This window comes from Ochotona princeps, chromosome 2 (genome assembly GCF_030435755.1).
Source record: "Ochotona princeps isolate mOchPri1 chromosome 2, mOchPri1.hap1, whole genome shotgun sequence".
Classification (NCBI taxonomy): domain Eukaryota; kingdom Metazoa; phylum Chordata; class Mammalia; order Lagomorpha; family Ochotonidae; genus Ochotona; species Ochotona princeps.
Genome location: NC_080833.1, coordinates 9,182,551 through 9,323,895, shown reverse-complemented (window position 1 = coordinate 9,323,895; position 141,345 = coordinate 9,182,551). Strand labels below are relative to the sequence as shown.

The window sequence follows — 141,345 nt, the reverse complement described above, 5'->3', positions numbered from 1 at the left end:
AAAAATAAACAAATAAAAATTTAAAAACAACGGAATGATGGGGCTACACTAACATTGGACATAAGCATTGGTTCTTTTCCCCAGCGCAAATTCTAGCATCGGTACTTGAGAAAAGGAGAGAGACAGGGAGAAAGAGCTTCTATCTGCTGGTTCACTCCCCAGATGGCTGCGACAGCCAGAGCTGAGCCAATCCAAAGCCAGCAGGCAGCAACCTCTTCTGGGTTTCCCACACAGGTACAGGGTCCCAAGGACATGTGGCATCCTCTAATGCCATAGGCAAGGAGCTGCCTTGGAAGTGGAGCAGCCAGGACACTAACCAGAACCTGTATGGGATGCCAGCACCATAGACAGAGGCTTAGAGTGCTATGCCATAGTGCTGTTCCCCTCCTTGTTGGTCCATCCCCCCTGTGAATAGTCTGGGCAGAAAGCAGGAAAGGAAATGCCATCTGAATCCTGCAGTGGGGGAGGGGCAGGGTGAAAGCAGTTCTTTGTGATCAGCAGGTGCCTTGGGGGAAGGGGTGCTGAGCCAAGCTGCAGCCCAGCAGCCATGGGGCTGCAAAGATTAACCAGGACTGGCCTTGGACGAGGAAGGCCTCTGGAGCTTTCCGAGCTAAGGCACTTCGCCCTTAGCGTGACCTGTGGGCTGCAGGCTGCGACTTAGCTGGCTGACTGCAGTTCAACATGGGCTATGGTGACTGGTTGGTTCTTGGGCCTGTTCCTCCGTAATTCACTGGCTTCTGCCTGCTGCCCTCCAGGGCACAAGCTCCACAAGGGTGGGTTCTTGAGTGTCCCTTGGTCATCGTTCTGCCCTAAGACCTGGACACACACCTGGCCTGCAGCGAGATCTCAGTCCTACTGCTTGGCTGAATAGCTGAACCTCATTCCCAAACTAACTTTTTTTTCTCCTTGTCTTTTTTTTTTTTCTCCTGGTACAACCCACGTGACTGGGTGTTCACACCCAGGGTGTATTGAGACCCTTACACAGCTGTCCAGAGAAGCCACCAACCACCCAGGGAAGTATTTGGGTCTCACAAAACTGAAACTGTCCCTGGAGACACTAGCCTCTCCTCCTTCCCTCCCCCAGCCCCTGGCATCCCCCCATTCCACTTCCTGATTCTATGAACTTGACCTCTCTGGGGACCTCCCCTAGTTAGCATCTTAGTGGCCAGAGGTAGCACTTTGTTTATACATTCACCTGCAGGTGGATGCTTGAGCCACTTCCACACTGTCACTGTTGTGAATGGCGCCTCTTCAAGTCCCTGCTTCCTGCCCGTACCCACAGGGGAACTTTGGATTCTATAGAAATTCTATTTTCATTTTTGAGGAACGGTCATTCTCAAAATAGCCCTGAGGAGGAAATGCCTGGGGAGGTTTTTTCCACACTGCCCTTCCCGGCTAGGATTAGCCCATGTGGACACGTTTCTCTGCCGCCCCAGGGTCTTTGCACGGGTGGCTGCCTCCAGGAGGAACACTTTCTTCTTCACTGCCTAATTCCTGCTTAGACTTTCTTAAAGTCCTTCCTTGATTCTCCCAGTTGGGAATGGACCTCCTCCCTCCCAGGCCTGGCTGGTGCATCCCTGGCTCTGTTCTGGAACTTTCCTGATGATCAGCCCTACCACAGTGGAAGCTGCCTCTCTCGTGTGCAGCACAGGAGCACCGTTCGTACCTTTGTACAAAGTGACAGAGCCAGGTGGGGGCAGAGTGTCCCTCCACCACATAGGAGAATCTACTTCTGTCCCTAAAAATGACAAGTACCCCCAAATCGCGGCTGATTAGCCTGTGATAGCTGAGCCCTTTCCTGGTACCTGGAGAGAGGGAAGACTGAGTGTTCTTTTCGGTGTTTTTAATCACATTCCTCCCACCAAATATCAACAAACCATGCCCATACCCAAACAAACATACATCCAGCCGGCAGGTGTGGGAAAATACAGAATGAGGGTCAGGTGTGTAGGTACTTTGCCCCCCACCCCTCTCTCTTTCCCTTCCCCCCTCTCTCTTTCAGGACTGTGGCAAGAGGAACAAGTCCATAATTTACAGCCACCTGTGCCTATCTGTTGAATAGAGAACCTTCTGGAAACAGCTGCACATCATGTGAGACCATGATCACATGGAATTCACAATCCCTCAGTATCTGCCCACTGTGGTCAGATCTCATTCTGGCCCTGCCCTGACTTGGCAGGGTCTCTACGGCCAGGAGACCATCTCAAGGAGTGACCATGGGTAACAGCTCCAGCAATATGAACGAACAAAAGGAGAAATAAAAAAGCAGGGCCTAAATGCTAGCACTGAGCCCTACACTGTGGTCCTGGCCCCCAGCTGCTGGCACCCCGGCTGCAGGCTGCTGAATGAACACCAACTCGTGACACACCCAGCGCTGTGGCCCCCTGAGGTGCCCAGGTGCCACTAGGTGTGTGTGCTGTGGGACAGCCACTCTAAACTGACCTCATTGGCTCCTAGGGACAGGTGTCCAAGGTGAACACACAGACTCTTGTCCGTGCCAGGCTGAGGGGACACCTGCCGGCTGCAAAAGGCCCATCCCTCCTTTTCCTGGCCTTTCTTCTGAGAACCGAGCAGGGCAAATGAACAGTGGCTTCCAACTTTCCGTTTTGCTTTCACTAGAGTCCCAGCATTTTTCGAAGGGACTTGGTGCGCCCCAACAGCTGGGACATTTGCAAACAGAACTTCCTTCCTGCTGGCCCAGTCTCCTCCTACTCGGCTCTATCCTGACAGCTCCGCCCACCCCCTCTCCCACTCCCCACCACACCTCCCCACCAACTCTTCTCCCACCCCCACCCCCATTGCTCTGGAACCAGTCCAAGCAATCCCAAGTTTCTCAGGGTCAGGGTCGCAGCATAAAAACCAGTGGACCAGAGCTGTGCCTCCCAAGGTTCTGACCATGTGGTCAAAAATATATTTTATCTGGTGACTCAGTACATACCCACGTCAAACAGATAACTGAAAGTTTGATTAAAGAATGTTCTTTCCTGCCAGCCGAGGCACTCGTATTTTCTGGTCTACCTTCTCTGACTCTTTCTAAAAGCCAGTGGAAAACCACTCATCTGATTTTCAGGAGATCCTGTCCCCAAGGTGCAGTGACCACAAGTACCCGCAGGCCACTTGACTCAGAAACAAATTCTCCGCACGTGGTAGCCACAGAAACACCTGTTCCCCAACAACTGTCCAACCCCTGGGTTTTTCTAGGAATTTGCTCTTGTCTCCCCTACTATGGAGACTTGGAGTAAGACATATGATGGTCAGCAGGGACATTCGGCTGGGTTAAAACAAGCGAAGCAGAAAATCAGAGGAAACGTGGCCCTGCTTTGTGCTACAAACCGTTGGGACCAGGTATCGTAGGCCTCGCAGGGCCCTATGCCTTCCATCACGAGAAATCTGCATGTGAATGAGATTATGTATGAAATTCTGCAAACACAGCCCTTGCCATGGACTGTAGATTTCAAAATACCTGGAGGGGAGGACTTTCATGTTCTCCCCAGGAAGCAGTGCTACACAGCCGAGGGCACAGACATGTTAATGACTCTAATGTGAGGATGACACAAGGTGCATGCATCAAAAAGAAACATCATATGCTAGCCCACAAATGTGTCAATGGTGTCAATCATACCAGAAAACCTAAACCACACAGTATATTTGTAATACATATTCCATATATACATCCATAAACATACATGTATACTCTTTCCCAAGTACTTCTAGCAATCCAGGAAAATGGCCCCTAAAGTCCCTTAGTGCTCAACAACCATGACAGGGTTCTGACCAGGGCAGTGTCCTGCCTGAGCCAACCCTAACAGCTGGCCAGCAGGCGAGAGAAGGACGTGAGACCAGCAGGTAAGAACTCATGGGCAAACAAAAAAAGTTTTATCCCCTGGGGATAAAAGATGTGAAGATGATGAGTTGGAAATCAGGATAGCATGGCTAATCTTGCACACAAACCCCGTGGACCAAGGCTACACCCCCACTAACGCTGGCAGAATTCCTGCAAGCTTTCTGTCCAGGTTTTCTCATGGGATGTGTGCTCTCTTGTAATTCAGGGAATGAAACCACACTAGAAGTCTTGTCTGGCCAGAAGCATGGTGAACAGAGTACCGAACAGATGCCGTCACCAGCTCATTCCTTGGTGCACACCAGGCGGCAGGAAAGGGCATGAGGGATGAAGGGCAGCATTCTCTTCCTGGGCCCTCAGCCTCTCCTGCTGCCGCCTTCCTCACTGTGAGAGCCAGGGAGACTCCTGCCAGGGGGCGGGGGCAGGTTGCCAGCAGCGGGGCCCTGGCAGGAGGGGCATGCTCTGCTTCTGTTTGCCAAGAACCGTCCTTAAAATCAACTCAGAATTTGGCAGCGTGGGTTCTAGCAAGTCTCCATCCTTCCCAGGGCCCCCGGCTTCTCCATTTGTAAAATGAGCCGATCGGACGTTCTGATGGCCTAGGTCCCTGTGGACTGCAACACTCCAGGAACGGCAGCTGCCAGAGTTAGGGCTGGAGAGCTGCTACGTCTGATAAAATGAGGGTGAGGGAGAACCAGGCAACTGTTCTGCTCAGTGCTAGTAAACAGTGTTGGACGGGAGGTCAGGCCCACAAGACAGTCCATGGGTCTGGGGTCATGGCTGAGGGGAGGGTGGGGACAGCATCAGGCCAGGGCTGTGGAGGGAGGGAAGGAGCGAGGGAGATCCTCTGAGCGCTTGCTCTGGCAAGTATGCCCAGGGGCAGAGCAACTGGGTTTAAGGTCAGGAAAACCAACCAGGAGGGCTGGAGTTTCTTTGGAGTGTAGGAGCTGCCTGGAGGGCTCGCCACGGCACCAAGGACTCCATCCAGAAGGGAGAGAAAGACACAGCCAGGCTCAGCTGGAGCCCTGCTCCCACCTGGCTGGGCAAGGGGAGGCTGGGGAGGGAGTAGCCGAGTCATGATGTGGAGAAAACATCAAACCTGATCGTAACTAAGGCTTGAAATGAGTCTTACGTGAATGCAGCCCAGCTTCCCGGAATAAAGCAGAATCCCAAAGAAAAGAGAAAGAGAGAGAAAGAGTGTGTGTGTGTTCCGGTCCTAACTCTGCTGCCCGCCTGCTACATGTCCTTGGGCAAGTCCCTTGCCCTTTCTGAGGGTTTTTTTTTTTTTTTTTTTTTGGTCAAATGACAAAGGCAGCTTTGATGTAGGATCATCCTTTCCCTGAAAGCCAGCTGTGTCATCCCCCCTCCCCCCGCCAACACACACACACACACACCTGGGGGAGCATTTCCAGGGAGCCCCAGGAGGCTGGCGGCCAGGGCAGACATCCACCATCACCCATCAATCAGTCAGAGCCGCTTCCTGGCTTTGCCAGCCTTCACACACAGACACCCCCGGGGCAGCAGGGAGCCGCCAAAGCCTTGGCTGGAGGGGCTGGGCTCCCAACAACACCCCAGTCCCTGCCAGCTGCTATCTGGTCCAACAGCCCAGGCCTCACACAGAACCCACAACGACGCCCACCTCTGTCTAGTGGTCCCATGAGAAGGACGCTGACCCCTGTCACACATGAAGGCCCCATCTTCACCTCTGTCTCCTATATGGCTACCCACTTCATGCCTACTGCCTCCTGCCCGGCTGCCCCTCGGCCCACAGTTGGGCCCCCTCCCCAGCAGTTTTCTTCAACATCCCAGCGAACCTCCCACACGGTCAGAAGTAGCTTCCTAACCTACCAGCAGGACCAAGGGACATTTCCCAGAGACATGGGAAGGGAACGTGTGTCTTTCTTTATCTCCTGTTCATCTATCCCACACACCTGGTGCCTGGCCAGTAGCAGATGCCAGACTGGCACCTGTCGAATGGTCCTAGAACAGACCCTGCCAACTAGTGCTGTTCCTTTGCCCCACCCCCACTTCCCAGGCCCCTTACCCGTCCAGCACCCCTACACAGACAGATTCCCAGTGTTCCCTCTTCCTCCAGGCCTGAGCACTGGTTCTGCTGGGCCTGAACTCCCTACCTTGTCATTCCTGCGACACAGCCAAGGAAACAGGATCCGAGAGGGGATGGAGGATGCACAGTAGCCCAGTCACCCCTGTGACACATGTCCTGGTCACTTGGCTGCCAGCCCCTCCCCACCCTGGAGCCCTGTCTCTGGGGTAGGCCTGGCCTGGGAGATGCCCCAGATGACACATAGAAACCCCATAAGGAATAGATTCACCACCAGCCCCCATCTCTTTCTGGCTTCCCTCCAGCCCTCAGTCCTGGAGGTGTCCCTGGCAAGGAAGGTGGGGGAGGGAGATGTTCTCGAGCAAGGGGCCCCCCTCCATGCCAGCGGGCTCCTCCTGTGTGAAGGCTTTCATAAGCCCCAGGGCTGACTTCTCCCTTGCCAAGCCACCTGCCAGGTCATTCCATGCAAATCAACCCCAAAAGCCAATCCTAGTGGGCCACCAGTCCTTCCACCGGCTGCCTCATCTGGACAGGTCCCACCCACCGTGTTCACCCCAACAGCCAGCAGGGACCCGGAAACTGTGACCAGGAAAGAACCCTTGTCAGAGCAGACTACCCACCCACCCCCACCAAGCCACTCCCCTCCTCACTCACCCCCTCCCCGTTCATGCAGCAGGTGTATTCCAGACTTGGTTGTGGGCCTGCGCTCTTTCTCCCCCAGGAAGGGATCATGCCCATTCCACAGGCAACAAAACCCAGATGCAAGGTTGAAGAACGACACGATTTCACCCCATTTCACTCGCGCCTGATTCTTCACCTTTCGATTCTTACACGCAAAACACACAAGAATCGGAACCTTCTTCCCCCTCCCACAAACAAGCTTCCAATGCAAAAAGAAGTAAGAGACGCCGGAGGCGGGGCGCAGGCGGGCACCCAAGTTCTCCTGAGGGTCCCATGCGCCAGGCGCCTGTTCGGCCGGTGGACAGGGGGCCCCCCGAGGCCGACCGCCAGGCCCAGAGCGTGTGCTGGCCGCGCTCGGCTAGGGACGCGGAGGCCCCAGGTGGCGGACGGGGCAGGGGGCGGACGGGTGGACCGATGGCCGCTGGGTTCCCCTCCCCGGCCCCGCGGCGGCGGCGTAGTAAACTCACCCGTGCGGAGGCGGGTCGGGCTGCGTTTCGGCAGGGCGGCCCGGGGCTGGGGGCTCCGCGACCCCCCGCGCCCCCACCCCGGGCTGCCTCTTCGGGGGACGCCTCGAGCTCGCGCGGCTGGGGAACTGGGCGCAGTGTGGATCGCTGGGGTGGAGAGAGCGCAGTGCCCGCTCGGGGACCGTGATGGGGGCACTCAGGAAGCGCTGCCTGGGAGTGCCAGAGAGCAGGAGAGAGGGAGGGACCGCGGGCGGCGGAGGGCGGCGCCGGCCCGCAGGGGCCTCCTACTCCGGGAGCGCCGCCCACCGGCGACCCTCCTCCTGGTCCTCCGGGCCGCCCCGCGGCCTGCACCCAGCTCTGGAGTCCGCAGAGTGTGCGCGACCAGGGGCACCCAGCCTTGGTCGTCCCGATCGTGGGCGCACACAGTGGGTGGGCCTGGGTCGGGGAGGGAACCGAGGCGGGACACTACCGTTCCCAGGTGCCCACGAACTGCGGGGATGTGGGGCATTGGATCTGGGGTCAGCACTTTCGGTTCTCCTAGGAGACCTCCCACTCCTCGGGTCGGCCGCGGGCTCGAAACCCTGTAACCTGCGGCGGGACCCTACGCGTCCTTTCCTTCCTGACGAGTTCGGGTCGCTGGGGCCCACACGCACCGCAGGGCCTGGGTCCTGCCAGGTGAGTGATGGACCCAGGTACGGAGGGAGAAAGCAAGCTTTCACCACAAGCCGGCTGGTGTTCCCGGCCGGGCTCCCCCCACCTTCGGGACCGCACGTCCAAGCGGCGCACCGAATAGGGGCGCCCTGGCGGAATGGGGGCGTCCCCTATGGGGCGCGCCTTTCCTGCGCTGCAGAGAACTTTCCCGGAGGCCCCAGGCTCCCGCAGGGAGTGAACCTGAACTCCTGTCTGCGGCTCCACCCCTTCCCTGCGCGTTGGTCCCCGGAACCGCTGGCTCTGGCGCCCCAACTAGTATGGTTTCAACCAGATCACCAAAATAAGATATATAAAGAAAGTGGATTCTTAGCCAGCGAGGGAAGAGCTAGCCCGCGTCCCCTGTATTGAAGTCCAGGAACAGTGAGCCAGCTGGCTTGCCCCTCTTGGGTGAGTCGGCCAAATTTAGGAACCCCTAGAAGCCAAATGGCCGCTGCCTCCCAGAAACAATGATACCCACAGGCGGGCGCAACCTACTCGCGGAGGGTGCGCTCCCTGCAGACAGCTCGGCAGGGCTGTCTTGGTGTGCAAGGGAAGACCAACTTGGGACACCCTTGAGATCTGGGGGAATGGGGAGGGCTGGCTGTAAGTAACTTCCTCCCAGGAGTAAGTTTGCCTGGGACATCTCCGAGCTGGGCAGGTGGGCTAGTTAGGCTGACTTTCCAGAAGAGAAGGGCGTGGCCATTGGGGCATGTCCTGCTTGGTCAGAATCTGGGGTCCAGAGCTTGTGCCAAGCCACACACAGTGACCGGTCCCTCCTCGGCCTGCCAGTGTTTGCTCCCTACAGAGTCCCCTGCCCCGTGTGCCTGGTCTCTGCAAGTGCTTGACCAGGGTTGCATCTAGCAGGTGCAAGACCCATCTGAGTGCTGCCTGCTTCCATCCCAGAGTTCAGTCAAGATATTTGGGAGCCCTCCTGGGCTCCCTAGACTGACAGCAAGCCGTCGTGGAGCTGTCAGATAAATGGGAAATCTGGCTTTCATTTCGCTCTGAAAGGCCCTGGGCTGGGCACCGTCATCTCAGGCTCTCTGGTACTTTTCCATGCCAGGATTGCAGCCGGACCCGCCCCTCTCTGCTGCAAACCCGACTAGGCAGGTCTTGTCTATCTCAGAAAGCCATCTTCACAGCGTGCCTCCTCAGCAGGCTCGCCCTGGTGAAGCCGCTGGTGGTAATGTTCAGCTGAGAAGGCCAGAAGCCAGTGGAGGGAGCCAGCTTCTCCTCATCCTCCCCTCTGTGGCCCTCTCTCCCTCTCAGGACTGGTTTCTCAGAATCTTCCAGATTCTCTGGTCCTGTTGAAGAGCTCCACTTAAGTTACCTGTGGTCTGATAAGGGCCTGAGAAAAGATCCAAAGAAATAATAGGTCTCAAATGGTGGAGTCTCTGTTATCCTGTGATACTCAGAGGATGGGGACAGTGACCCCATACTAAGCCTAGGGATCAAGTGCATGGCGTGCATTGGGTATTTGATCTCCGTAACAGCCTGAGGATTCTTAATATTCCAGGTTCTCAGGGGAAGCTCTTTAGAAGTTATTGCACCTGCCAGCAAGTGAGAGAGGGCCTTGCTTTGAACTGAGGGCTAAATGGCTAAGCCTGAGTCTGCATGTGGTGGGCAGCATAGTGGCTGCTCCCAAGCTATTTACATGCCAGTTCTCAGAACCCGACTCAGCAGGTGGCTAAGGGGCCTGGGCAGCTGGGAGCAATTCTAGGATCCTAAGATATGGAGGTTGAATGAATTAATCTGTTGGGTCTGATGTCCTCACAAGATTTCTGGGGAGATGAGGCAGAAGGAGACCTGGGGACAGAAGCAGAGATTAGAACGATGTGGTCCCAGCCCAGCAGTGTGGGCCACCGCAGGAGCTGGACAAGGCTAGCGCCCAGCTCTGTGGCCCCTCTCCCCTATTGTGGAGGCTTGGCCTCCTGAAGCACAGGTGCTGAGGCTGCGTTGTCCTCAGTCATGAAGCTCAGGATGATCTGTTATGGCAGCAACAAGCCGCTGAGCCATCCTTGTCAAACCAGCTGTGGGCTTCACCTGCCTCTCAGCTGACTGTCTCATGGAGTTTCTGTGGCTTCTGAGTGTTTTCTGCCTTCTGCGTACTGGGGGTCCCTGGACTACTATCTGATCTTTTCTCCCTCTCTCTTTTTTAAACACATATTTATTTTCTTGAAAGAGGGGGAGGGTGGTTTCCATCTGCTGCTTCATTCCCCAATTGGCTGCAACAGCAGCAGCTGAGCTGATTCCAGAGCTAGAAGTTAGAAGTTTGTTCTAGGCTTCCTACATGGGTACAGGGGCCCAAGCACTAGGGCCATCTTCTGCTGCTTTCCCAAGCGCATTAGCAGGGAGCTGGATCGGGAAGGGAGCAGTCCCATATGGGATGGCGATTTCACACTCAGCAGCTTAGCCCACTTTGCTGCAATGCTGGCCTTCTCTTGTGCTTCTCTTTGCTTCCTCGTCTATAAAGCCAGTGGTGCTCCTAAGAGCTCGGTGGGACCAACAGGAGGATGAGGGAGCCGGTCGGTGACGAAGTGTCTTGTACTGCACGGATCTCCTTACAGTCCTGACAGCCCAGCTTCTAAGAGGAGAGGCAGCATCCCTGCCTGCACTTGGTGGTTGCTCTGGCTCAGTAGGCAAGGAATTGCTTGAAAGTGTTAGGTTGGGGTCCTGTTGTGGCACTTCAGGTTAAACTGTTGCCTGCAATGCATCCCATATGAGTTCTCCCCTCTAACGTGCCTGGGAGAGCAGCAAAGGGTGGGCCCCCAGCCATGTAGGAGACCCAGATGAAGATCAGGCTCCAGACTTAGCCACTGTCACCATTTGGAGAGTGAGCCAGAGGGCGGAAGATCTCTCTGCCTCTCTATAACTCTGCCTTTCAAACAAATATGTATATATATTTCTAACATAAGTCCAGTAGCTTGTGCCTGGAGGACGACTAGTTCCCACAGTGTCATGTCATCAACTCGCCAGTCACCTCCCCCGCCCCAATGGAAGCCCAGCTGGAAAAGCTCCTCGCAGAAACACACAGAACACAGGACAGCCCACACGAGTGCTCAGGAACACACTGTCAAGGACTCGGCTGGCTATTTTTAATGAGTAGCAACCTCAAGGTCGTCACTCACAGAGGTGCTAAATAGACGGTGTGGTCTCCTGGGTCTCCTGCTGGAACCATGTGCACTTGTGAAAAAAGAAAGAGGTGGTGCTCTCTGGCGTGCAACACCGACCAAGACATCTCACTGGGTAAAATAGGCCAGACGCTGCACGGTACTGGGCTACACGTGTGACTTTTCTCTAACAACAAAAAGATGATTTATGTGAAAGTCAGTTGCAGAGAAAGAGAGAGAGAGACAGAGAGAGATCTTCCCTCTGCTGGTTCACTCCCTGTATGGCCACCATGGCTAGCTCTGGGCCTGCCTGAAGCCAGGAGCCAGGAGAATTGTTTGGGTCTTCCATATGAGCAGGGGCCCAAGCACTCGGGCCATCTTCCACTGCTTTCTGAGATGTCTTTGCAGGGAGCTGGATCAGAAGTGGAGCAGCTGAGACTCGAACTGGTGTCCATCTAGGATGCCAGTGCTGATCCCCCAGCAAATGGCTTTTTAAAATACGGAAAAACATATATATTTGATTGTGCAATGAAAGTGTGCCCAAAAAATCTAAGCAAAGGGCTGTCCCTTATAAAGGTGTTTCTGTGTGTGTTGGGGTGGGATTGGAGCATCATCACTATTTTTTAATAAAAATATATTAAATTAAGAATAAGTTTTTAGTTGTCCAGGAGTCGCCTGTGCTGTCTACCAGAAGCACCGCCTCTTCCAGCCTGCCGTGTTGGCGCTGGCGCTCTCTGCTCTGTCCTCTGCCTCTCCCTTCCCCTGCATGATCCTGAGTGGCTCACTTATTTCTACACCCGTGAGGGGCTGAGCCACGTCTCGCGGTGTGACTCCAGCCAGCATCAGTCATCAGTTACACCTGTGTCATTTGCAGCCTGCTGTTCTCGGGAATGGTCCCCATGAGTCACTGGGTAGGGATGTGTTCTACCTGTGGGGTTCTCCAGGGACATCCCAGCCCAGCTTCTCAGAGCTCTGAACCCAGTCCGTGTGGCAGAAAACCCGTGTTCCTGTGGCACAAAGCAGAGTTGGACTGTGGGCGATTAGTCCACTTCTGGAAGGATTTTAGTTCTAGATGCAAATCCCTGCTGAGCTGCCCGCAGAACCGGGCCTGTGGAAGAGGTAGCCTCAAAAGAACGGAGCAAGGTCATCACAGCCCAAGGGGACAGACTCCTGAGACCCCTGGGCCTGCCTCCATACCAGCTCCCCCTTTGTGTTCCAGCTTCTAGAAGCTTCCCCCAAGCCTCTCCTCCCTTGTAGTTCATCCTAGTTCTCCTTCCTCCTCCATGTGTGTGCCCCATGTGAGGTCAGCAGAGTGTGCTGCAGGCCTGACCCTGGCAGCCAGGGCTTAGGGGCCTCATCCTGGGTGGGCCCTTCTGATGGGTTCGGCTGGCTTGCTCACAGCTCCCTCAGGCTCTGTGCTGTAGCGTGCGCTGGCATGCTCTCCCTTCCCGACAGTAGCCACGCCTTGCCCGGGCGCTCTCAGGAGAAGCACCTGGCTCCTCCCTCGCAGAGCTGGGGCCCACGTTCACACTGACCAGGACACTTGGAGTCAGACTGGAGGTCAGAGCAGACCCCAGAGGCTCTGCCACGAGAAGAATGCTGGGGCTGTCAGAAGCCCCCACAGGTACCCACGGGTGCCTCCTCGCAGTAGGGCAGGTGCACAGAGAAGCAGCAAAGCAGCTGCAGGGAGAACCAAGACAGGAATCGCCTGGACCGCTGCTGGCCTTCCGGTCCCAGGTCCCTAACAATGTTGCTGCCTTTCCTGAATCTTCTTACTCAGACATGTCTGATGAATCTCCTTGCCAAGTCCCCTAAGAGAGCCCCCTTGCGGCTTTGACACTCACCACGTGGCCGTGCCAGGGCTGCCCTGACCCTCTGATGGTCAGGTGACTGCCATGAGACAGTGGCAGCCAGTGCCAGGCCCCCTGGGGCTTGGATTCCAAGGAGTCCAATCACCTGCCCAATGAGTCAACAGCAGTAACAGCAGCGACTCCCACAGGGCACTGAGCCAGGCGCTGCTCTGCATGCTGTGCAGGCTCTGGCTCGGATAAGCGCCCTCATGACCACAAGGGGCTCCATCAACCCTCCACTTTACAGACCAGAGAGGTAGCACCTTAGCGCTATGGCAGCCAGCATGCGACTGGTAAGTGTTGGGGTCCAGCAGTGAGCCCTGGAGTCTGACCTCTCTCCCTGGTTCTCACAGAGGTACTGCTCGTGGTAACCTCAAGATGAAGCTCCTTGATCCAGGTTTGGAAAGAAAGATGAAAGATGAATAAAAGATGAAGTCAAGGATGAAGGGGTCGAGCCGGCCTCAAAGGAGGACCACTGCAGTATCTCCCACCCCTGCCAAGCGTTGCCTGTCTGTCCACACTGCACGCGCTACCGGAGTGGGACTCTATGGAGCAATCTGATTGGTTGGTTTGAAACGCAGAGCGACAGAAACAGATCTTCCATCAGCTGATTTCACTCCCCAAACGGCCACAACAGCCAGGGCTAGGCCAGGAAGAAACCAGGAGCCTGGGTTTCCATCTGGGGCTCCTACTGCCCGCTGCCCTGCCAGGTGCATCAGCAGGGAGCTGAATTAGCAGTGAAGCAACTGAGTCTCGAACCTGCTCTCTGATAGATGCCAGCATCACCAGCAGCAGCTCAACCCGTAGTTGACAATCTTAATAAAAGACCTCCACACTTGGATCTTTCCAGACAGTGGCTCTTCTTACTTTGGAGACACCTGATTGAGCAGAAAAGCAAAGTTCTCAAAACCGAGACTTGGGGTTGCCTGGAACTGACTGACTGAGCTTTGGGATCTCAAAAGTGGAAGTCTGGGGGAGGCGGTAGTCCTTGTAAGCCTAGCACTGATGTCATCAGCAGAAGGTCTGGAAAGCTGGGCAAGATCCAACGTCTCTTTGCTCGTGCCCTGGAGGAGGCTGAGCATTCTGGCTGGGGGCGCAGTCCTGCTGATGGTGATGTGGTGCCAGAGAGGAGGCTGGTGGCCTGAGGCAGCGCATGCTGGCTTCTTGAGTGGGTGTGGGCTAAGGAGCAGGTTCAGGAGAATGCCTAAACACCCCTCCACACACACACACCAGCAAGGCACAGCGATAGTGCAGCAGTGGCCCCATGGAGCGATTGGCAGAGTGTAGAGACACTGTGCCCAGGTTGCCAGGCCTTGCCCACGTCCCCTGCATGCCTAGCAGGAAGACAGAACAAGCTGAGCAAAGGCAAGCGGGGCACTGGAAGGCTTCCTGCCATCTGGAGCACGGAAATGGGGTTGTCTCAGCAGGGGCCGGAGGAAACCAGCCTCTGCCCTTACCCGGCCTTGGCACGCTGTGAGTCTTCCTCCCCCACCCAGCAGACCTAAACCTGCTTCATTGTGGTTAGGTGTCATCTGCCTGGCAGAATGAGGGCTGAAAAGGCACATGGAATCCAGTTTTGATACCTGAAGTGGCCTTCCTGGCACATGCCAGGGTGGGGGCAGCACGTCCTCTTCTACGGCTCCTCAGAAGGCGACCCTCGCAGCACTGTATACCAATGAAGGAGGTCGCCAGGGTCCTTTGGGAACAGGTAATGCGTCAGCTGCCGTATGACACTTCCTGCCTCCGCCCCCGCCCCCTCAGGGGGTATCCTACCTGCCTCCCTCTGGTCCTGGTGCCCTCTTCTGCAGTAGAGCATCCCCGTGGTGACATGGCAGGGACAAGTCTCTGTATCTGCTTGCTAATAGCCCCATCAGTCCCCAGCTGACAATGTACCTGCCTTAACGTTCCCTGTGCGGCAGATGACCAAGTCTGCATGGGTCAAAGGTCAGCATTGTGTCTCACGATTGAGGAGAGATGGTCTTAGCAACTCTTAGGCCCCTTGGCACTACTGACCCAGACTCGGTGAATCGAGCTGGTGGGGCTGCTGTGAGCATTGTAGAGTACTTGGCAGGCTCCCTGGCTGCCCCCCTCCAATGCCAGGAGCACCCTGTTCCCCAGCTGTGACCCCCAGAATGTCCCCCCAGATGTTGCCATGTGTCCTTTGGGAGCCACGTGTCCTGGGTTCCCCCCAGTTGGGAACCCCTGCTTTAAACCTGGATCCAGAGCCCACAGAATGCTGGTTTTACTCTGCGGTGAGATCCAGGTCACTTGTATAGTCAAAGACAGGATGCACTGGAGGTTGGAAGGCCTGGGTTCCAATTCCTGTTCTGCCACTTCCTCTCTGTGACCTTGAGCGAGCCATATAACTTCTGTGAGTCTTGGTTTTCCCATCTGTACATTGGGATAATACAGGTAGAGAGATTTCTTTCAGCTTTGTGCACTGTTACATTCTCAGCACCTGGCATCAGGCGTGGCGCATAGTAAGTGCCCAACCAAAGAGCACTGACTGAATTAATGTCTCGCTCCCAGGAGCTCACACGAAGAAATGAGCCTGACCAAGGCCACAGAAGACGTGCCCCACCCTACCCCCATCGGAACTCAGAGCTCAGCTGCCATGGCTGACAGGGTCCAGGTCACGTTTATAAATGTAGCAACCCACAACAGCCCAAATCTGGATGCACCTTGAATGCCTTTCGGCAAGTGAAAGCTTAAGTCGCGTTACCCTCACCCCTCAAGAACGCCATCCGTCCCCAGCAACCTCGCACATGCCCTAGCCACGCCTCTTGTGCGGACACCCGCGCCTGTTTGGCTGCATGTTCAGCCTCTTACTTGGGTGTTTGTGGGCAGGCTCTTTAAGGCAGTTTTTAAGGCAGTTTTGCTCCCTCAGCACCGTTGACAGACTTCCGGGCTGGGTGTCCCTCCCAGGGGATGCTGCGAGGCAAAAACAAGAATAGATGATTGATAAAGACGACAACCTGGATGACTCAAAGGGAATCCTGCTGAGTCGAAGGAAAACTCTCAAAAAGGCTATGGATGCTGCGATTCCGTTTAGATAATATTCTGGAAGTAACTGAGTCGTGGCTGTGAAGGGCAATGCTTGGCTCTGGGGATGGGTGAGATCGCAGTGGGGTGGGAACAGGGCCTCTTGCTCCTGTTACACATATAGGAGCTGCAATACACGCATTATAACGTACACACCTGCTTGGGAAACGTGAAACCCAAATAAGCCCTGTGCGTTGTGCCCTGGTCAATTCTGTGGCTGCCATATTGGACTATGGTGTCCCCAAACCCTACTGCTGGGGGAGGGGGGTCTCTAGGATCTTCTGGGAAATATATATATATTTAAAACTGGATCCCGAGCCCCCAGGATGCTGTGACTCAATAATTATTTCAACACAATTTTAGCCCACATAGTATAGAAGTTCCCTCAGCCATAGTATATCTTTCCACAGCTTCAGCAACCTGCTTGGAGCTGCACACCGCTCTGTGGAGCGTGGTGAACCTTCCCTGCTGTCCTGCGGCCCAGGGTGCAGGGCACTTCATGCAGCGTATCTACAGTGTGTATGCTATCTGCCCGGTATCTGGCATCTGCATCCCACGTCACCAGTCCCCAGGCCTGCGTCACTTGCTTCATCTCCCCTCCTCGTGTGGGCCTAGGACTCACTCAGCACACTTTACCGTGTGAAGCCAGTAAGTGCACTGAGATACTGTGAGAGATGACATCCACGTCGCTTTCACTGCAGTTTCTAGTTTCTGTTAGTCATCATCATTATTCATCTCTCACTGTTCCTGATCCATAAATGAAACTTTGTCACAGAGATGCATTTGTATGTATAGGAAAAAGCGTTGTATGTTTAGAGTTCTATCATTGCAGTTTGCGGCATGCACAGGAGTTCTTGGTGGGGGAGGCGAGAGTGTCTGCGTGTGCAAGGGGATGGGGAAGACGGGGATCATCAGAGCTGGATGCCTGAGCCACCGGAGGACCAGGAGACGCAGCTTGCAGGCTCAGACTGGCTGGGAGGGTGGTGCTTCTGCTCAGCCTCCTGGGTCTTGCCAGCCACATTCCGCCTGGTGGCACAGATGTTCCCTGCCCCGCTTTGCTGGGATCACATCTAACTGCTCAGGGCCCCGGTGGGGACAGCTGTTCCCCATTCCCCTGCTGGCTGCTGGGCATTCAAGTCCATAGAGGGCCACCTTTCACCCCCATTCCCACACCATGCTGGGCTCTAGGGACACCTGGCAGGACAGCAAGACAGAACCTCGTGCCTGCCCCCACCCCAGTAAGCTTGCCTTGTATAGGATTTTAACTCACCAGTGACCAGTGTTTGCCACAGGGTGCTCTGCCCCATGACCCCAGTGGCTGTTTGCTTTGCATGCATGCATCGCATGTCCCAATAGGGCAGTAGGTTGTGGGGGCCAGCTGAGGAACAGCTGCCCCTGTGGATGGTCACACCTCCTCCGGGCTCACCCAGTGCCTGGTATTGCCACATGCGGTGGGATTCACCAGCCTGGCCCCGATGACTCCTGCTCTCTCCACCACTGGCCACTCAAGTGCCAGGGCATTGTCGCCTCCCTGCTCCTCACCAGGGTGCAGTGGGAAACCCGAGGCTGTCTCCAGCCCATCTCCTATGGGGCCACCCATTAGGGGCCTCCCTGGGCTCTACCCAGGACCACGTGGACCAGTGGGAGACCCTTCCTGAGTCGGCCTCCCAACCAGGAAGTCCACTATCCCTTCGTCAGCAGGGCTAGCTCTGTGTCCACACCGCACCAGCTCTTTCCATGTCCCCTCTCCTAGCCTTTTGGAAACCAAGCAGCCTGTCTTTCTGGAGACTGGAAGCTAAGGCTGCCCGCATTCGCCTGCAGGAGAGGAGCTTGGCGCTATAAGCAAAGCCATCACATTCACTAAGTGGAACATCTCCATCTTGTTGTCGTGGGTACCACAGCCAGGCAGGGGTCAGGTGCTTCACATGGGCTGTCCCATTTCAGCCTTGGAGGACCTGGTGCTCACAGTCCAGCTTCACCACTGCCTGTTCTCACAGCCACCTCGGCTGCCCTCTGAGCGCAAGGGCCCCTACACGGCTGCACAGGACAGGGACAGCCAGGACCTGAGTGAAAGCAAGGTTGGTGCCTCTGTTCTAAGCCCCGCCTTCTTGGACGGAGGGCCCACTGCCCAGGTGACTGGCAGGTGCCACTCATTCATTGACCCCAACCAGACATTGTGGCCCTGCATGAGTCCAGACAGGACTCCCTGGGGAAGGGCTGAGTTGACACAGAAAGATAAAACAAGAGACCGAGTCAGAGCACTGGCAAATTGAGTTAGGAACCCAGGAGGCAGGCTCTGGCTGCTGTGTTTGCAACTCAATGCCCGCCCTGGGAGTTGGATGAAGCCATTTAGCAGAAAACCCAATTATAGCCCCTGAGCCCCTGAGGCCTTGTGGGCTGTCTGCTCTGCTCCGCGCAGAGCCTTCTCTTCCAACTGGCCTCCAGCACAGGACCCTGCTGCTGGTTGGAGAGCCTGCTCAGCCCTGGGATCCCTGACCGTTGTGGTCTGTGAGCACATGGCCATGACTCCACCCTATCATCACCCGTGTTGGTCAGGGGCACCTGATAAGATGCCTAGCCAGCCTGCCCTCTGCCCATCCCAGGGCTTGCTGGGAGCCTGGGTAACCCAGGATCTCTACAGTCAGTTTGGCTGGGAGCCGTGGCTGAGACCAAACAGCCCCGGAGCTGAGACTGCACTGATGCCCTGGCGTTTTCTTGGGGAGCAGTGGGACCCACGGGACATCTGGGCATGTTTTAGACAGTCCCATTGGGCAAGAGGCTTCTTGTTTTGCCAACAAGCGAGAAATTATTTTTCTTTTACTACAATGTCACTGGAAGTTTAAAGGCGAGGAGCTGGTGTTGTGGCACAGTGGGTAAAGCTGCCATCTGTGGTGCTGAGATCCCATATGGGTACCGGTTTGCATCCTGGCTGTTCCACTTCTGATACAGCTCTTTAAGAAAGCAGTGGAGGATGGCCCAGTGCCTGATCCCCTGCATCCCAAATGGGAGACCTGAAAGAAGCTCTCAGCTTCCACCTGGCCCAGCCCAAGGCTGTTACAGCCCGCGGGGCTGTGAGTCTGTGGTGGCAAGATCTCTTTCTCTTTGTCTTTCCCTCTCTCTCTGTAACTCTGCCTTTCAAATAAATAAAAATAAATAAATCTTTTAAAATGTTGGTGCTAATTAGATGCAGCAATTTCCTACAGAGACTTAGGCTCCTGCTGCTGCTTGTCTTTTAGCTGTGCATGGGTGCCATTCACAGTGTGGGCTTCTGTTTAGCATTGTGTGTGGGAGGTGGTCTAGCCTAGGGCTGTGTGTTGGGGAGGTGGTCTAGCCTAGGGCTGTGTGTGGGAGGTGGTCTAGCCTAGGGCTGTGTGTTGGGGAGATGGTCTAGCCTGATGCTGCAGCTCACTGGCTGCAGGGTTCAAATCTTGGCTCTGTGCAGGGTTCCTTGGATGTGTCATTCAGCCTTGCAGACAGCCTCAGCTTCCACATCTGTGAAATGGGCTAGTAATAAGCAGTCTTGATTGAGCTGATGTCTGGGAAATGGAGAACTCAACAAGCGGCTCACGTGAAGTCGGTCATGAGGAGCTCTTAAAGCAGGTTTTGGATTGTGCACATTCTAATCCAAATCCAGGAGTCTGGGTGAGCCTCCTGGCAATGGCTTCAGACTTCAACTTCCTGCTGATGCAGACTCTTAGCCATGTAACCATGCAGGCCAAGGTTACTACATCCCTGCTTACCCACGCAGGAGATGCGGACGAAACACCTGGCTCCTGGCTTCAGGACCCTGCTGTGGGCATTGGGGGAGTGAACCGGCTGTTGGGGGCCCCATGCGTCTCTTTTGAAGAAGCAGTTCCTAGAAAGAAACGCCCATGTTATGAGTGAGACTAGTCCGAATCACGGAGGGATGTGGTGAGGGAAACACTGCTCTGAAAAGGGGGTCCCTGGGCTCAGAAGCCCCACGGGTCAATGCCAAGGACACGGTTCTGGAGGTGGAAGTGGGCACCAGAGATAGGATGAGGAGGAGTTTCCCATCTGTCTCACCTAGGATCAAGCAAAGCTGCAGGAGACGTGGGCAAAGCCAGGAGGTAGGACCTCGAGGACACTTTAGTGCTCAGGAAGGGGCCAGCAGGTGGGGCGGGGACAGGGGAGAGAGGGTGGTGGGACCCACGGGGCCTGTGTCCTGCGGGCCACTTCTGAAGGAGGAAGTCTGGCAGCTGACTGAGTCAGTGACCTTGTGGGTGGACGGGCACGTGGGAACTGTGCCAGGCCGTGGAAATCCCCTGAGGACGGCAGGCAGAGCCTGCTTTGCTGGAACTCGCTGCTGGTGCCCAGCTTTTTACTTCCCCCTGACAGCCCCCTCCCTCCTATTCAGCAAGATACAAAAGGCTGAGCTGGGGACTGCCTGATGCACTTTTATATATGTGTGGTATGTATTTTATATATATATGCATATGGTGTAGCCATGGAGCCATCACCCAAGTGAAAATCTAGAACATTCCTAGGGCCCAAGGAAGGCTCTGTGGAGGTCTCTGCCAGCCAGAAGCTTCTAACAATCATCTCGATTTCTCCCTGTGTTTCCATAAATGCTTGGCCTGTGCTAGAACCTTAAGACCAGATTGGTATGCATATTTCCATGTGTGGCACAGCATCTGGGAGACCCAGAGGGACATCCTAAGCACAGCTGGGCTCTGTCTTCTTCACTGCCCTAAGCTGTTCCATCCTAAAGATCACTTGTGATTTGGTCTTTTCCTTCCCTTGGCGAACTTGAGAGTCATTGCTGAGGCCACAGGAATAAACTCACTGGGACTGGTTCTGGTTTTTGGAACATGGATTTATTTTATTTATAGGAAAGGCATGACAGAGAAAGAGAGAGATCTTTCATTTTCTGGTTCACTCCCCAAACAGCTGCAACGGCCAGGGCTGGACCAGGTTAAGGCCAGGTGCTCCATCCACATCTCCCGCGTGGCGAATTTTGGGAGGCGAGACAAGCACTGGAACCATCCCCTACTGCTTTCCCAGGTCCGTTAGCAGGGGCAGCCAGGATTTGAACTGGTGCCCACATGGAACGCTGGTGTTGCAAGCAGCAGCTTCATCCTTTGTGCCACAGCGCTGGTCCCAGAATCAGTGTCTTCTGTCAACACCTGGCGGTATGGCCTCCACATGAGGATAAGGGAATTGGGCTGTGTGCTGCGCCTCCTGACCCTACACCCACCTGACCAGGCTCTGGGCTGCAGTGTGGGAGCCTAGCAGCAGAAAGCAAACACCCACACAAAACAGCTGTGGCCAGAAAAGTCACTCTTCTACTGGTTCTAATCCTGGCAGCTCCACTTCCCCTCCAGCTCCCTGCTTGTGGCCTGGGAAAGCAGACGAGGACGGCCCAAAACCTTGGGACTTTGCACCCGCATGGGAGACCCAGAAGAGGCTCCTGGCTCCTGGCTTCGGATTGGCTCAGCTCCAGCCATTGCAGCCACTTGGGGAGTGAACCAGCAGACAGAAAATCTTTCTGTCTCTCCTCCTCTCTGTAGATCTGACTTTCTAATAAGAATGGAATGAATCTTTTTTTAAAAAGAAAGAAAAGCCCCCTTCCAGCTTGCTCCCAGCTCTTCCCCATTTGGAAGCGAGGTCAGCTTTGCCAGACACGTACACCAGGGATTCCCCAAGCTCCCCACTCCCCCTCTTAACGTCAACCTCGACGATGATCAAGTTCCATCTTCTCATTTGACAGATGGGAAAACTGAGGCTGCTGTGCCAGCTGCACAACTGGTAAGTGACAGTGTTCTGGCCTTCAGTGGCTTGGAAGGAATTACATTCACCAGTCTTAATATTGTACTCGGTTACTGCCAGTGTCCCCAAAGTTCAGGGCCTTCCGGGTCATGCTTCTGGGATGGGGGAGTTCCTCCATTCAGCGTTCCAGAGACCCTTAGCAGTAACTCCAGCCAGGTGCAGCCAGTGGAGGCTGTGGGTGGGAGGGCGTGCCAAGCAAAGGCCCGGGATAGGGGTATTGAGTGAGGTGAGCAGGTAGAAGGGTGTGGAGATGAGACAAGACAGGTTGAGGGCAGGGGAACCTAGTGGGCCTTGGAGGCCGAGGGCTTTGGCTATCACTCACACAGACAAAAGTGAACTGAAGTCTCCAGAAGGCCCTCTGGTTGCTGTGCAGGACATACTTGAGGGCAGGATAGACGCAGGGACTGCGAAAGAGGCTGGGACAGCAGCCCCAGGGCAGATGACAGGGCTGGGGCCAGGTGGAGACAGTGGAGGACACCTTCTGGTGATGTCTACAGGCGGGGCCAATGGGCCTTTCTGGAAGGCTGACCTGTACCCTGACATGTGGCCATTGCACAGGCAAAGCAGGTGTATGCTGGAGGAAAGCCTTGGGCTTCCGAGTTGGGCCTTCCTAACTCCCCTGGGTCCCTCCCTGAGGTTCCCTTGCCAAACTCAGCCCAGGGAACGGTCTCCGTGGACCCAACCCTCAAAGTAAAGGCACGTGTGAGCTGTGTGAGTGTGGTGCAGGCACGCCTGTGTACAGGTATGTCACACAAGTGTATGTGTATTTAGAGACGGTGTGTGTGCAGGTGTCTGTGTGAGCATGCAGGGGTGAGTGTGTACACATGTGTATTTGTGTAAGCAGGTGTGTGTGAGCAGTGTGCCAGTGCACACTGAACCTGCTGCACCATGTGCCCATCCCCTCCAGGGGGCGTCTTGATGATGCTCCTCCAGGGTCCTCAAACCACTTGGGCGCTGAATCCCTACCCCAGCCCACTCGTCCTCCGGCTCCTGGGATGTGCACAGCCTCTCATGCCCCTGGGCTTTGGCACTTACTGATGGCCTTGTATTTGTGTCACCTCCTCCGAGAGCCCTCCCTGGCTCTCCTGCAGCTGTCAGGTGACTGCTGTCTTTACGCCACGAATGACAAGTGGCAGGAGGTTGCTTGCTTGTTGGCTGCTTCTTCCTGGGTACTGCGGAGTATTCAGAGGGCAGGGACTAGCTGGTCTTGTGGGGGCCCCTGCCTACGTCCACCAGACACAATGGGGTGAGGAGCGGCCGGGAGGACGGCTTGGCGACAGTGGGCAGGCGGTTACTTACTGCCTTGTGCACTGCCCTGCTGTTCAGATAGGATTGGCTGTGTGAGCTCAGGAGACCAGTGGTGGAGGAGGCGGCGCATGCCTTCACACAGACACATGGACACAGCCTCCTTCTCTGTCCCTCTGAGCCCAGACTGATACCTGAACACATGGGTGCAACTCCCAGGTCAACCCTGGAACCCGCATTGGCACTGTGGATACCTCCCCAGCCCTTCTGCCTCATCTGTAACATTGAAATTCTTACCTGCTGCACTGCTGGGAGCATCCTAAATGAGTTAGTAGGTAGGAAAGCAGCTTGAACAGGGCTTGGGCCATGGGAAACCCTGTGTGGATGTTAACTCTGGCTTTGGGTCCCATAATTAATGCTCAATAAAGAGTGAGCAAAGGGGGTTACAGGACACCAGTGCCGCACGCCTTCCCAAGGCTGCTTCTAAATATTTGTATAGGTAATCTTTTTTTTTCCTTAAAGATTTATTTAACTATTTGAAAGAGTGAGAGATAGAGAGAGATCTTCCATCCTCTGGTTTACTCCCCAAATGGCTGCAACAGCTAGAGCTGGGCAACTGAGACCGTGAGCAAGAGCTTCATTCAGGTCTCCCCATGGGTATCAGCGGTCCAAGTACTCGAGACATCACAGGAAACTGTGCGTTCACAGCAGGTACATTCGCAGGAAGCTGGACCAAAAGCAGAGAATTGGGACTCACATGCCAATATGGGATGTGGGACTCGTAAGTGGTGGCTTCTCCCACTGTGCCACACGATGCCTCCTCGTTCCTAAAAGGTGGCATTTAAGGGTTACTTTTCTTTTTCTCTTCTTCCCTCTTCCCCATCTGTTCTTTCCTATTCTAAAACTTACCATATATATGAGGTTTTGATGTAACTGAGCTGCCTCTGTTTTATCCAACAGTTCTGCACAAGCTGCCCCTCTCTGATGCTTCGTGTGGTTGCAGGTGCTCAGCCCCCAATTCAGAGGCCGCTGTGCAGGTGTCTAAGTGAGGGAGAGTGCCCTGCACCCACAGGTGGATCTGACGCATCTGGTCAGAAGGCGCTGAGAATGGGGTCGGGGCTTGCCCAAGGAAGCAGAAGTCCACTGCGGGCAGTGGTTTCACCAACTCTGCCCTTCCCAGCAGCCTGCCCCGAGGGGGACAGCCCTGTCTTCCCAGCAGCCTGCTCCACCATGCAAGTCAGCTGGCCGGGACCCATCACTAAATGCGCTACCTCCCACAGCCCCACCGCTCTGGATGACCTGTGACCACACACCTGTGTATCTCCTGAACTTGCCAGGAGTTTGGGTACCTGCACAGCTGAGTTCTTTTTGATGAGGCTGGGGTCATGGGAGGTCCTGAGGGAGAACAGAGCAGGGGAAGAGGAGAGAAGTTGGGTTGCTGAGTCTGCTGCTTTCTGGCTGTGCAAACCCTCCTGCCCGCCCCTCCATCACCCAATGTTCTCTGGGTCAACGTGGCAGGGAGTCCATTGCTCACAGTCCAGGGTGACCACATGAGCTGGCATCAGAGGCCTGAGCTACAGCCTAGGAACTCCTTCCATTAAAGACAGGCAGATCTGTGTTGCACTGTTCAGTTACTTCTGCCTGATTGTGCCTTCTGTGGGACTGTGTGCTCCACATGGGCAGCATCTGTGTCTGGCAGGTGCTCAGTTACTCATCCATGGAGAGAACAGATGAGAGTCAGGCTTGGAATGGTGGTGGACTTAAGATCCTTGACAGGTGGGCTCCATCTCCGGAGGACAGGTCTGCAACTGCCTCCCCTACAAAATGGCATGATGCCAATAGCCACCTCTTTGGGTGGCTGTGAGGGTGACATGAGATCAGGTCTTCCCATTGCTGACCTATTGGAAGCAGCAGGGCTCACCGAGAGCAATGGAAACGGTCGCTTCCAGCAGGTGCCTAGCCACCTGCTGTGACAGGGGCTCTCGGCACGTGGCATCATATTCTGTGACTTCATGTTTGTTCCCCAAACAGCCAGGTGTGCTCCTGAGGACAGGAGGCTCGGCTTGGAGGAAGGGATGCAGTCACATTCCCGTTCTGCTGTGTCTGCCTCTCGGCAGGCCTGGGTTATGCTTTGTAGGAGGGTAGTGGGACTGACACAGGCTAGCGGGGCAGGTGGGCTGGTGGAGGCATCAGACCCCGTGCTGTTCTTGGAGCCCAGCATCTAGCACTTCCTGTTTCTAACCTAGACACAGCCTGCGGAGGGCAAGAGACTTGGCCTCCTTTGCTTGGGATTTTTTTATTTTTTTGCATTAGCACTGAAATATCACATCTCTCCATCTCTCCACACTGAGCAAGCCAGGACAGTTGGTGTCCCTAATCCGGGATGACCCAGTGGGGAGTTCTGGCACGTGAGAGGAGCTCGCTGTGGGAGAACGGACATGGCCAGGCGGTCACTGTCTACAGGACTCACAAGCAGGTAAAACAAAACAAAGATGGGGGTGACGGTACCTGGCAGGGCCTTGGGGAAAAAAGTCCTTTTCCAGGCAGGGATGGGCACAAGTGTGGTCCAAGGTAACGTGGAAGAAGTCATTGTCACTTTAAAGTCACAGAAAATCAATCCCATAAGATCTTAGGCATAAAGGGGAATGTCTGGGACTATAGCAGCTTCAGGAGTGGCTGGATCTAGGGAGTCAAATGCTGTCCCGTAATGGCCTCGGCCCAGCTCTTGGCTCTGCTTCTTTCCATTCTGTCTCTCTTTCTCTCTCTCTCTCTCTCTCTCTCTCTGGTCCTGGCTACTCTAACTCACGTCCTCCCAGACAGAAGCGGGGAAGGAAGTGATTCTCTTGGCCCAGAATCTCAGGGAGAGTCTTAGAGCTGAACAACATCACTGGCTCTGACTGGGTCCGTGCTCTCATGGAGGGAACGGAACAGCACCTGGGCTGACTTAGCTAACGGACTCTGTGCACCAACCTTCTACTGGGTCCTGGCTCCTGAGGCACAGCACAGGGAACGAGTGGGCTGAACTTGAAGCTAATTAATAGTGGTGGTGATATGGATAGTAACAATGGCAAATGGTCAGCATGGACCTAGCGTCACTGCCTGCAGCTGGAAGAAGGGAGGGCATTTGGCACCTGAGCATCAGGTGTTTGTATCAGAATGTCTTAGCATGCTTCCTGAGGCTCGCTGGCTCTGGAGGAACAGGGACAAGGCAACGTCAGTGTGTGTGTCTGACTCCTTGGGGTTACCCACACTCTCTGCGCTGGGATTCCGTGACTGCCCTCTGTCCCAGGACTGTGAACCTTGCGGCACCTGCTTGCTGCTTCCAGCCACCACATCCAGGAGGCTGCCTGCCTGCCTCCCTCAGCTGGAGCGTCACCCTGGAAGACTGCTCCTCTGCGTGTCTACTCCTGGGGCCAGGAGATCTGGCCACAGCATGGGGAGCGGCCCTGGGAACTTACGGGTGGGTCCCTGACCTTGCCGAGGTGCCTGGCCTGCCACATTGCACATGTGGGTGCCCTCTGTGGGGGAAACTAAAGACCCTTCTCCACTGGAGGCACCTGTGGGGTGCAGGTCCCGAGGGGCCTGGCCCTCTGCGTTGTCTCCTTCTGGGGTGAGAGCAGGGTTGGGCGGCAAGGAACATGTTGTCTCACCACTTCGTGGTGGCAGGTGGAACTGTGAGTGGTGAACCTCATCCATTGCATTGGTATTGGTGGGGCTGTGGTTCCAAATCCTAGGCTGTGCCTTAGGATCCCGCAGCAAGGTTTTTTTGTGTTTTTTTGTTTTGTTTTGTTGTTGTTGTTGTTGTTGTTGTTGTTTTCTTACACTCATGCAGGAGACCCACACATGTCAGCTGCACTTGGACATCACAAGATGAACAAGCCAGCTGCAGAGGGTAGAATTTTCTTTTTAAACTGATACTAACTCAGGTTTTATTGCTAGGAGCACGGTGCCCAGGCAAAGTGAGAACACAGCACAGCAGTTATAAGCAGCTGACTTTGGCTATGCCAGGTGTGTGGTCTCTTTTCTCTTCCTCCTACCTTTGTCAAGGACCTGGGACCTTGGGTTGAGTCAAGGACATGGTGAGGTTTCAGCCGGCAGCCTGAGCCCTCCCTGCAGACGGGGCTGGCAGCGTGGGCCCAAGCAAAAGGCACCCCTGCCCCAAGGATGTCACAAAATGGGGTCCAGCAATTCCCTGAGGCCAGCCCAGAGGAGAGGTGAGGCCTGCAGAGACCCTGGGTGTGCTCGTGGTCCTGCCCACGGGATCCCTATCAAATTCAGCCCGCACCACATACACGGGCATGTGGAGTTGGTGGCAGATGGTGGTGCCATGCGCAGTCAGATTCTTGGGAAGAAGTTTGCTCCTTTTCTTCATTCTTCATTTAGACTTGACATCTAAATGGATGTTCATCATGGCTCCTCCCTTCTGTCCATGACTCCATCGCTCAGCTCAAGGCTCTGACTTCAGAGCCAGGAAAAGACCTCCAAGAATGTGCCCCCGATTCCACTGACCCCCGGGCAGGGTCAGGGCTGAGTCCCGGTGTCACATAACCCTGGCACGGTACACGGCAGCTGTCACATCAGCCCCCAAGACACCTTGCAATTCTGAACGTGACTAGGAGGCCCAGACAGGCTGCCCAGCCCTAGGACAAATTGACTGCGAGCCTTGAGCGAGTGCCCCAAGTGTCCTGTTTGCTTCCTGTGGTCAGCTGAGGGTGGTAGAGCTGAGCTGCTATGTGCAAGCGCTGAGCCAGACCTCCCAGGTCCCTAAATTACCACCTGCTGGTGAGCCTGGAGCTGGGAGTGGCTTAGTGGGGCTAGCTTGGTGCTTTCAGCCTGTGATGGACCCAGCAGCCTCTTTCCTTCTAGTAGGAGGGCGAGGACCCAGATCCAGCTGAGCTGCACTTGACAATGAGGGAGTCTCTTCTGTCCCGGGAACCTCTGACTGTTTGAGTCTCTACTGCCTGCTGCTGGGTATGGCCAGTGAACAGCAGCCCAGACCTCATTGTCATCTGCTGAAGCTGTCCACCCAACCTTCTTCTGTGCCTTGGTTTCCCCATCTGTCCAATGAAATAATAAGGCCTACCGGAGAGAGTTGCCGTATGGATGGAATGGACTGTGATCCACAGCTGGTACACCGTTGGTCCCTTTCCCCCGGGGACACTGGGCTGTGCCTAGAGGTACACGGGGTTGTCAAGATGGTAGAGGGTGGGGATGGAATTGCATCCAGTTGGGGGAGGCCAGGGTGTAAGGAAGAATGGTCCGGCCCAGGCAGTTTCCAGGGCCAGGACCGAGAATTCCTGCCCTGGGGACAGCACGGGGGCTCTCAGTCCTGGCTGTCACGTGCCCTGGGCCACTGGGTCTAGTGTTCCTGGATTCTTGAGTCTGTTTCTCGTGCTTTCTGAGCCATTGGGTGCGAGGACTCAAGCTTCTTGCCTGTCTAAGTAGCAGGGGCTCCCGGCTCCTGGCTGCCTCACCCACTTCTGGCTCAGCAGTTGCCATATTGGACAGTATAACTTTTCAATGGTCTGTTTATTTACTTAGCAAAGCAGAGGGGATACACACACACACACACACACACACACACACACACACACACAATGTTATCCACATGCTGGCTTACTCCTGAGGCCGACAACAGCCAGCCAAACCCAGGAGGCAGGAAGCCCACCTCGGTCTCCCATGTGGGTGGCAGGCACCCAGGTTGAGCCGACCCCTGCTGCCTCCCAGGGCGCACCAGCTGAAGAGTGATTGAAAGCAGAGGGGACCTTGTTCCTGGCTTTCTGATATGGAGTGTAGATGGCCCCTGTGCCAATGAGTGAATGTATGTACTGCTCGTTTGCTTTATCAGAAATGAGAGAGCACTGGCAGGTGTCTAGGGGGTAGTAATACGCGAGAAGTCATGGGCCCCATGGACCTCACACTAACAAGGCCAACTTGGGAATGCCCTCGTGGAGGACCCGCGTTTCCTCATGGTCAGGGAGAGGCTGGGTGGGTGGAGGGGGTGGACTGCGCAGTGCACCAAGCTACTGCAGAGATGAACCAATCCATCTGTGCTCTGCTGAGGAATCTGCTGGCTTAGGAGATGTGGCCAGAGGGGGCGGGGCCTGGGAGAAAAGGAAGTTTAACTGGGAAGACACCAGGCAGCCCCTTTCCGTTCTCTGTCCCATGTTGTGTGATGGAGTGAGTGACAGGTTTCTTGGGGCAGAGCTGGCCTTCAACAAGATACTTGTACGAAGGCATGATCACGAATTCACAGAACCCATGTACATTCTTGGTGCTTGCACCTGCTAACACCTGTTCCGGCAGCCCCAAGGGCCCTGCGTTGGACTGGGCCCAATGAAGCCACGGCGACTGCGAGACAGCAAAGGGGAAAAAGAATCTGTGGGCTTCGTGTCCAGGTGGACCATGTGGGAGGTGTTGATTGCATTAGAAATGGTGGACAGAGTTCCTGGATCAGTGCCCCAATTCCAAAGTCACCAACCTACCCTGGGTGATTGGCAACCCTGGGCAGGGACCCCTGATGCCACTGCTTTGGGCGGAGGAGGCAGACAGCTGCTGAAGACAGGAGCTGCAAAGCCGGCCAAGGGCTCTCAGGGAGGCAGGCCTTGTCTGCTACACCTGACACACACTGCACCTGAAAGGGGCCATGTTGAGTGATGCTATCAGATGTGTTGCGAGGAAGAGGGAGGGGAAGTTGCCAAGTCTCTGCTTGGCTGGGCTGGAGGAACAGTGGGGGTCATGAGCTGGAAGTTGGTGGCAGCCGGAGTGGGTTCAAGTCCTTGCTCCACAACTTCTTAGCCTTATGGGATTGGGAAAGCACCTTAGCTCCTGTTAGCTCTATGCCCCCATGCATGAAATGGGTTCATAACCTCTCCTTCTGCACTAGGCTGCTGGAAGTCAAGGCGAGCACACACACACACAGAGGCCTCTTGCTCGGGGAAGCATGGTGCCTGGCATTTATTGTGATGGCATTCACAAATACCTGGCACCTGGGGAGGCAGCCAGGACCCCCGCCCGGGACCCCACTCTCTCTGTTCACTCACTTCTTTTGCAGCCGCAGCACCCCCTGGGAGCCAGAACTCCAGAAATTCCGCCTGCAGCAGCAGGGATGCTGGACCCATAAGTGACCGTGGCCTGGCAGATTTATTTTGGTCCTCATTCAAAAGAGGAAAGGCCTATCACAGAAGGCCTGCGGTGCTCGTGGGACAGATGAGGTCTGGTGGGGCGGGGTGCCCGGCCTGGGCCTGGAAAACCTTCTCCCCACTGCTGGGGCAGGGTGAGTGGCCTGGACACTCTTGAAGGGAACACTGAAGTTTTGCCACATCTTCAGGTTCTGCCACAACCCAACCAGGCTTGTCTGTGACCTTCAGCGTGGACCTGGCTGTGTCTCCCGAGGATGGGTGGGCTGTGGCTGTGTGTGTGTGTGTGTGTGCGCTCGTGTGCGTGTATGTGTAGGGGGTGGGTCTCCCTGCCTCCTGCAGCCTGGGGTCAAACCACAGTAACACGGACAAAAAAATTCCTTGCATGACCAAGGACCAGGGGGTGTTCCAGGGCCTGCTGGGGGCAGGTGACCTTCTAATGGATTTGGGGGGAACAGAGGTGTCTCTCCCCCTCCCCTGAATCTCCCCTTGACCCATCTTGGGGCAGCACCCATGGGCACAGCTTTAATAGCTCTCTGAGCTTCCTGAAGCCAGGTGCCACGTCTCCCTTTGGGGCCACGTGGACACAACAGGGCAGGATTTACTCATCAGCAACTAGAGTATCTTCATCCATTCTCCCCATAGTTCAAGCTCCTACACTTGCTCTTGAAGCAAAGTTGACCTTGAGTGCTTGCCCAGTAGGCCCTGTTCACCTGATTGGACCCCAGAGTTTATTCAACGGTTGGACACCCTGGGCTCATGGTGAGAGCCAGCCCCAAACACTGGCCTGTGGAGAGGACCTGGGAGCCTCACCCACAGCATCCCATCACTCAAAGATGCCCTCGATGTGGTCCAGGTGGTTCCAGGCCTGACTGTCAGGGGCCCCTGGTCAGCTGGCCGCTCGTCTACCTTGACCCCTGCCACTCAAAGATACCCTTGATGCAGCCCAGATGGCCCCAGCTCTGACTGTCAGGGGTCCACTGCCAGCTGGCTGCTCGTCCACCTTGACCCCAGCAGGACTGAGTTTGAGAACAACGTGGGTGTCCCCTGGTGGCACGTGCATCCCAGCTGACCTGACATGGACTTAAGCACCTGTCTGCCTTCCCTGCTGATCCCACTGGAAAAACCGTCAGCTCAGGCCCCTGGTCTCGCTGTCTCCCAAGGAGCAGATCCTGGGCTCCTGGGTCACCCAGCTGTGTGCCGCATCAGCCTCAAAGGACCCTCTGCCCTCCCAGCCATGGGGTCTGCAGCCACAGGAACCTGGAGTGGGTGGGGCTGAGCGTCCTGGAGATCCTGGCTTTGGACCGTCAGCAAGGCCTCATCATGCAAGGACTCCTTGGTTGGGCTTGAGACCGGACATGTGTCCCTGGAAGGCCAACTGTGGAGGGAAGGGGGACAGTCGCCTGCCCACTGTCAGGGCCCTGGCCACTGGGCAGGAAGAGAGGCTGTGAGAGGCTGTGGCCTCCAGCCCCAGGAGGACGAGCTCAAGTTCATCGGCACCCCCCGCATTGTGCTTTCTCTGCAAGGGAGTTGGGGGTATCTGCTGGGTGCTAACAGGTCCCCGAGGCAGACATGGGTGGGCAAACCTCTCCCCATGGCCCCCTGCCAACCAATGGCCTGGAAGGAAGCTGAGTGTTGTAGCTCCAGCAGGCAATAGGTGAGAGAGAGCCGAGGCACAAGCTAGACCCCATGTATCCATCTGGGCTTTCCCTGGTCACTGCTCAGCAGGGTCCCAGCTCTACAAGCCCAAGTTTACAGCCGTGCTGGCTCCTAGGGCTGGGCTCCCGGGATCCCCTACCTTGTCCTGCCCCAGAGCCAGCTCTTGGAGAATGAACGTGGAATGCCCCCACATCCTCCTTTCGCACAGTGCTCTGACCGAAGCTGACTCGAGGAGAATGGAGCTTCCGTGTGGTCAAAAGGAAATCAGACACGCTCCCACCCCCACTGCTGTCCACGGTCATTCCCCATTGTCTCCTGAGTGGCTGCAAATGCGCGGTGTAGACACAAGGAGTGTGAATCCACACAGGACCCAGGAGGGATCCAGAAGGATGAAGACTTTGAGGCACACAGAGGTGAGGACACCAGGAAGAAGGGTACAGTGGAACAGCGGCAGGTTGAGGCCGCCTACACCCCAAGCTCTGTGGGACCCGTAGCTCAGTTAGGACATTGCAGAGCACTCTATTTCGGGGGACAGTGACTCAGAGACAAATGTTTGGAGGTCAACCATCTCCCACCGCAGGTTCCTAACCCACGGCCACAGGTAGCATCGTCATCTGTGATTGTGCCACCAGCCTCTCTTCCACTCTGGTGTCTGCAGTTCTAGGGAGTGTGGCTGCCAAGCCCCAGCCCTGGACAGTCACCTGCCCCAGCCCTGGACAGTCACCTGCCCCCGCCCAGAGGAGCAAGCACATGTCCACCCACATGTGGCATGGCGACCCAAGTCCAAACTCAAGTCCTTGGGCAAGGGGAATGTGGCTGCTAAGACCTCCCACATCTCAACATGAGGCCAGTCATGCCCCTGCCACCTGCCAACTCTGCTTGCTCCAAGCCCTGGCAGGTATACCAGGCTCAAGGCAGAGGCTGGGGTGGGGGTCCTCCTCCTCCCAGGTGGGAGCCCCTATCCTCCCAGGTGGCTCAGTTCAAGGCTCCCGGAGGGACACTCGGGCTCTTCAGTGACTGACCACTCTGGATGAAGCCTGCACAGTCTGGATGCTGGGGGGCAGGGGGTGGGGATGGATGTACCCTAGGGTCAGGCTCCAGCTGTGCGGACTATGCGGGCATGGACCGCTGCCTCTCAGATGACTGCTGGAATTTGTGCAGGGGTGGGGGTCATTGCCAGCCAGGATCGGGGGAGTAGGGCCTGGGTGTCGGCTGCCCCCTCCCTGGCTCTCCCTCCGTGGTAGCGTCTGGTTGTGCCCTGGGGACCTCATACATTGGTGACCTCCAGGCTGTTGTAGCCATCTAGCCGGCACTGCTCGGGCCTGCCCTGGAGGTCGTCATCACCGCAGTCTTCATTTTGAAGGGAGCCGTAGTCATCGTGGAAGTCGGGGTCTTTGCTGCTGAAGCCCCTTCCCATCTTGCCTAGGGGCAGCTAGAAGGGCAGAGAGCAGGGAAAGGAGAGTGTTGGCAGGTGGTGCTGACTGCTGTGTGATGGGAGCAGCCCCCCAGCCTCTCTGTGCTGCTTCGATTGGGAACAGCAATCCTGTGCCCAGAGAGCCCGGGAGCAGGGTTTGGTCTTCCCAACAGGAAGCATTCATCCGGCTACCAGGGGGAGGTCAAGAGTTGTCACTCCGATTGTCCATGGCCGTCTCCACCCTCCCTCCCTAATCCAGCAGGGGCACAGGTGTGCTGGGAACACCTGTGAGAGTGCCAGAGCGGGGATGTGACATCAAACTGCTGTGTTCCCACATCCTGGAGGAATGTTCTAGCAAATGCCTATGGCGGAAGAGTGGCAGACAAAGTGTGGGCTTTGGAAAGGCACAGAGCATGGCGTGGACCCCTGCTTTGCCACTTCATGTCTGTGTGATTGTGGCCAAGCCTTCCACCAGCCCTGCCACCCTGAGGCTCAGCTGCAGCCTGGGAAGGGTAATTGTGAGCTTGCAGATATGGGAAGGGTGGGAATTCTTTCTCCAAAACCTGCTATTGGGTACTGGCATGCGGGGGCAGCTGGCACATGGGAATCATGGCTGTCCCACACAGCGGCCCTCTGGATGTTGCCCTCTGATTGGGTCCACAGGCCTGGTGTGGGAGTCGTGCCCACATGCATGGCTGCCTGCCTTTCTAAGCCAGTGTCTCCTCGGCCAGCTCTGCATAACTGCTTCTCCAGGAAGCCTAATTTCTTTGGGATGGCTTTCTCCCTGGTTCCTACCGTGAGATAGTAACACTTCCGCTGCATGTCTAGCAGTGTATGTCCACAAGGACATACATGAATGCTTTCAGGAGCCTCGTGGGGGACAATGGGGCCCCAACCTGGTCTCGACTGCAGTATCTCCTGGCGGGGTGGGGGTGCTTTCTTCTGCTCACGCCACCACTACTGGCTGCATTTAGGGCAATGACAGGGACACAGCCTGCACCGGACCAGGTTTGCTGAGTGAGCAGAGATGTTGCCCTCGCCCGCGCTCTTACTGAAGTCTGCATATGTGCGTTTAGGAACCTGCCTTCATCAGAGTCTCCGTGGTCAGACCCCATGCCCACTTGGTCAGGGTTAGCAGAGGGTCAGCTCTTGTTCCTAGTCAGACTGCGGGAGGGCACACTCTAAGTGGGTGTGCAAGAACCCTCCTGGTGCCTGGGCTGCAGGCAGGTGCCCTGGCACCCGAGACTGCCAGTCTGGGGGTTTGGGGTGAGTCCCAGAATCTGCAACACCATCCTGCCCCCTCAATGCTTCTGCTGCAAGCAGGAGAGACCTACACTTCCAGCGACAGCCCGGCAGGCCTGGAAGGGGGTGTTGTGTTTCGCCTCTGGCCCAGCACATCAGCAGGTCCCTTGAAGGTGGCAGCTGGGCATTCTTCCTGCAACCTGGCTCCACCCCAACCCAGGCTGACCCAGGAGGCCCCGAGCTGCATCTGGCAGTGGGCACCAAGGCCTCTCCCAGGTGGATGCATGAGCCACTTACCCGGCTGGACTTGTACTTGGTACTACCACTGTTTTCTTCCTTTCCTGCCCTGGTGATGCTGGGGGCCCTCCCGGGGGGCGTCCCAAAACGCTCAGCCTCCCGGATTCCTGTGGAACTGGAGGAGAGGTCGCTGGGGTGAGCAGGGGTGCTGGGGCAGAGCCACGCCCCCTCCTGCTCGCCCTGCTGTGACAAGGACTGCACGTGACCGTCACTGCACTGGACACTGTGTGGCCCTGACAGGGGACCCTCAGGTGAGGGGACCATCTTGTCTTCCAGGTGGGGAAAGGAAGCCAGGGAGTGGGGAGGGGACAGAGCCATTCTCCCAGGGTTACACAGTGGTGAGTGGTAGAGCCAAGATCCCACTCAAGTCTCATGGTCACCTGCTGCAGGCCTCACCAGGAAAGGGGGGCTGCCAGGAGGGTCCCCACACTGTGGTAAGCCGAGGTGACCTGAGAAACATCCAACAGGTCTCCTCCGCATGCTCCACACTTGTGACATGTCCCCTGCCTGACCTGGTGCCTGAAATGACCCCCTCCCCCATTCCACCCCCTCCCACACTGGAAAAACTTCAGGTCCAGTGTGGTTTCGCCAGTCTCAGCCTGTGAGGCCAAGTCCAGCCAGCCAGCAGGCTTTAGCAGTTAGCAACGCCTACTTGTTTATCTGTGGCTGGTGACTGCTTCCGGCTGCAGCGAGAGCTCCCAGATCGTCCAAATTCTCCAGCCTTCGCTCCTCCCCTGCACCCCACTTCCTGCCCCTCCCCCACCCCCAGGCTGCCCTGAGCCGGGGCGAGAATCATTGTGAATATAAACACCAGAGCATAAAGGCCTCCTTGCCTCCCTGTGTGGTGTTCTGCCTCCCTGGGGGCTCTTGCAGCAACCAAGGGAATCCCTGACCATCCTGGGACACCCATGAGTCTGGGTCCCTCCACGGGGAAACATGACTCCCTCTCCCTGGCTCACCCTCAGACACGAGACCAGCAGCTCTGAGCACCATGCTCCTCCCGCCCCCCATGGTGGGCAGGCCTGGCCACTGTCACCAAGGCCACCCTCCCTGCTGTACACAAAGCCTGGGCTGCAGGAGGCCAGAGAAGGTGATGGCTTGTCCTGCATCTGCGGACTCCACCCCTCACAGCACGTGGCTCTGGGCAGCAGGCCTGGGGCCCAGGACCAAGAGCCCTCATGATTCTGCCTAGGGGTCTTCGGACCTCACTTGGAGACTAGCTTGGCATCAGCCTGCTGGGGGCGCAGCCAGGACAGTGGGACATGGTCTATAATAACCACTCCTCTCCTAAGCTTCAGATTCTCCACCCACATCATGCAGGGTGTGGCCCAGCCACTCCCCAAGGCCCATGTGTTTTGGGGAGGTTCAGTGTGTAGGTTGGAGGCAGAAGGTCTGAAGTTCAGATCTTGGGTCTGCCCGTGCCATCCACAAACCCTGAACGAGGCTGGCCAAGAAACCACCTTCAATACCTGCCTGTTTCGTTGGGACTTTCCTATCTCTGACCTTTCAGCCCAAACCCTTCTTCCCTGTGGCTCTGATTTCCCCTCTTGCAAGGGACAAACCCACTGGCGTCTGGGGCCCAGAGCCCTGTCAGTGCCCTGGCCCAGGTGCGGCGCGCACTCACTTGGCCGGGTGGAAGATGGCGCTCATCTCCTCAGCCAGGTGCCTCCTAAGGATGTGTTTCCCGCTGGGGATGCCCAGGGCGGTGGCCATGGCCTCGGCGTTGAACGTGGGTTCCAGCACCAGCACTGCGCCGTGCACACCACTGTTGGTGAGGTTGTCAGCATACTCCTGAGGGCAAGGACATGAGGCTGGTGAGCCCGGGGTGGGGAGTGCGAATGGGGCTGCATCCCTACAGCAAACACCTGGGCCCTGGGGACCAGGGTTTGCTTACGTGGGAAGGGAGCCTCTTATCTCGTACCCTTTTAGGGACTGTAGGGGTGGATGTCTCAGGTCACTGACAAGACCCTGACCTTAGCAGGCAAACACAAGGGGGAGCTGCAGCTGGTCACACCTGCTGGCTCAGCACCCCCTCCACACATGACGAGCATAACACAGAGGCTTCATAGTCATGGTGGGGCAGGGGGTGAGGAGCTGGCTCCTGGGGAGGGACAGACAGGAGTTATCCTGCTACGGTCCCCATGGAAGGGCCCTTGATTTGCACACAGATGTGCATATGTCTGGGGGTCACCCCTGGCACTGCCACCACCATCGAGGCCACCACTTACCTTCAGGTCGATATCTCGCACCCACTTATGTACCCGCTGGTTGGTCCAAACCACGGGATCTGTATTCTGTGTCTCGCAGCGGGCCCGGCGTTCCTGGAGAGCCTTGCGGGGGGAGGGGCAGCGGGAGTCAGTGTTGGGTGGGAAACAGGGAGGGGCACAGGAACATCGAGGGCAGGGCGGAGGGTCCCTGGTGTCGCCGCATGGAACCTCATGTGCCTGTGTGATGAGTCCATCTGTGGCTGCTTGGGCCACACGATCCTGTGACTCCGGCTCTCACCTTGGGATGTGTGGGGAGGCCTGCATGCCTTGTGGGTGCTGGAGTCAAAGGCCTGGGGCTGAGGGAGGCCCAGGGCAACTCCCCCACATCCCTGGATTACCTTGGAGAGCAGGCACTCAATGACTGTTCAGGTCTTTCCCAGGTGAGGCCAAGACTCGTGGGACCTATCCAGCCTGGGCACTGTGTCACTTCATATGGACTGTTCCATGATGCCCTACAGAAAGGTTGGCCCACTGCCTGCCCACAGGCTGCCTGGGGTTGGGCTTCGGGACACAGTGCTCCCATGGAGGATGCAGCCTCACTGGGGCTCCCTCGTCTGCAGCCCCCAGCTGCCCTGTCCCACTCCCTAGCCCGTCATTGTCCATATCTGCTCCCTCTACTGGACCCTGGTTCCCAGAGTCAGGGCCATGCGGCCCACACCCATGCCCAGGCCCTGTGGGGTGGCAGGTAGGTGTGAGGTGCAATATTTGTGAAGGGACATGAGAGGGAATGAAGGCTCAGGCAACCTGTCTCTGCCACTCTCCTCCCAACCCCGTGTGGTGTGGGCTCTGACATCACACTAGGAAAAGTCGTGTCTGGACGCAGTCCCACAGTGCCCAATAGTCACACTGACCGTCCTCCCCACAAACTTTGGTGACTGCATGGGGAGACAGGGAGCTGGAGCTGGTGGTCTGTACCCTCTTGCTTGGAGAGTTTGACACCAAGGGGCATGCAGAGCTCAGACTTGTTGCTGTGCCCCAGGCCTGGCTACGCTGCCCAGCAGCCACCCCCAGGCTTTCCTGGTACTGGCCTGGCACCGGCCAAGGAGCAGTTGTTGGAAGGAGAGAGGAATGAATAAATGGATAGCTAGATGGAAGGGAGGAAAGGAGGAAGAAAAGAAGAAAATAAGGAAGGACGGGAGGAAGGAAAGAAGGAAGGGAGGGAAGGAAGGAAGAAAGGGAGGAAGTAATATTTGGAATGGTGGATGGGCAGGCGAGCGGGCAGATGGATAGGTGGGTGGGGAGATGGATGGGTGAGTGGGTAGGCAGATGGGTATGCAGGTGGACAGGTGGGTGGACAGGTGAACCCAGAGGCAGGCGGTTGGACAGAGAGAGGTGCCAGAGGTTCCAGAGGGGCCAGCAGGTGGCTCACCCCTGCCCAGCCCCAGCACTCACCTCCCTGCTGAAGTTCACTTGGTACAGCAGCTCGATCCCCAGCAGGATGCTGACCTGGTGGAATTTCTTGGACACATTCAGGTGCTTTTCCAAGTCCCGTTTCATCAGGGAATTCAGCATCCGCCCGTCAACCAGGTGGTTCTGGAAGGCCTGGGAGTACTGGGACAGGCCGATGTCGTTCAGCCAAGCCTTGGCCACCCAGTGATGGTCCAGGTCGGCCGCTTTGGATAAGCTGATGAAGAGACAGCCAGCGAGAGGCACGGTGGGAAAGGCGGCAGAAAGGAGAGGCAGTGGAGATGTGAGCAGAGGCAATGACAGGAGGGAACCAGCAGGGCTCAGGAGAAAGTCAAGAAAGCCACAGACGGATGGGGTAGGGGTGGACGGGAGGACAGAGGGGAGGCACAGGGGGGACAGGAGAGACTCAACAGGTTGGACCAACAGACAGAAGGCAACAGCAAGAGAGACACAGCTGCGTTCGGCATGTGAGAGTGGCAGGCAGCCGGAGCAGCATGTCTGGGGACCTTTGCACCTGCCTCGGGCCATCTTACTCCTGTAGGTCCACAGAGCCCAGTTTTGGCTCTCGTCTTCATCACCTTCTGGTTAGCTCCCCACCATGGCCGCTGGCTGATCTGGCTTCCTGGCTGGACCCTCAGGAGAAGTGTCAGCCGTGGCCTCCCAGAATGTCCACTCTCACGTGCCAGGCACATCCTGACCCATGCATGTGCAGCAAGGAGTGGTCACTCTCCTACTTGCTCAGACTTGGCCCAGAACCACACAGCAGTCCTCATAGAGTCCACGCAAAACCTACGTTTTGTTTATTTTTTATCCCTCTCTCTCTCTCTCTCTCTCTCTCTCTCTCTCTCTCTGTCTCTGCCACATCTGTCTTCTTCATGACATGAGTGAGTCAAGGTGTGGTTGTGCTGGGTTGGGAGTCCTCTAGCTGTCATTCTTCTAATGGCCACATGGTGACAGTCTTGCAGAAGGAATGAGAATGTTGCTTCCCCACCTGCTGGGTGAGTTCCTGGGCTGTGAAAGGTGACCAGGTGGGAGGAGGGCAGTGATAGCCCTGTGTGAGCCTGCTCCCCTGGACGGGACCAGATGGTTCTTCACTGTCCCTCCTCCCTCATCCAAGGATGGGGCTCATGTTCACCCCTGTACTCCCTCTCTCTAGGCCCTGCCTGTGTCCAGAGCTCTGGGCACCCTCTTCACAGTCCCTCATTGCTCTCCCAGGTCCTAACTGGGCGCTCTTACAGTGCCTGCTGGCTGCCATGGACCTCTCCCCTAAAGCCTCCCTCACCTGAGCCCAGGAAGCCCCGTCCTCACTGTCCTGCCCTGGCGTCCTATCTCATGGACCCATGCGGCACTTCTCGGTCCTCTTCCTTCCTGTTCCAAGCCATGGCCATCTCCAGCATAGATATCTACCCCCGGCTCTGCCTCTGCCCCCACTTTCCAACCATCACCCCTCCTGACTCCACTCTCATTGTCACCAGCTGGTCCTCTGTCAATGAAGCCCTATCTCAGGATAAAACCCCAGGGCCCTGGCGTACCCCAAACTCCCCATCTCCTCTGCACGTGGACTCCAGGTCAGGGTGGGGTGGGGGTGCTTTCCCTCCGGCCCTTCTCTGCTCACTCCTTCCGCTCTCTGGGGGTCCCATCTCAGCTGCTGCTGGGCCACTGGCTCAGTTCCCGTCAGGGCTCTGAGCACAGCTACGGTGATTAGCAACCACTCTGCTTCTACTTCATTTTCTCTCTTCCTGCCTTTGTTGCCTGCAGCCCAGGGCAGTGGGGGGTATAGGGACGCCTTGGTGGCTCCACACTCAGTATGGGGCTGTGCAGATCCCAACCGCTTAAGTGCTTGCTGGAAGAAAGGCTCAGGGAGATTGAGTTCCCAGCTTCCTGTTTCACTCCCTGCCCCTGCCATGGGTCTCCCAGGACCCTGGCCTCTGCGTCTCCTCTCTGCAGGGCCCCCCCAATCTCTGGCTTATGCCCACAGACCCTACCCAAATGTCTGAGTGCCAGACACCTTCCAGGGCCAGTGCTGGGGAGGGTCCTGCTAGGTGCCCCGCACTCCTAAGAGTCCCCATCTGTGCACCTGCCAGGCTAGCAGGGCCAGCTGCCTCACTGTTAGGCCCTGGCTGGTCCATGAATGTTCAGGTTCAACATCAACAGCATTGCCTTTATGACCAAACATGATCCAGTTCAACCCAGCTCCCTATGCAGGGCCAGCCCCAGCTGTTCAGAGAGTGATGTGGCCCAGGACCCAGTCCTTGGGGCTCTCTTGCCTGGGGCAGAAAGCAGTGCTTGGCTCCTGGTTCTTGTGGTGCTGGGATGCCGTTAGATGCTGGTGGGCCAGGGAGGCCCCACGAGGAGCCAGTGTGGTGTGTGAGTTAGCTCAGCAGTGCACCCCCCACCGCCGCCCTCCAGATCTGGGATGGAGGCCGAGGAGGGGGTGCCTGGCTTCACCTCCCTGAGAGGCCCATTTATCACCAGCAGCCATCTGTGTGCCAACACTCAGGGCACTCCGGACTTTCTGGACAACTCTCTTCATTAAAGCTGTCCCAGTGGGGCCTCGGCTTGGCGACATTCTGACAACTGGGGGGGTCTGAGCCATCGACAGTGGCGTGGTGTTCAAAGGAGCTCAGGCATCCCTTACAGAGTAGGGGCCTTCTCAGACCCTGCGAGGAGAGTGTCGCTTGGTCCCTGCTCAGCACAGCCAATAGGAAGCTGCCTTGCACCTGCTGTCTGTGGCTCTGCGACCTCACTCCCCTGGGTCCCGGTTTCCTCACCTGTCAAACAGGGGCCATTGTTGCTTTTGTTCACAGAGCTATGAAGACCAAAGACGCCTGAGCACAGGACCTGGACAAGGAAGGTGGGGGTGGGCACTGAGGGCTCCACCAGTAACAGCAGCAGGACACCTGGCACAAAGGTGGCATGGATAATGCCAAGGTGATTGGCTCCGAAACTGAGTATTTTGGCATGTGGTTTTGAGCATGTCACCCATCTGCACCTCTCTTTCCCCATCTTTAGAATGGGAGTGAAATTGTCCGTCTCCTGCTCTGATATTGTGATGCTTAGATAAAATCATGTCAAGGGAAGGGCTGCCCAGGGGTTGTGGGTTTTGTGTTTTGTAGCCAGGCCAGACAGGGCAGCATTATATCCAGGGTCACACAGCAGGTCGTGGTTGAAAATATTCCCGAAGGTTCCTGGGTGGGGTGGGCTGGCCGGGTCCTGGCATGCCAGGCTGTGACAGTGTGTGCACCACCCCCTGGGAAAGTGTCCCTTGCTCAAGCCTGAGTCCCATGGGGCTCTGGCTGCACCCCTCATTTCACAGGGCCCAGAGAGGGCGGGCTGCACACGGGCTGGATTTCCATGCAGTGTGAACAACTCAGAATGAGGTTTTTGCTTCCCCTGGGAAGTCCTGGGGTGTCTGACTCCGGGGAACCCTTGCCCTCCGGTGCTTGTGGTTTAGCTCACATACAACTGCAGGGACACCACAGTCTCCCCTCTGGGCAGCAAAGACTTGTGCTCCTGGAGAGGTCTTAGCTCACTTAAGGGCTCAGCAGTCCTCACCCCCGGGGTCTTTATGCTGAAGCTCCCAGTGGGACGGCAGTTGGAGGAGGAGCATTTGGGGATGGGGGTGATTCAGTGGAATACGAGGCCCATGTGGGATTGGTGCCCTGAGAAGAAACGCCAGATTGGGCTGGGTCTCTCTCCCTCTCCCTCTCTCTGCTATTTGAGAACTCAGCACAGAAGCTCCGTCTGTGATGCAGGGAGCGCAGCCCTCATCCGCCCGAAGCTTGCAGCCTCTAGAGAGAGAGGAATGCGTGGCTGCATGAGGGGCCCATCGTGGTGTTTTACCGCATTCCAAGCATAGCAAGGTGCTGCGTGCCCCACCAGCTGGAGCAGTGGCCTGAATACCTCCTGTCTAGGCAACTGAGCAGGCCACCTTTGCAGACCCTGCGGACCTGGGGCTTTGGCCTTGGGGTGATGAAGCTGATAAGGGCTTTTAGGAGGGCTGGGCAGTCAGGCAGGTTAGGAGGTGGGAGGTTAGTGAGGTGCTGATGGGACCCCCCAGGAGGGGACATGTAGCAGGTGTGTTAACACTCCTGCATCCATCAGCCCCTGCCTCTGGGGCCTCGTGACTAGCCATGCTCTTGACCGGGTCCTGGGGGTCAGCACTTGTTTCACTCAGCATCACCCTCCCCTGTCCACACATGGATGGGCTGCTCCTAAAGCAGCCTGAGTCCCCTCGCCTCTCCACCATCACCCATAGAGCTGTCTACCCCAGCACTAGCACACACCACCAGGTCTAAGGAATGAGCACACACACAGAGTGACCGGGGAAGCACTCAAGGATATAATCATGAGGAAGTTGCGGGTTGGACTCACGTGGGTCATCCTCTCCCATCCGCAAGCTGAGGCCTCAGCAGGTGCAGTTGGGAACTCCTTTACCCTGAGCTGTTTGCTGAATGAGGGGTTCCCTCTAGGGTCTGCTCGCAAAAGATCAGGAGGAGAGGGACTCCAAGGAGGTAGGGTTGGGAGGGTGGAACGTGGCTTAGAGGGAACACACCTGGTGGGCGGAGCCCCAGCCCTGCCCAGGTCTGCCAGGTAACAGAAGACCCTCCCACCCAGCCCTGCTCTCCTGCAGGAGCAACTTGAGGTCCTTCGTGTGTGAGTGCCAGTTTGAGTCCTGGCTGCTCCACATCCTATCCAGCTCCCTGCTAAGGGCCTAGGAGAGCGACAGAGGATGGCCCAAAGCCTTGGATCCCTGCACCCCTGTGGGAGGCCTGGAGGAAGCTCCTGGCTCCTGGTTTTGGACCTGCCCAGCTCTGGCTGTTGCAGCCATTTGGGGAGTGAACCAATAACGGAAGATATTCTTTCTCTCTGTCTCCCTCCCATAACTCTGACTTTGCAAATAATCTTGAAAAACAGTGCTGAGAGCTGAGATGCAGTGGCAGTGGGTAGGACAGACATGTTGGCTCATTCTGTAGACTGGCTCAGGCTGGCAGAGGAAGAGGGGTTCTGGGAGGCATGTGACTGGCTTCCACGTGGGGAAGGGGTGTCACAGGACACAGAGGGCCTCGTGCCCATTTCTCTAGGTGGAGGGGCTGGCCCAGAGTAGGACAGGTCCCATCTTCACACTCCATCTCCTGCCCCCCAATTCTGGGCCAGCCCACAGCACCTGGAGTGACCCAGACACTGCCAGGGTCCGCTCTGGACTCACCTCCTGCCTGCCTCGGCGTCGCGGTAGTCCTCAATGGCCAGCCGGAGCTTGCGCCGGTGCAGGGAGCTGCACACACCCAGGCCCAGCTCCAGGTCCTCGTCACTCAGGCTTAACAACACCTGCTCGGGGGCAAGAGAGGGGGTGTGGAGGGGCCTGAGTGCTGGGAGGGGCCTCCCCAACCTCACTGCCACTCCTGCAGGATCTGTGGGTAGGGCCCCTCTCTCCTCTGCCTGCTTCCTTTCTGGACAGCTGGGCAAACATCTCCTCAACCCATCTTGGGATCTCTGCCCTGGGAACAGAGATCTCCCCCTGCCAAGCCAGCTAAGGGACTGGTCCCATTTCACAGGTGAGGTAGCCACTGCAGCCCAGAAGGACTACAAGCCTTGGAAGGATGCAGTGATGCAGTGGTGCCATCAGGGCCTGGCTGGCCTGAGGTAGGAGTGAGGAGGGGGTCGGGTCTGCTTCGGAGTCACCTGAAGCCCACACCAGGGGATAGGAAGGGGTGTGACGGATCCTGCCCTGGCCCAGTGCCACCTACCTTCCCACTCTTGACGTTCTCAGCGCAGGCCTTGACATACATGGGCATGGCCATGACCACCTCCAGCCAGGCCTGCACAGTGCCCGCCTTCCAGTGGGACATGGGCGTGGTCCGCACCAGCTCCACGTGCTGCAGCCGGTCCATCTGCTCCTCGCCCTCCGATAGACTGAGGCTGTGCCGCGTGGGGCTACACTGGCTGTCCGAGTCTGTAACACACAAGCACAGGTGCGGCCATGCTGGGGGTAGGGAGGGGCAAGAGGCAGGTGGGGCCGCGGGGCGGGGGGCTGTGGGGGCTGCATCTGTGGCTACAAGAGCAGGCTAGGGATGTCTTACTGCCCTGCCCCCACATGCATTTCTTCTCTTCAAAATCAAAATGGCCTTTTATTTTCCCATTCGGCTGACCCTCTCCCCATGGCAAAAAGCCCCCTCTAAAGGAAAAGAATCAGCTTATTCCAGGGAGGAAGCAAGATAGAGAATTCTATCACCCCACACTGGCTGTTGGTAGCTTGTTAAATAGTCTGGGATCCGCGGACACCTGGTGCTGTAGATGCACAGCCCCACACACTCACACACCGCACGCCCACCATTAGCTGCTGCTGTACGCAGCTGAGCCATCGCCATCTCAGGAGCCGCTCTCGCACCTCCCGGCTGCCCTGGAGTCCTCCAAAGGGGCCCTGGAATGTGCTGTGCCTGTCTGCTACCAAGGCACTGGGGTCCTTCCTCAGGGCTCAGCAGGGTGAACAACAGAACAGGAAGCATCCCTGGACCACAGGGTGGTGTCTTAGGCTACGCAGAGCCCCAGCTCCATGCCTTTCAGCAGGAACCCCGCCTTCCAGCCGTTTCTCAGCCATTCCTGGTCTGAGACTGACATCAACACCGCAAACACGTGGAGTTCAGGCCACACAGACCCAGACACCAAGAATCCCTGAAAACAGTGTTCAACAAAAACCCAAATGGGTAGATTCTGCTCTGCTCTGCGAGAAGTGTTCCATGTGGAGTGACAAGCCTTATTGCAAGGACCCTGCGGCCACAGCGATTTGTAAGTCATCCCAAAGATGTCACAAGTGCTTTGGTGTCAAAACTAGGAGGGTGCCTACCCAGAACCATAGACAGGTATTCCAGAATAGTCCCAGTGACTGAGTTCCGGGGCTGGGGAGAAAACACCATTTTCTTCCCGCTATACATTCATCTAGTCTCAGGATTGGGGAATAGCTAGCTACAGCTTCATACTGAAGACATTTGCAAAACTTCAAGGCTGGGAAGGGAGGATGTAGTGAATGTTGTGTTCATTTGCATGAGCTGCATGCCACTGCTCTGTCGGGTTACACACAGCATCGGTCACACGAGAAGCGCTTTGCTGTGCGAGTACACGCATTACACACAGCCAAGTGAAAACCAGCTCTTCTGTGTCCTAGATGGTGACAAATATTGTACAGTGAGCAGGGAGTCACAGCGGGCCCTTCGGCAAGGGTGGCTGTTGTGGGTCACAAAGGGTCCCTCCCCTGGGGCTTGAACATTTTTCTGACCATTCCTGGGAGAGAGAGCGGAGGAGAGAGTGAGCCTGTTTGGTAGAGACGAAAGAAGAGAAACTCCGAAGAGCCAACCGTGGGAGAGAGATGGCAGCACAGAGAGGAATGGCCTATAAGTACAGCTGTGTGCCCCCCCCAGTGGGGCTGCAGTGGGGCAGGGGCCAGCCGGGCCACTGGGGGCATCTGAGGAGGGACTCTAAGAGACAGGTCCTCCATAGCCTTGCACACACCCAGAGGACCGTGGGGGGACCTGGCTGAGAAAGGTGCACCATGCCCCGTCACCCTGCGCCAACACATGCACATGTATTCATACACAGCACACATGTGCGTGCGCACACACACACACAAACACACAGACCATGTGGACACCACACAGGGTTAGTGCTACACAACTGAGCCTGGCTGTCATGTCGTGGGGTGGTCCAAGGTCCCTCAAATGCAGCCTGCAGGGGTGCTCGCTGGAGTTGTGCTTAACTAACTGTGAGCAGACACCGGCCTCAGACCAAGCCCTGCCCAGTGTGTGTATGTGTGTGTGTGTGTGTGTGTGTGTGTGTGTGTTCTAGACCCAGGGTTACTCATCCACAGCCACAACCATGTTTCCTAACCTCAGGGGCAGTACTGGGCACTTGTGGCAGAGACCGTCTGGCCCAGGGAGCAGGAAATGCTCGTTCCCTGGATTGTTAGGAAAAGCCTTTTAGGGAGAACCCTGGGACTGGCCTTGAGGGTGCAGTGGGATGAGCTGCACTTGGCATCCTTACGGAAGAGTCAGCTGCTGGAGTCCTGGCTACTCCACTTCCAATCAGCTACCTGCTAACCTGGAAAGCAGAGGAGGAGGACCCCCATGCTTGGGGTCCTGCAACTGCATGGCAGATCCCGATGGGGCTCATAGCTAGCTCCTGGTCTCAGCCTGGCTCAGCCCTGGATATTGCAGGTGTGTGGGGTGTGAGTATACCAATGGATGAAGGATCTCTCTCTTTTATTTTTTTCCTCTCTCTCTTTCTGTCACTTTGCCTTTCAAATAAATATTTATTTATTTTCATTGGAAAGGCAGATTTACAAGAGAAGGAGAGACAAAGATCTTGCATCCACTGGTTAACTCCCCAAATGACCACAACAGCTGGAGCTGAGCTGATCTGCAGCTGGGAGCCATCTCCAGGCTTCCCACATGAGTGCAGGGTCCCAAGGCTTTGAGCCATCCTCCATTGCCTTCCCAGGCTGGAAGCAGGGAGCTGGTTGAGAAGTGGAGCAGCTGAGACACAAACTGGTGCCCACTTGGTATGCTAACACTTGCAGGTGGATTAGCCAATCAACCCTTGTGCTGGTCCCTCAAATAAATAATCATAAAATAAAAAGAATATACAAAACCCAAACCTAGAGAGTGAGAGGTTGGCTGTGGCAGACAAGGGACCTGGCCTTGGCTGGGCCCTGCTGCTTCACAGCCAAGTCATCTGTGGGCTACGGCCTCCATCCCTCAGCCCCAGCTTCCTGCTGACGTCATCCAATCTCAAGCGATGAAGGAATGACAAAATGAGCCAATGCAAGTAAGCAAGCATGTTGGACAGGCCGTGGTCGCTCAGGCACAGTGGGGCAGACTCAAGCCACGGGCAGTCCAGAGCTGCTCTGTCCACTGTGGGAGCCCATAGCCACCGTGCCCCTTGGCACTTGCAGTGAGGCCGGTCTGGAGTCTCAAACACTGGATTTTCAAGACCGAATGCAAATCCCCCTCAAATGTAATCTGTCTCGTTAGTCATGTTTCTATTGATCACATGTTAAAATAGTATTTTGAGTATCAACAAAATTGGTTTACTTTTTAACTGTGGCTAAGTTCCTAAATCACTCAGGTGGCTTGCATCGTATTTCCAATGGATAGAACTGATTGAGTTGGAAGAGGGTTTTTAAATTTTTTTGTCTTTAATGTTTCTTTTTTCATTCCTTTGATTCACTCTTTGGTTTCAAAGATCAGCTCTCTATTTGTTTTGGATGTATTAGCTTCCCAGCTGGGGACTGTCTTATTCCAACATCATGGGACCCCTACCCAGTGCCCAGGAGCAGAGATGGCCAGGGGGAGGTGCAGGCAGGCAGGACAGGCTCACCAGTCCCTGGGTTTCAATGATTGTGAAGCAGGCTGCTGTCCCAGGCCCCTGGCCTCCACCCTTCATGGCCACCCTTGAAAACTTCCTACACACACACACACACACACACACACACCAAAACCAAGGTTTGACAGATATTTTAATGTCCTGTCCTAAACAGTAAGAATTATGTAAAACATTAATTCTGATGACACTTGTTTAGTTTACCTCCATGCTTACCATGTCCACTATCTGAGTTTCATCCTTCTGACAAAGAAAATCATGTGATTGGGCTGACGGTGTGACACTGTGCATTTAGCCTCTGCCTACAATGCCAGCGCCTCATAAGAGCCCTGTTTGGGTCCTGGCTGTTCCACTGCTGATCCAGCTCTCTGCTAGTGTGCCTGGGAGAGCAGTGGAAGATAGCCCAAGGGCTTGGGCTCCTGCACCACATGGGAGTCCTGGCTGGAGTACCTGGCTCCTGACTTCAGCCTGCTCAGCCCCTGTGGTTCTTTGGGGAGTGAGCCAGCAGGTGGAACACTGCCCCCTACCCTGCCCTTCCCTCTCTGTAGTTCTGCCCTTCCAGTAAATGAACATTTACAAACCCATGATGTAGACATTGTCGGTATCCTGATGAATGCTTAAAATAATTTGCCCACAAATACATCAGTTACTTTGTTCATGATTTTTGTCATTGTTGAGGCTCAGACTTTCCTTCTGGAATCATTTTTCTTATTTCTGGAAAACATGATTTTGAAACGCCTCTGATTAAAAATACTCTGGCAGGCAGCTAACCTCTAGCCCACGTGAGACAGCCCTGCATCTCCTCGTTCTTCAGGGAGCTTTGCTGGGGACAGTGCAATGCTGCCGCTATGTTCTTTGTGCACCTGGGAGCACTGCTCCATGGTTCTCTGTCTCCTTTGCTAGAGAGAAGTCCACTGCCAGCCCACTGCTGTTTATTTGATAATGACTTTAAAAAAAAAATCTTTGCTGTTCTTCAGTTTCAAAACAATGTGACTAGATATGGATCCTGGTTTAGTTTTTCCAGTTGATACAAATTGGGCTTGCTCTGTCTGTTCGTGTTTTTTTGGAAGCATTTCCACTATCATCTCTTAAAAACAAAACCTTTCTCCATTCTCCCTGCTTGTTCTTTCTGGGATTCCAGACTTACACTGTACTGTAAACTTCTAACTTCCCTGCTGTATAGTCTACTTTTCTGCAATGCAACTTTCTATGTGGATGGACACACGGCATAACCTTAGCTGTCCGATAAGACAGCTGTGAGCAACATCTGGCTAGTACAACTCAGAGACTGAGTTCTAATTTTAACACAAATATAGACAATGTGTGTCAATTACACAGCTCTTCTCCTTTGTAGCACTTATCTCCTTCTATCTCTTGGTAGTTTCCTTTGATCTAGTTTCCATTTAAAAAATTCTCCCTTCAGCCATTTAGTCTGCTGTTTAATCCACTCATTGATTTGATGGTTTGAATGTCATCAGCTGCATTTTTTAATTTGCAAAAAAAAAGTCTATTTCTTTTTTCAGTTTTGCCAGGTCTCCTCATACCTATGACTTCACCTTAGATTTCATCTTAGATTATTTATCTGAAAGTCAGAGAGAGAGAAAGATCTTCCATCTGCTGCTTCACTCTGCAGGTGACCGTAAGCCAGCAGCTCCTTCTGCATCTCCCACGTGGGTGGCAGGGCCCCCGATGCTTGGGCCATTTTCTGCTGCTTTTTTCTAGGCCGTTAGCAGGAAGCTGGATCAAAAGTGGAGCAGCCTGGCTGTGAATCAGTGCCCAAATGAGATGTTAATGCCACAGGTGGCAACTTTACCTGGTACACTGCAATGCCAGCCCATCCTAGATTTCTTTAAGTATTTCATGATTAAAAAAAAAGTTCAGACATTTTTGAATATGGTAATTCTTACTTCTGCCGAGACCTGGAGGTCCCCATTTGTGCCTGTCTTGGTTGATTCTCACACTGGACTCATGTTTGGTCTCGGCTTGTGGGAATCTTCAGGGCTCTAACTGTTGCTTTTCCTCATGTGGAGGAAAATGCACCTGTTTGTTGCAGAGTCAGAAGGAGAGCAGGAGGTGGAACCAGGGACTAGGGCCTGCTTCCTTACTGCTGGGGCTGAGTGACAGACCCTCAGTCTCGGCTGTTGGAATCAGCTGTACCCCACAGCTCCGACCTTTGTTAAAGCCCAGATGTCAAGTCGGGGCCTGGGACAACCCCAACTTTCTCACGTGTGCATTCCTCCTGCTCTGATGCTGTAGTCTGGCACAAGATGCGGTAACAGCCCCAGGAACCGGTTCTTGGTGTCGTCCAACGAGAGGCAGCAAATCCCCACAGCACACACTTTGCTCTTCCCAATTCTCACCACGGATGCTTTCCCTGCTGCTATGATCTGAGCCCAAAGCATTTGGCTGAGTGAGGCTTCAAAGGCTGAGTTCTTGGCTTTCCCTCTCACTCAGGCTCCAAGAAGGCTGGAACCCTTACTGCCATCTCTCCTGGGCAGCCAGAGTAGAGCCACCCAGCTGAGACATGGCTCATCTCTCGACCTGCAGGCTTCTCAACGACTGAGTGGTCGTTTTGGGGCCAACTGGGCACCTGGCTGACAGGTTCTGGACCTCATTGCAGCTGCTCTGAAAGAGTTGCTGTTCCTCCAGTGGTTTCTGTGAACCCAGCAGCTTCAGTAAAAGCCCCGTACATCTGTCTGAGACTCTGAGGTCTGCTCCGGTCCTCACGTATCCATAGATTAAACTTTCCTTTCTTCCTAAACCTTTGTCTTTATTATCTTGATTCAGCACCGGGGACTGGGACCTAGCTTCCTGTAACAGTGTCAGTTCGCAGCTTCTTATCTGTATAAAGGCACTCTGAAATGTTTGTGGCAAGTGGAATTTAAACATAAGTTTATTTTGGCATTTTTTTTTTCATATCAGTACACAGGAGGTGGAGGGGGCAGGTTTTAAAATGCTCATGGAAAATTTACTTTGTGGGAAAACTAGGCATGGGTTTTAATATTTTGTGGGCACCCAAACAGGCCCTTGAATTCCATTTTCCATGAGCTCTCTGAAGTGTTATTGGAGATGTCTTGAGGCATGCCCTTGACTTCTATGAGGCCAACGAGACATTGGAAAGGCTGAGTTTAATGCACTGGGTGTGTAGGCTTTGAATGGGGGGCATGGCCCAGGGTGGAATTCCTTCTGTCACAGTGCTGTCCCCTTGGCACTCTGCATGTTGGGCTGCCATTGCTGGGCATGGCTCTGGCCACAAAGCTAGTTCCCTGAAGTCAGCAGCCACACATGCCTGTGTTTTCCTTACCTGGACTAGGCACTCAGGGACACTTCCTGTTCTTAGTGAGAGTGAAACCCAGCCCATGGGAACTGCAGCAACTACACTATTGTATTCCAGCCCAGCCCTGTCTGGTTGTGTTACGTTTTGAACTCAATGCAGGCGAGCTTGAAAGCCACCCCACTGTTCTCATGGGAAAGTTCAGGTTCTCTCACTCTCCCCCAGGACTAAAGGGGCAAAGGGAACACTTCCCATGGGAAACCAAGGCTCAGAGAGGCCAACTGATGCTGGTGACTGGTCAGTGTGGGAGCTGGGCTCTGCCTCGTATCTCCCACCTCCCAAGGGGAAAAATGTTCTCAGATGCATTGGCATTGCTACGGGACATCAATGGCAGTGGATAGTTAAGACCTGCAAAATGGGATGAGCGAGGGGGGCTGTGGGGACCTGCCCTCTGGGGCTGGCATGTTGCTGGGGAGCTAGGACCCCGTGCTCTGTCAGAGTGCTAGACCGCGTGGCTGGCCAAATCACCAAGACACGACATCATGAGGTCCAGAGATTCGTGCGGGTGGCAGACCGGCTGATGTGAGCTTGGGGTCCACATGTAACTGGGAGCTCTGTGCCTGCCTGCCTGGGGGTTGGTGAAGTTGTCCGAATTAAGACAGAGTCACTAGTGTCAGCCCTAAGGAAAACACAGGGGCTCACGTCATGGTGTAGCAGGTTACACCGGAATCTGCAATGGCCACCTCAGAGCCTGGTTTGCACCCTGTTTGCTGCGATTCAGCCCCAGCTCCTTGCTAACATGCTTGGAAAAACAATGGAAGATGGACCAAGTGCTTGGGCCTCTGCTACCTACATGAAAGACCAAAATAGAGTTATAGGTCCCTGGCTTTTACCCGGACTAGCCTTGACCATCGTGGCTATTTGGGGAGTGAGCTAGTGGATAGCAGAACTCTCCTCTCTCTTGCTCTGCCTTTCAAACTGAACACATTAATGAAAAAATTAAACCAGGAGATTATGAAGAAAGGAAACTTGTGCATGATTGCTGGATTGCAACCATCACAACAGACCGCTAGAACCACAGACGCACCAGGGCCACTGTAGCCGGATGCAGAAGACACTTCCCTCCGCAAGGGCGCCTGCGCACAGCTGTGAGCTCAGCTCCGGGCTGAGGCCATGTGACAGGCTGACTTGTGTCCAAGGAGGTGACTTCAAATGTCTTATCTACCTCTGCCTGGTGAGCCTTTCAAGCTCCTCCTTGCCTCAGCATCTTTGGTTGCACCCACAGTGCGCTGCGCATCCCAGTGCTGTGCGCTGCGGCCCCCTAGACAGACAACCATCATTCCTTGGATATTCTGGCCAATCGCTATGCAGGTTGACAGGGTCATCTGACACACTCCTAGGTGCTGGGTGGTCGGGAACACTCACGCCTCACTCTACAAAGCTCCCAGGATGGCTTGATGGTGGACACTGGCCAAGGTAAGCCCTGGGCTGGGATAGCAGAAGCAAGTCATGGCCAGGAAGCCCCTCAGCGGGCCATTCTCTGGGGTCTGGTAGAAGCTTTGGCTCTAGATTCTCAAATAGTTCCTCTTGTCCCTACGCTGGGTTTCGTGTTTGAGTCCAGGGTTCAGGGACAGTGAGGAAAGCTGTCCAATCCTTGGGTGTGAGGAACAGCTGTGGCCCTGTCTACTCAGCTGGTGCCTGGAGCCACCTGGATCTCTTACCTAATAAGATTAGAGCCTTGGATCTAGAAGGAGCCTCTGAAGTCATCTGGTCGATCCCTGTGTCTGGAGCTGAGAGAAAGGGACTTGGTGTGCGGCTCAGTGTGATCGGGGCCAGGCCATCATATCATATATGTACATGTACTGCTCTCTCCTGTCACTGAGAGGCTGGGAGCAGGCCTTGTGTCCCAGCAGGCTGAGCTGCCACATGGGACACCCGTGTCTCATCGTTGTGTGCAGGATCGAGTCCCGAGTGCGTCGCTGGTCCCATCCAGCTTCCCGCTCAGTGCCTCAGGTGCCAGCAGATGCTGGCGTTTCTCCCACCCACGTGGCAGATCCACATGGAGTGCCGGGCTTTTGGCTTTGACCTGACCCTGACCCAACCCTTGCATTTGCAAAGTGAACCAGCAGGTGGTTTTTTTTTTTTTTCCTCTCTCTCTCTCTCTCACTTGATCTTTCAAATAAAATTCTTCAAAAATGTAGAGGCTTCCAGGAAATGACTTTGTAAATTCTACTTCCCACCCTGCCTGCAGAGAGAGGATAGCCCTCCCTTGTGGCCTCTGAGCCCAGGTAGGGAATATTCGCTTAAAAAAAATATATATGTTGTTTGTTTATTTGGAAATCAGAGTTTACAGTTGGGGTTGGGAGTGTAGATCTTCATCTACTTGTCATTCCCCAAATGGCTGCAATGGTCAGGGTTGGACCAAGCCAAAGCCAGGAGCTTCATCTGGGTCTCCCACATGGGTGGCAGGGCCTAAATACTCAAGCCACCCTCTGCTGCTTTTTCCTGTTAGCAGGAAGCTAAATTGGAAGTGGAGCAGACAAGACATGAACTGGTACCCATATGGGGTGCCAATGCTGCAGGTAGAGGCTTTGCCCGATGTGTCGCAGTGCCGGTGCTGTGGAGGGAACACTCTTACCCTGGTGTTCCACACCCCTCTCCCACAAGAGCTAGCGGCAGATGCTCCTGGCAGAGCTGTAGGGGAGGAGGACCTGGGGCTCTAGCCCTGTAACTATTTCCTTATCTTATCGATTACATGGAGTCTCAGCCCAGCTTGTGGGTTGAGTGATCCAGCCCCTGAACTTAACATGGCATCTCACGGTAGTCTGGTTGGGGCGGGAGCATTAGTTATGAAGGCAAAAGTTGTCCCAGGTGCTAGGGTTAGCCTGCACCTGCTGGGGCTGCTGCTGTCCCACAGAGGCCCCAGCTGTAAACAGTGAGCTTGGCGGGGTCAGGCCAAGTTCTAAGTTCCTCTGCCAACTTCTCCTTTCTGAGACTCCGCCCACCATCACGGCCCAGTTAGGCTTGGCACTTACGCCATGTTCCAGAGTCCTCACCCTACCCCCTCCAGTCCTCCTTGGGTCAAGAGTGAGTTCTTGAAATGGGAGTCCAGAGAGCTCCTATGCTCAATATTTGACAATGGTTCCCCAACTCCATAGCTGAACCTGCTATTCTCTTAGCCTGAATCATGGTGGCTGCTCTCTCCTCTGCTTGATAAACTCCCCTGTGGCCTTCAAGGCCCATTTGTATTATGTCTCTTTCAGAGAGTCCTTCCTTGGTCACTTGGTAGTGCTATGCCCCTCCTCCCTCCAACACACACACCTGTACACATACACACACACGAGCGTGCTCACACAGTCTCTTTCATTTCAAGCTGCAAGCAGCTAAAGGATATGTGTGTGTGAGTCTTTAGCAAATGCCTGTGCCTCCCTGTTAAGCAGGAGCTGGGCCTGGCTTGGCTCACTGGGCAGCTCTCCTAGTTGGCGAGGCTCACACCAGTGTAGATGTTTGTCTTAACAAGTGCAGCATCTCAGCATCTGGTAGCATTGCCTGCCAGTGGTTGTGGTGGGAAGACTTTCCCCAGGGGATGGAGCGGGGTAGGGAGAGCTGGCGATGGTCAGCTTGGAGTCTGGAGGACCGGTCTCAGCTCACCGCTGCCTGGGATGGGAGGAGCCCCCTAAGTACTGGCTCGTGGGATGGAGGCGGGCAGAGAGGGAGCGGCCTCCCTTCACAGTTCAACTTCTGCCAAGCCCAGCGATCCCATCTCCTCGCAACCCCCAGAGCCCAAAGCGAACCACACACTCTTCATCCCACTCCATCTCAGTACACCCGCCCTACGGGGCTGAGTGCTTCTGCATGCTGGTGGCCATCCTGTGCATTGCAGGCTGCTCACTGGCCTACCGGACGCTGGCACCCCCAGCCTTCCCTGACCCTGAGGGTGCCTTACCCTACCGTTGGCCCTGTGTTCTCAGATCAGTCCTGTCCCAGCTGTTCCTGCTGTAGTTTGAACACCTCACCCACAGGAGGTAGAAGGGAAGCCCTTAGCAGGCGAGCCACGTTTGGCTGCCCACTTGGAAATGCTGCCCTGCCATGTCCTTCATCTGTGTCCCTGCAGTGTGGGGTGCAGGAAACTGAAATGAAGTCTCACGCTGCCAGCTTCTCATCCACCACCTTCACTCGAATCTACCCCGACAGTGGCATCACATCTCATCTGCTCACGTCCCATTCCTGTCTCTTACTATCGGATCTCCTTTATGTCACTGCTCTGGGCCCCCGTGTGCTTGCCTGGAAAGCCGATGAACATGCAGCTGTGACTTGAGTGAAGCTGATGCTGGGGTCACTGACACTGTCTCACTGTGGCCATCTTCCCACCCAGCCCTGAGTGTTTTCCACCGCTGTTTGTTGAATGACGTCATGAGTGCCTGTCCAGTGGCCAGCATGCGCCTGGCCCCATGGGGACTGGCTCCCAGTTCTGACCTGACTCAGCTCTGGTCATTGTAGCAACTTGGGGAGAGAATCAGCAGTTGGAAGGTGTCTCCCTCTCTCTGTAACTCTGCAAAGTAAATAATACATCTTAACGAAAAAAAATTTGGGGTATTTGGGGGGTTCTGGACACATGGGGCCAGCAGCCCTTCAGCCTGCCCCCAGCACCTCCCTGGAGCTGCGCAGGTGGCTGCCTTGAGGGGATAGTTTCTTCCCAGACTCGCTTGTCTGCCTGGTCTGTGTGTCCAGCCCAGCACTTGGCAACCGGCTGGACCCGGGGGTGGCTCTTAGACTATCACTCACTGCACGCCTGGCATGGGGCCTGGGAGCACCGGGGAGGTGCAGGCCACTGCAGGCTGGGTCACCAGGCCTCACCGTGCTGACGGCCAAGGCCATCTGCTGCCATCTAGGTGTGGCCTGGACCTCCTGAATGGGGTTCCAGAAACCCATTCCATAGAGGAGGAAAGTAGGGTGCGTGGAGGGCACAGCCAGGGCCAAGGCTGGGTTGGCTGGATCAGCAGGCCTCCTGCAGCCCTGAGACTCTAGCTGCGAAGGACTGGACACTTGTACCTGGTCATCTGTGCACGACCAGGGTGTCTTATCCCCACCTTATAAAGGGACAGACTGAGGCTGGCTGTGGGCCACCATGTAAACATGGCCTTGGGATGAAACCCAGGACCTGACTGCTAAGCTTGCACCTTCCACCTGCCCCTCCCTGCGGCAGGCTGGTTTGGCTCAGCTTTGCTGGCACACACACACACACACACACACACACACACATATGCATATGGACACACATATATTCATACACACACTCACACACACTCTCACACTCACACAAGGAGACGGGAGTCTGGGGGCTGAGTCCCACCCTCAAGCTGCCCTTTTGCCTCTGCCCCTCCACATGGATGGCCCAAGGTCCCTCTAGCTGGTGTCAACTGTCAGAGGCCACCTCCTCCCTGCCCTGGTCCCCAGAGATGCAGCCCCATACAAGTATGGAGCCACCTTGCAGGGGACTCTGGCATCTCTGCAGCTCATGTGGGGATGGAGTGCGATGGGGCCGACCCCGTGCAGGGTGGGAGTGCCCATCCCTCTGGGATCCTGAGCCAGTGTCAACCCGTGAGCCTGGGAGCATGGCGGAGCTGCCAGGCCAGTCCCTGGGTGCTCCCCTGATTGCTGTATTCTGCACATGTGGCTCAGCTGGGCCCTGGGCACAGGAGGTGCTGTGCTATGTGGGGGAGGGGCACAGCCACGCCTGGCCTGCACTGGCCCACCTCACTTCTCCTCCTGATCCTCTGTGTCATTGCTGCAGCTCAGCAGCTTAGGCAGCTCGAGGCCCTGGGACGGGGGAGCCCTGGTTTACACAGCGGCTCCAGCATTGCTGCTGCGGGTGGGTGAGTCCCTGCCACGTGCAGCGTCGGGGGAGAGGCCTGGGGGTCACAGGGGGAACCCTCATGGCTCCAGGCCTGTTCTCTCTGGTTCTAACCCCGGGCTGCCTGGCAGCTTGGGCCTGGTCCAGCTGCATTTACCTGGACCTGGGCCTCTGACCCTCACCAGGCACCTGTCCTGCCTCCCTCATGGGGCTGGTGAGAGGTTGAGACAAGGCTGCTGTCATCTCCTGGCCCCCGTTGCCCCTTCCCTGAGCTAAGCCTCATCCCCGGCTACCTTGCTTCAGCCTTGCAGTTGCCCGGGGACATCGTCGTCCCTGTGGTGTCCATGACGTCCCTCCCCATTATAAACTGTAAAGGGCTGTGTCGGGCGCTGGCGGTGTGTTTAGCTCAGAGGTGTGTGCGACCCCCTAGGCAGTCTTCGGCCTTCTCATGCACAGGCCTATGGGCCCTTGTTCCCTGCTCTTCCAGAGTGAAGGAGGGGCCTGTGTGCTTCCCACTGAAGGGAGGGGAGTCTCTGGGAAGCCTAGGGCCCTGGGGGAGGGTTGCTGTGTCCACTTCAGATCCAGCTCCTCGCTAATGTGCCTGGGAAAGTAGCAGAAGATGGCCCAAGTGTTTGGGCCCCTGTACCCACGAAGGAGACCCAGAAGGAGCTCCAGGCTCCAGGCCAAGGCCAGCGAGGCCCGGGCAGAGCCTCAGCACTTGACCTTGCCCGGGTATGACTCTTGCCCTCACCCCTTGCTGCCCGTGTCCCTCTAGCCAAGTCAGAGAGCTTGGCTGGGGGTTTCCTGGGAGCTGCAGCAGACTCCCGAGGCGGACAGCCATGCACGCTGTGTGGTCCCTTCTTACCTGTGCCAGGGGTCTTGCTTGGGGTCTACCTTCACCAGGAACCTAGAGTTTGCCCCGGCTTAGGGCGGCCCTCTGCAAATGCGCACCCCAGCTCCTGCCCACAAGGGTGCCGCCCTCTGTCTCAGCCCCAGGTCCCTTCCTGCTACCACGCCTACCCTGAGAGCTCACCAACGTGTGCACAGACCCCAAGGTCCCTCCCTAGACCTTCCGATTCAGCAGGTGTAAGATGGGGCCTGGGAATCTGCATCCTGCAAACCCAGAGCTTCAGCCGCCCTGACAATTACTGCTCCACCCGTGGCTGTCAGACCTCCCTTTGCTACAGGGCCTTTTACACATGGAAGCTGGGCATCCCACATGAGGGCATAGCTGTGTCGAGGTAGCCTGGGGCCCCTGAGCGTTCTTTCCCCAGCGAAGGTTGCCCTTGGGGGAACCTCTGAGGGTTCCACTGTAAGCAGTTTGCAAAACCCCTATTTATTCCAATCTCCTGCTTTGTGGGTATTGCGAGCCCAAAGAGCTGCCCAGCTCTGGGCGTGGCCTCATCCTCTCAGCAGGTCTCTGTTGAGTGATGGACCTCTGAGGATGACCCCCAAGTCATCAAAGACACAAACTTGCAAGGTGGACTGCTCAGGCTGCACATCTTAGCTGCTCGACTGTGGGCAAGCCCCACACCTTTGCGTCCTAGTTCGTCCACCTGCAGCTCGGGGCTGGTAACAGCATCTCTGTCAGAGTTATTGCAAGGATTGTTGGAGTGATTGGAAGAATAAAACCACACACACACACACACACACACACACCGCCCTGCCAGACCAGGCTGGCCTAGACTCACACACATCCAGTATGATCCTGGAGACATCCCTGCCTGCCTGTCCCTGTCCCTGGGGTCCCCATGACAGCCGTGGCGTAGGGTGCTCCTACATGGCATCTAGGGGGACAGAAAGAAGAACCCAGATACTCCTCCATGACCACACTGCACCTGAACCTGGCCTCTGGGCCCTGGTGCTCACAGAGCCCAGCAGCTGGGGGGACTCCAGGCTCACATAGAGCCCAGCACTCTGACTTGCAGCTGGGAACAAGTTTTGCCTAAGTCAGCTTTGGGCTCGAGATGGCACAGCTGTTTCCACAGGTTCCCTAACTCCTGTTCAATATAAACCCACATGTCACAAAGCATAGGCAACACAGATTCTGATACCAGCCCTGTCCAGGCTACAAAACACATTCACCTCCTACTGCTGAGCCTACAGAGGCAATCCTTGTCGTACCCACTTTGTGGATGAGTAATCTGAGGGTTAGCTTGTTTGAAATCAGATGTAGGGCCGGATCTGGGAGCAGCGAGCAATCATGCTCTGGCCCCCTGGCTGACCCGGGGCGGTCAGCTCTTGCATAGGGCACAAAGGATTCCCCAGAGGTACAGCTGAGGATTCTGGAAGTATGACGTTATCTCACAGGCTCTGGTATGCGGCTAATGCATCAGCTACTTCTCAGGAACCCACCAAGAAAGCGACCAGGGACTTCCCAAACCTGAAACAGAAATGCAGAGAAGCCGCCAGCCTGTGCAGCCAGGTTCCTCTCTGCTGGGCATACGGGAAGTACCCGACGGTCTGCCACGGGCAGGAACGGGCTGGTCAAGGTGTTCAGAGGCTGTTGGGCGTGTCTTCAAGTTCAGCCCTGCTGTGATGGCCTGGGCATGCCCCAGGGACGGGGCATGCAGCGAGTGTGGGTCAGGGGCGAAACCTCCACGCAGGTGTGCTGCCTCTGGTAGGTGGTGGCCAGCACATACCCCTCCGAGGCCTACCACGTGAGAGGACACCTTTTCCTAAGAGTATCCAGTGAGTGAGTGCACCCTGCATGCCCCCCACGATCAACCTTTTACTTGGGAAAATGGGTATAGCAGGAGACCACTCCATCCAGCAGGGTCCAACTCGAAGAGACTTAAGGGCCCTTTGTTCAGAGAAGATGGTGGGGGGTGAGGTTGGAAGAGGGTGGGTTTGTGGAAGGGGAAGCTTTGGTGGAGGTGGGAAGAAGTCCTATGGCTATTTGAGAGTCAAACAGTGGAAGGGTTGAGGCCTCTGTGGTGCCCTTCCACCTGGACCCCCAGGAGCCCAGGGTCCGGTCGAATGAGCAGCAGTGGCTCAGGGATGGGGCTGCTCTTGGCTGGTCCAGCCAGGGGTGGACCGTAGGGCAAGCAAGGGTAATTTTGTTGCTCATTTGGCCTGCAAGTCATGGGGAACTTGGCTGGCCTGGGGTCGGGGGCAGGGTTTTCTGGGACTGGGGGCGGGTGGAGATCTGGCAGAGGCCACTGGTGGGTCCAACTGAAGTCCTGGTCCCTCCCCCGAACCTCCCCGCTGCCAGATCAGACTCCCAGAGTAAAACACCCAGTTCCACTGTGATCTTGGATGACTGACCCAGTCTCCATTTTTCTCATCGACAATACAGACTGCTGGAAGAGTTAACCAAGTTAATACATGGAAAGTGTGCAGCATGGAATCCGGCCTATGGTCAATGTTTAATCAAGGTTAAATAGTAGTATTGTTGTTACTATTATTAGTCACACCTGTTGGAGCCTGCAGGCATGGATGAGCAAGCACGCAAAGGGACCACAGTACAGTTGCTCAGGCTGGTCACTGCACAACACAGGGCACTGTTCTTGAGCTGTCTGCAGAATAGCGGCTTCTGGGAAATGCAGTGCACAGCTGTGTGGTTGGCACATTGGCTCGGGGTACCCGGTGACCTGGGGCAGAATGTTGGAGCACAGCCTCCAAGGTTAGGTTTTTGTGTTTGTTTGTTAAGCAAAGGAGGTCCTGTGACGTTGGGCTGATCTACGAAGATTTGAAAGTCAGCCCATGAGTAGGTGGGAGGCTTAGGAGCCCGGCAAAGTCGCTCCTCTCAGGGCCAATGTTTCCCCCAGGTATCCAGTGTGAGGACCTGAGTTAGTATCTGGATGACAAATAGACTTTCTCCCAGTCTGCCTACTCCTGTCGATTGGCAGTGGCTTTGTGAAGTGAGCCACTCCGGGAATGGATGGGAAGGGCTCTGTGATCATTTAGTGATGTCTGTGTGGTGCCAGGAATTGGGGTAGTAGTGTGTGCTGTTGATACAGCTGCCCTCCTGGGATTCGCCCAGGGGGTCCCCATCCTGGAGGCCCCTTCGGTGTACCTGAGGAGGCGTCAAAGCCCTGGTTCCAGGGGTGACGGGCTTGGGGACCTTTGCCCATCAGGAGTGGCCGCACTGAGCCCTGTTGGGCTGGCTGACCCGGTGGTCCTGAGCTTTTCTAACCTTCCTGACCTTGCACTTTGCCTCCCCAGGGCCCAAGCACATGGTCCCTTTCTCGGCCTGGTCTCCGTGGGGCCTTGGGAGGAGAAGGAAGCAGATGAAAGCTGCCGGGGGGCTTGCTTAGCTCACAATAGGGTGCTGGGCGTGGCAGGGTGTGTGCTAGGACCCCGGGGTGGCCCCGGATGCCAGCAGCTCCTCCGAGTACGGAGAACAAGAGGGACCTGGGGAGGCCAGCCTGGCTTGGCCCTCCCTGGGCCCAGATTCCGGTCAGCTTTCCTCGGCCCCTCCCCCTACACCCTCAGACCCAGCCCCGGGCACCGCAGGGAGCAGGTCAAGCCGGGCTGTGCCTCCCACCCACGGCAAAATAAAAGCAATCAAATCACATAGAATTCCACCGTATTTTAAAATAAGCTTTATTTAGATTTTTTAATATCTTATATTTGCATCCATGCCTTCAGTTGTTTTCCCCTAATGTCACCCATAACTCCTTCGCTATTTGACGGAGTTCTCTGAAATAAATCATCCTTAGTGACTCTCAGAATTATCTCCTAATTTACAAAAACGGAAATGGAAAGGAACTACTAAATCATTACTGGGAGTGCTTGCAATCTTATTTTCTTGTAAGTAAAGGGGGAGAGAAAAATGAAAATCAACCAAAAAAAAAAAAAATCGAGGGGGAGAAAAGTATTTTCTAAAACATCTCTCTGCAGAGAAAGGTACTGACTCGGCCACTCCACTGTACCCCAGGCTGGGCCACAGGCCACAGAGAAGTCCCCACAGGTGCCTGCCTGCGCAGGGTCTCATCCCCAGAGGGGCAGAGGGGCCGGGGGAGGGGGAAGAAAGGCAGCAGCTGGAATGGGACGGTTCCCTAGAGAGGCTCGGCTCCCAGCCCTCTCATGGCGGCTTTGTCAGAGCTGCGAGGGTGGAACTACGGCTGTCTAGAGCTGTGGTTAGCTGTTAGGGACAGGCAGCATGGTGGGGGCGCAAGGGGAAGGGAATGTTAGGCTTAGCGAAGCTGGGGTTTTCTCCATCACCTGGCGTTAAGATGCACACGGCTCCCAGGCTGAGGAGGCCTCCCTGATGGGGAGCCAGTGCTGCTCCCCAAACAGGTACTGCCTCCCACCGTGGGTGTGACAGGTGGGGAGGGTGGAGGAGGGGACAAAGTGCATCCCCTACTGTACTCCGTGGGGCGGGGACAGGAAACACACAGTTGCAAAGAGGTGTGTGCTACTCCAGGGGCGTCCAGGGCCCCTCTGGCTGGACCCTGGGCGTGGGGGTGGGCTGTGCGCTCCCTCCAGAGGCAGAGCCGATGAAGGGCACGGTGAGAGCCAGCTTGGGTGAGGCCGAGCAGTGTTGGCCAGATAAATAAACACATCCAATGGAGGTCCCTCGCATGCAGGGGTGGGAGATCGGGCCGGACAGAGACAGGAGAGAACAAAAACATAAAGCCATGAAATCCAACGTTCCCTGGGTCGTGGCCAGCCCAGGCCGCACCTGGGCATGGCCTGGCACTGGCGTGGCCACGGCCACAGTCACCTTAACACCCCGCCTCCCGCCCACCCCGTGGAAAAATATACATTCCGTGATTCACGTAATAATTTAGATAGAATAAGTTTTCTGCATTTGTGCAAATAAATTAAACAAAACATCTCCCCCCACCATGTGAAACCTGACAGACCGTTAAGCACCGACAGCATGGGGACCCTCCCCAGGGCCCGGCTCGCCTGGCGCCCACGATGACAGGGTCTGGCCCCGCAGGGAGGGGGTAGGGTAGGGCAGCCACCAGCTGCAGACCTGGACCTCGGGCGAGGCGGTGGGCAGAGGGCACGGCCCAGCACACGGTGCATAATCGTGGGTATTTACAAATACACAGCAGTCCTTCAAGTGTTTCATCAAACGGAGGAGGAAGGGTGCGACATGAAAACAGCCAACAAAACAGGACGGGGATGGGGAGTGGGAGGAGTAACTAAACATGGAAAAAGAAAAACAAACAAACAAGAAACCAGGTTAACAAAACACGACTGTGTCGCGGCAGAGACAACGGAGGGCTTGACAGAGTCACACACAGGGCGCGGTATGTACATCAATTACAGAGGACGGCGCGCGCCCGGCCCCGAGCCCCCCGTGCGCATCCCCCCACGGCCACACGCGCACACCCACGCACGCACGTCCATGCGCACAGGCGCAGGGCGGCGGCCATCACCAGTCCGCGTCCTCCTCTATGTAATAATCGGGGGCGGTACCATCAAAGAGGCCGGGGTCGAGGGACTTCCGCTGCTTCCCTCTGGCGAAGACGCGCGAGATGGAGCCGAATCCCATCTTCTCCTTCTTCTTCTTCCGTTTTTGGTCTTCAAGATCCTCTAGTGACTGAGTGATGGCACAAGGCGAATTGGGGGGGAAAGAAGGAGGCAGTTAGCTGGGCTTGGGGGTGGAGGAAGAGGCAGGGCTAGGGTCAGGGCCATGGTCAAGTTCAGTGCCTGCCCATTCAGGGTTGTGCAAGCTTGGGCCACTGCGGGGAACTGTTAAGGACAACAGGTCCACCTCCCAGCAGGAGTACAGCTGCCTGCCATGGTGCGGACCCGCCCCTCACAGTCTTGTTGACTTTACTCAGCTCCTGCCCCTGAAGGTTGGCCATAGAACGACGCACACTCGGCCAGTGCCTGGAGTCAGCATTGGGACAGCATTGAGGTGGCCATGTGGGCCAAGAGTGGTCAGCATGTGTACTGTACAGTGGAGAGGAGGCCGGGGGGAGCTTGGAGCACCCCCAGTGGCTGGAGGCCCCTGGAAAGCAAGCGAGGTGGACTTCTGAGCAGCAGGGTACCTGAGGCCTGAAGGATCCACCATTGCCCTGGGACACTGGGCACTTGTGCGGTGCACAAGTGTTTTGTGTCAACACAGGAGCTACCCACACAGGGGGTGGGATTCGGGCCAGAGTCCTATATCCCAAACACTTCCGAATTTCAAGCCACACCGTCCTCACGGTGTGTTAGACTCTCCAGGGTGAAGGGCCCAGGAACCTGCCTTTGCACTCTGTTCCCTGGTGGACCCCTTGATGCACACAGGTAATGCATGGACCGGGGGAAGGGACATTGAGAAAGAGGCAGATGACCTCTGAGACCCTCAATGACCTTCAAAGCCATTCTGTTTTCCCTGTGGCCCCCTGCTCACTCTGAGATCAAATATGCTAAAAGTGTATATATATATATATATATATATATATATATATATATAAAGTTTCTTTAGCAGCAAGGAGCCCAAGGAGACGCTGATCTGGGTTATCAGCCTTTCCTAAAGGCTTCGAATCCTTGGCTGCCAGGGTCGTCCCTGGCTAGGGCAGCAGGAACCAGGAACCAGAATGTGCAGCGCACTTAGTAGGTCCACACACCGGCAGAGGGCTTGTAAGAGGTGACCCCAGGAGAGGAGCTGAGGCCAGCTCAGGCATCAGTCCACATGGGACTCAGGGAGAGGGCTTAACTCCCCCTCCACACCCCGCAGGGAGCCCCAAGAGCCTGAGTTGGGGTGCCAGGGAAGGCATGCCTACCTGTACAATAGGGTTGTGCAGGTTCTTCTGAACGGGGCCGGGACTGTCGCCCTGAAGCCAGAGGAAAAAAGGAAGATGAAATAGCAGACACACAGTGTACAAGAGAGGTGGCCTGCAAACCATCCCTCGGGGTGCCCTGCCTCTGTGGAGGGGACCCCACCCCTACACCTCCTGGCACCGACACTCCCAGGTGAACTATGGGGCTCGTTAAGGTGCTGCCTGGACCAGGGGTTCTGGACAGAGGCCTTGGGGAAGCTGTCCTACCTGCTCTGGCCTTGAGCCCCCGACATGCTATGACTGTTGGGCAAGCCCTGCGAGGCTCCCCGGTTCCTGTCCTGGTTAGAACTGGAGGATGGCAACCTCTGGTGCATTTCATAAAGAAATATGCTCTTGTGGAAAGTCATGATAAACAGGAATTTGAAGAAAGAAACAGAGTTAGGAGACTGCAGATTCTCACTGCCTCTTCCACCAACACACGCATCCTTGTTTGTGCAGCAGCATTCTCTCAGGTTGGCCTGGTTTTGAGGCACAAGTGAGGCTGCTGGAGTCCAGCATCACAGAGCTCATCAAAGCAGAGCCTGCACCTTTGGTCCCAGACTAGTCCTCCTGGTCGAGTGCTGGCCCAGGCAGGTCTCGGGATACCTGCAGACCCACTCCAGAGCCTTGGGGGTAGCTCAGGAACCTGACACAAAGGCTCTGCCTTCCTGTGAGCCTTGGACTGTGTGGCCAGCGCTGACCCAGGTGGACAAGGAGGGGACCCTTACAGACACATGTGCACATGTGCGCAGGCATGCAGTGATCCCACAATCAGTGGCCTGGTCATGAAAGTCATTGCTAGGGAGACTCCTGGTGGTTATTTCTGGAATTGCAGGCATAATGCTCATTAAAAACCTTATCTATCCTCTGTGTAGAGTTCCCACCTCTGCTCTAAGTAGTGCCCTGGGTGGGAGAGGATGAGGAAGCCCTTGGTTTAGGCTAAGCTAGGTCAAATGCCTGAGAACAGAGGGTGACCTGGAATTATTTTTAGGCTCTTCCTGGCTTACCTGTGTGCCTCAACCTGTTGAGAAGGGGGTTGAGGGAAGGAGGAAAGGTAGCAGAGTAAAATTGAGTCTTTATTCTCATCTGGAGGTTGCAAACAGAACCCCAGGGAAGGGCCCCGAGGTAAGACAAAGATGGGTAACAGGAAGGGATCTGTGGTCACTGACGTGTGTGTGTGTGTACCCCGGCTTGGTCAGGCTCCGATGTTGGCAGCAGGGCCCTGTGCCCAGTGGGAGCTCCTTCTGTACCACAACACAGGGCCCGGGGGAAGGCGTCCCAGCTGGGCTGGGTGTGGATGGAACGGGATGCCTGGGGTCCTTAACAAACAGAGCGTGGAAGTCACAAGCCTCTCCAGTGTCCCAGGTGGTGTGGGCTGCATGAGGCTCCTGGGCCAGCGTCACCAGGCACAGGCAGTTCCTGATACACTCAGCCCTAGTTCTTCTCATGAGCGTTTTGTATTCTTACTGGGGACTTAAAAAAAACCAGGGTTTTCATTCCAATTGCTCATACACAGGCAATGCTGAAGAGCTGCCTTGGGGCCAGGACCATGGGACACCTGCCTGGGAGTCCACTCCAGGAACCTGTCAGGTTTCCCACACGGGGCAGCGGATCATCAGTCAGTCCTGGCTAGGTCGGGCTGCCAACCTGTTCCCCTTGTTTCTGTCGCCTGGGTTAAGGCAACATGCACTAAGCATCGGGAGTTTTCAGCTTATTATGTCTTGGTCTTAGGGCAAGGCAGGGGTTCTTCCCCGTCGTCACTGACCTCACGGACAGAGCTGCAAAGTGGTGCCTCCCCCATCCTGACCTCACGTTAGTGTCTCAGGATGGCTTCCGAGCATGCCCGATGCCTGGCCCTCCTTCACTTCCTCTCTGTTGCACCTCGGGAGCCCATGAGGGTTTGGGTGCAGTGCGGGGGCGTACCACAGAGGACAGGAACCTTGGTCCCCAGGGTGGGATGTTAAGAGGTGGAGTAAGCAGGAGGTGGGTGGGGATGCTATCTTGGTAACTTCTCCTTCCAAGTCCCCAGCTTTTGTGGTGGCAAATGGATGTGGACTAGCAGCCTTGTGGCCTGCCTGAAGGGGTCAGCTACACTTCTGTGGCCCTGGGGCCACACCTGCCTCTTGGTAGGCGGTACCAGTGATGCCGTTCGCAAATGTGGATTAAATAAGCAAAGAAATCGAAGACAGAGTCACAGGGTGCTTCTGCAGGGCGACGCAGACAAAGCTACTGGAAATTCAATAAGCCCCACCTCTTGACCCCACCCTGGATGAAGTATGGGGACACAGCTGGGAGGAGGAGCCACGGTCCTGGATGGGGCCCACGGGGATGGGAGGACTTGCAGCCTGCACAGACCCCGTGGGCGACCTGGGCCCACCTTCCTCTGGATATGCCGTGCCCGCCCAGACACGAGGAGCCAGCGGGCCTCCTGTCTCTCTCTCCCCACATCCACGGCCGCTCGGGAAAGGAAAGAACAGAACAGGAAAGGCCTTCGCCAGAGTGCTCCCTGGGTGGGCGAGAGGAAAGAGCAGGTGCATCCCAGCCCGGCCGCCCGCCCTGCCCAGCCCCCGCAGTGCCCGGACCCCGCTGCTGCTGGCCTTACGTTGCAGAGGGAGTGTGTCCGGTGTCGCGGGGAGTTGATGTCACTCGGCGTGGATGACCGGTCGCCCTCGGCAGCAGAGGCATCGGAGATGACAGAGGGTTGCCGGGAATGGCAAGGGCTTACCCTGACCGCTGGAAAGCAGGGACAGCTCGTGAGGGGGGCCCTCGCAGGGGAGCCTGCCTGAAGCCCCACTGCACTGATGAGCACACTGAGGTGCGTAGGGAAGGGAGGAAGGGACGTGCAGCCTCTACTGGGGAGAGCCTCCCACAGCCTCTGGGTTCACTTGGAGGTTCGCAGGACCACCTGCTGTTACACCTGCAGCTGTATAATCCCACCAGCTGCTCAACAACTTCCGGAACAAGACACCAGGGACCCTGCCCGTGCGGCTCTAAACTCCACTCCCTGCCTTGGGGCAGCAGCCACACTCCAAAACACAGCTCCCCGGCCCCGCTTCTCTGGCCAGTTGCTGCCTCGGTTGCACCTCTGCCTGGAAGACCACAGTAGCCCGGGGGAGGGGAAAAGGAGCTGGCAGCTTCTATGCCTCTTGTCCCTCTGGGGGTAACAGGTACTTTCCCTTTGAGGTCCCACCTGCCCTGGCCGCATCCAGCCAGCAGCCCTAATCAGTGGCTTGCACCCTCCTCCCACAGTCACCATGATTGAATTTGAGCCACTCATCTCCCTGCCACAGCCTCTGCAGCCTCCACCCAGGGTCCTCTCCACCTTCCCCAGCACCCAGCTCTCTCTGAACCGCTGGGTCCCCATCTTGGTGCTGACTGGCATCTGTAACCATTATATTTGTTAGCTGGCCTCTGTGCACGTCACCTGTGCCCCCTGACAATGCCGGCTCCGTGAGGGCAGGCGCCCAGGCTATCTCCTCTGGGCTGGATCCCAGAGCTCACGATGCCCGGTACACAGCAGGTGCTCAGCAAAGACTGGGGGGTGAACAGCACCCTCCCTGCGCAGAAGCGCCCTCCCCCCCCAGGGCCTGGTATGGGCTCTCCCATCTGCAGGTGCTGGCACCAGCTGGTGAGGACAGACCAGCATGGTGCCTGCTGTGCACTGCCATAGGTGAGCAGGGGGAGAGGGGTGCCTGATGAACACAACTGAGCTGGGTACAGGCGAGGCATGGACTGTAGAGGAGGAAGGGCCTGGAGGATGGCCTGCCCCAGCCAGAGCCACCCCCAGAGAGTGTACTTGAACCAGGCAGCCTCACAAGGTCTCAGACTCCCTGGCGCACAAGGCAGCTTTCCCAGCCCCAAACCTATCCCATAATCTTGCCCCACAAGTCATCTCACCCGGGCCAGACAGTGCTGCTTCTTCCTGGGAGGGGGGGCCCGGGATTTGTTTGCTGCCAGGGTTCTGACAGCTCCTGTGTCCCCCATGCAGGATGACCGTGGGGTGAGGGCGAGGGTAGCAGCTCCTATTCCCCCAGGGCACTGATTCATTTCACAATCTCCAAGGCAAGCCCGCAAGAGGCGCAGCTCAGCACATACACATTTAGCGTGCCCCGCACATGGAACCCCAAACACACCCTTCCTGCCTCACACATAAAGGAAATGGGTCCCCGGCCAAGGTCATGGGTCATATGGCTACTCAGCACGGGGGCCAGGATCTGAGCCCAGCAGCTTGTGCCCTTCTGCCCCAACGACTCACCTTCCCTGCCCACCTGCACCCTTGATAAGCAAGGGCTGCCCCTGCCAGCTCCTCCCACGCCTGCCAGCCCTTCCTTGGAGGCAGAGCCTTGCCTGATTCATCTCCTGCTGGCTTCCAGCTCTGGCCACAACATCCAGAGTGATAGCTTCTCCCACTCTCTGCAGAGGGTCCCCAGGGATACACGGGCTCCTGCCAGCTCTCGCCCCAGCTTGCACCTGCCACACAAGGGTGGCTGTGCACAGCAGAGACAAAGAACAGAGCCAGGTGTGCAAGGACCAGCGAGGAATTGAGTGTCTCCCTCCCCATCTTTGCACACCCTGCCCGGGTCAGACATGGGGCTCTTGCACCTGCCATTCCTCAACTTCTAGTGGTCAGCTGGTCTGTCACTAAAGGAGCCCTGCTGCTGCTGCCTCGCCTACCAAAGGATGCCATGGGACCCAGCCTGGCCAATCAGGGGGAACCGACTCCCCCAGAGACACAATGATTGGTTCAGGAGTGGGTAGGGGACACAGGTTGGCCAATCAGTCATTCTTTAAGATTGGCTAATGGCTGACTGGGGGGGAGGGGCTTCTCTCTCTAAAGACTCCTGGGCTGTAGGGCATTTACAAGTCTGCAGCTGCTGGGCCTGGGGATCTGAGGGCCTGGGGGCCTGGGGGTGGGGGGTCGTACAGCCTGAAGACCAGGGTCTTTGTGTCACACCCCTCTAAGCTGTGGCAGTGGGAATCAAGACGCCATCCTTCCCACCTGCCCGGAAGGCCTCGCAGGGTGCCCGTGGAGGCGCGGCTCTGCTGACTCACCTTGCCGGTCTGCAGGGTGTGGGGGGTGGGAGTGGTAGAGAGTCTGCTGGCTTTGCCGGATGGCTGCGGTCAGCGGGAGGTCGGCCTGGACCACCCACTCCTGGTTGCCGTTGAGCACCGTCTCGCCCGGCATGGCAAGGGAGTGCCTCTTGGGGACGTCCTTGGTCAGGGTGGCTAAGGACTGTTTGGCCTGCAGAGAGAGAGACAGACAGTGCAGGGACAGGATGAGAACAGCACGGTCAAAGCATCAAGCGGTGAGGCCTTGAGTCACCCCGGAGTCGCTGCCTCCCGACCAGGGACCCCTGCCTGTGGCTGCTGCTCCACAGGGCTGCGCCTGGGAGCTCACCTTGGTGTCACCCCTCAGTGAGCACAAAGTGAGACCAGCACTGCAGAGAGAAAGGGGGTGCCACCACAGCTGGCTCCGCCTGCATGCAAATACTGACACCATGAAACCAACATCTCTCCTGCTTGTAGAACCTTCCACACCTTGGCCCAAGCTTGCAGGAGAGCAGTTCTTGAGAAAGACTCCCTGAGAAGTGGACAGCCCTGGCCTTACTCACCCTCAGCCTCCACTTCCCCTCTGTACCTTGGGGTCCCTCCGGCTCTGTAAACTCAGACCCCTCCCATCCCTGGCCCCTGGGGAATACAGGTCTGTGGTGGATGGTACTGGCTGTGACCCCAAACCAGGCAATACGGTCCCCGCCCCACTGCTGCTTAGCGGACTCCTGTGCTCAGGCAAGCCGGCACGATGGGATGGTCTGCTCAGAGGGTCAGGGCCTTCTCCAGGAATGCAGAGGGACAGCATCCAGGGGGCCTGACTGGGAGCCAGGGTTTTCCCCTAAGCCGTGCTCCCAGGGGGCCGGGAAACAGCACAGGAGAGGCAGACAGAGCCCATGGGACAGGGACCAGGGAGCTGGGCCCATGGGACAGGGACCAGGGGGCTGGGCCCATAGGACACGAGCTAGGGGGTTGGGTCCACGGGACAGGGACCAGGGAGCTGGGCCCATAGGACATGGGCCAGGGGGCTAAACCCATGGGACAGGGACCAGGGGGCTGGATCCACGGGACAGGGACCAGGGAGCTGGGCCCATGGGACAGGGACCAGGGAGCTGGGCCCATGGGACAGGGACCAGGGAGCTGGGTCCACGGGACAGAGACCAGGGAGCTGGGCCCATGGGACAGGGACCAGGGGGCTGGGCCCATAGGACACGAGCTAGGGGGTTGGGTCCACGGGACAGGGACCAGGGAGCTGGGCCCATAGGACATGGGCCAGGGGGCTAAACCCATGGGACAGGGACCAGGGGGCTGGGTCCACGGGACAGGGACCAGGGAGCTGGGCCCATAGGACATGGGCCAGGGGGCTAAACCCATGGGACAGGGACCAGGGGGCTGGGTCCACGGGACAGAGACCAGGGAGCTAGGCCCATGGGACAGGGACCAGAGGGCTGGGCCCATAGGACACGGGCCAGGGGGCTAAACCCATGGGACAGGGACCAGGGGGCTGGGTCCACGGGACAGAGACCAGGGAGTTGGGTCCACGGGATAGGGAATAGGGGGCTAAACCCACAGGACAGGGACCAGGGAACTGGGCCCATAGGACACAGGCCAGGGGGCTAAACCCATGGGACAGGGACCAGGGAGCTGGGCCCATAGGACACGGGCCAGGGGGCTGGGTCCACAGGACACGGACCAGGGAGTTGGGTCCACGGGACAGGGACCAGGGAGTTGGGTCAATGGGACAGGGAATAGGGGGCTAAACTCACAGGACAGGGACCAGGGAGCTGGGCCCAGTAGGACACAGGCCAGGGGGCTGGGTCCATAGGACACGGGCCAGCGGGCTAAACTCACAGGACAGGGACCAGGGGCTGGGCCTATAGGACACGGGCCAGGGGTCTGTGTCCACAGGGCAAAGAATGTGCACGTGTGTGCCCCCCGGAAGCCCAGCCCCTTCCGTGGAGCTGGACACAGGCAGACAGCATCTCCTGAAAACCCCACTGAGTAAAGAGGCAGGCGTACCTGCAGCACATCCGGGCAGATGACCCCGGGGGTTTGCCCAGTGGACAGTGGGGTAACACCCAGCATGGAGACCCGCAGTTCCTGAACCAGCTGACCCACCCAGGAGGTCTGCACTTGCTTTCCCTGTGGGCACACGACCTTGCTCCAGGCCCTCTGTGCCCTCCAGCCCCTTGCTTTCTCACGTCCTACTGCCCAGTGCCTCCTGGTGGCCTGGAGGGGCTGTGTCGGGGAGCCCTCAGCCGGCGGGGAGCCCTCCCCTCTCGCAGGTTCTCCTTGTCTCTGGCCTGGCCCTGGTAGGAAGCACGGATCTCACAGGTCACCAAAGCCAGGCACGGTGTCAACCTTTCCTCCTGCCTTATTTCACTGCACCTGCTTCCGCGGGGGTTCAGCGTCATGCCAGCTGTGACAGCTGCCAGCCCAGCTCCCGTCTCTGCACCAGCAATTAAGGAGTGACCTCGCACGGAGAAGGGGTGAAGAGATACAAACTGGGCCACTTTAAATTGAGGTGAAATTCATGGAACTGGTTTTGGGTTTCCAGTCCAGCTCTCAGCAGGGGCTGTTGAGCTGCAAATTCCAACTTTCAGTGCCCCTCTGCCCCAGCCTCTGCCTCAACAGCCTGTTTCGAAGCTGGATGCTCCGCCTCCCTATGGCACCCGAGGACCCCAGCTTCCCTCCAGTGCTCAGCCAGCCAGAGCTCCCACTGTCTGCAACCCCAGGATGTGGCGTCGAGCCTGGGGAAGGCGTCTCCTCTGGGTCTTGTCCTGATTAGCCGTGTGCTAGGGGAAGCTGGGCCTACCGGCCACACAGCCTTCAGCGGACAGTTCTGGCTGTGACAGTCTGAGGGTGGAGGCCCTGTAATCAGGTGGACACCTGAGCAAGGCCCGAGCCCTGGGCAGAGCCCGTGTGGGCCTGTGTCACAGCAAGCCCTACCAGCACCCCCAGCACAGCGGCGTGATGTCTGCCAAGGCGGTGGGGAGGAGAGGCTTAAGTTGCACTGGCCACAACGAAGCAGTCCCAGGATGAGCAAGGCAAGGGACCTGCGCACAGGGCCCTAGGCAGCCTGGGAGGACAGGAGGCTCCTATGCACCCCTTTCCAGGTCCACAACGTGGAAGTTTCCTGCTTAATAGCACTGGGAAGCCCCCCTTGGAAAAGCACTCCTTGTGGCCACAGCGTCTGCCTGCTTGGGCAGTGCTCACCACTAGGGGTCAGCATTGGACAAGGAGCGGCCCAAGCTCCTGCCCTGCTCTGGGTCTCTAGAAATGGACCTAATTTTAATTAAGGAAGCCATAGTGTTGCAGGCATCATGTCGAGCTCTCCCCTAGCTTACCACCCCGAAGTCCACGGAGGGCTCTCAGGGGCCTACACAGCTGTCCCTCTGTGGAGTGATGAACTGAGGCCCAGAGAAGGTTAGTGTCCTGCCCAATGTCACACAGCAGGGATGTGACGGGGAACCCTGAGGGAGTGTCGGGAGTCTCTGGGCACATCCTCCTCCTAGCCACCCCTGTAGATCCCCTCCACTGCACCTGCACTGGAGCCAGCAGAGAAGAGGGGCAGCCCAGGGCTGCAGCGCAGCCACAAAGTCCAATCCTGAGCTGTACACCCCACCTTTCCTGCTAAGCCCCTGAACTCTCTGGCCCCAGCACCAAGTGAGTGGCAGGATTGAGAATCTGGCATCAAAGGGAAAGGAGATTTTTTTTCCCCTTTGAGGATTGTAACACATTTTTGCTTCCAATATATTTGGAAAACAAAACAATGGCCTGGAATGATAGTCTAATGGTTAAAGTCCTCGCCTTGCACGCGCTGGGATCTCATATGGGCACAGGTTCATATCCCGGCAGCCCCATTTCCCATCCAGCTCCCTGTTTGTGGCCTGGGAAAGCAGTCGAGGACGCCCCAAAGCCTTGGGACCCTGCACCTGCTTGGGAGAGCCAGAATAAGCTCCTGGCTTTGGATTGGCTCAGCTCTGGCTGTTGCAGCCACTTAAGAGGTGAAGATCTTCCTCTCTGTCTCTCCTCTTCTCTGCATATCTGCCTTTTGAATAAAAATAAACAAAATCCTTTTTTTGCTCATATATGTTTTTCATGAAGTGCCTGCCTATCTTAAACAATACACATTCCTTTTTAGCAATGGCCTGGCAAGTGTGGAATGCTGACCGATTGGTCCTCCAGCATCCATCCCATTCCTTCTGGGACCAAGAGAGGGGAATGGGGTGCCCCAGGCGCGGGGAGCTGTCAGGCCCCTGGGTCTCACCATGGCCAGCTCAGCCTCCAGCTCCTTCATGCGGTTGTCTTTGAGGTCCAGCTGGGAGCGCAGCGCCGTGGCGTGGTCTGTGGCCTCCTTGGCCTGGCGCCGCAGCTCCCACTTCTCGCGCTCCAGCAGGTCCTTCTCCTTGGCTAGTGCCCGGACAGCCTCCTCACTTTCCTGGAGGGACAGAGGTTTGGTGTCATGTGGCAGGGATGCTGCTGCCCCTTGGGGAACTTTCTGGGTGGACTGAGGACCCGTTATCTCTCAGCACTTGGTGCTGAGGCTGACCCCAGCTCAGCATCTGGGTGCTGCCACCTGCTTCCGCGGTGGCCAACAGGATCCCATGAGGGGCTGTGTGGGCATGCTGGGCTGAGTGGTGGAGCTCAGTGGGGTGAGGAGCCCGAGTGTTCCTCTCCCTGGCTCCCAGCTTCAGCCTGGCCCGACTGTGGCCACTGCCGGCACTCGGGGCATGAACCAGCAGATGGGAGGCTTCTTTCTCTCTCTTTTTTAAGTAAAAAAAGGAGGCTGATCATTTTTTGGTGATCAACTGCAAGACTTTGTATGAGGCCAAACAAAACCAGGCCTTGTGTCTTTGTCTTGGACCGCTCATTGGAATGTTGGGAACCTTGGTCTTCCCATCCGTAAAATGGAGCAAGGCCAATGGTGACTACAGACTGTTCCAGTGTGGCCACGGCTGTGACGGCTGGACTCCGGAAGTGGCCCCCTTCTGTTTATGACAGTCATGGGTAGATAGTATTTCTCAAAGTTCATTTTATTCTGAGTGAACCTGAAGAATTGCAAAGGCCATCAAAGAAAGCCACACTGGGCACTTGGCCATAGCCTCTGCCGCTGCCCACGGCAGCCACGGGGCTGTTGGTCACTGGGCAGCTTTGGCTGCACTCCATGGCTGGCCAGACTGGAGGACACCCGTGGTACCTACCACTTGCAAAGGAACGACACGGGGTGCTCCGAGAGAATTTTATTGCCCAATAAGAGCAAAGTAATCAAAACACATCTGATAACCAACCCAAGGAAGCAGCAGGGGGCACCTGCTATGACCCCAGGGCCACCCCCACGCCCTGGAAAAAGCCAGGAGCTGTGACCTCTTCCTGATGCCTTGTGTCGCCTTGTCAACAGCAAACAGCAAGAAGAACGCCTCTGCTTGCTCACGCGGTGCAGCACATGGGACGCTGGCAGCAGCGGGCTCTAGTGCCCGCCCACCTGAGGCTGGACCTTGCTAACTATGGGACTCTGTCCTGCGCAGGCTTCTGTCTGCAGTTCTGCCACATGGGGACAGGGGGGACAAGAGCCGTCGTCCACAGCCCTGCTACTATTCGTACTGTGTATGTGACATGAGGCTCAGGCCTGCAGCTCACAGCAGGTGTCCAACACCTGTGCACTGTGGCTTTCTTCGCTCTGACCCCACTCCCTCACAGCTGCCAAGGTTGAGCCCAGGGCAAGCCAGCTCTGTGCCAGCATGCACAGTCTTGGGGTGTGGTCCTGTCCTCTGTGTGACCGAAGCTGAAGGCTGGGGGACACACTTGGATCCGTCTCCTGTCCCTGGCCTGCCTCAGCCTTGGAGGAGTGCATGGCTGTGGGCTCGACAACCAGCCCTGAGTATCCGCCCTGGGACGAGCGTGACCAGGTGTCCCTGCTGACGGGCACGCCTTCTCAGCTGCAGGAAGACCAGGCTCTCAGGGCACCCCTAGGTGCTGCTTGGCTGGAGCAGAAAGGAGGGGGGAGGTCCAGGCCAGGGCTTCCGGAATGCACTGGAATGCAGGACAAGGAAGCAGCTGGCACGTGGAGGTTAGTGCTCCCCAGCTGTGGGACCTGCAGGCATGCCTTCCCCTTGCTGTGCCCATCAGCTCATCTGGGAAACAGGAGGGTGGCTGGCTACCCCTAGTGCAGTCATGGGTGACAGTGCAGTCACACCCAGGAGGCTTTAGACTGTACATGGCCCACACACCGCACGCACGCGCAGGGACACACCTCTCTCCAGAGGAGACAGATGTCTTGGTCAGCCGACCCATGAACTCCTTTGCATCCTACGGAGCCCAACTCGCACATCACCTCCTCTGTGAGGCCTTCTGAGACTCCCTCCTGGCAGGTAGGATTTTCTACAGCCTCATTACAGCTCCCTGGCTCTTCCTGCACTTTCTTAGAGTGTTATTGACAAGGTGCATAATTAACACTGAAGGCTTAGACACCAGCAGCCACGCTCACCGTCTCATAAAACCCACGTCAAGGCTGAGCAAGGGTTAGTGCAACGCCCAAGGGCACACACGTGCAAAGCAGGACTCCCAGGTCCACGCTGTCCTGACCACGCTGTCCCCTCCCACCATGGCTAAGCAAGTCAGGTGCAATGCCCAAGGGCACACACATGGGCAGCGGGAATTTGAGCCTGCCAGACTCTGGAGTCCACGCTGTCCCCTCCTGGCCTATGTGCCGAGGGGCTGGGGGACTGCGGCCAGCCTGGGGGCCTCCCCTTTCCCGATGGAGCTGGGCGGGCAGGGACCTCACCTTGCGATGCTGCTCGTAGTTGCGGATGAAGTCGCGCAGCTGCTCCTCGCGGCTCTCCAGCGTGGCGTACAGCTGCTGCATTTGGCTCAGCAGGTCCGTCTTCTCGCCCTTCAAGCGCTTCCGGTCGGCTTTCATGGCTGCGGACGGAAGACAGAGCTGTCAGTCCTCCAAGTGCGGACGCTGCCAAGGGGCTTCCATGCCACGGCCGACGTCACAGGTCACAGGTGAGAAATCCAGACGTGGCCACCCAGGTGCTCTCCACCCACGTAATCCAGGCCCCTCCTCCCTGTCTCGAGTGACCAGTCTGGGTCTTTGTGGGAGCTGGGGCATCAATGGGGTGAGGCCCACTGAGCTCCTCAAGCCTCACCTCCCCCGCCCCTCGGAAAAGAATACTCCGGACCAGGCCACCTGACTCCACAGACCTGGCTGGACCCAGCCCCAGGTCGTGTGTGTGTGTGTGTGTGTGTGTGTGTGTGTGTGTGTGTGTGTGTTGACTAGAAGTCAACAGCCAGGTGATGCCCTTCAGGGATTAGCAACAAGAGAAAAACAGCCAGAGTGGACTCCATTGAAATGAAAAGCCTTGTGCTTCTAAACTTACCGCACCAAGGAGGAAGGAGGGGGTGTGCTTTGAGGTGTGGCTGGTTAATCTGGGATCCAGTGTGGTGTCCACTCCCCATCCAGTTCTCCTGCTAAGGTGCCTGGCAAGCCATGGGTGATGGCCTGAGGCCTCGGGTCCCTGCCACCCACATGGGAGACCCCAGCGGAGTTCCTGGCTTCTGGCCTTGGCTGGGCGCAGCCCTGGCTGTGGCAGACATCTGGGGCGTGACCTGGCAGATGGGAGGTTCCTTATCTGTCACTCTGCCTTTCAAATAATTTTTTTTTAAGGCAAAAAACAAACCATAGGGCGGAGGGACAGTATTGCCCAGTTGTTTCTCGCAGAAGGGACGTCTGTCTAGGACAGTGAGCCATGATTGGCACCGAGTGACACAACAGACACATTTGAAAAATGGGCAAAATAAGACGTTTCTCCCAGAAATGGCCGGAAGCACAAGAAAAAGTGCTCAGGCTCGTTGGACATTAGCGCTGCCATCCAAAGTGCCACTAACTGACAAACCATCACACATACACACACACACACACAGAGAGCAGGGCGGCAGCCGAGCACAGTGCTGGTGGGGGTAGGGTGTACTGCAGCCCACTCACGCTGCGCGGCCACCACGGGGAGCAGGACGCTGGTGTCCCAGAGCCAGAGCCACAGGGCCCTTAGGACACAGTCATCCTGACGCCAGGCCCGACCCACGTGAGCAAGGCCTGACATGGAGTGACTGTGGACGGCCACTCCAGGGCCATGGTCATATCACGGGCTAGCATCCCGTAGAGGTGCTGCTGCAGACATAGTGTGGACCCGTCCCTGAGTGACGTGGCTGCGGTGTGGACCCGTCCCTGAGTGACGTGGCTGCGGTGTGGACCTGTCCCTGCATGACATGGCTGCACACTCCATGGATTTTTCACAGGACATGTCCACAGCAGGGAAGCCGGGGCTCATCTGGCATGTGTTCAGGCCTGGGCACCCAGGGGACGTGGGCACCGTCACCAGCTACAGTCCCCTGTGGTGGACAAGCGGTGTGGGGTACAGGGTAAGGGGCTCCTTCTGGGGGGAGGCAGTGTTTCACACTGCTCGTAGTGGCTGGGTACAACCCCAGGGACACGCTGCGAGCTACAGGCTGAACACCGGATTTGGGACCAGGAGTTCTCTCTTGATGCAGGAGTGAACACCCAAAACGTACACACACACACACACACACACACACACACACACACACACACACTGTCTGCTCCTAAGGCTGGGCACCTTGCAAATGAGCAGGGCCCCTGCTTCTTCCAGAGTCTCCCATCCCTACGGGCTCCCCTGCTTTCTCTAAGAGCTACGTATGGAGGGTGCAGTGGGAGGGATACCCGAGGGTGACTGTGGAGGCGGGGTAGGGGGCAGGGCACCTCCTACAATCTACCACCCCAAGAAGGCCCACGGTGATTACATCATTTGCTTAAAGTCCCACAGCTGCCTCTACCACAAAGCCGTGACCCCACGCGATGCTCCAGTGAGGCCCACCACGTACAGGGGCTCCCTGGCCCCAGGGCCCACGGAGCGCCATGCCCACAGCCTTGGCCTGGCTCTGCCAATAAGCTGGGGCCACCTGGCACAGCCAGCCAAGGACCAAGGTGCCCAGCCCAAGCTGATGCACTGCTTCCTGGGGAAGAACAGGATTGAAGGGGCTCAGTGGGGGCTAGAGCAGTACCTGCTGAGAGCTGGGGAGGCCTGGGCGGCTTCTAGAGTTTCTGCTCCTGCAGCTGGAACTGTGTAGCAGTGGCTCGGGCTACTGGGGCCGAATTCCAGGCCTGCTGGGCCAGAACCTTCAAAGGAGGGGACAGCAGGGTTCATGGGAAGAGGCTTGGCCACACGGTGGGGGCAGAGACCCCTCACCCCAAAATGGGGCAGCTATGGCGGGTCCCAGGAGCCTCGGCAGGAGACAGGTGCCGTCTCCTGCGGGCAGCAGGCAGTAGGCAGCCTCCTGAAGAGGCGGAGCCCCGCGGCTGAGGTGTGGGAAATTCCACATGCACCTGCTCACACATCTGGGAAAGGCGGCTGTGTGGTTGTTGTCACCTGTTTTGTGGAGGAGTTGGGGGCCTCGGCTGTTGGCAGACCAGAGAGGGCAGGGGGAGAGGCTTGAGACAGGGATGGGCAGCCCTGTGGGGTTTGAGCAGTGAATCCTGGGGGATCCCAATGCCAGCAGGTGCTGTGGCTTCCCAGGGAGCCCTGGACAGGCCCTCCCATGGCACACATGGCATGGATTCCCTTAGGAGTTTGTCTCAGCCTTCCAGATGGTCAGGGAGTCCATGCCTGCACTGTTTGTAAATAAACCCTTTAGGCTCTGATTTCTTCCTAAGATGTGGCCAAACCCCAAATCCAGCTTTTGTTCAGGGTACCTAGGGACTCTGGGCAGGGCACCCACTCTGCACCTGGCATTTCTGGGCCTGTCCTTTCACACACAAGCCTTGGGGGCAGGATGGTCAGTCTCTTGCTGGCCTCTGGAGACGGTCCATCCTTGTGCCTTAGGTCTAGCTATCTGTGGGCAGCATGCTGGCCGCCTCCCCCATTGGACTGGGGGCTCCCTGTGAGAAAGGGCTGGACCCTCTACTCAAGCAGAGGACTATAGCTGCACCTACTGTGTGCCAGACTCCTCTCCTGCTAACACAGATGAGCTGGTACCCAGGGAGTGGGCGGGCGGAGGAGGATGGCGGAGATGAGCCCCCAATATGTGGCTGACATCTGACTCCATCCACCCACTGTTCACCAAGAGAACTCCAATCCCACGTGTGTCAGTGAAAATACTGTTTCCCATGCCGCCTAGCAGCGAGAGGGGCATGTCCCACTGTACCTGCCAGTGCGATGGGCACAGGTGCCTTCTAGGAATCACAGCTTCTTCCGGAGTACCTGGATGGAAGCCACGAGCTGAGACAGCCAGAGGCCCCTCATGGCCCACCAGGGTCCAGAGCCCTGTCGAGGCTAGCCCGGGGTGCTCTGCCCACCAAGCCTGCTTCCCCTTCTTTTCCCTGTCCACATGCCCAGAGAGGGGCAGGCCCCATATGTGGCACTGGCGCCCAGTGTCACACACTGAGACCCACAACTTTCCCAGGGACCCCCCAGCTCCCCAGATAGGGGTCAGTGTGATCTTACCAACTCCCTGCCTAGGGCAGGAGACCAGCACCTGGAAGAAGCCCCTCTTGTCCCAGGTCTGGGGCTGTGGCAGACAGAACTAAACAAACAGGGACTCTGGGTTGATGCCCTGGACAGTGGAATGACTTAGAGTTGCCATGTTGAGAGCGACAAGGGTGAGCCTCGTCTGTGTCGATGCCCGTCACTGTCGCATTCCGGAAGCAAGGCCAAAGCAGAGAAGCAGTTCTCGCAGCTGACGGCGAAGCAGCTCATGCATGCCACTGACAGGTGGCAAACCAATTCTGATCTTCAAGTTTCCAGGCAAGAAAACAGATTTTATGTCCCTCGATTGGGTCAAAGGTCAAGGAGACTGTCCTACTTTTGCTGACGTGTTTCATGTCCGTTCTGAGCAGCCTTTTCCGTCCCTCCCCCTCTGCCGTGTCCCCTGTGGCTGGAAGAGTGCCCAGCACATAGCAGGTGCTCAGGCACTCGTGAAGGACCAGCTGACTCACAATGACCACAGCTTGTGCTGTGGGACAGGGAGCCTTCGGCCCAGGAGCGAGTCAGCGCATGCTAATGTCCCCTGTGCCTCTGATAGCACCCTGACCTCTGGGACAGGGGGCTCTGGAACTGTGGACACAATCAGGCGGGACCTAGGAAGACTCAAGGGGCCCAGGCTTTCCTGCTGCGGTGGGGAGGTTGGGTGGGGACAGCCCCGACATTGTAGGACCCCCAGTCTCAGCCAGGCCACTGTGGTTGTAGGCCTCACCCTCTTTGCAGCAACCACATGGGACAGTGTGAGCTTGCAAGGTGCACCTGCTCTCCACAGGCCTTCCAGAAACCTGGGGACCAGCATCTTTTAACAAGCAGGTGCTCCCGGGACCCCCTTCCTCTGTGCAGCGCTCATTCCAGGCCTCTTTTGCCCTTGGGAGCAGAGATGTGTGACAGCATGGAGCCTGTCATTGCTTCCCATCCTCCCTGGAACCACTCTGACCTCTGCACTCTGGGCCTTCCTAAGGTCACTGGTACTGCCTGCACGTGGACCCCATGGGTCCATCAGCAGAGGGTGACATCTTCTCCCTGGACCTCTGGGGTCTTTGCTCCTGATTTTTTTGCCCTTCCCCTCCTTTTTGGGTCCCATTGCACTTGCTCATGCTCATGCCTTTAAATGCTCATGCCCCTCCTGAACTCAGAATCGATTGCAGCTTCTGCCTGAACTTCTACGCCCATGCTTTCTGCCAATCTGCCACATGGTGCCCACAGTGACACGCCACAGCATCCTGAAGCAGCAGCTGCAATTCAGACCCATGGCAACCTCCCGTCAGCCTCCCAGGACTGCCTGGAAACCTCCTGGGTGCAAGGCTTGCACCTCCGCCAAGTGCAGGAGCAGGCTTCAGGCACGGCCTGCAGGCGCCTTGGGGACTGCAGGCAAGCCCCAAACATTCACACTCTAGCTTAGGGCCCATGGTCACTACACCAGGGAGGTGCATGGCTCCCTTATATCTCCTTGCCAGAGAACTCTAACTTCTGACGCTTCCCTGGATTGTTCAGTGCACCCATGGGTCCAAGCTGGGCACAGACGGCCAAGCTGAGCAGGTGCCCCTTGGTGCTGGAGGAGAGGCTGTGGAGCCTGCACTTGACGGACTGAAAGCCTGGCTCCGCCGTTTCCTAGCTGTGTGCCCTTGGTAGGTTCCTTCACCTCTCTGCTCTTTGCTTTTTCATCTGCTGCTGTGAGCATTCCAAAGCCAAGACTCGGCAGTGCACCTGACCAGCAGAGTGGAGCAGGCAGAGCCTTGAGGGGTCAGCAGCACAGCAGGGTGGGCGTCGAGTCTGCTGGAGCAGGTGCTGGGAGGTGGCGGCAGTGCTCGGGGCAAGAGGGGATGCTGGACCAGAACCCAGCAGCCAGCCACCTGGAGCCCTTGGCATCAGCCACACGTGCTCCAGGCAGGGCTCCCAAGAATCTACAGTAGGAAAAAGGTGAGGCCGGTGTGTGTGTGTGTGTGTGTGTGTGTGTATGTGTGTGTGTTATAAACAACAGAGCACCGTGCAGGGGCAGAGAGCGGAAGAGGCCTTGGGGGCCGCTCCTGGTTGTCCCTGGGTGTAGGCACCTGTCTGTCATGTGGATCATTCCCAGGGCTCAGAGCTTGTCCCGGAGCCTGGCCAACCCCAGCTTCCTGCTCCTCCCTGCACACCAGCAGGAGGGAAATGTGAGGCTGGCGGGGGTGGTGTATGTGTGTGTGTGTTTGTTTTGCAGGCTCTGAAGGAGAGTACAGGAAAAGTCTTCCTTCCTCCGAATCACCACTGAAAATAGCGGCGGCGCACGGCCCGGAACAGCGACATTCCCCAGACAGCGAGGGGGTGGCGGCGGCGGCAGGGATTTCTGGAAATCGTAGCATCGGCCACACAATGAAAACTATTTTTAAAGGTTCATGTTGGTGTATAAGGCCATTGTCAGGTGGGTTCGGTCCCGGGAGAGGAGGAAAAGTGGGAGGCACGTGGCGGGGATGGCCAGGCAGGCAGGACACCAGAGTGCAAATCAGCCTGCTGTGTGGCCTTTGGAATGCACACACCCTCTCGGAGCATGGAAGCCACCCTGGGTGCCCAGTGATGTGGGTGGGCACTGCCTCACCAAGCCCACCTCCTGGCGTACAGACCCAGCAGGTGGCTGCCGTCAGCCTCTTTCCAGGCCAAGTGAATGTCTGCAGAGAACAGGGGTCACGTGTGTGGCAGGCGCTGGCACCAGACCACCCAGCTCTGCTATCAGGTGAGTGGTCGGGAACCAGTCCCATCCTGCTGACCTCGCATCCTTCCAGAAAGACAAAGAGCTCCTACTCTGGGGGCACGCGAGGGTGGCGTCCAAAGTTTGTGAAAAATGGAAATCAAGGGTAACTTAATTTGGATGTAAAAATAACTTTGAAATCCCCACAATGCTTTTAAACGCCATTTGTTTTCATTTTCCCTGAGAGGTAGAGTAAGGGAGGGATCTGCGCCTGCTGGTTCATTCCCTAAACGCTGCGACAGCTGGTGCTGGGCCAGGTCAAAACCAGGCGCCTGGACTGGATCCAGGACTCCCGTGTGAGTGGCAGAAACTCAAACACTGGAACCACCCCCGTCCTAGGGCGCATGTTAGCAGGAAGCCGGATGGGAAGCGGAGGAGCTGGGGGCTCAAATGAGGCACTGGGATGTGAGGTGCCAAGCAGCGACAAAGTGTGTGCCAACGCCGGCCTCCATTCCCAGCCTTTCCATAATGTGCATTCCATGGGCTCTTGGAAAACCCTTGGCATGTAAGGCTTTCAAAACTTTTTGGACCAAGATAAAATGTCCCCCCCGATGAGCATGCACCTACCTAGGTGCCCACCTGTGCTGGAGTACACACGGCAGCTCTGCATCGAAAAGTGCCAAAGTGGACACCAGCAGGAGTGGCCACCTCTCCCCGACCCTGGCTCCTGCACATGGTGGTCGGTGTGGCCCAGTGAGGCCGAGAGAGCCGCTGGAACCACAGACAGCACTGGGGACCTGGATGTAAGGCAGCACACCCAGGGCTACCAGCAGCCAGTGAGAGGAGCGGGGCTCTGGAAGGCCACCGGGACTCGAGCATGCATGGTTCTGGTCTCTGCTCCCGGTGACAGTCACACAGCTGGGGTTGGTTTGTGAGAATTAGCCCAGATGCGAACTTCTGCAATGAGCTATGTTAGCAGCACTCCTGCCTGGGCCTGGTCTGGCCTGTGTGCAGCGCCCCGAGCAGCATGTCCAGGGTGCAGGGGACACCTGTTATCGCTCTCAGCCCAAGGGGACGAGGGGGCAGGGTGTACAGCCACCCTCAGTGCAAACCCTTGGGCTCTGGTGTTGGTGCTGCGTTAAAGTCCAGCTGGGTGCTGCATGGGCCACTCGCTTGGACTTCAGGATGGAGGTCGGTCACGAGGCAGTCACGAGCTTCCCCAGCGCCAGTGAGGACGCTGGGCAGGACAATGGAACAACTCAGAGGCTGCTGTTTAAGGTCAAGGATGGGTCCTGCCTGCTGATGCCCCTGCTGGAGGCTTCTTCAAAGCAGCCCAGAGGCGGCCACGGTCTCTCCCAAGTTCACCACGACAGAAACTCGGGCACACATTCAGGAGACACTGGAGCAGGTGGCAGGAGGCGAGGCAGGGCTCAGGCAGGGAGGGCCTGGCGCTGAGCTCCTGCTGTTGGCATTTCTGCTGGGCAGAGCCTGGTGTGGCACAGCTGGTGGACACTGGCTGAGGACATGTGTGGGGGCTGCGGTGAGGAGTGCAGGTCCTGGTCACACCTCCTGAGCTCCTGTACTTCCCCAGGGGTGTATGCGGGAGGATGGTGTGTGGGCGGGAGGGTGTGTGTGTGTGTGTGTAAGGATGTGTGTGTGTGTGGGAGTGGGAGGGGGTGTGTGGGAGGAGGTGCATGTTGGGTGTGTCACAGCAGGACACTCTGGGTCCAGGTTCGGCTCCTCCTCCTTCTGGCTGAGTGCCACGCCCTGTGACCTAGTAGCGCCTCGGTATTTAGCTCTATGTAATGGGTACAATAAAACCCCGCCAACCTCATCTTCCATAAGTGGTGAAGATGAACTCGGTGGTTAGTTGGCGAGACTTGAAAGGTGTGAAGCCAGCTGATCCCGAGGAGGGACAGCTCCTAGGGCTGCGGCGGTTCAGCTGCATGTCCAAAGCTGTTCCGCAAGCCATCCTGGAGTTACAGACCCCACGGTCTGCTACGAGAGCCTTGCAGCTGCTGCCTGAGCTGGCGCGGGAAGCAAGGTGGGAACGGGTTACCTTGGTGATTCTGGTGATCCCGTTGCCTTTCCAGGGAGGCCCTGTGTCGGTGGCTGACAGACATGATAGCAAGAACCCAAGTTCCTCCCCTTCATCCTCTGTCAGCTGCTGGACCTGGGGTGCAGCGCAACAGAGGAACCCACAGCCACTGCTGTCCCCTCCCCCCGCCAACCATGGCCCTGGCACTGTCCCTTTAACTGGAGGGGTGTGAGAATTTTACAGCCAAGACTGGAAGTCTACTGTAATTAAGACCTCTAATAAAATATTTAGCACAGCTTGCCCAGATACAGTAATGATTATTCATTTAAATGTTAATGAGTATAATTAGATGAAAAGTTTGCCAAGCTTGTCACTAAATATACATTCAGGACTGATAAACTCTCGCACTGCAAAATTACACGTGTGCACACTCCATGTCTCAGTCGCCTTGGATTGTATTATTGGCACGAGGCTCAAAGGCCAGCCCAGAGAGGAGGAGAGGGCTCCAAGCTCACCCCAGAGAGGCAGCCAGGTGGCCCGTGCCGCCCGACTTCCCCCCCTAAGGAGTCACACTAAATAAAGAACTAAAGGTTCTGACTCCACCCCAGCCTCCAGATTGGGAGTGGGGACAGCCCGGTCCGTGGGATCGTTTGGTCCGGCCCTGCACGGCAACCACAGGGGGACAGAAGTCCGTGAATCTGCAGTCAGGCCATCTGTCCACGGGTCATTCTGCAACTCCTACGGATGACATCACAGATACCCAAGCAGTCCTTGGCAGGAAAACAGGCTCCCGCACCTGCTTTGCTTAGAAACGTGGAGGACATGGCAACAGGCTAAAGGCCACCACGGAGACGCGGCCAGCGGACTCCAGGCCCAGCGATCGCCCGGTCTGTGGAGCTGCTACAGCAGATCAGGAGCAAGAAAAACAATGACGCAAAGCGGCACCTCTAGACCCAAAGGGACCGGAAAGGACCTTGCAAGCAACCTCTCGGCTGCATCTTCACAAACCACAGGGATTTGTGAGCAACTAGCTAGTGTCACCAGCAACAGAGGCTCGCACTTTGCTTTCAGGTGGGATAGTGGCTGAGAGGTAAAGTCTGTGTTTTTAAAGACGTATTTATTTATTAGCAAGGCAGAGTTACAGAGAGAGAGTGAAAGAGAGATCTTTTATCTGCTGATTCATTCCCCAAATGGCCCCCAAAGCCAGGTCTGGGTCAAGCCAAAGTCAGCAGCCATGACTTCATCCTAGTCTCTATGTGCACAGCAGGGATCCAGCCAAGGGAGCCAGGCAGTTAGCAGGGAGCTGGATTCAAAGTGGAGCAACCAGGCCTGGTGTCATACCTCAGTGCGCTAATCCTCGCCTTTGTAAGCACCAGGATCCCCTATTGGCGCTGATTTGTGTTCTGGCTGCTCCACTTCCCATCCAGCTCCCTGCTTGTGGCCTGGGAAAGCAGCAGAGGATGGCCCAAAGCCTTGGGACTCTGCACCCATATGGGAGATCCGGAAGAAGCTCCTGGCTCCTGGCTTCGGATTGGCTCAGCTCCAGCTGTTGCAGCCACTTGGGGAGTGATACATCTCTCTGTAAATCTGCCTTTCCAATTAAAAACAAAACAAAACAAACAAAACAAAACAAAACAAAAACAAAACTGGAGCAGCTGGGACCTGAACTGGTGTTCACATGGGATGCCATCATAGCAGGCATTCGGCTTAACCAACTGCTCCACCACACTGGCTCCTAGCTTAAACTTCTTAAAAAGAAAACTTTACATTTTAGAGATGGAAAATGGAATGAAAAGATTAGTATTTTGGAAGGAAAAAATGTTTGCAATTCATGCATGGAGAGGCTTCAGAAGTTCATGGAAAACACACATCAGGAAAAAAATGTGTGGATTTCAAAATATTTTGCCCCAAATAAACTTTTCTTTTAGTCCGTTTATCCCACAGACTTTATGAAGTCTCCCTGTCCAGTGAAGATGTGTAGAGGACAAGATGCATCTGTGATTTGTTTTAAAATACAATGGGGGGGATGGAGGGAGTGTGGAGGGCAGAATCAGCCATGGGGGGATGGTCACCGGGACTGGGGTGAATACCCAGAATGCACTGCGGGATTCTATTGAATTCTGGGTACACTGAAAATGTCCGTAGTCCATAGCCAGAACAGTGCCGGGGCAGTCTGCACCACCCCCACCCCCCCCCCCCCGAGATGGGTGGAATTCGGCACTTCTTAGAGCGGCTGCTTCTGCAGTCAGCGTGCCTGCAGGGGTCAGCCAGGAGCCCGCTTCCCTCCTGCCTTAGCCAGCCCTACCCAGGGCACCTGGATCCAATCCACTGAGCCCTGGTGGCAGGTGACTGCAGAGTCAGTCTCTGCATGCCTGGATGCCCCACCACGCCTGCCCATGTGCCGCGGCACTGCTGCAGCTCGCAGCGGGGTAGCCCGTGCCTCCTGGTGCTTACTGGGCCCTGGAGAGTGACCCATGTGATGTCACCACACTGCTCCTTGCAGGCTTTGGGTGCAGAGGGAGAGCAGCCAGGGCTGGCATTACCACACAGTCTCCACGCGTGTTTTCCACCCGGAGCTCCTGACCCAGGTCTGGCCCCTGCAGCCCAAGCGCTGGACGTGCAAGGCCCCCTGGGCAGCACTGGCTCAGGCTGGAGAAAGGGGGCTCCCGGCCCACTCCACAAGGCCCTACAGGCTCCTAGGGGGAAACTGCTGACTCAGGGCGCAGGGTTTATTTACTTTTGCAAAGGAGAACCGTGCTTGACCTCTTAAGGAAATAAAAGTGGAGAATTTCCTGCCGGATCATCTCAGGGAATAACAGGAACTGAGCCGGGAGCAGCCCCGACACACGGCACTGTGTGCACTGGACCTTGGCGCAGCTTTGCGAGTTCCCAGCCACCACTACCCACGGGGTCCACAGCAGCCGCTGCGCCCCCAGACTGACCCTCAGCACAACAAGCAATACCTTATGCAGACCCTGAACCTGGAAGGCAGCTGGGACGTGGCTTGGGGACAGATCCCCAGGGCTATAAACGCTGGGATGACCTGGGCAGGTCATGTAACCTCTGACCACACACATCCTCATCCCATCTTACCAGCAAAAGTGTGCCCATTTTACAGATGGGCAAAGGTGGGAGCAAAATGGCCTGTCCTTGGGCACACAGGAAGTGGGAGCCCAAGTCTCCTTTTCTCAGAGCGCTTGAGGCCAGCACAGCGCAACAGGGACCCACTGTGACCCCTGCAGACTCAGCAACTCTCCAGCCTGGGAGAGCCTTCCTTCCCACCCCAACCTTGGGACACCAGCCACCCCAGGTCCACAGTCGCACACAACTGGGCCTGGAACGGACCTGGTGCGGCCAGGACAGGTAAGGGGTAGCCTGTGCGGGCTGAGGCTGGGAAACACCCTGAGGTCAAGTCCCCCACCCCACCCCATCTTCAGGGATCGAGCACCCGAGGCTGTCCTCTTCCCCTATTCCTGCCCGGAAGTTCCTGGCACGTCCTGCCCTCTGCCCTGTGCTGATGCCTCCCTGGACTCGGCAGCAGCCACGCGGCCACATGTTTCATTCCTGTCTCCTCCGGGATACCATTTCCTTTGTCAACTGCTGTGTGCCTGGTGCCTGGAAGAGAGGATGGAACAGAGCAGGTGCTCGGGAAGTATCCGTGGAGATCCAAGGTCGTGGCTCTCAAAGCTCTGACTGCCATGATCGCCTGAGCAGTCCACTCTGCAGCTGGGACGAAACAGGACAGGGAAGAAGGGGGAGAAAGAGCCCAGCTGTACACCTGGCCCACAAATGGTGGACTCACCGTGGTCGCTCAGGCTCTGTGAACTCAGCAAACAGAACTTCTCCTGCGTGGAAGCCTCTTGCCGGGCCACCCTCTGCAGCCTCTGCTGGCCTAGCTAGAGTCTACCACAGCCTGGACATCTGAGCCACACACACACATGGGGGCTCGGGGCGCTATTTCCATGAGACAAGGACATGCAGGTGTTTTGTAAACTCTGGAAGATTTAATCTTTGCTTTTCACCCATGAAGGGTTCAGAGGGGCCCCAGGCTGGCCTCGGCTGGGTCTGCCAGAGCACCCAGAATTCCAGCTCACAGGCCCAGGGCTCACAGGCTGGGCTCCTCCTGAGTTTTGATGGTCACTCCTGCAGCTGCCCAGGCATCCATCCAGAGCCAGCCTTGTGGTAAAGCAGCAGGAGACAAAAGGGTCCCCTGAGATGTCTGAGGGGACAGGACAGTGGGGCAGTGGCCTTCTTGGGGCTCAAGAAGGCGTGGGTGCCATGCTTGCTAATTTGGAGCCCAGAGAAAGTGGGAAAGGAGGAGCAGGGACGGCCGCTCGCCGCATGACCATACCGTCAACACTGGCACATGAGCAGTCACCAGTCAGGCTGGTCTCCTAGCACCCTGGTCTGTGCCCAGAAGACGCTGAGACAAAGTGTCTGCGACGGATTAAAAATGCACTTCTTGCCAATAAAGCCAGCGAGGACTGGACAGCCCCACACAGCTGTCTGGCACACGTCTTGAGCCTGGGCACTGCATGTGTCTGGGGCTGAGGGCAGGTGCAGCACCGTGGGCTGTGTGCTTGCTCTCACAGTCTCTGCCCAACTGAGCTGCAGCTGCGAGGCCGCAGGCAGCGACCTGGAGGCATGGGACCTTCCGTCAGGACAGTCATGAGAACCAGATCACAAGGGCCTGGGCCGTACCCTGCAGCAGGTGTGCGCCGAGTCCAGACCTCCTACTTTGGGGAGTCCTGATAATGTGGTGCGTGCTACTACAACACCCATTTTAGCAACTGGTGCTGTGGCATGTTATGTTAAGCTTCCATCTGTAGTACTGACAACCCCTATGGGTACCGGTTCTAGTCCTGGTTACTCCACTTCCAATCCAGCTCCCTGCTAATTACCTGGGAAAGTAGCAGAAGATGATCCAAGTCCCTGGGCCCCTGAACCCGCATGGGGGACCTGGAAGAAGCTCCTGGTTCCTGTTTTCAGTTGGCCACAGTCCTGGGTGCCGTGGCCATTTGAGGAGTGGACCAGTGGATGGAAGATCTCAGCCTCTCTGTAACTCTGTCTTTGAAGGAAATAAAATCTTTTTTAAAAAGGAGAAGGCAAGTGAGCGGGTTCTTCCCTAGCTTCCAGCTTCCCGTCTTGCTTGTGAGCGTGCCCTCTTCCACACTTCCTCACCGCCATGCCATGCCGCATGGACTTGCCACGTCCAAAGCTGGAAGCCAAACCCAACTTTCATTTCATCCTGTGCAAAGCAGCCAGGTATCTCACTCCAGTACCAGGAAGCTGAGACACGCCTTGGCAAGTGAGGGCATGGGACCCACACGCCTGCACACACTCTTAGCACCTGCCAACCGGAACAGCAGAGATGGAAACACCGGGACCACACACAGCAGCCACACAACCCCACCTTCAACAGCCCTGCAGGGAGGACCCATGGCACCTCATGTGACCCGCGAGGCAGAAGAAGACAGCAGGTCTGACCTGGGCCACGTCCAACCTTGTGGTCATGTATCTCCCTTCTCCCCTCTGAGCCCCACAGATGTCAGGAGGATTAAGTCAGCTAGAGGGCTCTGGACACAGCCTGGCTCGGTGACCCTCACACCGGGACCATGCTGACTTGTCTGAACAGGGAAACTCAGGTCTAGAAGTCGCCTAGAAGACAGTCAGAGAGCAACTGGCCTCCTGAAGAACCATCTGATTCCAAGCCAGGGCTCCTAACTCCCCTGCAGTTCCCACTCCCCTCCCACCGACAGCACGAGCGACTCAGAGCCCCAAGTGAGTGGGGTCCTTGCTGCTGGGGGCAGCCCTGCTCACCTGCCTGACCGGCCACTGGGATCAACAGGCTGTACCCTCAGATTTTGCTCAAGGCACTGTTCCCATGTCACTTCCTGGGCACCTGGGAGGCCCAGCAGGGTGGGAACGCCGGACACTCAGTCCCGGACCCTCTGCCTTCCCTGTGGCCTGGCACCCAGCACGGCTTCGTAAACGCCCTCGGCTATATGTCAATGGAGGTTCGAGTCACAGCTGTGTCACTGGCCAACACTCCTGAGAACCTCTCCCAGAGGTTGGGAGGTGGGCAGAACGCCAGAGGCATTGTGGGAGAGAGGAGCGGTGCTGCAATTGTTGGTTAGGACTTCTGTGTGTGGGACTGTGTGAGGACTGCTGGGAAAGCCGCCTGCCACCCTTGGGACAGAGGCCAGGAGCCTGTGGCAATTGAAGGAGGTGAGGGTCCAGTTGCGGGGGACAGGACATCTGTTCCAGTGATACCCTGACTGGTGGCTCCGTTGACCGAGCAGGGAGTGCCACGTGCCAGGCTTTGTGCCGAATGCTCTGTGCTCTCAGTCCGGGAGGGGAGCTTCTCAGGGGAAACTGAGGCCCAAGGCAACTTCACCTGCAAACTGCACCAGCCCTTTCCCTGGGTTCGAGGCAGCCAGAATGTGAACCTGAGTGTCCTGGCTTTGCCTCAGCCTGGATGAGCGTGTGACGCTGGCAACCTACAGGGGCTGGCCGGGAACTCGGCCTTTCCCGGATGGCTTTCTCCCTTGTAGCAGCAAAGGCAGACGTGCTTGATGGAAGAGTTGCTGGAGGTACGCAGGGTGAAGAGGGCAAGCCACACCCACGTTACACCCAATGCCCTTTCCAGCCTTCCAGGGAGTCCCTGCAGGACCCTGGGTTGCATGGTCCAGTCTGAGGGTGTGGCAGGGCCAGCATCGGGGTGTCGGCTGGCCTGAGCTGGGAGAATCTTTCTTGCCATTTGTAGCCCCTAGAACATCTGCACTCCTTGGTTTGTGGCCCCTTCCTCTGCCTTCACAGCCATCAATGTGTCACTGAGCTTGACCTGCCTCTACCCCTCTCACAAGGACCCTGGCAACTACACTGGCCCCCGGACCATGCAAGGCCACGTCCCCGTCTTAACAGCCTTTATTCCATCTACAAAATCCTCTGTCCGTGGGTGCCAGGGATCGTAACATGGACACCTTTGGGGATGTCCACAGGCTGGGCTGCTATGCTCAGCTCGCCAATGTTCTAAGCAGAAAGAATTCAAGCCAGGCAGAGTAGACTGACTGACAGTGCTGGTATCCAACGGGAGTGTGGTGACAGCCAGGGCTGCGCGCCCATACACCTCCGGTCCAGGCCTGGCTTGAGTCGGGGCCACAGCCACAGGCTCGTTCCTCGAAGAGCAGAATTCCTTTTAAGTTCTAAAAATACCACCCGGTGGCTAAACAAACACTGGGGCTCTTGTGAAATTAAGCAACAACATGAAAGACCTGGCCAGGGGCGCCCAGAGGCTCTGATCCCGGCAGCTTGCTCCGAGGGGGCAGCCACAGCATTTCCGAAGTCCTCGTACACAACTCAAGGCCAAGGTCAGCTCCTGGCCATAGGCCAATGCTTCGAGCTGAAGGCAGCGGGTGGGAGGAAACAGGGAACAAATGGGCACTTGCCGGGCACCCCAGGACCCAGGGACCATCACTTCTGCCCAGTCCCTGCTTTCCACAGCCTGGGATGTCCACTATCCCTGAGAGAATGGCCCTCAGAGAGGTGGGATCACCTGCCTAGCATCGCCAGAGTCCAAGACCAGGGTCCTTTTTCCCTTGCCAGGCTCAACCCATCAACTTGACAAAGAGCTGTGGGGCAGCTCTTTGGCTGATGGGGCAAGTGCAAATCCCCAAGCCAGAACACGGCCTGCTGGGATCTGCCGGGTCCTCTGCCTCAATTTCCCCACCTAAAGTGGAGTCTAGGACAAGCACTTCCCTCCTGCAGCAGGCGCTGTACCACACTGACACGAAGTGGAGTTGCTGCCCACCCCAATGCCCCACAGAACACCCCACCCACTTATCCCTCCCCTGCTGGGTTTCTTCTGGTGACAACTTAGTACAGGCTGACAACCCAAACCCCACGCTGCAGGTTAGTCCCCAGCCCGCACAGGGACGTCTCCTGTAGCTGTATAATCGCGAACACCTTCAGTCAGCCCATGAGTAGCTGGGATGAGGAGTGCTCACCTTCCTCCCTGCCTCTCTGCCTCCCACTGGCTGTGGGTCTCATGGGGCTGCGCTCATGGGAGCCATGGAATTCAGAGAAGGTTCTCACCACAAGGAAATGACGAATTTTTGAGGTGAAAGATATGCTAATCATTTCACAGCAAATACATTATGTATCTGCCAATCAGAAAAGAAGAATGTTGGCAAATGTCCAAGGCTGACCTTGCTCCAGGCAGACCTGCCTGCCCCCTTCCCCAGCCTGCCTCTTACCTAACCACATCCACAGGGAGCCAGGCTCACCACTGGCAAGTAAAAAGCCATGAACTTGGCCAGTCCCAGGCTCTGTCCTCCACACCCACTCTGTCCTGCAGTACCTGGGCAATGACCTTTGTTGAGTGACAAAGGACCATGCCTACTTAGCAGGTGAGGAAGCTGGGGCCAAGAGGGGCCGAGTTACTCAGGCTACATCATGTTGCCCATCAGTGATTAAGCTAGGCTTTGTCCTGCAAGACGTCCGGGGTCTGCACGAGCCCAGGGTCCAGCCCTCCGGCTCGTAAGGGTGTCCATGTACGCACCTCTCCTTCCAGCCCAGCTCTCCAGGGACCTCACACGGTTCCCGCTGTGTGCCAGGTGCTGGGGACACAGACGTAGCCCCTCTGCTCCTCCCAGCGTTCCCAGATGCTAGAGAACTCAGAAACAGCAGCTGGCTGGGAATGCTGCTGTGTGTTGGGGCTGACATGAACCAGGGAGTGCACAGAGACACGCTCCCTGGGAGAGAAGGTTCCAGATGGCTTCTGTGAGCAGGTGACATCTGAGCCAAGGATGTGAAGGGTGAGGAGGGGCCAGCTGCTCCAGCACGTAGGGAATGCTGGGAAAGAACATTCTAGGCCCAGGATCAGCAAAGGCACATAGAGGAGCCAACAGCCTCGGGGTGTTTGGGGAAGGGAAAGGAAGAGGACAGTGACCAAGGCCTTTGGGGACAGGGCTGGCGATGACCACACAGGGTACAGGCAAAAGCACCTGCCTCCTGGCACCCCACGCTGAGGCCCCGGGGTGCCACAACAGGTAAAGCTGAGTGGCCAGAATCCTTTCCGTAGGAGGCAGGTCTTTGGGAGACCAGCTCTTTCTCTGGGGACTGGGAGAGGCTGGTGGCAAGGGGGGGCTGGTCCTCGGCCATGCACCCAGGACGCAGGAGACAGGCCAAGAGGACAGAGGGCTGCACATAGCCGGCTCTGGGTCATACCCCTCATGTTACAGGGACCAGATTTGCATATCCACGCCGAGGCGCTGGTGACAGAAACCTGGGGCCCCAAGATGTCTCCCCAGCACACAGATGTGGCTGCAGACCTTCGTCCCTCTCTGAGCCTCTAGGGCAGCTGGCCACTTTCTCAGCACCTGCTCCCCAGGGCACCTGCTCCAGGTCAGGCCTTGTAAAGTGTGATGATCTTGTCACCGTCCTGTCCAGGGTGACATGTGGGAGGGGACCACACACGGAGCCTGACTCACTGTGCTCCCCACACAGGGAAGATGACAGAGCAAAGCCACATCCCTACCCCCCACACGCAGAGTGGACCCAGAGAAGCTGTGGACACATGTGGGCGGACCAAGGAGCCAAGTGTCAGAGGCTGAGTGACTTCTGTCAACAGAAGGTTCTGGGGCTAGACATGCCCACCCCTCTGGTATGCTGCGAGTGCAGAAAACAGGCTGGGGGTGGGAGTACCACAGAACATGAATTGTCCACAAGTGGCTGACAGTGGACCTGTGGCAGCTTGGGCTTCTCTCTCCAGGCAAGTAGCTGTCTACACTGGGGACGTCTCTGACTTTAAACCTGCGGCCACTGACACCACACTCATGTGTACGGGGAACCTGCCAGCCCCACACCTCTGTTAGCCTGCAAGAAACACAGCAATGTACGAGCCTTGATGGTAACCCCTGGGATGCTGAGGACAGACTCTGCAGGGAGCCCCGTGGGACACAGCACGAGCTAGGCCATCATGCAGGACAGTGGGTTCCGATTCAGGCCCCTTGGCAGGAATTCACTCAAGGCAGTGCAGGGGCACAGGCCTCCCTCTCCACCTGGGGCAGCCGCCCTTGCCTGGCTCAGATCACCTGGCTCAGGAACATCCCCTGTACTCCCACAGGCACACCTGGACACATCAGCAACCTCCCCTCTTGCAGCCTGACAGGGCTGCTGGCTCCCGCTGCCCCCAGTCCCCCAACACCCCCTCTGCTAGCTCTGCCACCCCATCCTTCAATCCTGGCTCCAATCCCACATACCCCGGGGGTCATTACAGATCCTAGCTCTCTTTCCCGCCTCTGAACCTCAGAGATGACAGATTCTGTATGGGCCTGGGAGCCTCTCACATTAAACACAAGAAGACAGAAGACTGTACGCAGGGGACATCCCGGTCATTGGGAGATTTCTGCTGGGTATGTTTGGCCTTCCTGGGTCTGTGGCCGCAGGGCCTTGACCTCTGCTTGCCTCTTTCCCTGGTGGGTTCCAGGGGGCATGACTGTCTCCTCTCCGCCCCTTCTAAGTGCATCACTCAGACCAGCTCCCTATTCCCTCACGCCACCTGCCAGGTCCTGTTTTTCCATCAAGGTCCCATTTGGAGGTCCTGGGGTGAGGACTCCAATCTCTGAATGTCACAGGACACAAGCAGTAGCTGATCTTGGGACGTCGTGTGCTCTTGGCACGTCTGGCACCCGTCTGGCCTCAAGAGCAGGGTGGCAACACTTAACGGGCCACGTGGTTCCTGCTACTATGATGGCATTCCACAGCTGTGGCACCACTCAGCCTTCAATACACCAAGGTCACGTCAGCAAGCTCACGGAGGAGGGAATTCAAAGACAAGTTCATTTGCATGCAGAATGTTTTTGCATTCCCCCTTAGTACGCAGCTCCCATGACCTTTTGGAAGGCCTCTGCCAAGCATACACTGTAAATTTTTTCATACCAGAATAAATTTAGCTTTTCTCATCCCATTTCCCCAGTTTTAGAAGAATCTTAGTGGGCCTGGCGAGATAGCATAGTGGTTAAATCCTCACCTTGCATCCGCCAGGATCCCATATGGGCGCTGGTTCATGTCCTGACTGCTCCACCGCCCATCCAGTTCCCTGCCTGTGGCCTGGAAAAGTATTAGAGGATGGCCCAAGACTTTGGGAACCTGTACCTGTGTGGGAGACCTGGAAGATGCTCCTGGCTCCTGGCTTTGGATTGGCTCAGTTCCAGTCATTGAGGCCATTTGGGGAGTGAATCAGTGAATAGAAGATCTCTTTCTCTCTCTGTCTCTCCTCCTCTCTGTAAATCTGCCTTCCCAATAAAAATAAATAAATCTTAAAAGAAGTCGTGAGTATGCATACCAGGGGGCCTGGCTTGGCTCCAGAGCAGTTTTATTTAGAAAAATAGGTTGAGTTGGTGTTGTGGAACAGCAAGTAAAGCTGCTACCTGCGACACCAACATCCCACATTTGAGTTCCAGCTGCTCTGTTTCCGATCAAGCTCCCTGCTAACGCACCTGATGCAGAGGAGGATCGCTCAATTGCTCGGGACCCTGCACCCAGGTGGGAGACCTGGAAGAAGCTCCTGGCTCCTGCCTTTGGACTGGCCCAGCTCTGGCCATTGTGGCCATTTGGGGAGCGAACCAGTGAATGCAAGATCTTCCAGGGAGAGATGGACAAGGAGAGTGATGGCCCGGGGGCCGCCCTTGTGCTATGTCCTTCATGGACACACTCTTAGTGACCCTGACAGCTCTCTCAGCAGGCAGGCTCTGGTTTGGCCAAGGTCAAGAGAAGGGCAAAAGTTGACACAGACAAGTGACAGTCCATTTCCTTGAGTACAGAGAGCAATACTCGCAGGGTGGCCAGCATCTTGAAGAAATGACAACCTGTGAGCCTCTGGGCCTGTTTGGGAGGGTAGATGCCCAAGGCTGCAGGAGAGCTAACTCTTTCAGGTGCCACTATGGGACCATGATTTTCCCAGCACCTAGGACCAGACCTCAGTCAACATCTACTGTAGTGGTTTTGGCACAGTGTGACGGACAAAAGATGAGCTCTGACTACCAGCACAGGTGTTACATGGGGATCTGCCAGGCAGAGAGGGGTGGCTCTGTAGGCCATAGCTTGAGACACCCAGAGCTCCCAGAGCTGCCAGACCTGGGAGGCCCCCAAGTCTTTCCCTGATGCTTTCCCTTCTCCCCATGGCCTGACCCACTCAGTGCCCACCCCCAGCCCACCCACCTGCTGCTGAGCTGTGCAATCTGACCAGGCCAAGGGTGGCCCTTGTGACTTCAGGGGCTGTTAGCCGAGTGCAAGCCCCCACCCAGATGCGACTGGACAGCTCCACAGTCGCTGTGGGCACCATGTCCTGCCCAGTGCGTGCAGCCTTGCAATCCTGCCATGCAGAAGGCCCAGCTGAGGAAGGTGTTGTTGAGTGCAGTCAGTCCCTCCCCTAAGAGCAGCCGCCCGGCCCGCCTTTAACGACAATTCCCCACAATTCCCGCAGTGGGACTGGCAGGGCAGCCCTCCTTCCGGCTGTCAGTCTGGGGTCTTGCTCTGGCTGCACAGCAGGGTGGGGAAGGAAAGCGGAGGAGATCCCGAGGGAACTCCACCTTTGCCTGGGAATGCGGCGCTGGCTGGCTGCCCGCGGGGGAGGGGCGTGCTCTGGGGGAAGCTGGGAAGTGGAGCAGGAGATGGTGATGATGGTGCAGACAAGGCGGAAGGGGAGGGGAGCAGGCCCCGTGCAGCCCCTTCCCCTCTTCAGGGTGAACCTGCTCATCTCCCTCCTGCTGCCCAGGCCTTCCAGCTCATGGCAGCTTTCCCTGCTTCCACCTTAAGCTCTGGACTCCCACCATGGCTCCCCAGTGCCTTCAGGTTGCAGCTGGCCACAGCAGACCCAGAAGTTCAAATTCAACTCCCGCTGGCTGGCTGTCCCCTCTTCTCTTTGTATCTAAGCCCTGCATTCTTCACCCCACTGGAGCTGGCGCCTGGTCCTACAGGGCTGCTGGGATGGCCTCCCTGCTCCCACTCCATGCAGCAGCCAGAAGGGCTACAAACCAGATGGTGTCACTCCCCTGTGCCCCACCTAATGTGCAGTGTCAAACCCATGCTTCCTCACCCCTGAAGGATCCCAAAGCGGCACATGACCTCACCTTCCTGTGGCCTCGTGCTCCCTCCCCACCCTTCACCTGCCCTCAGCAGGCTCCTCCTGAGGCTCCGGGGCTGCCTCCTCCCCACTGAGCTAGGCTTCAAGGTTCCATCCCAGAGAAACCTCCATGGCCGCTGGTGAAGGGGCTGGGCACATAGCCCCACAACCTCCACGTGGCTCTTTTGTGCCCTGGGGGCTACAAGCTTCCCTCTTGCTTGTCTATTCATTGATGTCCCACTATGCCTGGGCTGGGAGGAGGCTGCGGAGCCAGTTGTTACCACGGTCTGATCTGTCCCGGTCTGCAGCAGGGTCACCAGCTATTCCTGGAATGCGTGACTATCTGTGCTCCTGGTACACACAACCAAGAGCCTGCTACTGTGAATCTGATTAAACCGCAGGGAGAAAAACAGCTGCGGCCACTCACTGCTTCCTGAGGACCTACTAATTCATATAAGAACCCTGAGTGGTCCCCTGAGAAGGTGACCGACGAGGCCACCATAGCTTCTGCCTCCAACCAACAGCTTCTGAGTTGAGCGTTCTGGAAGTGACAGCAAAGTAAGATCCATGTTGCTGAGGTCCTGAGTCTCAGTCCACGAGGAGTGGGGCACCCTGCTAGATCCACATGCCAGCCACACTGGGAAGCTCACACTCGCCTACGATTGTCCTGGTGGGGCTGGCACTGTGCAGACCTGCAGGTGGCATGCAAGCCACCAGCCAAGAACAGCAGCAGCGCAGCAGCTCTGCACTTGCTAGGATTTGCTGCACTCACAGGAAGACACTCCTACAGGGAAGGACGATCATCCTACACAGGTTTCCTCTCTGCAGACCAGGATTCCCGTCTGTTCCTACAGCCTGGCCTGTGGGTGTGGAAGCTGGGAGACTGCTGGGGTTGTCACACAAGCACCCAAGCCGGCTCTTTCTCCCCCAGCCCCACATTCCGAACCAGACCGTACATTACAAAGAGCCTCTCATTCTTCCCCGCTTCTCATTCTCCTGGGACCTGGAATGCTTCCTTTATCTCCGGGGCCCTTTATCACAGGGGAGTTTTGAAGAAGCTAACCTCCTTGCTTCAGTCTACCCAAACAGCCTGCCAGCATCTGGTATACCAGGAAGCCCACAGCCCGCCTGTGCCTCTTGCTCCTTCTGCATTGTTGGACTGGTTCTTACCTTTTTCTTCTGCTTTTACTCATGTTTCCCTCATGATTCTACTGGGTGGCCAACTGTCCCGGCTTGGCCAGTGGGAGCCCCATCCCATCAGCACCAAGGTCTTTGTGTCCCATCCGTCTTTGAGAGCACACTTGCCTTCAGGAAGGTCAAGGTATTGCAGCCTCCAGACCTGGATCTCCCACTTGCACGGGAGCCCTGGTTCCTTTCATGACAGCAATGCAAATAAGGGTATTCTATGGAAGTGCGGTGTCAACGCTTCTAGCATTTTCCATGGTTAGGGATGTCAATCCTATAGGCAGTTGGTGTTGCTAATCTGTGCAGGCTCAGACTCAACCAAAGGGAGATCAAACCTGTTTGGGAAAAGTGTTGCTATTTCCTAAACAAGAGAAGACCTGTTCCATAACGACCACTTCCATGGCATTTATATCCCGTTATTTTGTGTGTAATCAAGAGTGGTGGGATACGCGCCATTGCCATAAGGGACCTGAACATCCCCAGATTTCAGGAGCTGCAGGGGTCCCAAACCAAAGAGCACCCTGCTGTTCCCCCATCTCCAACGTGTGCCCCCATTCCACCTGCTGAACCCTGGCATCTGACAGCACCGTTCCCTTCTTGGCTCCACTCTGACAGCAGGCATCCCGCCTGATGATGCCAAGGGCATTGCCAACAAGCTAGTTGTAAGCCACCACACGACAGGCGTCCTGTCTTCGTGGACCTCAGGAGGCGCCACAACACAGCGTACACAGAGGCTGGCTTCACATACCCATGAAGTGCGGTCCCCAAAGCAGTCCCTCAAAGCAGGACTGCTGAGTCCAGGGGTGAAGGCATCTCCCACAGGGGTCATGGCACGGCACAGCTCTGCCCACTGTTACTGCTCTGTGGCTTTGACCACTGAGCCTGTCACGTGCTTTGGGAATTCTGCCAATGTGACAGGTGAGCAATGGCAGCTCGGGGTTGTCTTAATTTGCATGTGACAACTGCTCTAATCTGGTGGTCCACTTCCGTGAGGTCAAATGCAGGGCTTGTTCAAGTGGCTGAGCATCCCCGCCGGTGTGGGGGTACACAGCCTTGCCTACCCACCCACTCCACGTGAACCCAGCACAGGGGAAGGTGTGCCTGTGTGCACAGGGACTGAAGAGCCATGCTCTTCTCATTTCCGGAATGCACAGGCAACTGATCAGTCTGTCTGGCCTTTGGCTCTCATGGTCAAGGACAAGCTGAAGGACACCTGTGCTGGAGTCAGAAGTTCTTTCAACAGGGTGTTGAGTGGGAGCTGCAGGGGTATGGGGAAGCAATGCCTCTGGGGGGGGACACCTAGCTCCTTAGTCGGCACCTGCACTTCCCATGCCAAGCTCCTGGGCCACACAGGACATCCTTAGAGATGTAGACAGTAGGGAAATGCAGTAGTGCACCCTCACAGTGTCCTGGCATCTCTGGGTACCAGTGTCTGGCTGTCTCCAGGGCTAGGGTCACTTTCAAGGTGCCAAGACAAACAGCACTGATTCAAAGGGGACATATGGGGAGTCCCCATCCCAACCCGCCCAGCTCAAGCTGGAGGACCCACAGGAATGTCAGGTGTCAACGTGAAGACATGAACTGGCACCCATATGGGGTCCCGGCATGTTCAAGGTGAGGACTTTAGCCACTAGGCTACTGCGTCAGGCCCCATCCTAAAATCCTTAACACCAAATGGAGAGAAGATGGCTCCATGTGCTAATCACAGCAGGCCAGATGCCACGACTCACACCCACGGCTGCCAGGGGCAGCTGCACAGCCTGAACGAGGAGACACTTCTGTGCTCCTGGCAGACCCTGCAATGAGACTGCAAACTGCAGAGATGGGAGTTCGGGGGGGGGGGGGGGGGGGCGCTGCAGCCTCGCCCTCTCGCCAGCAGCCTCAGGGTCAGGGGGTCTGCATTCAACGGAAAGAGGGCGACTTTTCCGGACCTGTCCGTAGCGGGCTCCATACAGGCTCATGGGCGTCCCAGAAACATCTAAAACCAGGCATGCAGATTGGCTGACACTTTATGATATAAAGTATCTTACCTACAGAGCTGTGATAACATCATCAAGATTCCACTTAAAGGGCCCGGCGGCATGGCCTAGCGGCTAAAGTCCTCGCCTTGAACGAGCCCCGGGATCCCATATGGGCGCCGGTTCTAATCCCGGCAGCTCCACTTCCCCTCCAGCTCCCTGCTTGTGGCCTGGGAAAGCAGTCGAGGACGACCCAAAGCTTTGGGACCCTGCACCCATGTGGGAGACCCGGAGGAGGTTCCTGGTTCCCGGCTTTGGATCGGCGCAGCACCGGCCGTTGCGGCTCACTTGGGAAGTGAATCATCGGATGGAAGATCTTCCTCTCTGTCTCTCCTTCTCTCTGTATATCTGACTTTGTAACAAAAATAAATAAATCTTAAAAAACAAAAGATTCCACTTAAAAATTCAAACCCCTTGGGCTGTCACTGAGGTATAGTGGGCAAAGCTGCTACCTGTAATATCGACATTCTATATGGGTGCCAATTCAAATAAGATCCCACGTGGGAGACCCGGCAGTTCCTGGCCTTAGTCTGACCCAGCTGGCTGTTGTGGTCATTTGGGGAGTGAACCAATGAATAAAGCCTTTTTTCTCTCTCTCCTTTCTAACTCTCTCAAATAAATTAACATCTTTTACAAAAAATAAATAAATAAACTCTGCTTCAGGAACAGATACGGAAAAGGCAAGGCCTCCTCAACAAGCATTCCAGACCCCAACTGAGCTGGGGCACATCCTCTCTCTCAGGAGCTCAGGCCTCCAGGTGACCCCCACAAACATGGTACCACTGAGAGACCCAGGGGCCATCAGGAGAGGCAGTGGTTGCCTGGTTACACTCTCTTGTTGAACAAGCTTCCTCCAGTCGTCCCCGCTTCCACCTGCTCCTCCTCCTCCCAGAGCTGCCTTCAGAGGCTGTGTTCCTTGTGTTGGGCAAAGATGGGCTCCAGTATGTAACCACTTCCCACTCCACTTTTATGCCCTGCCGTCTATCATGGCACCGGATATTTCTGAGACAGCCTGTGCCTCATGGAAAAGAACCTGTGCATAATGGAGTCATGGAGCCACCTGCTGTGCCCTCCTAAATCATGATGCTGGGTGGGTGGGCAGCTGAGCCCACAGCAAAGCGAGCAGAGGGTGTGAGCTTGGACACTAGCTCCAGGTACAATGGAGAAATGTTCCTTGCTCCTCCTGTTCAGGGGGATAGGTCACTGTTCAGGGGGACATGGCGCACACGAGCATCCAGCCAAAACCCTGCATGACACCTGTCACCTCCTCACACCCCCACTGTTGATCAAGGGGCCAGATGCACCTGTCTGGACACTCCCAGGTGTTAGGGGCTGGACTTATACCCCCTGCAAGCCCAGCCTGTAAAATACTCCACAAACACACAATTAATGACCTAAGCATTAATTATAAACATTACTTTAAAAATACCAGACTCATGGAGTTAATGGACTTTAGCCCATCTTTTCTCAACTGCATTTCCCAGCCCCAGGCTGAACCAAAATGTTCTGTTCTGAATCAGGCAGAAATTTTAACTCAGTGCCCCAAAATGCCTCTCCTCCCACCTCCTGCACCCCAGGTACCAGGGCTTTAACATTTGCCTGGCCCTTGTCAGCTTGCATCTCGGCTGCTGGCTGGTCCAAGCGGGTGAAGCTATTTAAAATTCTGGGCTGGAATCCAGACCGCAACACGTCCAAGGCCCATCTTACTGGTCTCCCTTGTTCCTGGAACACGAACCCAGGGGTCCTGGGTGTAGAGGTCTCTTGTGAGGACAGTGCTCTGTGGACCCTGGAACGGTCAGCCTGACCTGCAGGTCCATGCCCACCTGGCACAGGGGCCTCTGTGTGAGCTGCTGAAATTGGCACACAGGGGAAGACATGGAGAGGAGCGAGTGACATAGCTGTTGTGGCACAGGACTGTCCCAAGGACTCGCACACCTTTGCAAGTTGTAAATGATGTGCTATAACCTGTTCATGTTAATATGTGCATCCAACATGATCTACCACATGGGCACACTTGCAAAGCCATTACCACATTCATGACAAATGCCCCCCTCCCCCAGCGGTGCTCCTACCCTTTGGTGCACCCCCACTCCGGTAGGGTTTCTCTGTCACCACACATTATTCCCCACCAATGGAAGCCTGTGGCATCTGCTATTTGTACTTGGACTCTCACTTAGCGTAATTACCCTGAAGTTTATTCATGCTGCGACATGTGGCCAAAGGTGGCTGCCAGGGTTTGTACTTGGTCTACTGGCCAAGCACAGGGTGGGATCCCATATTGGAGTGCATGGATTAGAAGTCCAGTTTTGCCAGGACAGGGGCTGGGCTGGCTAGACAGAGAGGCAAGGCACCCAACAACATCCATGGGGGCTGGATAGTTGAGCTGGTTATATGGAAATAGACTTTAATACCCATTGACATGTACGAGAGCCGAATGGGGTGTGGGACAGACTGGACTAGTCTGCTGCACATACTGGCAAGCATGGGAACCACGGTAGGGGGTGGGCCTGGTGGGGGTTATTATGGGTCACTCCGACTAGGCTGCAGTTCCCACTGGTTTATGTGAGGGCCGAGTGTGTCCTGGGCAGAATCAGGCTGGACTGCAACACCCATTGGTTCTGGTGGAAGTCAGGGCTGGAGACAGAACCAACCCAGCAATGCAACCACCAGCTGATCGTGGTGATGGACTGTGCCGGGCCCTGTACTGGCAAGTACATAGAAGAATCTGGTCTGGGAACACCTCAGACAAAGTTTCTTTGGGGATCTCCCCAATCGAACTGCCGGACTCAGAACCCTAACCATGAAAAGTCAGAGAACAGAGCAAGTCAATCAACCACCTCAGCCATATCTTGGCAGTGAAAAACTGGGCAAATGGAGACTCTAACATGGATTATATCAATCAGTGGATTCTTCAACGACCTCATCATGCTCGGAGTGACGAGATTGGCAGCAATTCATGACTATTGAACTCAAAACCACTTGAGCGGGACCCTCGGAGCATGCCCCACATCAGGGACCTGGGGTGGGTGGGAGACTGGGTGTGGTTTCTCCCTCAATATCCCCCTTCACCCCAGATACATGCATGAAACAATATAGAAATAATAGTCTTACAAACTTTCCTGTATAGCCCTCGAAGCTTTTTAACTATGTAACGATTATCAAAACTATAATAAAAAAATGGAAAAAAAAAAAAGAAGTCCAGTTTTGCGCTGAGTTCCTGCTTCTCGCTAAGCTGCATCCTGGGAGGCAGCAGGTGACGGCTCCAGTCATTGGGTCCCTGCCACCTGCTGGGAAGACCTGCGTGGGGTTCCAGCTCCTGACCCAGCTTTGGCATTTGAGGAGGGAACCAGCAAGCTCTGTCTCTCAAATACATAAAATTATTAAAAAAAATAAATAAATAGAAGGTCACTGCTTTGTTGCCAAGGTTTTCACCAGTATACTGGTCATGCATCTGCTGGGAGACAATTGAGTTATTCCCAGTCTTTGGCTGCTACAAGTAAACTGCTCCTCTGCCATTTGTGTGGAAGCTCTAGTATGGGTGTGTGTTTCCAACTGAGTACATGTATCCACCTCACAGCGGAGGGGATGGGGCACACATTGCCTGTCTTCCTTCAACAACTTGCCGTTCTCCGGCCCAGCGAGGTAATCTAGTGGCTAAAGTCCTCACCTTGAACGCTCCAGGATCCCAAATGTGTGTTGGTTCTAATCCTGGCAGCTCCGCTTCTCATCCTGCTCCCTGCTTGTGGCCTGGGAGAGCAGTTGAGGATGTCCCAAAGTCCTGGGCCCCTGCACCTGTGTAGGAGACCCAGAATTGGTTCCTAACTTTGGATCAGCTCAGCTCAGCTCCGACCATTGTGGCCACTTGAGGAGTGAATCAACAGATGGAAGATCTTCCTCTCTGTCTCTTCTCCTCTCCACAGATCTGACTTTAAAATAAAAATAAGTAAATCTTAAAAAAAAAAAAAGATTTATCGATCTTATTTGGAAGTCAGAGATATATATGGTCCTAGCAGATGGCATTGTTGCAAGATGAATAGAACTGTCTCCCACTCCATGTATGGACTCTGGCTTGTCTATCACCAGCAGGATGTGGTGGCATCTGGTAACCTCTTAGGCTTGACTCTTCCTGAGGGAGTCCTAAGCCTCCAAGTCAGACCACCATGCTGGAAGGGCCCAAGAGGGTCTTGTGGTCATCGGTCCACTAAGCCCATCCATCCCATCAAGGCACCAGATACGCTAGTGAAGCCACCTTGGGTCACCCAGGGCAAGAGCAGTGAGGGAGCCCACTGCCATCAGGTTAAGCAGATCTGGCCAAGGCCTGCCACGCCCTGGACACACTGATTCTAAGCTGTAAGGAAAATTGTATTTATGCCTGTAAAGTGTGGGTGGCATTTATGACACGATGCTGTGGCGACGTGCATATGTGGAAAAGACACCAGCCTGGCATGATGACACTCATTCTAGTCCACAACCACTTAGGCCACCTACAACCTCCTTGTCTCCAGCCCTAGTTCCAAAAACAGCCCACACACCTGCTGGGAGCATCAAGGGCGAGCTCTGGGTCCGTAGGGCTCTCTACAGTGATCCGAAGCAGGAACCTCCAGGCAGGAGCATCCTCACCGCCAGGCCTGGTGGGACACTTCAGCAGTATGACTCCATGACTTGCACAGAGAATGCTGCAGGTTCCAGGCCTTGGGTCCCAGACTGTTCTAAGACCCTCAGAACTACTGGCTTTGGCACGGGCCATGACGCACGGGAGTTTGGAGAATGCGTTAATAACGTTCGGGTTCCTGCAAGGACTCAGAGCAGGGCAATGACTCCCTGAGCAGGAAACAACCCTGGCTATGCCGGTTCCCATATCACAGACAGGAGCCTCAGGTGTCTCTATCCATTACCTGCTGCCATAATTGAACCCCAGAGAGCTGATAAGGAACGCAGGACCACTGGGCTCCTGGGTCCAGGGGCTGGGAAGTCTAACAGCAGGTGCTGGTCTCTGGGGCGGACGCTCCAGCAGCAGCATCCTGTGCGAGATACAGCGGTGTGCTAGTTCAGGCCTCCTCTTGCATAAAGTCATAAAGACTTCCAAGAGGGCTGCCCCCATGCTTCCCTGAATCCCAGTGATCTCCCCGTATCTCCAATAACTACGACTGGATTTCATCTGGGGATTGTGTTTCCAACATGTGAACTTTTGGGGGACACACTCAATCTACAGCACCAACATCGCGTCTCCACACTTGCCGTCTGCTCCGTGTGCTTAACAAGGCCAGCTCTGTGGGGGGAGCTGTCCCAGTTAGGGTTCAGACTTAAGATTTTGCAGTTCCAGAAATTTGAAGCCCCAAATGGCTCTCATTGAGCTGAAACTGGGTATGACAGGGACCCCGTTTCCTCTGGAGGTTTCAAGGGAGAATCTGTCTCCTGGGCCTTTCTGGTCCTGGAAGCTGCCCACAGTTGCTAGCGTGCAGCCCCTTCCCCCCTCTCCAAAGCCAGCCATGGCAAGTGAGATCCTGTCAGGCTGTTCTGGCCCCTGTCCACACATCTGTGACTGTTCTGCCTCCCTTCCCCTTTTAAGGAGACCAGACCAGGCCCAGAGGACAGCACTGTGGCACAGCTGGTTAAGCCAGCATTCCACATGCTGCTAAGTCCCAGCTATGCTGCTTCTGGGATGGTGGGTAGTCCGCCACTTGGGCTGCCCGTATCTCATTATCACAGTGTCTAAGTTTGCTCAAGGTCCCTTCATGATTCCAGCCCAAGTGACTGGGGCCCTGCCACCCGTGTAAGAGACTCGGAGGGAGCTGTGGGTTCTTCCTTGGATTTGGCCTGGTCCAACCCTGGCTGGCCCAGGCATTTGGGGAGTGAATTGGTGGGTGGGGGGTGTACTTTCTCTTTCCCTCCCTCTTGCACATACATAATTAAGCCAATCTTAAACACAGTGAGTTTTGATATGATAGCAAATGCCCCCAATTAAGCAATAAGGCAATTTCTCGCCCCTCCTTTATTTCGCTATCCGCAGATGCCAGATTTTCACCCAAAACCAGGATCACCACAGAGCTGAGAACTGAGCCATCTGCTGTGAAGCAGTGAATTCCATAAACATCGAACAGCCCCCATCTTCCCACTCGGCCCCCTCCTTCGAGAAAACAGTTACTTTACACTGAAAATAATCCTATCTACATTAACATGCGTGCATTGCTGCTTTAAATAAATTATTGGAGAACTAGACTTTCCCCACCCCCAGTTTTAATTTCTAATGTGGTTAATGCAGACAGATGCCATCAGAGAAACAAAAGCTTTTGGGGGTCCTCAACTAGGTGAGAATGTGAGGCGGTCCTGAGACCAGAAAGACTGCAGAACGCCGTCTTCGTAGATGAGGTTACATCCACAGCTCTTTATTGCAGCATGATGCCAGCAGAATGGGGGGGGGGGGCGAGGGAGCGAAGTGGCAGCAAATAAAATGCCCAATAATAGGAAAATGGCAAAATGAATCACAGTCCCTCCACTTAGTCCAACATTATACAGTCATTACAAATTATGTTTTCAAAGAGTATTTATTGTTATGGGCAAGTGTTCAACACGCTCAACATGCTGTTACGAGATTTAAAAAGGAAGAGAAGCAAATTTTCATTATCATCCATTCTGTGAAGTCTTAATTCTCAGGAAAATGATGACACTGAGGTGGCTGGAGCCAATCAGCACACACAGCCGAGGGTTGTCACCAGGCTGCAGGCTCACCACGGCTGTGGGGCCGGGACCACCAGGAACCAGGTCCAAGACGTCCTCAAACCATTACGCAACCCTTCTGTCTTATTTTCATGAGACCAAACTCCCAATCAGGCACCCCCATACTCATGCTCCCCAACAAAAGAACATTCTATATCCCCTAACTCTCCCAAGCTTGACTTTTTAAATGAGATTTATTTATTTATTTGAAAGACATAGTGGCAGAGAGATGGAGAGATAGTCCATCTGCTGGTTTATTACCCAAATGGTCTTAATAGCCAGAGCTGGACCAGTTTGAAGCCAGCAGCCCTGGACCTCTCACAGGGGGACAGAGGCTCGAGCACTTGGGCCATCCTCTTCTGCTTTCTCAGGCATGAGCAAGCAGCTGAATTGAGAGCAGAGCAGCTAGCAGTGAACTGGTGCCCATGGGGTATGCCGGTGTTACAGGCATTCAGCTCACTGTGCCACAATGTCGGCCCCCAGATCTGATCCATTCCTTGGTTTTATGGTAGGTCCGTGACTTGCTCATCCTCTCACACCTGAAACATTCAAGTCTCATCCACACTACAGGACCAGGGTAGCATGGAGGGTAGAAAGACCCACCGAGTGGGAGTCCTGGGGACTCTGCCGGTTCCCACGAGAGGGACACCTGCTGTGGACAAGCAGCCCTGGCACCTGCCGCTTGCACTGCTGGGGGTTTACTCTCACTCTCCTCATGCCAGCCACAGAGACCTTGCTCAGCCCAGCCTCCTTCTGCCCACCCCTGCCTGCAGCTCAGACCCTTCACACTGTGGTGAGCGAGGAAGTACCTTACGCGGGGGTTCTATAGAACTGCCGGCAGGTTGGGCAGGGGGCTAGGAGGTGCCCACTGCTCTGCCTTTCAGGGCAGCTACCTTGAATTTGGTGTCTCCAGGGGTCCGAGCTGCCTCCAACAGCAATGAAGTGACCAGCATCTGCAAGCGGATCCGAGGAGGTGCGCTGAGCCCAGAAGTATCATGATTCCTTTCATTAAGAGAGGCCCATGAGTCGCTCAGGGGTCACACAGCTGGGAGGTGGCAGGACTGGGGTGCAAGCCCAGCTCTGAATCCCAAGCCCATCGTCCCAGGAGCTGGCTGAGCTGACTTCCTGCCTCTCTGTCCAGCTCTGGCCACGTGGGAGGGCAGCTGAATTGCATCTGCAGTTCACAAGCATCACGGCCTTGGCCAAGCTGCTTGCTGTCCCTGAGTCTCATGCAGGGTGCCCGCTCGTGACACAGGCCACAGATCTCACACAGCACAGCTGCTCGATCAAGCTCCCCTCTGGGAGGGCTGGAAGCCTGCTGCCTCCAGCGTCTCCTCCGCGACAGTGGCCTCACAGAGGTGCATCTCTGGGTGGCCCTGTGGTGACAGACAGAGACTCACACAGCACAGAGTCCAGAAGATTCCCAACCCCAGGCCGCCGTCTGTGGTTCCAGTTATTTATGGCCCACCACAGCCCACAAATATTGAATGGAAAATTCCAGAAACAGACGACTCATAAATTTTAAATAACTTTCATGATAGTATATGGTTGCCATCGTTCTATTTTTATTATTGGTTACTGCTGCTAGCCTCTTAAGGGGCCTAATTTATGAATGAAACGTGGCCTTAAATGTTTGTGTGCTCAGGAAAGGACATGGGGGACGGTGCGGGGAGCAGAGTCCAGGTTTGGCACCAGCTGCTGTTCCGCAGAGTGTCCAGGGACAAGGTCTCCTGCAGGGCCAGGGTCACTGCATGCAGCTCGAAGCCTCGTGGGCTCAGGGAGAAAACATGCACACAGACCACACCATTGCCACTACCACCTCACCTCATTCCCAAAAGCTTCTATGGTGCCCACATTACTGACCCATGACTCAGATGAACAAACTGAGGCTTGGCGTGTTGAACTTCCATGGCGCCTCTTCCTTTTCCTCTGGGCCCAAGAGCAGCAGGGGGAGGTTCTCTCCTCTTTACAGAACAAACATGGTCAGGCTTTTTATCTGGCTGAGAACCCAGCATGCGGGATTCTCCTACCCTGTGGTGTACGCATGTCAGGCTGGCAGCTGTTTCCTGTGCCAGTCTTGACGGGGCACTAAGGCATCAAGCTTAGTGAGATCCAGGACCTCGCAGCACTGAGCTCCACCCAGGAGGCACCTGGTACCAGGCCAAGAGTGGAGGGTGGCTCACCCACATCAGTCTAGACCACTGGATGGTGAGGGCACAATGTGGCAGGACACCCTCAATGTGCCACGCAAGCTGGGCCAAGGCACACAGCCCTGCCCAGCCCAGAACCTGGTCTCCAAGACGCCACCCAAACATACCCCAACTGAAGAGGGCTGTGCACTGCCTCTGGGAGTCACGCGTGCGGCTGCACAGAATTCTAACAAAGGCCACAGAGTGCCCTGGGCACCAGCTCCCCCCATGACGATGTCCCAGGCTTCCTGGGGCACAGCTGCACCTGTTGTGCCTGGTGCCTCCCAAGGAGCAGGTCATCACAGGGTGGGTGCACCATCAAGCTGCTCTGTCCTGGTTGGCCTTCTCCATCCACCAACAAGGGCACCCCAGCCACCTGCTGCTGGACATGGTCACACGGTCTAGCTCATGCATGGAAACTCTCAGGTCCTGGATCTTCCCTGGCTCTCTGATCAACCAAGAGGAAGTGAGGATGCCTGCCAGTGTGCACTGCTCCCCAGGAGCTGCTGGAGGAGACACGGGCTCTCCAGCCACACCAGCTGGGACCCTGAGGTGACAGTAGCTTCGATTTGCCCCAAACTGACAAGCCTGCTCTGGCTTTAGGAGGATAGACTTTAGAATGAGTCTCTCACTCTTGTAAATGGCAAGGGGAACGCATTTTGCAAGGTTTCGGCACCTTTTTTGAACGCAGGAGAAGTAAAGCCACGAAATGGAGCTGAAGGGGTACAAGTCAAGTTCCACCCTCAATGCATCCTGCCTGGAGCCAGCCGACAGGTGAGAGGGTAGCCTTCCCCCATGCCCGCAGTGTGGGCAGGCGCCACCCTGAAGAGGGGGTCCTGGCGGCCACAGGGGCCTGAGCTCAGTGCAGGGGAACCAGGCTGAACACACGACCCTCAAGCCATCCCTGGTTGCAGACACACAGGCCGCAGAGCGGTTGGGGGTCCACAGTCCATCCCACCAGGGGACCACGTGGAAGCCCACACACTATGTTGTCTTCTAACTGCTGTCACACCCCTTCGCCTCATTGGATGCTGGACTTGTGCAGTGGGAGGTGGGGAGCTACACTGTGCCAGGTACCACAAGAAGAGGCCACCTTGGTGAACAAGAGTCAAGACCCCAAGGAGTCACTGGCAGACTGCCCCACAAGGGGAGGCATGGACGGACCTTGGGAACATCAGGAGAGACCATCCCAGAGGCTGGCCCAGCATCCTGCTCCAGCACAGATGCCCAGCTACCACTCACAGCGTGACAGACAACACACAGTAGTCACATGGGAGCAGCAAAGGGACAGGGCAGCCTTGGCTGGGGTGGGTGCTGGGAGAGCCAGAGTCCACTCCCACTGCTCCACCTGTAAGGGCCCTGGGGCCTCTGGGTGCTGAGCCAGCGCCCCGGGAGGGACAACCAACAGCACAGAGTCGCCACTCACCCTGCAAGGCTTCTTTGGCTCTGGCCAGCTCCTGCTCCTTCTGGGCCAGCTGGACCCTGAGCTCGGTGGCCGAGAGGACCTCGGAGGCCTTGCCGCCCTGCGACTCCTCCAGGTCCTTGGCCAGCATCTCCTTCATCTGCCGGAGAAGGTGCACTTCTTCCTGGAGCCGGGATACTTCTTCTCGCAATAGCACTGGGGGGAGGGAAAGAGGTACACAGTTAGAGCGAACGGTCATTGGCTGTCACCCCCCAACACCCCACCTTGTACCCACAGCCTTTCCCATAGGTATGCAGGGAAGAGCCCCTCCCCCAACCCAAGCCCCCCTTGGTCCTGGTCCTTCCTTCCCCAGTCTGCACAGCACATCTGGTGATCCACCAGAACCCTCACAGCCCCCATTTTATAGACTAGGACATTGAGGTTCAGAGAAATGAAAACAACTCCAGTAGACCAGAAAGTCAGATGTTAGCAGAGCCAGGATCTGAATGTGGGCCTGGCTGATGGAAAGGCAGAGGCATGTCTCACAGCACATGGCCCTTGAGCTCTGCACCTTTAGGAATGGAACCTCGGTGCCCACCCGAGTGTCCAGGAGGAGCGCGGGGCCTGGTGAGCGGGGACAACAGCAGCACAGGGGGAAGAGTTTCTACTGCAACCCACACCTGTTCCCATGCCCAGGGAGTCCTGGAGGACGAGGTGAGGGAGTGTGTGCAGTCCCCTGGGCCCTGGCTGCCTTGGGAAAGTTCCAGCAGGTGCAGTACCACCCCCTACGGCAAGGCAGGTTCAGGAGCCGTCATGAGCCATGCCAGCCCTGGAGACTGCTGCTCCCCAGGCAACGACAAACAGAACCGCTGGAGGGGACGGTAGCCTGGTCAGACGGCATGCCAGAGACAGGCCCTGCCAGTTCTTGAGAGGGTACCCCAGGAGAGTAGACCCCCTACCCACCTGTCCCAGACAGAGACAGCCTGAGGAACCTTCTAGAGCATGCATCAAGGCAAGCCCAGGCTGTGGCTTCTGCCCATATCCAAATCCCTCCCCCGCCCACCCTGTGCCCCTATTTTGCACACATCCCAGCCTTATTAACACTCTGACTGCACACGCCCCAACTTTGTAAACACCCTGACTTCGCACATGTGCCATGTTCCCTAGCGATAGGGCCCTGACCCCCTAGCTGCAGCTCTGCCTGAAACAGCCACTTCTTCCATCTGCCTCAGTGACTCTCCACAGAGCTCCTCCCAGAGCCAAATGAGAAATGCCAGTGTTCACCCTTCCAAGGGATGAGTGCACCTGGGACCCTCTCCCCTTCTTCTCCCTCACTCATCAGCTCTTACATTCAGCAACTTTGTTACAGCCAAGGTCCACGAGGGCAGGAGCTTTAGTCTGTCCATGGCCAGGTCTCCGTGGCTGCTGTCACACCTACCAGCAGCTGCCCTCAACAGAACACCTGCCCGGGAACAGACCAAATGGCTATGGCTCACCTGCCTCAGGCTGGGTCACCTGTCCTCTAAAGAGGGTGCAGCAAAGGTGACACATCTTCCCAGGTGATCAGGGGTGTGGGCCTGGCCAGTGGGGTCCCAGGAGTGCAGAGCACCAGAGTTACCAGCTCTCTGGACAAGCAAGTGACAGTGAGCGAGTCCCTCCCTGCCCTGGGCTGCAACACGGTCCAACACCATGGAGTGGTGAGGCTCCACAGTGACCCAGACCCAGGAGGGCGCTCTCCTCACGCCACACTGACAAGGCTCCATGGCCACTTCCCCAGCCCCTCACCCCTGTCTGCAGGCCCTCTCTAGGGCACCTCAACCCTCTGGTTCCCTCGGGGACCCACTGGCTTGGAGGCTAAACCACACAGGGTGTGGTCCAGAGTCGGTTTGCTCCCCTACTCCCCAGTGGCCTTAAGGAAAGCAAATGTTGACTCCAGCCCACACTCTTATCCATCTCCCATCTCCCCTTCCAAGGCCCCAGGCCCAATGCCTCCTGCACAGTGGAAGCCCACACCTGCTTGCTTGGCTGGCCCCACTCCACGCAGAGCCCCCTGAGATGCAAACCACCCTCCCTGATGTTGTTGCGCTGGCACCCAGCACCCACCCCATCCAGTACCTCCCTCAGGTCCCAGCCTCTTTCTCTTCCCTGAGATGCCAGGCTCAGACCACACCGGGGCCCATGCAGCACTGTCACCTCCAGGGCAGCCCCCAGCCCTCCTCACAGGATGCTTCCTGCCCATGGGTTTCAACTTCAAGGTCACAGCTTCAAAAGACAATCGACCTCTGTCCAGCTGTGCCAGCACTTCAGACAACCGGAACCAAGCCCCTTCCAATGTGGCAGGCTCAGACAAGACCCGGTCCTCTGTCCTGCACTTGCGCTGCCTTAGGCACAGCCTGGCAAACAGATGATGCATTGCACATGCTTGGTGACACCTGCTGAGTGAATCCCTGACAGCTGCCCACTCCATGTGGGGGTCTCCTGGTGGAGTGCCCCACATAGGCCTCGCTCTTGGCTTGGTGAGCCTGGATCCAAAGGCCCCAAAGCCCCATGGCCTGGGGAGGTAGGATGTGTGTTGGACGGCATGGATGAACACAGGTGCAGGTCTGTGTCTCTGAGCCACAAGACTCAGCAGGTTTGCTTTGGGGGTTCCTCATCATCCTCACTCCAGACACTCTACCATCTCCATTCCTCTCCTGGTTTGAGAAGCCTGGGAGTGGAGAAGGGGTCGTGTGGGAATGAGCTGAGTGTGCCCGAGGGGCTGCTGTGGGGAGCCTTGGGCAGGTAGGGGGAGAAGCTAATGTTGGGGGGTTTCAATGCTGGCCCTGAGCCAGCAGCACACGGGCAGCGCTGGGGGCAGGGGGCAGCTGGAAAGGTCACATCACAAAAGGCCTTCCCCCTGGCCATCTCCGTGTCCCGCTGCCACCTCTAAGCCATGAGGCTTCCTCCCTTCACCAACACTCCCATCACTGTCCTGCCAGACAGGGCCACTGTTGCCACTCAACCATCACTGAGAGTTGATTTCACCACCAGGCAAGAGTGACTGCTAATGCCCACCCATTTTTACACACAGGTTTGCTTTCCAGTTTGGTTTTTCTCTCTATTTTTTAACACCTGCACATTTCTTGCTATCTTCCGGGAAGGCAAGCGATTCCAACAATCTTGGCTTCAAACCACAGCCTGCGTGGGCCATGCTTGCTGCTGCGGAAGCCAAATGTCATTCCTCAGGCCTCAGTGGCCACAAAGGCTGCCTGGCTGCCGCCCCCTAAGAGCTGCTGGGAAAGCAAAACAAACCAACCCAACAACCCCCAGGCACAGAGTGAGACTCAGCACCAGACAGAGGCTCATTGCTAGGACAAGTACCTTGCCAACGCGGCTCCGAAGGCACTGAGGCTGAAAACTAACTCAGGCACAGCTGATTGGGCTGAAATTCAACCAACTCCCACCCCACAGGATTCTGGCACAAGAGAATAAAGTGTTCCCAAGAGGGGCCAAGGCTCGGTCTCCTCTGCACCCTGAACTTGGAGGGCAGAGAGAGGTGGGGCTGGGGTCACGTGCCCTCCTTGGCTAACGGTGGCAAAGGCAAACTTTCTTCTGGGCTCACCTTCCAAACAGGTGTATCTGACACCCAGCAGCTTTCTCCGCCCTGTCAGCAAGGATCTGCAGGGCAGGGGAGCTCCGAGGGCAGGGCACCAGGCACAGCATCTGCAGGTGCCAAGTCTCTGGGAGGTGGGGCTGGAGAAACACCTTCAGGGAGAGAGGCTGTATCCGGCAGTGTCCTCCTCACACCTGCCCAGATCTCCACGCCCCAGACCCTTTCAGAAGCAGACATCATCCCAGCTTTGCCCAACTTCTAAGACCAAAAGCAGGCTCGTTGGCTCCCTGGGCCTATGCATGAAATGGGGGCAATGAAAAGAAACAATAACAAAATAAAAAAACAAACACGGGCAGGGCACGGTGTGTGTGCTCCTGACCACACTACAGGGAGGGACTTGCTGTGTGACCCTGCAAGCCACTGGCCCTCTCTAGGCCCTCAGGTAAATGTCCTTAGAGGAAGCCACTCTTTATGATTCTGGACGAATTGGGGGAACAGAGGCCCAGGGCTCTAGCCCACAGCAGTTCTGCCAAGGACAACAGCCACTGGGCACAGGCAGTTAAATTAAACTCAGGCCTCTGCTGTATTGGCAACAACATCTCAGGTGTACACAGACAGAGGCACAGATGGAGGTGAGGGTCCCGGGACACGCAGGAACAGCCTGCGGCCAGGATTGCTGGCGGTGGGAAGAAGCGGAGTTATTTCTAATGCACCTGCCACAGAGCAGCCTCAGAGTTCGCTGCCTAGAGGAAGCATTTGGCTAAAGAGAGGGGAGCGAGACTGTTTCTGGAGACACTGCCCTGGCCCTTGGCCAAGGACAAAAAAAGAGCCAAGATCAATTGTGTACCTTTCCGCCAATGCTGGATAGCTGATGGGGCCCAGAGCTGGCAGGCAGGGCGGGCGGGGGGGGACCGGAAGGTGGGGGTGAGGCCAAAAAGAGCCACAGGCGCAGTAGAGGCCCATGGGTTGCGGAAGCCAAAGGTGAGCGTTGCCTGGGAGATGTAGCTCTCCTGGCTTGGGGGAGCTGCCAGTTCCCTGTGGTGCTGTGCCAGGGGTGACTGTGCCACTCACAGGCTCCCAGGTGCCTTCCCCCAAGGGCCACGAGCTTCAGCACACCCACGGAGAGAAGGCCACATACAGGAGGGCGATGCCAGCTGGGGCAGGTCCCAGCCTTCTGCAGCCCACCTCCCCTGGCGCACAAGGTCATCCAGTCCCACCCTCTCTCAGTCTCCCCGGCCTCTAGGGTTGCCCAGGTGCTCACAAAGGTCCCTAAAGAGAACCGACTGCCCTTTCAGACAAAAGGGGACTCGGCAGTGTCCACCTTGTAACACGGAGGCAACCCCTTTAGACTTTGAAGACTCCACACTGAGTGTGAGTGTGTGAGCCCGGCTTCCCTCAGCCAGGGCTTCCTGAGCGGCAACATCACAACCACTAGTTAGAACACAGCAACCGTGCCTTCGTCGGCGCGCACACCATACGCCCAGACATACCTCACATGCTTCCACTAGCTTACCCCTCACGGTTACCCTAGGGAAAGCTCCTGGTTCTTATGCCCATTTGACAGATGAGCAGTCTGAGGCACAGAGGAACTAAATGGCTTGACCAAGGTCAAGAACAGAGCCAGAGTAGGAACCCAGAGGAGCCAATTCCAGCACACATGGTCCCAACCCCTGCACTGCTGAGCAGGGGTGACATTATAAGGCCTCTAGGGGGCCATGTGGACATCACATGTGTGCAAAGGTCGGGCTGCGAGGTCACCAGGTGACAGCGCCGTGCAGGGTCCCTGCAGGGCACAGTCAGGAAGTGTCTGACTCCACAACCTTCCAGGAGGACGAAGGCGAAGTTTACAGGCGACACAAGGGTTGAATGAGCCAGCATACACCCCAAGTCATAGCCAGGCTTGGAACGGCGGTGGTGGGGAGAGGAGTCCCCCCTCCCTGCATGGGGCTAGGTCCTGGCGAACCTCAGCTCCACGCATGGCAGGCCCCACCCTCCGCCCGGGGTGCACAGTCCCCATGCAGCTCCTGGGCAGACATGCCTGTCCGTTCCCCCTGAGGACAGGCACCTCGCTCGGCTCACGCCTGGCACTAGCCTCCAGCACTCAGCTCAGCGCCAGGTTCCTGGCAGGCAGGCATGCAACTGGGTTGAGGCAGAGAGGCAGGTCGGAGAGGTTTGGAGGCGGCCAGCCGGTCAGCTCCTCCATTTCCCAGCTGGTAGGAAAGCTGTGGATCAGTGACCCCTGCTCGCCCATCTAAAAATGGAGCCCAGGCCAGTGCCGCAGGTCTGCGGTAAACATTGAACAGAGCAGTCATCTCAGCAGAAACTCCAGAAGGTTCCCAACAGGGGTCAGACACAGCTCACCACGGGTGTGACGACGAATGTTCTGAAGAGCAGCCTTGGCCTGTGGAACTCGCGCCTGACCCTTGGGCTCCCCACCCCAGCAGGGTGGGCTGCACGGAGGAGCAAGCTGTGTCAGAGGCTGTGAAAAGCCGAGTCACCAAGGCTAGAGATGGGGGGCCAGCAGGGGTGATGGGGGTGGGGGCAGGGAAGGCTGCCCTGTGGTCTGCAGGCGAGAGCAGTTACATCCGGTTGCCACGTGCACAGAGTCCACTTGTGACTTGCACATTTTACGGTATGTAAATTATACCCCTGGGGGGGAAAATGCCTGGGGAACAGTAATGCATTTTAGTTTTCCCACTAAGACCTTGTGGGGACAGCCTCTGTCTCCCCCTGGTCTCCAGCAGGCCTCCGCAGAAAGCCCACCTTAGTCTCATTCCTCGCTGACCTTGGCCGCTTTGCGGACTGACCTTGGGTCTCTGACACTGGAGGAACCAAGTGCCCAGGGAACACTCGGGTATGTGCTCACACTGCGTGCACCCTACAGAAAGAAACTGCATGCCCAGACAATGTCATTCGTGGAATTCACGTCCAGACCCTGGTCCCTGACCCTCTGGTCCTGCAGAGACCCTGGAGGCTGCCACTTACAAGCATCTGCAGGTCACGTGCAGCGTTACCTGCACGGTCCCCTTGCATTCTCACGCTGACCCCAGGGGGGCTCCACAGGCCCCTGCCAGAGACCAGCCCGGCAGCGCTTGTGAGGTTGTGAGGTTGCTGGGTTGGGGGCCAAGTCCTGCAGGAGTGGGGCTCTTCTGCATTAGCACAAACTTTGGCCTGCAAGCCAGGAATGCAGGAAGCCACAGGGGTTAAGTTATTTTAAGAGCCAGGGCTCCAAGGCTACACAGTAACTAAAGGGGCAAGTGTGTGGCTGTCAACAGTGAAGCTGCCACCAGTGCAGGAGGGGAGGCCTCAGCGCCATCAGAGAGGGCTTGCAGCAGATCGCTCAGCTGGGGCAGTGCCGGGGGCGGGTGGGGGGTCTTCCCCAGGCCACTGCTCCACTCTGCTGCCCTGCATTCCGCAGGCGTGAGCACACTGGGAAACATGCACCCTTGCTGTTGCTCCTGCCCGGCCCAGAGGATTGTAACAGTAATAGTAACCAGCTGGACTGTTGCAGGTCTTCACTGATTGACCTGCACTAACTCTCCATTCTCCCAAGACTCCTAGCAGATGTCCTGGTACAGCACAAAGAGTCTAAGACATGAAGATGACACACATGGTTAAACCCTGGAGGTGTGGCTGCAAGGCACTGAGTCATGCCCCTACTCCTCCTGGGAGAGGGGGTTGCCAGGTGCCCTTCTCTGATCGCCCCCCAAACCTGCACTCCCTCTCTCAGGGGTCCCAGCTGCGTGGAGCCCTTACAGTTTCCAGAAACAGTTATCTCCCTGCTGACCCTGACCTGACCTCCAGGTGTGGCTGAGGGGCCTGGGTTGGAACAGAACAGGACCCCAGGAGGCTGCACACAGGTGTTAATGGCCTGAACTCAGCAAGGCTCCTCCCACAGTGCTTCGTCTGCATGCAAAGACTGGGATGTGCAGCCTCCAGCGCCCTCTCCCACTGGCCACCCAGGGCCACTGGAGCCCCCTCAGGCCCAGCCCAGGCTCCCTGGGCCTGCCAGAAGAGCTGAGAATGTGAGGAATGATTCAAACATCCCATCCTGGACCCGGTGCAGCTTCCCCTCCCCACTGCCTGCGAGAGAACCCCACTCCTCAATCGCTCACAGCCTCTCCCCCTAGTCCCCACCCACCTACCCATGGCTCAGACAATCTCAGTTCCCAGTCCCTGGGGCCCGTCCACAGCCACAGCCCACGCAGCCCTCCCTTCTCCCTCCTCCTCTCCTTACCTGACTCTCCCCCATCCTCCATCCTGCCCCTTCCCCTGCCCTGGCAGCCCCCAAACTGCCACCATGGCAGATGTGTCGGCGTCTGGCGTTTGGTGTTTTTGGCATAAGGTGAAAGGACTTGGCTGCAGGGGGTTAGCTGTGCATAACAACCTAAGAACTTTGAGTGCGTTTAAAACCTGACAGGGAACAGTACAGCACCGGAAGCCAGGCTCCAGCAGCACCCCACACTGTAGTCACGCTCATTGCTGTGGAGGGTGGGGGACCCAGCCCCTGCCCTGAGCCCCGCACTCCTGAGGCCGAGTCAGCAGCATGAAGCTCCATGTTGGCTTCCTTCTCCAACCACTACCAGAACTCACATTCATGGATGGAAACTGCTAGTTCTGCTTGGAGGAAAGCGGGTTCTTTCCGATCCAGCTCCAGGTGTGAAGACTGGGGAGCAAGAACAGCCACTGTACCCCCACTGCACAGGCAGCAAAACTGTGCATGAGCACCCTGAGGGTGACGCTAATCCGGTGCTAAGCCTAGGCCTAGAGGACAGCGTCTGGAACCCACACCCCTGGCGGCTGGGCCACCGGCTATCCTGAAAAGGAAATACTCTAAGCCGATCCCAGACACCAGCTCAGCCTAAAGGAACCTCAACTTGAACAGGGTCGGAGTGAAAAGAGAAGCCTGAACCCAGCTAATCCTGACCATGCCGGCACTCAGGGGCAGTGAGTCCGGGAGGACAGTGACTAGAGGGCGTTTCTGGCCATCACAGGACCTCTATGTCCCTTTACCTAGTCACTGGCACAGTGGCGGCAAGGCCAGAACCAGAAAGGCTGGTTCAGGCGCTGGCTGGATCCCACAGTGGCTGTTCGGGAGCCTGCAGGTCACCGCCCAGTCTCTACCCGCCAGGGTTGCCATGACTACCTGCAACTACCCTGCCTGCATACCTGCATCACAGGGCTCCGAGGGGCCCAGGCCAGACAGCTGCTCAGGCCACCATGGGCTCAGCCTGACCCTACAGGCTTGAGCTGCCTGGCCCTGGGAGCCCCTGAGCCCTGTAACTGCAGGCTGCCGACTCCACAGCCCAGCAGGCGGCTGCTGCAGAAGATGTCAAATCAGCATTGCATACTTGAAATGTTTCACTCACAGAAACTGGCCAGGCCGCCCCTCTGAATTGTTGAGCCCTAAAGTCACCAGGGACGGAAGCTCTTGAGCTGGGGTGGGGAGGCGGGGCAGGCTGACCATGGTGGTCCTGCAGAAAGTACGACCTGAGATCTATCAGAGGGACACAGGGACCCCATCCTGATGTCCCCAGATGAAATCAAACACACTGGAAGCCAGGCCTTGTGTGAGTGGGAGCAGCCAGTCGAGTTCATGGAAAAATTACTTTGGGCTGAGAGAGAGCAGGCCAGGACTGTGGGGGACTGGTTGACAGGAACTCCCTGTGCCAGGTCTCCAGGGCATTGCACCCCAGCTGCTGGAAGGTCTGAAGCTCTGCCGCACATTCCAGAAAGAGCACCCCGTGCTGGGCACATGTCCCATGCAGCCCCCAGCAATCCTCAGGGGGCAATGCTAGTCCTGCTTGACAGAAGAGAAAACCAAGGCATGAAACATGAGAGGGCTGTCCGGGCTAGGTTCAGCTGGGTGGCCCAGCGCCTCCCTGCCCAACCCCCAAAGCACAGCCCACAGGGAAGAGCAGCGGCCACTCTGCCTGGAGACATACAGTGCCTGGCTGGGGCTGAGATGCTGAGGCCACGGCAGGGTGCTGGGTCCTCCAAGACACTGTCACTCCTGGGAAGGTCCTCATCTGTCCCTTGTCCCGTCCCCAGAAAATGACAATGATGTGGGACTGACTGTCCCAAGAAAGGGGTGGTCAAACCCCATATCACCCAAGAATCAGCAGGGGCATCATGCAGGCCACACGGGGAGCCTGGTGATGATGCCAGCTGGATCCTACTCCCTCGCCGCCCTGGCCCCAGGACTCCTCCGTACAAAATCCCAGCTTCCTCCCAAGGACAGAGGCCGCTTCTGCCTTGACTTCTGAGAAATGTCCGAGTGGGAGACCCAGCAGGGTTGCCAGGGCCTGCGGCCCGGCCCCTCACCCACCTAGTAACCTGCCTCCCCAGGGACTCTGGCCTTCCCTGATGCGAAGCCACCAGGGGTGGGAGTGAGGGGGTATTCTCCCACCCAAAACCTCCCACACGAAGGTCCCCAAGCAGCCTGCTTCCCCAGCAAGCAGCCTCTTGAAAGCAAAGGGGAAAACTATGTGAAAAATGTAAATTGGAAAAAAAAAAAAAAAGACCACAACACCAGGGCTCTGGCCCTGCCCCCACTCACAGGCAGCACACGCCCTATTCCAGAGGGCTGCAGCCAGGCACCGTGGCCATGGAAACAGGCATGGTGACACAGGGGCAGGGTGGAACTTTCACCAGCACCCAGGTGGTCCTTCTCGGAGGGTTACAGATGGCCCTACCAAGCTTGGGACCAGACAGTGTCCTTCCAGACTTGCTTCTAACAGAAGCAGCCAGCCAGTGATCCAGTACACCCCAGACCCCACTCAGAGCTGAAGAGGTGCCCAACTAGGGAAAGCCAGCCCTGGGCACTGGTCCAGGGGCAACAAGGCCTTAGATCAGCCCAAGACCAAACACTCCTCCCTTGGAGACAGAGGGAAATGGCCCCAGTGAGAGGTCAGCAGGATTCGGGCTGGGCTGGGGCACAGTGTCTGGCTCGACTCAAGGGACGATGGATGCGAATAGATACGCAGGGCAGCAGCTGTTGGCAGCTGGCTGGCAGCGTGTCCAGGATCTGCGTTTCCAACCAGTGCCTCTGCCTTCTGCCACACCTGCGGAGTTGAGCTTCCAGATCTCCGCCCTTCCCTCTTCTCCCTACTCCACAGACCTCAAACCACACCAGGGCACCTGCCACCTAACACAAAGAAGTCTTCAGAAAATTCATGGAAAATGCACTCCACAAAAACACGGGACTTCCACAGTTGTGCACACTGAAAATAAGCCAGCTGAAGTGAGCATTCTAATTGGAGCAGGTGTTTGCTCTGTCACATGGCTTGGGACCAACCAAGTCCCTATATCCTGTGGGCTTACCACCACGGCTCCCTAGGACAGCAGCTGGTCACCAGCTAACAGCCAGGTCAGCAAGGCCACCATACCTTCCCTGTTGATTCTCTCAGAGCTACCAAGAGCCCAATAATCCAAAGTAAAACCACTGTGGGGCCAGCACAGAAGTAAGGCAGGTAAATCCACCTCTTGTGGGTGATGACATCCCTTGTGAGCACTGGTTCCAGTCCCAGCTTCTCTACTTCCAATCCACCTCCCTACTAACGTACCTGTGAAGGCAGAGGAAGATGGCCCAAACGCCTGGGCCCCTGCCACCCACATGGGAGAGCTGGGAAGAGTTCCAGACTCTTGGCTTTGGCTTGGCTCCAGCTCTGGGTGTTAAGAGTCATGCAGAGATGGAAGTGTGGTAGGGTAGGCAGCTAGTTCAGGGTCAGGAGCTTGGAAGCCACTCCCGCCCCACCTCCTAGGTGTTCCCTCCCACCCACCTGTGATGCTCACCTATCCTCATCTGGAACCTGAGAGGGCGGTATTGCATTGTTGTGTAACCACTCCCCTCACAAGCCCCCATAAAAACCCATGCTAGGGAGGGGCTCGTTCTCTTGGTTGTGTGTTGCTGTCGCTCTGTACTCTTGGCCAGGGCAGACGCTGAGGACAGGTGTCCCCTGAGCATGACTTCTGTGTCTGTATTCCTCACCCTCTGTTCATTGCTCTGGCGGGACAGTGAAGATGTTAATGCTAAGATGCCTTGTATTTTTTAAAAAAATATTTACTTTTTATTGGAAAGCCAGATATACGGAGAGGAAGATCTTCCATCTGACAATTCACTCCCCAAGTGACAGCAATGGCTGGAGCTGTGCTGATCTGAAGCCAGGAGCCCAGAGCCTCTTCTGGGTCTCCCACGCAGGTGCAGGTCCCAAGGCTGTGGGCCGTCCTCAACTGTTTTCCCAGGCCATAAGCAGGAGCTGGATGGGAAGCGGGGTCACCAGGATATGAACTAGCACCCATATGGGATCCCAGCATGTGCAAGGCGAGGACTTTTAGCCACTAGGCTATTGCACTGGGCCCCGATGCTTTGTATTTTTAAATATTTCTAATGTGTGCACTTTCTAGAGTTCCAGGAGGAGTAAGGCATAGCAGTGATGGAGTGTGGGCAGAGAAGCCAGGGAAAGGTGAATGTCTGCAGCTTTGTAAGTGTGTCCAGGTTACTCGTTGCATGTCTCTTACAATAACTTATATTGTTGGGGAAGCTGGGACATAGGTCTTCAGCTTACCAGATGGACTTCAGCGAAATGACCATTTGTTCCTCTTGGGGTTTTGAGTGACTGGATTGCTATAGAATGGTGACTTGCTATTTCTAGTGGGCCCTGTTATCAATAAAGACTCCTTAATACGCCTTAGACTTGTCTGACATAATCTCCCTCACACCCCGCAACAGATCTCTTCCTCTCCCTGTCACTCTGTCCTTCAAATAAATCAGTAGACCCTAAATACGAACGAATAACGCAAAAGCTGGTTATTTGTCTCAAGCCCTGATGTCTAGGGCATAAAATGCAAACACAGGGGGTGTCAGGCTCTGGTCCCGTGGGTATTCAGGTAGCAGGACCCTGGGCAGGATGCCGGAGCTTTGAGCCTCTCCAGAATCATGAAAATCAACTCAGTACCACCCTAGTGCCCTGGAAATTCTCCTGCTCCAGTCACGGGAGCAAGCACTGAATCTTCAAAATTAGCATTTCCTCTGCAGGCACACCTGCAAGCTCATTTTGCGAAGTAGGGGAGGCGGGCCAGGACACGCCCCTACCACTAACCCAGATCAGCCTGTGCTTGGGAAGCAGGCAACCGAAGCTCCAGGGGCGCATTCCCAGCCAGGGAAATGCAATCCCTGCTTCCAGTGGGCGGTGTTTAACCCATTGTTTCCCCTCTCCCCTCCTCCACCTTTTGTAATCCCTTGGCCACAGGCAAATGTTCACAGGACCCTCCCTGCCAAGAAGCAGATGCTGTGGGTTGGCAATGGACTTGACTCGTGGGCCCCAGAGTTGGGCTGCTTTGGGCCTAAGCACTGTCCAGCTGGGGGGTGGGAAGCAAATGGGGGATGGTGTCTCACCCAGTGCCCCTCTTGGCTCAGGTACACCACCTGCACAGATGGCATTCCAGTCACTCCCACAGGCTTCCCTCCCGGAGCGCCACCTGATGCCTTTCAGAACCTGCTGGGTCCTTTTGAATAAACACCAGGTTGGAACCATTCTTCTCCAGGAAGAGCAGAGAAGGTTCCGGCCGCAGTAATTTCTTGGCTGTCCTCAGAAAGGGCTGCCGGTTGGGGATGGCAGATCCACGCGTTGCCAAACTGAACCCATCACACCAGCATGCTCTGTCAGGCCTGGCTGGGAGGGAAGACGCTTTGTACGCTGGCCAGGGAGCAGTTTGGGCCCACGTGTTGTTAAGGAAGCAGATCCAATGTGTAAGACCCTCACGCGACAGGGCACGGACCAACAGGTGCATGCCACTGTGGGATGAGCGCCTAAAACTAAGAAAATGTGGCAGAGCTGCCCCAGAGGAAGCGAGCAGACATTTAAGCTCAGGAAGGAAGATTGATTCAACGTATCTTCCTCATCCCCAGGTCTCCAAGTTCATGACTCCCAGACTCAGAAGGAAACAGAACTGAAACAAATAATGCTGATCATGCAGCCACTGAGCTCCTAGCATGGCACGGGTATTATCTCACTCTGCACACCCTGGAGTGGGTATCCCTGATGTGCAGATGAGGAAAGTGGGGTGTAGAAGGGTTAGGTAGCTTGCTCATGGTCTCTGCACTGACGCAGACACACACCCAGGCGGTCTGGCTCTATGGCCCTAAGCACATAGGATATGGAGTCGCCCACATCCAGAGCCCTGGGGCTGCATACATTAGTTCAGCAAGGGGAGTTTACACTCTTCTTTGGGGAATCCAGCCCATCTGGCTCTTGGGCAAAACTGCCGTCTCCCTTGGCTGCCCACTCCAGCCACGCTCTGAGAGGCAACACCTGCCTGCCCAGTAGGAATGAGCTCTGGCCATTCGGTGCCTCCTGGGTCAAAGGTCACACTCCAGACACAGGACAACCGGAGTCTGATGGGAAGGCTGAGGCGAGCCAGCGGCAGACACTGGCCTCAGTGTGCCTGGTTCTCCCAAGGAAGGGCCAGGGGACTGGCCGCAGGGACCTTACTGCCAGCATCTGTTCAGGGCCCAGAGTGAGAGGTACCCTGGGCCAGGGGTGGCCCTCAGCTCTGAAGGGTGTGTTCCAGAAGCTGACTGAGCCTGGGGGGATCCTTCTGCAAGCCACCTGGGACAGGTGTCCCACCTAGGACGGATGCGAGCACAGGAGAGGACTTCGGGAGATGCCTTGGAGAGAGCAGCTGTTCTGCCGGTCCCTGAAGAGAGAGGAAGGGAAAGGAGACAGTTGAGCCCCTCCCACCCTGGGGATTGAGAAAAGGGTCTGGCCCCTAGTAGGTGCTCAGGAAAAGCTACGCTGCAGTTGACCAGCATGGCCTGAGACGAGGGCTCCCCTCTGGGTGCCCACCCCACTAGGCTGCATGGCAGCATGGCAAGGACCGGGCTCTAAGGGGTCAGGTGGGCAGGAACGGCTTTAGCCCAGGACGAGGAGGGGTCTTCCCTTAGTCGGGAGGCAGGAGGATGAATGAGCCAGGTGGTCTGTGGGTCAGGGAGGAAGGATGGGCCAGCCCCTCAGCAGGGCAGGGAAGGGGCACAGGCAGGTGTCTGTGGTTCCTGCAGGCACTTTGGCTTATAATCTGGGGAGAGGCTGAGGGCAGAGCTTTCTAGCTCAAGCCCCACAACCAGAATGTGGTGGGGCAGCTGTTCCCCTTCCAGGCGCCCACCTGGGGCCTTCTAAGTACTTACTTAAGCAAACAGGCTCAGGTGGAGCAAGGAAGAGGTGCCCAGCTGGAATCTGAGCTGCGGGCCAACCTGGCAGCCACCACACCACCGCCCACTGATGCCCGAGGTCATGCATGGGCTGGGTGGGAGAGAGTGAAGATTGGTGACTGGCCAGTGAGGTACAAGGGAGAGGAGGGCAGGGAGGTGACAACTACTGGAGGGCTCAGAGGTTGCCCAGCTTGGAGGACCGGCAGTGCTATAATGAGTTAAGTCCTGGGCAGATGGGGCTGACCTGCAATGCCACCGGCACATGCTAGGTGCCCCTGAGGGTGTCAAGCCATCCCCACGCCCCCAGGGAAAGTCACAAATCTGTGAGCAGAGCCTGGCTGGCATTGTGACTCACGGCAGGAGCAAGGGAACAGCTGTTCATGCTGGGCCACCTGCAGGAATGGAGAAGGTCGCACCCACAGCAGGCAGCAGCCAGGGGCAGGTCCGTGTCCTGACGGTCAGCTCCGGGGCCCCTGTGCGTGCCTCTGGGAGGACATGAAACAGCTGTGGGAGGCGGCTGATGTCCTCCTCCTGGCTTAATGGTGCCAAGGACAACAGCAGAAGCCCTGTGCCCAAGAGGGCTCCAGGCTATGAGCAGGCCCAGCTGGCCCTGTGCTCTTGGGAGATCCTGGCATGGGGGAGGGAAGGTGACTACCACCTGAAGGCTATGGGGGTTGAGGGCCACTGCTCAGACACCTGCTGGGACATCTCCAGGACAGGTGTCCCCAGAGCAAGACCAGGGTCTCTGGTGGTCCCAAGTGGCAGGGTTAGCCTACTCTCAGCAGCTGGCAGGAGACACAAGACAGAGCCCAGGAAGAGATAGCAGGAAAGGGAAACTGGAGCGGACAGAGCTTCCTGGGGCAGCTGTACCCAGCGACTGCTTTTAAACAGCCTCGCCATGGGGGCCTGGGCAGTGTCAGACTCCACAGGTCTGGGCTGGAAGGAGCTGCTGGGAGTCACCGCAGTGTTCGCCCCTGGCAGTCTATCTGCACTGCTGGCTTGCTCCTGTCGGGGAGGAAGGTAGGACACAAGGGCACAAAGTTCTGGGAATCGAGACGGAAGTTGATGAGGCCTTGACCTTGCCACAGTGGGAACATTCTTAAGCAGCTCCGCCTGCCTGGGTCTGGGGGAGGGTCCAGGGAATGCCAAGTTACAGCAGCAACTTTCCGGTGCTTCTGACACAGGAAGTCCAAGGGCACGTTGCTTCGGGGGAAGCCAACCTCACAGGCTGTGACTGCCACAAACGTGCTGGGCTGTCGCGCCCTGACTTGGCTTCAGCCTCAGTTCCAGCCATCCCGTTGTAGCAGCTCCATTTACAGTGTAGAGAACACTGTCATGGGTGAGTATCCACCCACACCCAAAGAAGCTGCCCAGCTTTGCCAGGGGTGACATCCATGCATGGTCCGGCACCTGCACGCCCTTGGTTGTTGGGGACACAGTGGGAGTCGTGGGTGGCAGCAGCCAGGAGGCCCTTGACAAAGCCCTTGGTCATTGGCGACACAGTGGGAGTCGTGGGCGGCAGCCGCCAGGAGGCCCTTGACAAAGGAAACCAGGCAGGAGGAAGGTTGTAGGTGGGATGCAGTCCATCTACCCAGGAGAGCTTGAAGGGAATGTTGGGGCTGTGGGGTAGAATGGCTGGGGGCTAGAGGAGGACCTGTGGGTCAGCAATGACCCTGCCCTGATGCCTGGGAGAGACCAGGCTGGCAGCCCTGGCTCTGGATGACAGCTCCAGCCTCCCAGGGTTCAAATATCCCCAGGGATGACAAATGTAGGAAAGCTCCATCATCCCCCTTAGACGGAAAAAAAAAAAAAAAAAAGCCTCAAACACAAACAGAAAAACCCAGGCCCCACGACAGAGCTACCCCAAGGCCCTGGTTCCCATCTCAGGGCATTGGTGCCTACACACGTTCCTTCCCTGTGCTGGCTCACCTGTGTACAGAAACACTGGGGACACAGTGTCCAGGCTGGGCTATCCCCAGATGTGGTTCCAGGCCCCTCAGATGTCTCCCACTCAGAGGAGGTGCCAGACAGAAGCAAGTATGTAGAGTCATAATGTGGGATGGGGTCACCGGAGTCAGAAGGGGCCGGGGAGTCACTCGCTGTGTGATGGGCAGCTTTGGTGACGGATGGTGGTAAGACTCACGCAACCTTGTGCAGGTGTTTTTAAGAGCCAGGAACGAATCATATTCCCGAAAATGAGCAGAATAGTTAACTTCTAGGTCACTAATAGTTTGCTACAACAAAAAGACAGTGTGCAGGGTCCTGGCTGTGCCCTGGGCCTACCGATGCAGTCCAGGGGTTGTGCTTGGTGTGGCGGGGGGTTGAGGGGCGGATCGTGGAGTCTGCTGGCGCACCCACTGAGCTCCAGGGCTGGACATGGAAGCAGGGCCCCAGCAGGCTCTCCCTTCCCCTTTACAGCCCAAAGGTGATAAAGTAAATTACAAACCCCTGACTCAGGAGCAATGTGCCTGGAGGAAGCCCAGACAAGCTGCTCAGCCCAGTACCCTGGCAGTTGAATGCCCAAGCTCAGGACCCCAGGAGACGGGGCAGGTGGCATCTGGACGGGGAACGCTTCCACATCTGCCTGCCCCCACAACTTTGGAAACCACATCTTGAGCAACTGACCAAGTCACAAGCAAGAGTTTGGGCTCCTGGGTGCTCCAGCTAAAGCAGTGTTAACTGAATGGAAGGTACAGGAAGGCTGAGACAGCTTAGGGCATGGGCAGGGCAGCTGAGCACCACCAAAGCCCGTCTCTTGTTACTGGCGCCACAGGATGGTCTTGTGAGCTCACAAGGCTGAGAAGCAAGGGGCACGTGCCCCTGTCGCAGGATCCAGAGAGCATGTGCACAGGCAGACTGGACCAGACAGGAGAGACCCCACAGGGATGCCCACCTCCCCTGCCATCTGCGTCACGCCCAGGATGCCTCTGACACTGGTACTGGGATGCAGGGGTAGAAGTGGGTCTACTTGGTGTCTCCTAGGAAACCAAGCAGCAGAGCTTCTCAAAGTCACGTTTGAGGAACCTCTGCGTCCAAACTGCCCGGAGCACTGGCAAGGACTGAGCTTCCTCATTGGGGATCCCAAGAATCCCCGGGTCAGCAAGCAGGCCAGGCTTCCATAACCCCCTGCCCCAGGACAGGGAAGAGGGTCCTGAGTAAAATCCCTGGCCCTGCCCGACCCTCACGTGCCTTTCATTAGAACGTTCTCACATCTAAGCCTGCAAGCAACCACACACGGCAACTTCCAGCAGGCTCCCTTCCCCGCTTGTGGCCTTGGGTTCCTCGCACGGAGCAGAGCGTGGCCCCCTACTCCCTACTGAGAACTCCCTCTTGGGGTTCTGCATCTCCAAGACTCCCAAAAGGCCACGTGGGGCCTCCCAGCACCAGCTAGCTTGCCTTTTGGGTTCTGGCTGGACCAGATGTTCAGGGGTGGAGTTTCCTGGAGATGAAACCAGGGAGGAGCTCTGGGTCTCCAGCGCTCCCCCTACTCCCACCTCTGCTGGCTGCGGGAGGCCAGTGTGTCTCCAGGCACACTGGCCTCAGCTCTGGGCCACGGGCCCAGAATAGCCCCTTGGGACACCTGCAGAGTCTCTTGTAGCCTCAGTAGCTCCCCCACCCCTGGCTGCCTTAACAGGGCTGGGGGTTGGGCGGATCAGCAGGAAGGCCCACAGCCAAGCACCTAGCTCCTGGGGGGGCCCTTGTGTCTGGCCATTCGCCATCAACGGGGCCTACATGAACTAGGGTGAGTCTTCCCGCCCACCTGGGACAGGCCTCCACAGCAGAGAGCACAGCGGCAGGGCCGTGCTGGGAGGTGAGAGATACGGCCCACGGCAAACCACAGATGTTGTTTTTACTGCTCTCCAAACCTCCAGGGAGAGCTTCCTGGAGCAACACACTATGAAAAGACACTGAACACACTCCAGGCCTTGATAAAGTCGCAGCCCGCATGTGTCAGGAGCCTGAGCCGGCCTCCTGTTGCGGGTGAGACTGTCAGCACCCATCCAGCCGCCTCCAGGTGCCAGATGGGGGTGGGAGGGCTCCCCAGCACTAACCCCCCAATCCAGCACAGAGCCCCGGGACTGCCACCACCCAGAACCCACAGCTCCCCAAGTCCCGAGCCCAGGGCCAAGGGTGCTCAGGCAGGACTCGCCTACCTGTCGCACCCGCCTGACTGTGAATTTCTTCCAAACCTGGGGCTGCTGTGGCACCTGACGTGTTGATGCCATCAGACACGGGCTCCAAGGAACTGCCACTATCCGTGAAGTCCTGTAAACGGGCTCTCTTGAGGGCGTCCAAACAGCAGACGAGAGAAAGCCTGAAGGCCCCCTCTTTGGGAAGTTCGCCACAGGGGCTGCAGAGGGGCTGGTCCTCTTGAGCAGGGGGCAGTCCTGATCTTGACCCTCCCTGGCAGGCGCTCATCCGGTGCACACGACACCCAACACATTGGCAGAGAGCAGAGGCATTAAAACAACTGCACACACTCACGCACCTTATAGCCAGAGCTTGTCTCCCTGGAGAGTTTACGGCTCTGGTGACTCACAGCAAACATGGGTCCCTGTGGCAACACGGGCGGCAGCAGGCCCTAATGATGGGTCGGCTGTGCTTATCTGCAGGGCTGGAATCTGTCTACAAGCAAATTAGCCTCATCTCGCCCAGGGCCTGTGTGGGGATGACACAAGTTAACTCCGGGGTGATGGCCGCTGTTGGCCGTGAGCACTAGCAAACTCCCTCGCAGAGTGGCCCGAGGGTCCTGGTGAATCCCCCAGGGAAGCTGAGAACATGAATGACAGAGGTCCACCACAGACTTGGAAACGACTGGGGCGGTGGGACAAAGCAGCAGCACGTGTCCTCTGTAGTCAGTGTTTCCGACTTCGAACACACCTGCACGCACTTCCGGGTCTGTGGGCACTGTGATCCAGTGGGAAGCTTCTCCCCTCCTCCACCCCTGCCATGGCACAGGCAGCAGAACCATCAGAGGGTGTGAACCATGCAGACACCTGTCTAGTCTCCAACAACTCCAATGTGGGGAGAGAGTAGCAGCTTCATTCTACAGAAGTGTAAACGGAGGCTAAGAATGTTGACTAACTTTCTCGAGGACACGTGGTTGACAAGGAACAAAGAGGGAGACCCCAGCCATGGAGTGTCTGATTGCACAGCCAGTACGCCACACCCACCATGGAATGCCACCTGCCAGTCCAGCACTCCCCCCCACCACACTTCCTAACACAGCAAGGGGGGCACAGGAGACGAGGTCTCAGGGTGAGATCCTCATTACCCACCCTGCCATAGCCCAAGGATGTTCCCGCAAAACGCACTGCTGGGATCACCCGGGCACTTCCTAAGTGCATCGCTCATTCTGCTCTGTGTAGCCAGGATTGTGGCCCCACCCTAGCAGAAGTCCCCTTTCCAGAAAGCTGACTTCCTGCTGAAACCATTAACAGCACAAAGATAAGCAAATGCTAAAAACAAGGTATGTCAAGGAGAGGACAAACCTCTTCTGGTGGTTTTAAATACTTCTTTATTTTTAAGGATAAAAACATCGAGGATTAAAAAAAAAAAGCCTGAAACTTGATGTGGGGGGTCTATAACTTTCTTAAGAACAACCGAAGGTCTTGCTAGACCTGGTGGAGGTCTACAACCTGGAAGTGAGATCTACTGACCATGAACTTGAGCCGGTTCTTCCATTGCTCTGAGTACCAGTCTGCCTCATCTGTGGGTGGGACTGGTCACTCTGCCTCCACTGGGCTGGGAGCCAGCACTCGACCACATACAGGCACTCTGGCTCCCTCCTCCAGGATCTGATAGACAAGCAAGAAGCTCCAAGAATGACCGGGACTGTGACAAAATAAATAAGGTGGCAGAGGTGTGAACAGGTAGGAGGGGGCTCCAGGGCTTCAGAGTGGCAGAAGGGGGGCGGTGGTGGGGAAGAACAGCTCAATGGGGCCACAGCTCCTGCACCCCAGTTCAGATGCTTCGGGTGGAGATAGGTAAGTGCTTTGTCTGCAAAAGTACTCACTCCCAGTACCACCTTCTTGCCTTAGGAACTCAACACCCACATACTTTGTCTCTTACCCCTCCTCCGCCCCAAGGTCCTAGATGCTCAGTGGCACCTGCTCCCATCTGCCAACCTCTCATTGTTGCACGGACAGTCCCCGATGTATCCAGTGCAGATTTGCCTGTTGGGACTCTCCTCCCATCGGGCATAAGTAAACTCCACGGAAACCAGGGCTGTGGGCATGTTTGTTACTATGTCCCCGAGAACTACGACAGAGTAGGTGCCCAAGAAATGTGACCGGGCGACAGACCACGGCAGATGGAAGAACTCAGTATCCCCCAACTTCAGAGTCCCTGGTTGGATCCTGGGTTACTCTGGAACTAGCTGCCTCTCAGAGGGAGTCACTCCCTGTGTGTCAACGGGGAAACTGAGTGGTGGAGACTGCCAAGGTCAAGCAGAATGAGGGCAGAAAAGCATTTCCCGTGCGCACCTGCTGCTCCAGCCACTCCAGAGCCAGAGCTCTCACCCTGCTGGTCTCAGGACCCCTCCCTGAGCAATGCTCTCATCCCACCAAGCAAGTGTCCTCTCCTCTCCTCACCCTCCCATTCCACCCCCTGACAGCTCTAATCCTCCTGTCCAAGAGGACACCTCTTCCCTTGCCTCAAGCTGAGAGCCACATCCAGCAGAGACCTGAAGACGAATTCGCTCTCGGCCGCCTGATGCATTTATTTCCGCAATAATTTCAGCTTGTTCTTCTAAGCCAAAGCATGCCTCTTTCCCTCCTCCCAGAGGGAAACCCTTCTTAACAGCCAAAAGTTTTGAGAAACCATTTCTGGAAAGAGCTGTCCTCAACAACCCATCATCAGAGTAGTAGCTGTTAGAAGCTCCACCTGTCTTTAAGAATCAGGGGGCAGGACACAGGGGAAGAGCAGCCGAGCAGGGAAGCCGCCCCGTCCCACCCTGGAGGGCTGTGTTTGCTTCCCGGCTTCGGTTGATGACTCCAGCTTCCTATCAAATGCAGACCCTGGGGTCGAGGCACCGGGTCCCTGACGCCAACGTGGGAGATCAGGGTTGGGTTGCCGGCTCCGGGTTTCAGCCCTCAGCCGGGCCACTGTGAGGAGTCAGCATGTGAACTGGGAAAGAGCTCCAGTCCCTCCCCCTCTCCCGCCCATACAGGGAGACACCACAGGGCCGCCAGAACAACCGCCCCCAGATGGAGCAGCTAGGCGGTTCTAGGCTACAGGGTGTCATTAGGGTATTGTTATTATAAAAACACAAATGCAGTCAGTACAGTAAACATCTCTATCTGGGGCCAGCCATTGATTGCACATGTTTACATAACAGCAACTTCCACCACCATCACACTCAGCCTCCCACTTACGGGTTTTACAGACAAGAGTCATCAAGGGGACACAGTTCAGGAGGGCAGAGATGGGACAGATAGCACCACCACCCTCCTGAAGAAAAACTGACTTTACAGGAAGCTGAGGACCCCACACTCCTGGCCACTTCTCACGGCAATTCCACCATGTGGACAAGTTAACTGGGTCTCCAAAGGATGTGACCTCCCCAGGCCCTCCCATCTGCTCACTCTTCTGCAACCACTTTACATCAACCTGTCCTGCACCCTTAACTGCCTTGAACAACTTTTTGGCTGGCGGGGGGAGGGGGGACCAAGCCAAGGCTTACAGGGAACTGACCCAGGAGGGGGTGGAATTTCTTCTCCTGGGAAGACCACCACGGGCCATTCAGGAATCAGGATGCTTTGCTGCTGGCTTTTTTTCTCACAGGAAAGAAGTAATTACTAGGTAAATAAGCCCATGTGTTCCCCAGCTGGCAAGCCAGCCGCCTGGGACGGTGAGTCTGGTGCCAAGGCTGGGTCCTGGCAGGAAAGATACAATCCCAAATTGCAGCAAGTGCGGTCTGGACTATGAGAACTGGGGCACAGGCAGGGTGGAACTGTGGGCTTTCCTGCCCTCTACACAGTCTCACTCCCAGGAGACATGACACACAAACCACCAGAAAGTATTGGGCAGACAACAAGCCCTCCCCCAGCCTTTCTTTGCAAGAGGATTCAGAACTTCAAACCGACGACGGCGGCCACCCTTATCAGCCGCGTGTTCCTTCCCGCTGCAGAGGCGGTGGATCCAGGACGAGTCTCCAGCCGCGCGACCGCAGAACTTACAGGCCGCGGGCAGGGACACGGCTGAGACCAGAGCAGAACAGAATGGGGATCGCGCTCACGGAGAACACCTGAACCCCGGAACAGCGATCCCCGCAGGGAGCGCTGAGGTCCCCGCGTCTGTCCCCACCACCCTGCAGTTTCTCTTCAGGCTGAGCTCTGAGATTTAGCCCATGAGGACTGCAGGCAGTTGCCAGCCTCGGGCTGTGGAGAGACTGTCGCTCGCGTTCCCGGCACCGCCGCAGCAGGCCGGTCCCAACTTGGCGTCCAGCCGGCCGGCCCCTTTCCCACGCGCACAGATTCGCGCGACTCGGGCGGACCTGGCCTTCATCATACCCCTCGCAGTTCTCCCACGGGGACTCGAGCTGCCGAGTCCCCCGAGCCCTCCGCCCCACGCTCAGGACCTGAGTGGGCATGCCGCGCGCCTCCCCGCCGCAGTCGCCCGCGCCCCCCTTGGCTCCGCGCGCCGCGAGAACTTTGCCACCGGCGGCTTCGCGATCCCGGCCCCGAGCGCCCCCGCGCGCCCGGCTCCGCAGACTCCACTCCCCGGGCCGCGGCCACCGCACACCTACCCGCTTGGCTGCAGTAGCCATCGGCTCGTGGGGACGCCCCGGCGCGGAGTCCATCGCTGGGCCCCACAGAGTCGGAACAGCGCTCGCAGGCTGCGGGCCCCGGGGCGCGCGCCAGCCCGGACCCCGCTCCGCAGGAAGGCGCCGGCTCGCCCTGCGCCGCGAGCTGGCGGACGCGCTCCCAGGTGCCGGAGTCGGCCGCCCGCATGCCGCGTGCCCGGGCGGAGAGAGCTGCCCGCGGCGGCGCGGGGGGCTCCCACGGCGGGCGCGGGCTCACAGCCCCCGGGGCCGCCGCCGCATTGGGGCTCAGCCGATCGCCGGCCCCGTCGCCCGCCTGGATGCCCGCGCGCTCAGGACCAGGCTTCTCGCTGCGGCCGGACGGCGGCCGACCGCGGCCGCAGGGCGCGAGGAATTCGGCCGCCGAGCTTCTCACGTGGGAACGACTCCGGGCCCCGCGGCTCCTCCTCCCGCTCCTTCCGGGCTGGAGAGGGGCGGCCGCTCGCCCCGCCCCGGACGCGCCCCCGGCCCCGCCCCGGCCCCGCGGCCGCGCCCCTGCCAGTCCCGGGAGGGCGGTGGTGCGCCGGTCCTAGCAACTGGGTGTGTCTTCAGCGGGGTCATTCCCGGGAAAACAGCGGTCGCCAGGATCCGAAGTGGAAGGACCAGAGCCCAGGGTTTGAGTGGCCGCCTTGCCGGAAAGCTGAAGTCTCCATAAGCAGCCAGGAGAGGGCGGCCGCCCCGGGCCGGTTCTCCACCCCGCCCTTCTATGATCATAAAACTTTAATGCTTCTAGAGAATGGGCCAGGGCGCGTATGCGCCGCGCTATTGAGGCCTTGATCCTGCACGTGGGAGACTTCGCCCAGCCCTTCGCCAATGCCGCTCAGCGTTCCCGATGGCCCTGCCACGTGTAGGTGTAGGCAGGACCCCAGGGGTATCCAGGGGTCTGGGAGGAGGGGCAGGTGCGGTAGCAGCCAGGCTATTTGATAGACCAGGGTTGTGAGCTCACTGCTGCAGGGGTGGTCTCTACGTGTGCAGCGTGAGTCCCTCTGACCTTCTCTTTAGAAGTGATCCGGCCTGCCCAGGCAGCCTTGCACGCGCCAGGATCCCATATGGGCGCTGGTTCTAATTGCCCCAGCCCCACTTCCCATCCAGCTCCCTGCTTGTGGCCTGGGAAAGCAGTCGAGGACGGCCCAAGGCTTTGGGACCCTGTACCCGCGTGGGAGACCCGGAAGAGGTTCCTGGTTCCTGGCTTCGGATCGGCGAGCACCGGCCATTGTGCTCACTTGGGGAGTGAATCATCGGATGGAAGATCTTCCTCTGTCTCTCCTCTCTGTACATCTGACTTTGTAATAAAAGTTAAATAAATCTTTAAAAAAAAAGATTTATTTAATTTCATTGGAAAGGCACATATACAGAGAGGAGGTGGGACAGAGAGGAAGATCTTCCCTCCTCTGAATCACTCCCCAAGTGGCCACAACTGCCGGAGCTGAGCTGCCAGGAGCAAGGAGACCGGAGCCAGGAACTTCCTCCAGGTCTCCCACGCGGGTGCAGGGTCCCAAGGCTTTGGGCTGTCCTCAAGTGCTTTCCCAGGCCACAAGCAGGGAGCTGGATGGGAAGTGGAGCTGCTGGGATTAGAACCGGCGCCCATATGGGATCCCGGGGCATGTACAAGGCGAGGACTTTAGCCACTAGGCCACGCCGCCGGGCCCATAAATCTTTAAAAAAAAACAAAACAAAAAGAGGTGATCCTCTCCAGCCCAGGCTCCCTACTGTTGTGCCTGGGACCAGCGTGGCCGCTGGTGACCCACAGCCTCAGTGCCTTGGCCTGAGCTGTGGGAGTGTTGGGGCCACTGCCTTGTGGTGCTCAGACAAGGTGCGGGAGCCAAATCACCTTCGCCCAGATCTCAAACCTTTCTCGTGTCAGTTGTGGCCTGGCCACCAGTTATCATGGCTTGAAAAAGCTGAAAAGCTTCCAACCACTCCCCAGGGCGCGCACACACACTCCTTCTGCTCACCTTCCCAGGGAGGGGAGGGGTGGCCTCTGACCCTTTGACCTCTGTATAACTGGCAATGCTGACTTCTTGGGGGGAGGGGCGGCCAGCTAGGCCAGATACTGGCAGTGTTCCCAGCTATAGAAGAGAACTACACAGCTGGTTAAAGACCCACACTGCTGTGGCAGAAGGAACGTGACCCTGAACCAAGGGACAGGAGAGGTTGGGACTCCCCCTGGTTCCTCTGCCTGTGCTGGGGGAACAGAGCAAAGCAGGCTTGCTAAGACCTGGTGGGTGGAGAAGCCAGGGCCCTAGACCATGTGGTCCAGGAGTCTCTGTGCAAGCCATTTGTGGGGATTTACGTGGGGACATGGCCTGGGGGAAGACAGGCTGGGCAGGGACAGCTGTGGTTGTGGGCTCCGTGACCTAGCACCTTATACGTACCCAGGACCAGGGATAGCATTTCCCTTCAGTGTACTGTTTGCTGTGTGCCATGTATATACCCAAGAGTAGATGTGTGTGTGTGCGTGTGTGTGTGTGTGTGTACGTGTGTGTGTCCCACACAAGGATTAGGACTTCAGAGAGCCAGGCTTTCTGCGGATGCATCCGTGGGGACTTGCCAGCAAGTCACACCGGTTCCTGTGCCCAGAAGGACCCTGAACTCTGCTGTCGCTATCTGGAAATTCTGACAGGTTTTTTTTTTGGGAACTAGGGACCTTGTCCTTCTTGTTGCTTGGGCACTGGTAAATGATGCAGCCAGGCATCCAACCATGTGTGCCCAGCATCTGCAAGACGGCAAGAAGGAAGGGTGAGGGCGCAGGGTCAGGAGAGGCAGCAGGAAGTGCCCCCATTTTGTCCTCCCCACAGCGTGTTCTGATGCACAGAGGCAAACCCAGACTTCAGAGGGCGGGGGATGGGCAGTCTAGGCAGGGGAGGCTGCTCTGGTCTGGCCTTGTCTGACCCTGACCTCAGGGCGCCACAAAGACAGCACAAAGGAGGCTGGGGCACAGCAGGCAGCCCGGTCCCCTTGGCTTGCTCCAGCTCCCAGGAGAGAGCCACAGATACATTGGCCGGAAGGAACAAAGCCCAGTGACAGTGCAGGCCGATCCAGCCAATCTGGCAGTTAGTTGCGTGAGGGTGGCGACTTGAGCCCAGTGGAGTTTTCAGGTATTTTTTTGTCCTGGGCTGTGCCTTTAACCTGACACATGACTGAGATCTTGCAGGCAGCATGCCGCCGCCTAGCTCCCCACACCTCGAGTGGACAGAGGAGAGTGTCAATTCTGAAAATGCTGTTCAGCATTGTCACCCCCTCGGGACAACTTCCCTGGGTAAAGGGGGGGCAGTGACCTTGGCCGCAGCAAGAGCCTCCTGCTGGCCCTGGCGTGTGTGTGTGTATGTGTGTGTGTCTGCCGCACTTGCCCCAGCTACAACAGAGAGCTGGTGTAGCAGGAGTGAGGTACACTCGCACCTCCTGCCCTGCCTTGTAACAGCTGGGGTTGTCTCTCTCATCCCTCTGCATGCAGGTTGCTGCTTGGTTAGTTTATTTGGTTGTATGTTGCTAAACAGTGACCTGTGGTTGCAAAACAAATCACCCCCAAGTCCCGTGGCTTCACCTCTGTGTAGGTGGGGAATGCAGTGGGTGGCTTAGTGGGTGCCTTTTGCTCCAGGTGTTCCCTAGGTTGCCATCCAGGTATGAGCTGGGGCTGCCGATGGCTCAGGGGCCTTTGAGGGGTGATGGTAGGGTGTCTTCTTTCAAGCTCCTGGATGTGGCTGCTCTCCCATGAGGTCTGAATGAGTTCATCTGTTTCTTTGAAGCTGTTGAATCTACTGACAGAACAGCCGCACGCAGCACGCAGAGGAAGGGATGAGCAGGTGTACACAGAGGATGCAGAGCATTGTTTCTTTGCCACCTGTTCTTTGTCACCAGTTCCTTGTTCTGTTCATTGGGCTACCAGGTTCGGGGCATGTCCACAGGGTGCAGATGCCAGCAGGTGGGATGCATGGGCAGGTAGCGGCTATCTGGGAAGCCACACCCTGCCCCAGGAGGGTGGGTACATGGTCTCTGGGACACTGAGAGGCCAGAACTCAGATCCTGGCTCTGGCACACACTGGCCTGGGATCTCAAGCAGACAGTTTCACTCCTGGAAGCGTCAGGTTCCCCTCTTGTGAAACAGAAATGGCTGTGGTGGTACCGACCAATCAGGTCGTGGGGAGGTACAAGTGGAGCTGTGAACCCGCAAATGCTGGGCATGCAGGAACATTCTCGGGGGAGGTCAGGGTGACCTACCCAAGGCTCCTGGCAAACAAGCTTTTCCTACCAGCTCTACGGAGACCTGCAGCCCTCTGTTAGCTCCTGGAGACTCAAAGCAATGCCCCCGGCCCTCTGGTGGATCCCGGGCCACCTTTGTGGCTGGGGACCCCAGCAGGCACAGTACTAAGCTCTGCCTTCATCCCTCCTGGTAGGGACCCTGGGAGCAGGTGCAGCAAGCTGGATTAGAGTGGAATTTTCCTGCCTAGCTACTTAGACCTTTGTCCTGGGGGTGGAGGATTTTACCCCAGGTCAATCCTGCCATCTGTCCTGGCCAGGATGGAAACTTTTGTGAGCCTGTCACTGACTCCCCAGGACCCTTTGACAGTCTTCCCAGGAACCCCAAGGACCTAACAGAGATCCTGAGTCCTTCTAGGGGTTTCCAAGGGGTTTCGCCCAAGGCAGCTTAGCCCAGTCCTGGGACTGAGCAGGACAGCTGGCCCCCACGCCGTGCCTGTCAGACTCTCCTGGGTGCCATGTGACATTCTTTATTTCAAGAAAAGGACCACGTTCTGCCTTATCCAGGGACACACCGATCCCTTCTCCTCTGGGTCACTTTCCTGGAAAATTCAGCATGGCCCGATAAGCCACTGGTTCAACATTGGAATGCTGGTTCGAGGCCCTGCTGCTCCGTGCTTTGCTGGTTCAAGGTCCTACTGCTCTGTGCTTTGCTGGTTCGAGGCCCTGCCGCTCTTTGCTTCTGTTAAGGTGGTTGGGAGGCAGCAGATGATGGCTTAAGGACTTGGGTCCCTGACAGCCATGTGAGAGATCCAAATAGCATCTCTGACTCCTAGTTTTGGTCATGCCTGTTTCCAGCTAGTGCAGGATTTGGGGAGTATACTAGGAAATAGAAGCTCTCTCTTTCTCATTTGCTTTCTTGTTTTTAAGGTTTATTCATTTTTATTGCAAAATCAGATACACAGAGAGGAGGAGAGGCAGAGAGGAAGATCTTCGTCCAATGATTCGCTCCTCAAGTGACCACAATGGCTGGGTGCTGTGCAAATTCAAAGCCAGGAGCCAGAAACTTCCTCCAGGTTTCCCACATGGGTACAGGGTCCCAAGGCTTTGGGCCGTCCTTGACTGCTTTCCCAGGCCACAAGCAGGGAGCTGGATGGGAAGTGGAGCTGCTGGGATAGGAACTGGAGCATTCAAGGTGAGGACTTTAACCACTAGGCCACAGCACCAGGCCCTCTCATTTGCATTTTTTTATTATTATTATGAAAAAAGGTTTTAAAAAAGGTTTAAAAAAAGGTTTCTTCAGGAAGTTAAGATACTGAAGTGAGTCCAAAATAAAAGCAGTCACAGCAAGAATGTTCCCACTTATACTAACCACAGGAGCCGACGTTCAGGTAGCTCTGAGTACAGGCCCAGCACTGTCCTGGGAGTGGCCTTCTCTGCACTCTGCCCAGCAGAGGGGAGAGATAAGCCTGCCCGCCTTATCATCGTTCCCATTTTACAAAAGGGGAAGCAGACACAGGGCGGGCCACACAGCCTGTGACTCACAGACACAAGGTCTACTCCCGAGCACCCTGGCCTCAGGGTCCCCACGAGCCGTGATGAAGCAGGGCCCATTCAGCCCTGCACACCACCTCCACACCCACGTTCCAGATGAGAAAACAGAGGCTCCGAGAGACAAAGGGGCTTCTTCTAAATGCTGAGGAGTGGGGATCTAACTCTTAAGGGTAAGGGTGTATCCTTGGGGAATCGCAACCCACTCAGGACTGCTGGGCAGACTGGACAGGCTGGAAAAGTTACGGAGCACTCCTGATGGGAACAGGACGGGGTGGGGGCGATCAGCCTGGCTCTCTGCCGCCCCCAGTGGCCACCGACCAAAGCATCACCTTCCCTGGGAATTTCAGACTGGGAACTGGCAGACACCGAGCTGTGAACCTGAACCTCGACAAACACTTCTTGGGAAATGCTACCATTTACCTCATCAGGTTATTAGCAATATCAGACCCCACACCTATTCTGTGATTACCATCTTTATCGGAGAAGTCCGTTGCCCCAGGTCACACAGCTCACAATAAGCTGAGTTCAAAGGCAGGTGGCTTTGGCTCCAGGGCCTGTCCTGTTCACCACTATGACATTATCACTATAATAATAATATTATTGTTCTCAGCTCAGAACTTCATCCAAGTCTGTCTTCATCTA

The 141,345-nt window shown here is 56.6% G+C and overlaps 1 protein-coding gene across 2 annotated transcripts; it reads right to left on the bottom strand.

Moving 5' to 3' along the window:
- Positions 1 to 32,278: 32,278 nt before the first annotated feature.
- On the bottom strand, positions 32,279 to 135,539 carry KAZN (kazrin, periplakin interacting protein). Of its 2 annotated transcripts, none has more exons than XM_058675488.1 (15): positions 134,899 to 135,539; positions 111,373 to 111,564; positions 76,240 to 76,376; positions 73,726 to 73,896; positions 69,459 to 69,648; positions 67,009 to 67,139; positions 64,371 to 64,421; positions 63,073 to 63,196; positions 43,942 to 44,147; positions 43,404 to 43,522; positions 38,180 to 38,411; positions 36,749 to 36,850; positions 36,145 to 36,311; positions 34,521 to 34,635; positions 32,279 to 32,999 (listed from the first exon to the last, which is right to left on the bottom strand). In XM_058675488.1, the coding sequence occupies exons 1-15, from the start codon at positions 135,101 to 135,103 to the stop codon at positions 32,835 to 32,837; spliced, it is 2,307 nt and encodes a 768-aa protein (XP_058531471.1). In that variant the 5' UTR covers positions 135,104 to 135,539; the 3' UTR covers positions 32,279 to 32,834. The 2 variants fall into 2 exon arrangements, with proteins under 2 accessions (XP_058531471.1, XP_058531480.1); XM_058675497.1 differs by having other exon boundaries at positions 134,895 to 135,095.
- Positions 135,540 to 141,345: the final 5,806 nt, after the last annotated feature.

Coding starts and splice junctions, on each gene's coding strand:
- KAZN (XM_058675488.1), bottom strand. CDS start 135,103: ATGCGGGCGGCCGACTCCGGCACCTGGGAGCGCGTCCGCCAGCTCGCG. Junction 73,897..76,239: donor ACTACGAGCAGCATCGCAAG/GTGAGGTCCCTG, acceptor CTGTCCCTCCAG/GAAAGTGAGGAGGCTGTCCG. Junction 36,851..38,179: donor AAGTGAACTTCAGCAGGGAG/GTGAGTGCTGGG, acceptor TCCCCCCGCAAG/GCTCTCCAGGAACGCCGGGC.